This window comes from Artemia franciscana, unplaced genomic scaffold (genome assembly GCF_032884065.1).
Source record: "Artemia franciscana unplaced genomic scaffold, ASM3288406v1 Scaffold_1260, whole genome shotgun sequence".
Classification (NCBI taxonomy): Eukaryota; Metazoa; Arthropoda; class Branchiopoda; order Anostraca; family Artemiidae; genus Artemia; species Artemia franciscana.
This window is the reverse complement of record NW_027062773.1, coordinates 1-122,695: the sequence shown is the minus strand read 5'-3', so window position 1 is coordinate 122,695 and position 122,695 is coordinate 1. Positions and strand designations below refer to the sequence as shown.

The 122,695-nt window shown below is 34.8% G+C and overlaps 1 long non-coding RNA gene across 2 annotated transcripts; it reads left to right on the top strand.

Annotated features, from left to right (window-relative positions):
* Positions 1 to 75,180: 75,180 nt before the first annotated feature.
* LOC136042408 (uncharacterized) lies at positions 75,181 to 121,887 on the top strand. Of its 2 annotated transcripts, XR_010621293.1 has the most exons (3): positions 75,181 to 75,262; positions 119,485 to 119,579; positions 121,679 to 121,887. It is a non-coding gene; the product is annotated as an uncharacterized LOC136042408 (long non-coding RNA). The 2 variants fall into 2 exon arrangements; XR_010621292.1 differs by lacking the exon at positions 75,181 to 75,262 and having other exon boundaries at positions 119,253 to 119,579.
* Positions 121,888 to 122,695: the final 808 nt, after the last annotated feature.

The window sequence follows — 122,695 nt, the reverse complement described above, 5'->3', positions numbered from 1 at the left end:
CACTTCGTCGATAGTTGTAGCATTGTATCTATGCACATGTTCGCCAGTAGGCGTCTTGTCAGCGGAAATAACAATTTTTTGTGTGTCAGTAGGCATCAAATCGGTTGCTGTTTTGAACAGGCGCACAAAATCCTTGTTTTCATGGAAAAGATGTTGCAATTGGGAAACGATAGTCATTTCAAATAAATAAGGTCCCTTCTACCATTCTCAGGCGAGAATCATAAATTTTTACAATTGTGCTTCTTCAGTGATAGAAATTCTGAATTGAATGCACGTTGCGAAATTTCTCCCGACGTTGAAAGGGCAATCGTTTTCCAATTGCAACATCTTTTCCACGAAAATAGTAATTTTGTGCGTCTGTTCAAAACAGCCATCAATTTGATGCCTACTGATACGCATAAAATTGTTATTTCCGCTGTCAAAACGCCTCCTGGCCAACATGTGCGTAGATACAATACTCCAACTATCGACGAAGTGGCAATCATTATGGTCGGTGATCTGTTTTTACCTCGAGATATTATTCTTCAGAAGCGAAACGCTCAGTTGGTAAGAATTGCTGAAACTCTAAATGACGACCGGGACACCGAGACAGAGGGAATATAAATGACGACCGGGACACTCAAAGAGAAATTACAGACTGGGATACCGGGACACAAATGACGACCGGGACACTCAAAGAGAAATTACAGACTGGGATACCGGGACACAAATGACGACCGGGACATAAATGACGACCGGGACACAGGGAATATAAATGACGACCAGGACACAGGGACACAACTACAACGGGGACGCCGCGGGCACAGGGGGATATATAAATGACGACGGGGACACAGGGAATGTTCGATTAGCAATCACCATCAACGAAACTCAAGGGCAATCGTTAGAAAAATGCGGTATAGATCTGAATGTGGATTGTTTTCCCATGGAAAATTATTATGTTGCATGTTCAAGAGTTGGTAAACCTGACAATCTATTTATGTGGACAGATAATGGGACGGCAAAGAATGTTGTATATTCGCACGTTTTACGTAGTTAAATATATATATATATATATATATATATATATATATATATATATATATATATATATATATATCAATCTATATTCACAGGTGGGACACAGGGACACAACTACAATGGCGCGTAACTAATATGGCGCGTAACGACCTACGCACGCGGGGGGGCTTGGGTGGCTGTTGGGGTGGCACGAAGCACCACCCCAACAGCTAGTCTTCTATATATGAAGACTTTTCCAACTGTCAATGTTAGAATGAACATTGATAAATTGAAAAACATTGAAAAAGATAGAACGTTACCGAAAAGCAAAAAAAAACTAAAAAAACTAAAAATGCTAAAAAACAGAAAAGGAAAAAACTAAAAAACAAAAAAAAAAGAAAAAAAGGATAACTAAAAAAAAAGGAAAACTTAAGAAGAAAAAAACTAAAAAAAGAAAAAAAGATTAAAAAAGGTAAAAAATTAAAAAGAAAAAAAAGCTAAAAAAAACTAAAAAACCTACAAAACTAAAATAAGAAAAAACTAAAAAAAAATTGTAACATTCTTGTTTTTTCGTATGTTTGAGGGTTTGCATAAAAACTAAAAAAAAAAAAGAAAAAAAAATAAAAACTAAAAAAGAAAAACGAAAACGAAAGAGAAAAACTAAAAAAAAACTAAAAAAGTAAAAGAAGAAAAAAAGAAAAACTAAAAAAGAAAAAAACTAAAAAAAAACTAAAAAATAGAAAATATAAAAAATAAAAAAATAAAAAAGGTAAAAAAAACTAAAAAGAAAAGCAGCTAAAAAACTAAAAAAGCTACAAAAAAAGAAAAACTAAAAAAGACAAAAAAAGACATTGACAGAATTAAATTACAATTAGACTAAATCGAAATAAAAACAACATACCTTCCCATCCCACCCAAATAACTTGTTGTAGCACAACAATAACTAATAACACTAGCTAAATACAATAAGAAAGTGAATATGACTACCCGTGAACGGTATTCTGTACTATTTCAGTAGTATCTGCCTCTTTTATGTTGTTGTTTGTTTGTTGGTTTTCCTTTTTTTTTCTAGCTCTTTTGCTCCGTCTAGTTCAAAACTTTGTATTTTTGTATGTCTGTGTCATCACCTTATACCGTGCAGTTTGAAAGAGGTTAAGAGGTTTTTGCTGTGTTTGTTTTTAAGTGTTTGTCTTCGGGCTCAGTGTTAATTTCTTTTAATTTTTTTTCGTTTATTACAATGTCTTTTGCTCCTTTTGCATTACGGGTTTTCCAACAAATAATAATAATAAATAATTAGGATGAACACTTCCCACAAATCCTGGGAAAATTCGCCTGATTTTAAAAAATAGGGGGAAACATCCCACAAAAGGAGAGGGTTCTATCTCTTTTTGTGGTCTCTTTGGAACAAAAACAAGAGCTAGGAGCTGATATGGCACTTGTGACGACGTCGGAAGAGCCAAGAGCTCATGTGGCATGAGCTCTAGCAAAATTCTAAGAATCAATAGACAGATTTAAAAGAAAAATCAGAAGCTTAATGCCGGTCGGGATTTAAAATAAGAGCTCTGAGACACGAGGTCCTTCGAAATATAAAATTCATTAAGATCCGATCACCCAATTGTAAGTTAAAAATACCTCATTTTTTCAAACTCTCATCTCCCTTCAGCCACCCAAATGGTGGAATGGGAGAAAACGACTTTATCAAGTCAATTTGTGCAGGTCCTTGAAACGCCTACAAATTTTTATCGTCCTAGCAAATTCAGAAAAATCGAACTCGCGAAAGCACTGAAAATTCCCCCCAAACTCCCCTAAAGAGAGCAGATCCGTTCCAATTGTTTCAATCACGGATCTATGCATTATATGGAAATATGTATTATTATTGATGATTTGTTTAATAAATGTCATGCGCTCCCGCACAGGACACGGTTGTGCCCTTCATGGGATGTTTATGTTTTTTGGTAATGGACTGTCAATAAATTGAATTGAATTGAATTTTCAAAACCAAATACACTAAATTAGTCCTTTATCCCCGAAAATTGCTTTGAAAAAATTAAAATTCAATATAGAGTAGGAGTTGTAGGGGTAGAGTCCTCCCCCTCATATTTAGAATAACTATTGATACGGTATCAAAAATAAGAAAAATAAATAAAAAAGACAATTTTAAACGAAAGAGCAACCTTAAAACATCAGACGAACAGAAATATCTTGTTTATAATGGATCTACCCCCCTTCCACCTCCTTATTCGTAACACTAGAGCTTTAAATGTTTCCCTAATGCTTCAAGAAAAAATTCTTGAACACAAAGCAATGGGGATGGGATCAAATCTCTTTCGGAGTACCTTAAATTTAGAATTAATCTGCTGTTATTAATTATTTTGAATTAATATGCTGTCATTAATTAATCTGGTGTTTTAGAGTACTTTAAATTTATAAGGGCTAATTCCTTTAAACCTTAAAAATTTTAGCTCCAATATTTTGAAAGGTAATAGATGCGTAGAATTAGGGGTTTTTGATCAATTTTTGTTTGTGTGTTTTGTAAACGTTGTTTGTCAATTTTTTTTGTGGCAGTAAAAATTTCTATAAATTAGATGTGTTTTTACTTGTTTTTTATTTTTGTTTTTTTGGAAATTCTGAAGGTAGCAGTATTTGAAGCAGAGCATAACTTATGATTTGATATTCGTCTTTAAAAGAATGAAGATAATAAAGCATTCCACTTGAAAAGATTCCATCCACAACTGGCTATATTTCCACTCAAAAATGCATTTAAAAAAATGCAAAAATGGGAGTGCATTAAAGTACTCACAAATTTTTAGCATCAAAAGCAGAGGATCACCAAAAGAACTAAAAATTTTGACTTAATTAAATAGTAAGAAGTGACAACGAATATAAAAGAAAAATAGTATTTTTTTTAGATTCGGTGGTTCGTGATTTTGATATTTCCCTAATATGATCTTCGTTCACACCCAAGAGCGATAAATTTTTTGGTAGTAAAAGTTTCTCGACACGGTTTATTAGCTATTGAAACAAAGTCTATCTTGTTATATGACAGTGCAAATGAAATAAGTTATTTCTTTTTATTGGATTTTTTTTTATGTTTTGAAGGTTCATTTTTATTTGAAATCATTCAGAATTATTTTAAAAATAGGATAAGATTTATTAAAATTATATATATACAATCATAATAGAGAAACAATATATCCTAGGCAACAAATCGTACATTGTTATGCAGCAAAATGCCGAGTGTACCAAGTTATGAACTACCAAATTTTTTCTTTAATTCCTCTTTCTTTATATGACAAATAATATTTTCGTCACCAAACCCCTTGATGTCAAATATGACATCATACCCAATAAGACATGAACTTGTGCATGAAGACACAGGTTTTTACCAAAAAGTCCCATTTTATTTTAATAATATGTTGTTTTTTTTTATTTACACAAAGCACATATATATAGGAATTTCCTTTCAAATGAGCCCTTAAACAGTTCCCTATGATTTTCTACTGTCCCACTAATTATTAAGAATAGGCACATCAATGTTGTCATTTCTTTTTCTTGTTATTCAAGGTGGAGGGGGGGGGGAATGTTACTTTCCAATTACATTTGCAATGACATCTATCCGACACTATTTTCGAGGGTTCAGGCTATCTTCCAAAATTTCTAAAAATACGTTTTCAGAATAAACCTTAAAATTAATTGAAATCATAGTTACTATTTTGTATCAACTTCTAATGGCAATTTTTATCACTCGACAGTTTTTGTCTAAAAGTATTTTAAATTTTTTCGTAACTGTGAGCTGATTATCGTGCTTTATTAGGCTGCAGTGATTTCTGCAACCATGGTGCCACATTGCATTAAGTTAGAAATGAATTGACACTCAGCCTTATGATATTCTTATCCTTGCCTGAATAATATCCATGATTATATATTCTTTTTTGGATTAGTATATAGACGGTTTTCATATTCTCATCATTGGGATTAAGTTCCGAGCTCTGTAGCCGATTGCTGCAGATGAGTTCGAGTTCAGGGTCCCTTATTACCGATATTACCCGTATTACAGTATTACAATATACGTATGCAGATTATCTTTTTACGATAGTTCGGACTGCATAAAGTCCATAAAGATTAACATTTCCCCCTAATTCTGGATCCTGGGAAAATTTGCTTGATTTTAGAAAAAAGGGGAAAACTTCCCAAAAAAGAGAGTGTTCTATCTCTTTTTGTGTTCTCTTTAAAACAAATACGAGTACTTTAGACTAAAAAGGAAAGTGTGGCGTGAACTCTTAGAGAGATCATGCAACAACCTGGAAGTGTGTTTACTTTTTTTTTCATGGCTGATCTCACCAAATATGTGATTTTAAAATATCTGGAGAGGGTTCATTCAACCAAAACTTAACGTTCCCTGGAGGTCATCACATTGAGTCTGTTTTAAAAAATATCAGAAAAGGGCTCATTCGAACGAAAACTGAAGTCATAGCTTCGATTTCGAAAGCTTCGTTGATTATGAGGAGTAAGTTTGAAGTAGGCCTGCGACATAAGTAGGCTGATGGAATACGTGATTAACGATTTAAGAATAACTTCTCTATGATAATCTCCGGTCACTGTTAATGTTAGGGACATCAAATCTAAAGCCAGATATGTGTACTATTATGTCATCCAGGATACAATTTCACCATTCCCACAAAAATAGGTGTCCATCTGCAGTGTATCAATGCAATATTAAATAATGATAATATAAACATGTTAATGTAAAATATAATTAGAAACAAAATTAATGTTTCCTCATTCTTTCTAAAATCTTTCTCATTTAGACATCTATTGTGCTGTGTAGTCAATCCCCCAAACTGATGGGTTGTCCCCTCCGCAATCCCTCGCGCTTTACGCTAAAGTTTGACTCTTTACCACAATTCTACTTCTTAAAACAATTAAAAGCTTTAGCGTAAAGAGCAAGGCGTTGAGGAGGGGACAACCCATTTCATATACGGAGTAATTTCTATTCGTTTTAAGTTTTAATGTCGCTCCTTACTTTCAGTTAAAAAAACTAGTTTTTTTATTTAGCAAGTTTGACTAATAGTCAAGTGCACTCAAGTAATATTTTTTAATTATATTGTTGATTGTTTTCTTATTTCTAGATTTAATTAATATGACTTTTGAGTCGTTCCTTGCTGAATTTATTGGCTGACAGAAACCAGTTAATGTTAACTTTGATGCACAATTTTTCCATTTTTAAAGCATGTTTTCATTTATTTTTCAGATAGTGAGGTCTTTGACGTCACGTAAAAGAGAAGGTGGTGATTTCGTTGCGTGCGTTGTGTCACCCCGTGGCGAGTGGATCTATTGCGTTGGTGAAGATCATGTGCTGTATTGTTTTTCAACTCTTACTGGAAAGTTGGAAAAAACTTTGGAGGTATTTAATTCCCTCTTACTGTGTTTGTAAATGTATTGAGTTCAGCTTGGGTCTTAATTAGGCTTAACATATTAACAAAATCTTAATTCCATTTTTTTTATTGTTTTCCAACTCTTATTGAAAAGTAAGAAAAAAAACTTCCCCCTTTATATGGATCATTTTGATGGACTTCGTCTTAAGGAGCACAGGAAAGGCAATTGGAGACCATGGAATCAAATGGGGAGGAAGAACGCTCCTGGACTTAGATTATGCTGATGATTTAAGCATATTAGATGAAAGTGTGAGCAAAATGAATGAATTTTTAGAGGTTTTACGAGTTCAGGGTGCTAAAATAGGCTTAAAAATTAATGTTAAGAAGACTAAGTCACTAAGGTTAGGAATAAGTGAAGATGAACAGGTGACCTTAGGTAACAAAAAGATTGATCAGGTTGGGAGCTTCAGTTACCTTGGTAGTATTATTAGTAAAGATGGTGGGAGCAGTGAAGATGTTAAAAGTAGGATAGCTAAAGCTCAGGGTGTTTTTTCACAGTTAAAAAAAGTTTGGAAGAATAGAAAGATAAGCCTACAAACCAAGATTAGAATATTGGAAGCTACAGTGATGACAGTGGTCAAATATGGCTCTGAAGCATGGACACTCCGAAAAGCAGATGAAAATTTACTAGATGTTTTCCAGAGAAATTGCCTACGGATTGTTCTGGGTACCCGGCTGACTGACCGTATTTCAAACAGTAGGTTGTACGAAAAGTGTGGTTCAATCCCGCTTTCTGGGGCTATAATGAAAGAAAGGTTGAGATGGCTAGGCCACGTTCTACGGATGAAGGATGACAGATTACCGAAGATTGTCCTTTTTGGCCAACCGTCTGGGGCTACACGGAAAGCAGGTCGTCCTTGTCTGGGTTGGGAGGATGTCATAAATAAGGATTTAAAGGAAATGGGAACTTCCTGGGAGGGTGTAAAGAGGGAGGCTTTAAATAGATTAGGTTGGAGGAGGAGCGTGCGTAGCTGTGTTGGCCTCAGGCGGCTTGGTGCTGCAGTGAGTTATTAGTAGTAGTAGTAGTAGTATTGATTTCAGCTAGTGTTGGGCGATTATGGATATCGATATTGCAGACCACATGTCGATATTAAATATCGAAAACGATATTTGGGTATTTTCAGCTTTTTCTGGTGTCTACCGGTGAACATCCAGTAGAAGAGATCCAGCGTAGAAAATTGTTTCACAGATGGCCGAGAAGAAGAAGAATTTCTTCAATATATTGACTCATACATGCTGATACACAGCATACTTAGCTGTAGCCATTGGCGTAGCCATTTCTCAAACCGAAACTACGTTTAGTGAGGATGCACTCTCAAATGTTTCTGAGGACCTCCGAAAGGCTTGGCTAGATAAAATGCCTTCTAGGCTCGCAGGCCTTTTCACATCGCACTCGTCAATATTACCACATACTTGGATCCACGTTTCAAGAAATTGCATATTCCTCATTTTGTTTCGGTCTTGTTGTAATGTGTGTTAACAGATGCAAATCTTGTTACGGTTCCTTTGATTCAGCCACTACAGAATCAAGCCAGTTTGTGGGGGGGGGTGAAATTTCACTAGAGAATGCAAGGCCTTCACCATCTTGTGACCTCTGGCGCCATCTTGTAGCTCAATGCAAGGCCTTCAACAATGCTACTTCACCATCAATAGCATTGGTCATACTCCTCAAGATTTTCAGTAGGGAGTTTTAGTTACAAGAGAAACTGATCTAATCAAGTCGTCAAAGTCTCGTAATATGGGTCTCAGAAATACCTATGTGAAGTAGTCTTGATGTCCCTGCCTGCCACCAATATAAACTTGTATAAACGTCATGTCCCTGCCTGCCACCAGTGAGCCTTTTGAGGGTGGATTCAAAGTCTGATCAGTTAATCAAACAGGTCGTGGTACTAAATTGTAAGTAAGGAGCGACTCGATCCAATACAATTTTCCATAAGATATACTTTTCATTGGAAAAATTGGAGGGGTGAGTTTACAGGAAGAATTTTCCACAGAGGGAGGATTTCCGACATGGTTTGAAAAATGATTAGAAATTAAAAGAAAAGCATTTTTTCAAATAAAAGCAGGCTAAAAAGAATTTATTAGGTGGAATTATCCGCAAGAAATTTTTTAGGGTGATTTTCAGCGGGGATGGAATTTTCTGGGGGAAGGGAGACATTACGCGGGAAAAACTTTTCAAGTAGGAATTTTTTGGGGGTGGAGGTGGCGGGGGAAGAGGGATGTTACACGGGAGGAACTTTTCAAGGTGGAATTTTCATGGGGATGGGATTTTCTAGGGAGGGAAGAGGCAGATTTGCCAGCATTATTTGAAAGATGATAAAAAAAAAACGATTTTTCAGTTTAAATTAAAGAGCAACATTGAAACTTAAAACGAAAAGAAAATATTACATATATGAGGGGGGATGTAGTCAAAACCTCTCTCTTTGCGCTAAATTTTGACTGTTTGTCCCAATTCTTCAAGAATTGTATTTGTTTTTGGGAAGAACAGACATTTATCGGGGAGATTTTGGAAAGGGAGTATTTTCTATACGAGGGTAGTCTCCGGATGGCAACTTTAAAATGGAAACTATAGGCTAGGGAATTTATCATAAAACTATTTGACTAACTAACTCTTTGCAAATTCAATTTCGCCTGCGGAGATATTCCGGAGAAATCCGGAATATAAAGAGGTCCAAATTGTCAGAGGGATTTTTTTATGGGGGGATTTTCTGCAGGAGAAATTTTCCATGGGAAGTTCTCCAGGGGAGAATCTTCCCATTTGACATTGGGAGGGGAAAGTTTCTAGGAGAAAAAATCCACAGATAGTGGTCTTTCTTTCAAACAGAAGTAGGCTAAAAGAATTTTCCAGGTGGTATTTTTGGGGGGAATTTTCAGCAGGCATGGAATTTTCTTGGGGAAGGAGGATCTTCCCCAAGGAAACTTTAAAAAGAGTAATTTTCGTAGGGATGTTATTTTCTGTAGAGGAAGAGGCGGATTTTCTGGCATTATTTGAAAAACGATCAAAAATTGGAAAAGACAGCAAATTTTTCAAGTAAGAATGACAAGCAATATCAAAACTTAGAACGGATAGAAATTTCCCCCTATATGAAGGGGGACGTCCGTTCCTCAATACCTCACTCTTTACGCTAATTTTTTACTTTTGCCCCAATTTTTTAGAACGACTCATGAAAGACAAGGGCCGTTTATTTAGACCAAAAACTTTTTTTAAATACAAAAGACTTTGGCATGAATAGCGAATTATTGAGGAGGGGTTACCCCTTCATATACAGAATAATTTTGTTTTCTCAAGTTTTAATTTTGCTTCCTTCTTTCCCTTGAAAAAAAACATATTTTTTTATTTAGTCACTGGAAGACAGAACCAATTTTCAGGGGAAAATATTGACATGTTACTGATTTTCGATAACCAATAATAACCAGTAGTTTTATTTTTCTTTATCCCGAGCCGGAATAGTTCCAAATCTGGGTTTTTATGACATTGATTCATGAAGCCTAATCGCATTTTTTTTTTTTTTTAATATACTTAAAAAAAAATTGTGCAAAATACTGTTTAATTACAAGTTTGGCAATTGAACTTTTGCAAAACCAAGAGTAAATCTGAGCAAAAAACTGATCGGAAATATCAAAATCGATATATCGAATATCGGAAGTAAAAATATTGATGTATAAGCAAATTATTGCCCAACACTAAATTCAGATAGTGTTTGAATTAGGTTTGATATATAAACAATATTTTTCTTTTTTTGTGTGTGTAAAGATGGCTCACTGAAAAAAAAAATAGACTTGAAAAAAAATCTACATTTCCATATAATTTTGGCACCTGAACATTATTGCTTTGAAAATTGCATATTTTTATAGATGGGGTCTGTAATTTTTTTTTTTTGAATTTCAGAATTGAAAGTATAGCCTGTATGCTGGTGTGCGGAGGAAAACTTTGGTTAATTCTTTCCTACTTTTTTTGTACATCCTGACATTTTGTACTTTTGTACATCCTACTTTTTTTTGTACTTCCTGACATTAATGTCAGGAAGTGTCTCTGTTAGGGTTAGTGTTTGAATAACATTTATTTTTCCCTTTTTTGTATGAAAATGGCTCATCTAAGAAAAAAAAATTAGGCTTACGCTCGACTGGGAGAAACAGTTTCCACTTTTCTAAGTAGGTTTTGGTACCTGAATATCTGTTTTTAAATTTTGTGTATTTTATTAGATGAAATTTTTAGATTTTAAATACTTCTATACGCATTTTGAATGTGTCAAGACCACCAAGAAAAGGTAATCACTACTAATCCCTATTGACAGACTTAAATAATTATAATCGGGTGACACGAATATTTTGAGAATAAAATATAATCAAAAATCAAACTAAGGACAACATTTTAGTTCGGTGACAAACTTGTGGTAACGATATGACACTTGTTATTCCCTCAGTTATAGATCATATTCGGTAGAATAAGGATAGTGACACAGTTGTGTAGCTAGATAATTATCGTGCAATTATCAAAGTGGACCGATTATTAATATTATTTTTAATATTACCATAGACAAAAACAAACAAATAAAAGAGGGTGTTTTCAAAATCTGTAGATAAACAAAAATCGGTGTATTGAAAATGATGACATACTTGTATGTAATTTATGGACGTATTTTATGGGGTTTACTGACGTGCCATATATTGCTTACACAGATGATATTTTCCTTGTCAGTAGATGCGAATCTTCTCAGTCCCGCACAGTTAAAAGGGCTGAAAAAGGTTTCCTTGGTATTGGACTTGATCTGAATCTTGAAAATGCGAGCATATTTTTTTTAACGGTATCTGGCCAAATACTCCTCTTCAGATTAAAAATACATCCATTCCCTCTGTTGAAAATTTTTGGTGGCTTGGTTTAACAATTTGTAAAAATATTTTATCCTTGGGCCAGACTGCAATATCTGAAGCTTGTAAAGAAAAATTAGATTTGAATACTCTAATATTGTGTCAAACCGGTCTAAATATAATCGAAAGGCTCTGGTTTCTTTGTATTCAGTTTTTTTAGATCATTTTGTACTTTGTCTTTCTGGACCCTTCATTCTACTGAAAAAGAATAATTTATGTAAACCAAGTAGATGTTAATATAAATACTATAAATACCTGCTTTATCTACCTCTATCGTATCAACATTGGAGAATAATCTGAAAATACAAAGCTCCCGATATAACTGTGAAAGTGCAGGAGCTTCATGATAAGGTATCGGCACAAGCATATGGACGGCTTACACCATATCACAGGCTCCTTCGTTTGTTCTGCTGACTTTTTTCCCTGTTGATAATGTTGTACTTATTGTGTTGTACCTTTGTACGTTTGTTCTCATCCGTTTGTTCTGTTGATTTCGTTTTCTGATGTTTATTTTGTTTTTTTCTCTTTTTACTCCACTATCCTCACATTGTTTTGTGAAATGGGTTATAAATGAATTATTATTATTATTATTATTAATATGTATGGATATAATTACCGCTAGGACCTCCAATATTCAGCAACATTTTTTCTGAAAACAATAAAATGTGAGTGAAATGAGGAGTCAAAATAAATGTTAATTCATTGCTAAATGTGAATAAAATCTTGGGATCAAAATAATAAATTCTTAACGAGTTTTCCAAACAGGTGCAATCACCCTACTTCTGCTATGTTTGTTTCAGAAAATAGACCCCCATCATATCGACCCAGTGAGCCTAGGCTGTCGAGAGAGGGCTCATTCAAACGGAAATGAAAAGTTCTAGTGCTTTTTTAATTGACCAAAAAATAGAGGGCAAATAGGCCCCCTGAATGTAAATACGAAAGTAAACAATGTTTCATTCAAATAATGAATATATAAACGTCGTTGCTCTTAGCGCTGGTAGAAACCAACAGGAAGCTGCTGGGTTTAGGAAAGGTGTCAGTGGTCTGACCTCTAACCCCAACCAGAATAGACCCAGCTCCAATTGGATATCAGGAGAAATATGAAGAATATAAATACGAAAGTAAACAATGTTTCATTCAAATAATGAATATACAAACGTCGTGGCTCTTATTGCTGGTAGAAAACAGTAGGAAAGTATTTAATTGGAAAAATGAATTATGAAAAAAAAAATTAATTTCTGTAAAATTTGGTTTGGGCATAATCTAGTTTTAAACCTGAAACAAATGTGGCAGATATTATAGTGACTGATACACTATTTCATTTCACAGATTCGATGTAACTTATGGTAGTATTTCAGCTAAAATAAGTCATGGAGTCAAGAATACAATTTCACAGTCTAACTAAGCAAGAAAAAGTGGATTTGTTAATTTGAATGAAAGTACTGAACTTCTTTGACCTTAATTTGGTGCTTATTGAAGTTGGGCTAGACGAGGGATTTGTAATTAATTGAAACTTCAACTATAAGATAATAACAATAGTTAAAAGAATAAAGGAATTGAGTCAGGATTATTACAAATCATTCTTCTAATTCACTTTTGCTGTTGTTTTAAGCAAATGAAAAAGGAGTTTTTTGTTCTATACAGCATTTCCGAGTCTATAAGTGAACCTCGGTTTTATTGGTTTATTTTTGTGACATATAACCATCAGCCGTTTTTTTTTTAATCTTGCGGGAGCTAAGTAGATCAACGTTATGTGTTACAATACAGCCCGAGTCGTTTGATTACTGCTGTCACGAGGTTTGGTGGTGTGTGTGCTATCTGTTGAATAGTCCCAGCTACTGAAACGTTGATTCAGCCCCATTAATGGCTCTAAAGGATCTCTGTCCTTTATCTTATTTCCGTAGGCCCAGTTTGGTGGTATGTGGTCTATCTGTTAAAGAGACCTAGCAACTAAAGTGTTGATTTAGCGCCCACGAACGACTGCAGAGGTTCGCTGTCCTTTGTCTTAATTCTGTAAGCCTGGTTTGGTGGTATGTGTGCTATCTGTTAAACAGACCTAGCAACTGAAGTGTTGATTCAGCACCCATTAATGGCTCTAGAGGATCTCTGTCCTTTATCTTATTTCCATAAGCCTGGTTTGGTGGTATGTGTGCTATCTGTTAAACAGGCCTAGCAACTGAAGTGTTGATTCAGGGCCCATTAATGGCTCTAAAGGATCTCTGTCCTTTATCTTATTTCTGTAAGCCTGGTTTGGTGGTATGTGTGCTATCTGTTAAATAGACCTAGCAACTGAAGTGTTGATTCAGCACCCATTAATGGCTCTAGAGGATCTCTGTCCTTTATCTTATTTCCATAAGCCTGGTTTGGTGGTATGTGTGCTATCTGTTAAACAGGCCTAGCAACTGAAGTGTTGATTCAGGGCCCATTAATGGCTCTAAAGGATCTCTGTCCTTTATCTTATTTCTGTAAGCCTGGTTTGGTGGTATGTATGCTATCTGTTAAATAGACCTTGCAACTGAAGCAATGATTCCAGCGTGTCCTTTATCTTATTTATATAAGCCAGCCTTTTTATGTGTGCTATCTGTTAAATAGATCTAGCAACCAAAGCATTGATTCAGCGCCCATTAATGCCTCTAGAGGATCTTTGTCCTTTAACTTATTTCCGTAAGCCAGGTTTGGTGGTATGTGTGATATCTGTTAAAAAAAAACAAAAAAAAAGCAACTGAAACGTTAATTCAGTGTACATTAATGGCTCTAGAGGATCTCTGTCCTTTATCTTATTTTTCGTAAGCCAATCTTTCTAATTTTTAGTCTTATTTTAAAATGGAAGCCAAGAAGCCCGGTTTTTTTTACCTATTGTTGCTATATCTCATTTTGAGCCAGGAACAGTAATGAAAAGTTTTTTAGCCGCCATGTTTATATAAGTAATTATGGTGCCTGTGACTTTTTCTCTGTAACTTGAGCACAATTGACTTAATTTTAGGTCCACGACCAAGACGTCATTGGAATGCACCATCATCCACATCAGAACCTGATCACGACCTATTGCGAAGATGGGTTGTTAAGACTCCGGAAACCGTGAAATCTTGGATTGTTTGATATTTATGTATTTTGTGAAAAAGATTCGTTTACATTTTTATCATTTTTCAACTAGGTCTTAATGATAGCTTCTGCATAGGCTATATTGCGACCATTATGGCGCCCATTATATATATATATATATATATATATATATATATATATATATATATATATATATATATATAAATAAGTTGTCTGTCCGTTACGCCAGATTATATCTTATCTATATATAAAAATGAAACTAAACTGAAAAGCAAACTGAAACTAAAAATGTAGAAACTGGGAATTGCATAAATATTTCTATATATTTTGACAATAAATTACATTAATTCGAAAACTTTATAACAGATATTTATAATTTTGAGGTTTATTATAAATTGTTGAGTGTTAGCATGCTTGGCATGTAAAATTTTTTCCAACAGTCAATGTTAGAATGAACACTGACAAATGAAAAACATTGAAAAAGATAGAATGTTACCAAATCCTACAACAGAAGAAACAGCCGAGAAAGCTGCTCAGAGAGTTAATGCCAAAAGACTTTCGGCTAAAGAACACAAAACCGCGCAATTAGAAGAAGATCAACCTGGATAGCGAGAGTCAAAACGTATCAAAACTGAAAATGATAGCAATGATGATTGGGTTTGGGATTTTGACTTGGATAAGGTTATCAATGCCTACCAGATTTTACTTAAAAAAACAAAGGTTCGGCGATATGTATTTACGTCTGAAAAATAAAGAGGAAAAAGAAAACTGAAACTAAAAATGTAAAAACTGGGAATTGCATAAATATTTCAAAATATTTTGACAATAGATTAAAGTAATTCGAAAACCTTAAAATAGATACTTAAAATTTGAGGTTTATTATAAATTGTTGAACTGTCAATGTTAGAATGAACATTGATTGTCTTACTTTCTTTTTACTAACTCAATTTTGCATGTGGAGATGATATGGGAATTATCCGGGGTTTTTAGCGTGTTTCAATTTCTAGAAAAAGATGTCCATGGTGGGGGGAGGGGGGTTCCGAAGTGATCAAGAAAACGGTTATAAATTAACGTGTATTTCAAAAGAAAGTGAGTAAAAAGACATAGTTATTGAGGTTTTTGACCATGCGGAACAAAATGGCTATCTCAAAATTTTGATCTGTGAACTTTGGAGAAAAAATGAGCGTGGGAGGGGGCCTAGGTGCCCTCCAATTTTTTGATCACTTAAAAAAAGCACTAGAACTTTTCATTTCCGTTAGAATGAGTCCTCTTGCGACATTCTAGGACCACTTGGTCGATACGATGACCCCTGGGGAAAAGAAAAAAAAACAACAAACAAATAAACACGCACCCTTGATTTGTCTTCTGGCAAAAAATACGAAATTCCACATTTTTGTAGATAGGAGCTTGACAATTTTTCTATAGGGTTCTCTGATACGCCGAATGCGATGGTGAGATTTTTGTTAAGGTTCTCTGACTTTTAGGGGGTGTTTTTCCCTATTTTCTAAAACAAGGTAAATTTTTTCAGGCCCGTAACTTTTGATGACAAAGACTAAATTTGATGAAACTTATATATTTAAAATCAGTATAAAAATCTGATTCTTTTGATGTATATTTTAGCATCAAAATTCCGTTTTTTAGAGTTTCGTTTACTATTGAGCCGGGTCGCTCCTTACTACAGTTCGTTACCACGAACTGTTTGAATGCTAGAAAATCCTGCGCCCTTTTCATTGAATTTCTATTTCCCCATGACATATTCCTCCAAGGAAATATCCTCCCATATAGCCCCTTCCCTCATCCCCGCCAAAAAAAACCTGAAAATGTTTATATACTTCCCAATAACTATTACTGTATGCAAATACTGATCAAAGTTTGTAACTTGCAGCCCCTCCCCCAGGGACTTTAGGGGAGTAAGTCATCCCCAAAGACATAGTTATTATGGATTTCGACTATGCGGAACAAAATGGCTATCTCAAAATTTTGATTCGTTGACTTTGGGAAAAAATGAGCATGGGAAGGGGCCTAGGTGCCCTCCAATGTTTTTGGTCACTTAAAAATGGCACTAGAACTTTGCAATTCCGTTAGAATGAGCTATCTATCGAAATTCTAGGACCACTTGGTCGATACGATGACCCCTGGAAAAAAAAAACAAAAAAAAACAAATAAACACGCACCCGTGATCTGTCTTCTGGCCAAAAATATGAAATTCCACATTTTTGTAGATAGGAGCTTGAAATTTTCGCTACAGGGTTCTCTGATACGCTGAATGCGATGGTGTGATTTTCGTTAAGATAATGTGGCTTTTAGGGGGCGTTTCCCCCTATTAAACGAAATAAGGCAAATTTCCTCAGGCTCGTAACTTTTGATGACAAAGCCTAAATATGATTAAACTTATATATTTAAAATCAGTATTAAAAGCCGATTCTTTTGATATATCTTTTAGCGTCAAAATCCGTTTTTTAGAGTTTAGTTTACTATTGAGCCGGGTCGCTCCTTACTACAGTTCGTTACCACGAACTGTTTGATACAGGTTTGAGTCGGCACGCAACTGGAAGTGGATTAGAGATTCAGTGCAAATCGGATTCAAAAGAAAATTCAAGGAAATTGGCGTGTGCTAATTTTACAGGTATTTAGCGGTAACATTTGAAAAAAGTAGAAAGCTAATACACAGTAAAATCGCTAGGTCCATTTTTGTGCCCTGAACCTGTCTAAAGCTTTTGACAGTATTTCTCCTTTTCAAGTTATTTTTTCCCTTGTCAGTTCAGGAGTCAACGTTTTGTCGTTCAGGTTCTTCAGTTTTGGTATAGTAATTCCGATATTCGGTTAAGTTTCACTCTAATTGTTATGGGAATATTCCAACCCGCTTGGAAGTGCGTCAAGGTGGTGTTCTTTCACCGTATCTTTTCAGTCTTTGTATCCGCAGTGTGTTATACAAAATTATGCCCTTTTTTGTAATTTGGTAAATGTCTCTTGTATTGCATATGCGGATGATATACTTCTAGATCTAGCCGTTCTAGATCTAGCCTCTCGAATTCCGTATCATCTATTTCAAAACATTTCAAAACTGTTGGTCTGTCATTGAATATTGATAAGTGTGAGTACCTAGTCTTTAATGCAAAGTCGACCATTCAATACTTTTCCTATCTGGTATTTCACCTATCCTGAAAAAAAGACAAGATCTGGCTGAATTGTGTATATTATATTTCCGCTATTGTAAGTTTCTGTTTCATTTACCCCGGTTTTATAGGAAAAAGAAAATAATTCGGTATTTCGGGGCTTACTATTGAGCCGGATCGCTCCTTACTACAGTTCGTTACCACGAACTGTTTGATACCAAAAGTGAGTGGGATAAAACTAAATTTCTCATACAGCTTACTGTTTGAAAAACGGTCAGTAAGACGGGTAGCCAATGAATCTGTAGACACTTCCTTTTGGAAGCATCTAATATATCCTTTTCCTTCTTCCAAAGTCCCCAGGTTTCAGAAATTGCCTGACCAATGTCATCACTGTAGCTTCTAATATCATAATCCTGGTTTGTAGACTTATCCTCCTATTGTTCCGAACTTTTTTAAACTGTAAAAAACACCCTTGGCCTTGGCTTTTCTACTTTTAACATCTTTATTGTATCAACCATCCCTACTCAAATTTATTTTCAGAACAAATAATTGTTACTTTTGCTGCTAAAATGGGTCGATCATATAGCTATCGCGTTCCCCACAATAATGAGGGATACTGAGTTTCCCCACCCTCTTCAATCAACCTTAAGCTTTCGTTTTGACCATTAATTTTGTGGTTTCAGATTTCATGGAAGTAGAATACATCTTCATTAGTCTGTCTTACATGTACTTGTAGATAATCCAATTTCAGTCAAACTCCCCGAGTGTTTTGTTTAAGGGAAGATTTATCTCCTTTTTGGGGATTTGACTTTTATTTACATAACTTGACTTTTATTTATATAATAAACAAAATATAAGCAATTACAGACATAAATCACTACGTTAGGGAAAATTTAAATTTTGCTAATGCATAGAGACTAACTACTTAAACATTCATAAAGAAATCCTAAATTAAAAATAATAATAAAAAAGTTACATAAATGTTTCTAGAAGCATCCTATACTAATCAAAATAATAATAAAAGGAAAAAGAAAAAAGACAATCACCTTCCCTCAAAAACCCCAAAGGTAACAACCCTCATCCAAATACAACTCCCTCCACCCCAATCCCTTCAACCCACTCCTCCCTCCCTACAGCCCTATAGCCCAATCCACCCCCCCAATAAAAAAAACTCATTCTCCAACAAATACTCTTTTAATTTTTTTTAAACTGTGGGAGGTGCTCAGACTGCCTAACATTCACAGGAAGTGAATTCCATACAGAAGGGCGAAGATACTTCAAACTAAAACCAGATCTTACTCTATTTTGAATATCCACAGCCAAGTTACTCTGTTTTACTCAATTGTTGATTTAATTTTATTTATTTATAATTTTTTTTTTTTTTTTTTTTAGTCAAACAAAGTACCACTTAAAGGCAATTATAGTGTCAATGGGCATGTGCATGCATTAAGGACGGAGAGACAGCGTAACGAGAGGGAAGGGTGAATTTCGTAAAAATGATAAAATCAGGAAAATTATTTGAAACTTAGCCAAAGACTCTGTCGGACGATATACATCAAAAAGGGGTCTTTTCTGGCGATCGTGGTATTTTTTCAGAATTAATTTTCTGGAGAGGAGGGGGGGGGTCTTCTGGCTCCCCCAAAAAATGTACACCCGAATACTAGTGAAACAACTGACCCGATTCTGCAATGGAGAAATATTTCTTCAATTATCCATTATTTAATGCACTTGATATTTCTCAGGTTAACGATTGGTTGAGAGTTATGGGCACTTGCCAGTTTTATCAAGTAAATTTCTTAGACTCTTTAGAATAAACTGTCAAAGTTATACTAAGGAGGGACATGCGTCACACCATCCTGTATACGAATTTGTTAATCCAGAGTATTAGATGCTTAGGTTGTTTTAGAGCCTTTTAGAAGTTATACAAACAAATAGCTTACTGGAGGACTTTTGCTAATTTTCAAATATGGGTAGTAAATATCAATTGGTTTCAACCGTGGGTTCTACAGCTTCCCACATTAGAAAGAGTATTGGAATCAGGGATGTTTGGAATGGAGGCAGAGATTCGGATATAAGAAACAGTAGTTTTGAAAATGCAAAAACTATTTTGAGAGACGATGAAATTCAGATATGTCAACTAAGGAAATTAGTGGTAGAATTTCTGAAAATATACTGCCGAATGGTCCTCCCAGAGACTTTGGAAGAATTTGTTGTTTCAAGGTGGATTTGTAAAGCGATATTTCAAGGTCAGCCTAAACCAATTTTTGTTCGCCTTCGAAGATTTTTTACCTCAAAAGAAATTAAATAATATATTGGAAATGTTTAAAAAAGAGAAGGGTACACATTCTTGCCCCCGTGTGGCTAAATAAATGAAGGTATGTTTCAATCGGTTCATGGGATTGAAAGTTTTACTAGATACAAGCTTGGTGCTAGTATTACGACGCATTGCTAGTATTTTGCGGGTGAGAAAACTCTTTAGAACAAGCATGGATTAGTCTGTGTTAAGGTCCATTCACAATGGTATTTAAATAATACTAGGAGTTACTTAGCAGCATTTTGAGCCAATCAGTATTTCTCGTAAGATTGTTCAGCCAATCATAAAGTTCTATGAAAGTTCTGATTCTCCTGAAACTAGCACTGTCTAATCTTTGATATTAGTAAAACTTCCTTCTGAATGAACCTTAAGGTTAATTACGATGGTTCAGCCATAGGCAGCACCGTTTGGCTCCTTAATAAAAGAGCTAAGTTGGCCCTATAAATTATAGAATTTTTTTATATTATCTATTTATATATATATATATATATATATATATATATATATATATATATATATATATATATATATATATGTATGTATAAAAGAAAAAAACGTTTTCTCTTTTATAACGTTAATAAACTTTAAACTGTTGAGACTTTAAGGAATGAATATCAGTATAAATAAAACTGTTAACCCACATTAACCACATTCATTTGCTTTTTTCAGTAATCTTGGTTATTATACGGATGTTTTTTCGATGTCATGAGAAATAAAAACACATTACTTGAAATATTTTTTTAAGTGCAAATTACGTTCCAGTCTTTAAAAATGACGGGGGAGGGGGGAGTTAGATCTACTCCTCTTTGTGGCATTTTCTCTTCGCTTTAAATTTGACTTGGCTATTTGTTTTAATTTTTGTTCATTTTCGGTTTCTCTTATTTACAGATAGTAATTTATGCTCGTTTTAAGCTTGACACCTTATTTGACTTCATTTCTATCCGTTTGTGGTTTAATGTAGCTCTTTGCTTTTCTCTGAATAAAATTTTTCCAGAAAAGGGTTTTCAAAATCGACTAGGTTCATAAGATGTTCAGTTACTTAAGGAATTTTTGTTACTATTTCATTTCTTTACATGACCCAGTGGCTTCTTTTTGCAAGAAGTATCATATCATACATATTTCTTACATACCTTAATTAATTTGGGTTTGTTCTGAATAAGGATATGGAAAAATGTGTTCAGATACAAAATAGGCCTTGAATGAAATCCTAAATTTTATAATTGAAATGGGATAAGAGGCGTTTGATTTTTTTTTATTATTAAAAAAAAACGTTTTGGCACGTCAAACACGAAGCTGGGGACCAGTCGGTTTAGTCTGCTTCTTAGTATCCCCCAATAGTTGTACTCCCAATATATTTTGTTTTTCCTTGAATTCAAGAAAATGAGCTATTTTTCCTTTTGGAGCATGCAGAAACAGCTTGAGATTGGAGATCCCGATGTCTGGATAAGTTTTATGCAATCTTCGAAGAAAAAAATCAATTTAGGAAATTTTCTAATAACTTGAAAAAGGTGTAGTGCATAACAAAAAATTGAAGGATTCAGACCAAAAGCCTCTACCCTGCGTAAGTGCCTATTTAGAGGCATAACTAGACCTACGTTGCCTGGGCAACGTGAAGTGTTGCGGCAACCTTTGTTCGGCTTTGCCGATTAAAGTGTTGCGAGAGCAACACTTTGGTTTTGTTTCTTTGCTATCAGTTAAATGCTGAAGTTGTCAAAACTATCAAAGCTTTCAAAACGGCATATTCAAAGAAGAACACAATCAGTAATCACATGATCAAATTCTTCAGCGTTGAAAAAACAACAGCAAAAGAATATCGGAAAAAGGGACTAAATTGAGTTTGCAGCCAGTTGAACTTTATCCTTTTCAATCGTAGACATCGTGACGGATGGAAACTTGGAACATTATCTTATATAATCTAGTTGGTATTATAAAGCTATCCGTAACTTTTCAGGATCAAATACCATAGATGTGCACCAATTTGCACAAATTTGTAGCCCTTCATGAACCTCCTCTAGCAACCCATTCTTGCTTACAAGTCCCTCTTCCGTGAGAGACAAAGAATAACACAATCAGTAATCAGATGATCAAAGGCTATTCCTCAGGGTTGAAAAAAAAAAATATTGGAAGAAGGGACTAAATTGACTTTGTAGCCTTTGCACACCATAGGCTCTGGCTCGAGGACAAGCAAAAACCATCCTTTTTGGCCCCAGGCAAGAGTCGTACGGAGCTTTCCAAAATATAATGTCATATTCATCAATCCGGCCCGAGGTCCACACTAACAGCCGATTATTACTTACTAGGCCCCTAAATGTCACTTTGCAGCCGGTTGAACTTTATCCTTTTCAATCGTAGACATCGTGACGGATGGAAACTTGGAACATTATCTTATGTAATCTAGTTGGTATTATAAAGCTATCTGTAACTTTTCAGGATCAAAATACCATCAGGGACCCATAAATTTCCTGTAATGACTCGCCATCCAGGATCGCTTATTATTGGATGGCGAGTCATTACAGGAAATTTATGGGTCCCTGATTCCATAGATGTGTACCAATTTGCACAAATTTGTAGCCTCTCGTGAGCCTCCTCTAGCAACCGATTCTTACTTACAAGTCCCTCTCCCGGGATATACATCCAAGTTCACCGGAAACAAATAATGGGTACACCAACTAGCAAAAGTTCCAAACCCCTTGTCGCTGAAGTCATTGTAGCCTAACAGCCGATTATTACTTACAACTCCCCTACATGTCTTACAATCGGGAACCAAGTTGTTCTTACCATCAATTACACCAGAAACAGATAATAGGTACACCAATCAGCAAAAGTTGCAAACCCCTCATTGCCAAAGATGATTATAAGCTAATAATCGACTGTTGCTTGGAAGTCCCCTACATATCTCACAATTGGTATCGGCCTATTTTTGGTTCAAGTGTGTACCTTACCACTGAAGTTGTCAACCCCTTGAAACTTTCAAACTGGTGTATGTCATGAAGGAATTTTTGTAACAAAAAATGGATGACATATACTTTGATCAGCTCATCAAGGTCTATCGATTGTCATTGAAAAAAAAAAATTCTATCTGTCTTAGTTCAAAAGTTGACTTTTTTGCCGGAGGCCAACTTTCTAACACCACCACTTAGAAAGGCGCAAAGGATAAGCTCTAATTTCTTTAGCAATGAGAGAACTTTTAAAGTTTAAGAGGTATATCTGATACCATTTCTCTATTGCAATCCCAAGTAGAAAAAAAAGAATGGTAAAGTCAGCTGAAATCACGAACATAAATGGCTAGAAACAATAGATGGCAGCACTTTCGGACCCGTGGGAAAATCGCACTTTTTTGTTTCTGTAAATTTTTCTATTTATCACTCAAAGAAGATATATTGGCTGTGGGGCCGGGGAACTACCGCATATATTTAACACTTATAGATTTTAGTCCATCTTCAATTTGAAACTGGTGCCTGCCTGCTTGCCTGCTAGAACGGAGCTTTCCACTCGAAAGCAGAAACATGGTTTGATGAAACGAAAGCTTGGCTGCACAACTTCAGATATTCCTCTCTGACATAGGCTATATAACTCCACTTCACTTCGCACACCATAGTCTCTGGCTCGAGGACAAGCAAAAACCATCCTTTTCGGCCCCAGGCAAGAGTTCTACGGAGATTTCCAAAATGTAATGTCATATTCATCAATCCGGCCTGAGGTCCACACTTTCCGTAAAAACCGCACAGGTTAGACCCTTACCAGTTTCCAGGAATAAGCTGAGATCGGCGGCATAGGAAAAAAAAAAAAACAAAAAAAAAACGGGACAAAACCAAAGTGTTGCTCTCGCAACACAAAAACTCTAGTCTTAGAAATAGTTAGTCACTTATATAGGAAAACATCCGTAATGGATTTTTCTGTTTTCGTATACTCGTGCAAAATTTATGTCGCGTAGCAAATCTTTTTGTGTTACCGCATCCGTTTTACTGACTGATTGAGATATTTGTTTTAAGAGGAATTTTGTAACCAGACACACATTTTTAAGTCTCAATAATGTCAAAGGTCATGATCTGGCCTCAAAATATATTTCAATCAAAACAGAGAAAAAACAGGAAGATTGTTAACCCACGTGACATGAAGAATGAATACAAAAACAATTGCCTACATTTGTATTGAAAACTGACATCAACAATCTGCTTTCACATGCTTTTGAAACTCAATGCTACACGGCTGCAGTTAAGTAAGAATTAAATAAAAAAAACGAGTTTTTTTAACTGAAAGTAAGGAGCGACATTAAAACTTAAAACGCACAGAAATTACTTCGTATATGAAAGAGGCTGCTACCTCATCAACGCCCCGCTCTTTACGCTAAAGTTTGACTCTTTCTCTCAATTCTTCTTTTTAAAACAGTAAAAAACTTTAGCGTAAAGAGCGGGGCGTTGATGAGGTAGCAGCCTCTTTCATATACGAAGTAATTTCTGTGCGTTTTAAGTTTTAATGTCGCTCCTTACTTTCAGTTAAAAAAACTCGTTTTTTTTATTTAATTTCTGAACGTTTTTGAATCAATGCATGTTTTGATTTTGGCTCTCCACAGAGGAATAATCTTTCATATACGAAGTAATTTCTGTGCGTTTTAAAGAGCGGGGCGTTGATGAGGAAGCAGCCTCTTTCATATACGAAGTAATTTCTGTGCGTTTTAAGTTTTAATGTCGCTCCTTACTTTCAGTTAAAAAAACTCGTTTTTTTTATTTAATTTCTGAACGTTTTTGAATCAATGCATGTTTTGATTTTGGCTCTCCACAGAGGAATAATCAAAACAAAATTTGCATATTTTTTTTTTTGGGGGGGGGGGGGGGGCTAAATGGCTTTCTCATAATTTTGATCGAATGATTTTGAGAAAAAAAGAGCGGGGGCGAAGCCTAGTTGCCCTCCGATTTTTTGGTTAATTAAAAAGGCAACTAGAACTTTTAATTTTTTACGAATCTTTTTATTGGTAAAAGATTTACGTAACTTATAAATTAGCTTACGTAAAGAACTTTTGTATTCTCATGTTTTTATTACATATATGAGGGGATTCGCCCCATCGTCAGTACCTCGCTCTTTACACTAAAGCTTAAATTTTATCCCAATTCATTAAGAATGACCCCTGAATCACAAAAGCCGTAGAATAAATAGTTGAAATTACTAAAAATACTTTAGCGTAAAGAGCTAGGTATCATCAGGAGGTGAGCCCCTTATATGGGTAATAATTTCTGTTTGTTTTAAGTTTTATTGCTGTTCCTTACTTCCAGCTGAAAAAGCTTTTTCACATTTATTTTTTAATTTTTTTTTTTAAATAATGCTAGTAAATCCTGCTCTCCCTTCATGGAAGTTTTCTTCTCCCATGACAAATGGAAAGTTCCCCCAGCATATCCCCCTCTTCTCAACCCCTCCCCCCAAACAAAAAAATCCTCCTGAAAACGCCTGTATACTTCACAATAACCACTACTATATGTAAGCACAGGTCAAAGTTTGTAACTTGTTGCCCCTCCCACGGGGACTGTGGGGGAGTAAGTCGTCCCCAAAGACATAGTTATAAGGTTTTTCGACTACGCTGAATAAAATGGCTATCTCAGAATTTTGATCCGTTGACTTTAGGAAAATAATTAGCGTGGGAGGGGGCCTAGGTGCCCTCCAATTTTTTTGGTCTCTTAAAAAGGGCACTAGAACTTTTCATTTCCGTTAGAATGAGCTCTCTTGCAATATTCTAGGACAACTGGGTCGATACGATCACCCCTGGGAAAAAAAAAAAAAAAAAAAACAAAAAAACAAATAAACACGCATCCGTGATCTGCCTTCTGGCAAAAAATGCAAAATTCCACATTTTTGTAGATAGGAGCTCGAAACTTCTACAATAGGGTTCTCTGATACGCTGAATCTGATGGTGTGATTTTCGTTAAGATTCTATGACTTTTAGGGGGTGTTTCCCCCTATTTTCTAAAATAACGCAAATTTTCTCAGGCTCGTAACTTTTGATGGGTAAGACTAAACTTGATGAAACTTATATATTTAAAACCAGCATTAAAATGCGATTCTTTTGATATAGCTATTGGTATCAAAATTCAATTTTTTAGAGTTTTGGTTACTATTGAGCCGGGTCGCTCCTTACTACAGTTCGTTACCACGAACTGTTTGATTAAATAAAAAGGTTAACCAGAAAAACTATTTTCAAATCAGAGCAGCGAGTTGAAAATTAAAGCAGTCGGAAACATGTGCTAACCGCTCAGCTGGTGAAGAGGGTGGAAGGGGATTAAACGGTGGCATCATACTGACTACTGACGCCTGGGTTAGTAAGCGATCAGAAAAATAACAAAGTACTATATGACGATCATGATGACGGAAGGGGTCGGGAGTAAAAGATGCCGTTATACCGAAGTCTGGGTTAGCAAGAATTCTATAGTATCCTAGAGATTTTCTAGCTGATACAGAAATTATCAGTTTCAGCTATCCTTAGGGAATGTGTTTTCTTCTATTTTTTTTGGAGGGGGGACTGAAATGATGTTCGTTGTTCTTAAGAAGACTCGAAGGAATTTCCTGATGATTGCCGACTTTGTAAAAAAGGTGGATTTTTCTTTTCATACAGAAATTATCTTCTAAGAAAGACTACACAAAACTTAGACTATTGTTTTACTTTAAACGAATATATCCAACTTTATATTATATATATATATATATATTTTTTTGGCCATAGGCGTGGGGTAGCTATCTTCAAGTATTTCGGAAAGTCGTTGAAAACGTAAAGTAAACGACCACGTGTGCCTTAGATTCTTCCTATACCATAAAAGACTTTATTGATGAATGGGCTTTGGCATTTTCTATTTAGCTACAGAAAACTTCCATCGATCAAGGGCAGTAGCGTTAGTTCGTAAAAAGCTACGACGATGGGGGGAAAATATCTTTTTTTCTAAAAAATCTAGACTGGGCGAATGGTACTCTTTTACAATCCAGAACACACTTGGGAAGTTATGTTGGGTTAGTAATAATGAAATATACCAAAACATGATGAAAATACAATACTTTAGTTTATATCAAACAGTTCGTGGTAACGAACTATAGTAAGGAGCGACCCGGCTCAATAGTAACCGAAACTCTAAAAAACGGAATTTTAATTACCAATAGGTACATCAAAAGAATCGCATTTTTATGCTGATTTCAAATGTATAAGTTTTATGAAGTTTAGTCTCACCCATCAAAAGTTACGAGTTTGAGAAATTTTGCCTTATTTTAGAAAATAGGGGGAAACACCCCCTAAAAGCCATTTAGTCTTAACGAAAACCCCACCATCAAATTCAGTGTATCAGATCGGGGGTTACGTGGGAGAAACTTTCCATGGAGGAATGTATCATGAGGAAAGATAATTTCCATGAAGGATTTTGCAGGATTTTCTAGCATAATTAAAAAAAAAGAGAAAATAAATAAAAATAAGTTTCAGCTGGAAGTAAAGAGCAGCATTAAAACATAAAAAACAGAAATTATTATGTAAATAAGGGGGCTCACCTCCTCTAAAATACCTCGCTCTTTACGCTAAAGTATTTTAGTAATTTCAACCATTTATTCAACGGCCTTTGTGATTCAGGGATTATTCCTAAAAAATTGGGACAAAATTCAAGCTTTAGCATAAAGAGCGAGGTATTGACAAGGGGGTGAACCCCTTCATATACATAATAAAAATATACAAATATAGAAGTTCGTTACGTAAGTTAATTCGTGAGTTACGTATATTTATTAATAATGAAAACGTTCGTAAAAAATTAAAAGTTTTAGTTACCTTTTTAAGTAGCCAAAAATTGGAGGGTAACTAGTCCTCCTCCCCCACCCCTTTTTTTTATCAAAATCGCCCGGTCAAAATTATGAGAAACCCATTTAGCAAAAAAAAAAGAATTTGCAAATTTCATTTTAATCATTCATGTGCAGTGAGCCAAAATCAAAGCATGCATTAATTGAAAACGTTCAGATATTAGCCTAAATGAAAAAAAAAACAAACAAATTTTTTTAACTGCAAGTAAAAAGTGACATCAAAACTTGAAACGAACAGAAATTATTCCGTGTATGAAAGGTGTTGTCCCCTCCTCAACTCCTCGCTTTTTACGCTAAAGTTTTTATTTTTTTTATAGTGGAGTTGTGAGAAAGAATCAAACCTTAGCGTAAAGAGCGGGACGTTGAGGAGGGGAAAACCCCTCTCATATACGGAATAATTTCTATTCGTTCTAAGTTTTAATGTCGCTCCTTACTTGCAGTTAAAAAAAACTTTTTTTATTTAATGATAATATACGGTACTTCCTTGTTATCTAGTACACACTCAAGAATTGAAGTTAGGTTAATTATAATGAAATATACCAAAATATGATGATAATATTATAGTTTACTAGCAAAATTATGGAAACTACTATGAAAAATTAGGAAAGGGGGCCCGCCCACGCCGCATTATATTTAATATGTAACTTAAACTAACCTAGCTTAATCAAAATACCAACTAAATATTTAATTACAATATATCTACTATTTGGCTTCCCACCGAGCCGAAGGTAGTCGTCTTATGTTCGCGATATCAATTTTCGAGTGTATTCTAGATAACAAGGAAGTGCCTAATATAATTTGGACTATATAATTGCAAATTGGGGGAGGGGGTAAAGTAACTTAACCAAAATAAAAATAAATATTTAATAAAATATGGTACTTATGCATTATACCAAAGTCATAATGTTTGCTGACCGTAAGATCCACTGTAGATAGATTGATACAATAAGATCATCCCCTATCTCAACCATTAGACAAAGCTGGGCTACGATGCTGCAGCTCCGGACAGCATATGAACAATAAGAAACATAAGTGACATTAGATGTTTTCATCGGTTGGCATGCGTGTGCCATCGACATTCGCAGCCTGGAGAGCAGGAAAAGAAATAAGACGAATTGAGCGTCTAGGGGACAAGGAAGAATGCAATACGTTGAAGAAATAGAAACGAAAAGGAAAATAATTGGTATGGCTGTAATAATGCAGAAGGTAAAGATAACATTGGTTTAAGGATGGATAGAAAAACAAAGAATGAATTTATAAGGATAATAAAGGTAACAATAAGTTTTATTTGAACAATGCCATAGCGTGATGACATTTGATTAGGAAATTTGGCCCTTCGCATTGATACTTCAGTTCCATACTTTTATCAATTTTTCCCCAAAGGGAAATTATGTGGTCGGCATGAATGCAGACTCACATTTAAATTAAATTTAGTCACTTCATTTTTTCACACGTGTTTATTGAAATTAGTTTGATGTTTATTTTCTGTAATTCTGAGGAGCTCATATTTAAACATTTAAAATTAAATAATTACTTGCTAGTTTATTTGCTTTGGTTGGGATTTCTGTTGGTTTCACGATTCTTAAATTTCACTTCGTAATATGCACGCGTGCGCAAAAAATATCGAATAAATTTTTCGAATAAATAAATAAATTGAACAAATAAAGTCCTCGAAGCCAATTTCCCAGTTCAGGTCTTTGCACTCAAGCTAAATTTGAGGGGTTAGTCCCGGTTCCAAACGAGATTCCAAACAGAACCGGGATGAGTTCCGGTCCTGTAATGTTTGAGGAAAATGGGGTTAGAGTGTTGCAGAAAAGAAACAACGCACAGCGAAGGAGCCACAAGTTTCGATTAATGCAGGATTGAATGCTCGTAGACCTTTTCAACCCCAAAACAAAAAATTATACCCCCTCCCAACCTCCAAAAAAGAAAACCCTAGAAATGAGCGTGACTAAAATTCTTTGTTTTAGCATCTGTAAAAGTCTTCTTCTATGTCATAATAAAGTTTCATAAAGATTGGCAACACCCGCTCGTTTCGATTGAAATTTGAAACCAAAGTTGATCTTATGAATGCCATAAAAATCCCCCAGTTATAGATTATGAGAGGATCAAAGCGGCTGAGTATCTCTCCCTCCCGGTAAGATGTTTCAAGTGTCAAGCTTACGGGCATATATCCAGTAGCTGCAAAAATGAAACTATTTGTGCAGTCTGCGGTGACCATGGTCATTCAAGCTCCAAAACATCTCCTTGTCAAAGGTTCAAGAAGTGTGCATTGTGGCAATCACAGGATCATCCCAGTTACAGCTTCAAATGTCCAGTCGCCCAAGGACTTTTAAGTAAAGTTAAGTTAGCATAATGGCTCGAGCCTTAAGTCTCTTATCATGGAATATCAATGGCAAAGTGGTTGACAAAGGCCTAGTCCTCTCTGAACTTTTAAGTACAAATGAAATAATTTTTCTGCAAGAACATTTTTTGTCTGATGAAAGGAAAAATCTACTCAGCATTTCACAGAATTCTTATCTCTTATTTCACCCAGCGAAAATGAATAAGAGCCGTGGCCGACCTTCAGGCGGATTAGCTATCATTTCACAATTTCCCGTCAATCTCCTTCAGTCGAATGACCATTTCATTGCTGCCGAATTTTTGGACCTAATCTGTATAAACGTTTACCTGCCAACTAATTACTGCTCTTCACAATTAGAGAATAAATTCATAAATGCTTGCAAAAAGCTAGCGAGTTTTGTGAAGGGAGTTTCAAAGCGTCCAAATGCTCGAGTTTTGATCGCAGGAGACTTTAATTGTGACTTAACAGACAGTTTATCGCCAAGAACCCAACTGCTTCTGAATTCCCTTCCCTTCCTACTCAGTTGCTGACAAAACAGAAACTCACGTTTATTGGTGTCCTGTCAGCGAGTTCTAACCTTGATCATTTTATTGCATCTTTCCCCTGTGAAACTGTCGAGGTAATTTGTGGTGGCTTTTATCCGGCTCGCCTTCCAATAAAGTTGAAAATAAATGCTTCATTTCATTCCCCTAAAGAGCCAGATAAAAAGTGGTTTTATATAAAACACTGGAAAGAAGTTAACCGCGAGATGTTTCGTTTTGAATGTGACAGCATATAAAATAAAATAAAGATGCCCTTTCATTTGTTGTGCACGCGCTCGGGCCTTAGTAAAAAAGAAATAGTCATCGGACTTACCACCTATCTAGCTGAAATTAACCATGCATTAAAGTGTGCTGAAGCTTCAGCTGTCCCGTGCAAGCGTATTAGGAAAGGCTCTCAAGTTCAGGGTTGGCCAAAAAACCCTTCCCTTATTTCTGCGCGCGACTCTTCTAAAATTTGGCTGAATATTTGGAAGGATTGCGGCAGGCCTAAGTCTGGGACTAAAAATGGTTTGCAGCTACGTTCTAACCGTTTTTTGCTAAAGTTTTAAGAAAACAAGGTTGATCTTATTGAGAAAAACGCTCATGAAATTGCAGAGAACCCTTCGGAGCTCTGGAAAAAATTTGAACGCCCTTGTGAACACATTAGTGCAAATAATATTCCTGAGCCTGAGTGGATAAATTATTATAAGCATGAGTTTTCTTCTCCCAATCCTGCACTTGAGTCAAAATTTTAAAAAGAATTAAGTGCTTGTCTGAAAAAAACTGAATCCACCGGATACAAAGTTAACTGCTTTCTTTTCGCTATGCAAAAATGATTCTTTTGCAAAAAAACTGCTGTATACTGAAGTGCCTTCGTATTAAACGTGGAATACTAAAAATAAAGTATTTGAACGTCGAAAACAGGGTAAGTCAGTCGACGGCCAACCAACCATATTCAAAGATACCACGATAGGAAGACTCTACACCGTTCATGCCAATGAACATGAATGCTTCTTTCTACGCCTGCTTTTGGTGAATGTACCTGTCCGACGTCCTTTGAGTATTTGAGAACTTTAAACGGTACTATACATGACACTTACTGTAGTGCATGCCAAGCTCTGAATTTATTGGAGAATGACCAACACGGGGATAACTGCATCAATGACGCGTGCGAAACGTCAACTCCAAGTCAAATTTGTGCATTGTTTGGAATCATACTAACAACTTGCTCTCGTTCAGCTTCTACAGAGTTATGGGGAAAATATAAATCGAAAATGTCCGAAGATATACTCCATCGAAAACGGTTAGAGACGTCAGATATGACTTTTGATTTTACATCAGAAATTTATAACTACACTTTAGTTATTATAGAAGATTTGTGCGTATGTATGGCAAACAAACCTCTTCAGGATTTGGGAATGCCTTCACCTAATCGTACCGCTGCTGTTTCGACATATGTAGAATTGGATCGTGAACAAAGTTACAGTACGAGTGATCTATTGTCGTATGTACAAAATAACATTTCCAAGTTAATGTCGGAACAAAAAGACATTTATGATACGATAATGCATTGTGTCGATAACAACGTTGGAGAAATTTTCTTTTTGGATGCGCCAGGAGGTTCTGGTAAAACGTTTGTGATAAAACTGATTCTGGCATCAATTCGATCAAAAAATGATATAGTGTTGGCAATTGCGTCGTCCGAAATAGCCGCAACGTTGCTGCCTGGTGGAAGAACTGCTCATTCCGCTTTGAAATTGCCTCTGAATTTGCATTCTACCGAAACTCCCACGTGCAATATTTCCAAATCATCTGGGATGGATAAAGTATTGCAGCAATGCAAACTTATTATTTGGGACGAGTGCACAATGGCACACAAAAAATCGCTCGAGGCTCTGGATCAATGTTTGAAAGATTTGCGAGGGAATTCGAAACCCTTTGGCAGCACATTAATATTGCTTGCGGGAGATATCAGGCAAACGTTACCTATAATACCTAGATCAACCCCTGCAGACGAAATGAATACTTGCCTGAAAAATTCTAATTTATGGGCACACGTAAAAATATTAAAATGAACTAAAAATATGCGTGTCCGATTGTAAAACAATGACTCTGGTCAAACATTTTCAGATCAATTGCTGGCAATTGGAAACGGAAAGCTCCCAGTAGACTCAATTTCAAGACGTATACAACTACCTGCTGAATTCTGTAATTTAGTGACGTCCAAAAACGAATTGATTGAAAAAGTATTTCCGATTATTCTAAACAATTATAAAAATAATAAATGGCCAAGTGAAAGAGCGATTCTCGCACCCAAAAATATAGACGTCCACGAAATCAACAATATTGTTTTGACCAAGATTCGAGACCAGGCAGTCCTTTACAAATCAGTCGACACAGTTTTGGAACCAAATGAGGCGGTTAATTATCCATCTGAATTTTTAAATTCCGTGAATCTTTCAGGGTTTCTCACACGTGCTACAACTAAAAATAGGCGTACCAATAATATTGTTCCGCAACATAAACCGTCCAAAGCTTTGCAATGGCACGCAACTTGCCGTAAAAAAACAAAACAATGGAAAACTTAATAGAGGCCAAAATCTTGACGGGGCCTTTTGAGGGTGAGGCTGTTCTTATTCCTCGCATTCCCATGATTCCAACGGATCTGCCTTTTCAATTTAAAAGATTGCAATTCCCAATTTGATTAGCATTTGCAATCACCATCAACAAAGCTTAAGGTCAATCATTAGAAAAATGTGGTATAGATCTTAATACTGATTGTTTTCCCATGGACAATTGTACGTTGCATGTTCAAGGGTCGGTAAACCTGACAATCTATTTATATGCAGCGACAATTGGACAGCGAAGAATGTTGTATATTCGCAAGTTTTACGCAGTTAATTGGTATTGTATTGTATCTATCTATCTATCTATCTATATAAAAACGAGTTGTGTGTATGCATGTTTGTTTGTTTGTAAAAAGAGCTTTTGCATATGACGTCATTATAAGTACCTAAGGCATTGTATATGCACAGACAATGGGAAAGCCAAGAATGTTGTATATTCGTAAGTTTTATGTAGTTCAAAACACATATATAAATCTATCTATATTCATAGGTGGTACACAGGGAGACAACTACAATGGCAAGTGACTAATATGGCGCGTAACGACTTACGTGCGCGGGAGGGCTAGGGGGCGCGAAGCGCCGCCCCAACAGCTAGTAAATAAATAAAACTCAAAATGATAAAGTCAAATAATCTTTTAAGCGCAAAGGGGCCATGAAATCACTGTCAATAAATAAATAAAATTCAAAACGAGCAAAAATTAGCATAAATACGGCTGATAAATCCCATTTCTCTCAATACCAGAACACAAATTTTGCTTTACTGGAAAAAAAATTTGAAATATTTTCACTTATCTTTCTTCCTTACGTAAAAAATTATAAAGTAAAATGTATGGCTTTTACAGCAATAGCAGCGACTTTCCTATATAAGACCCCGTTCAAGCAAAGATTTACAAGTGCTCAAGTAGATGATATATACTTGACGAAGAACCCAGTCTTCCTATATATGATTTACCAAATATGGATCAGATTATAAATTCTAAAATAAGAATTGGATTCTAATAATAAGAATTTAGATTCTATAATCTAGTTTCTTTGGAATTTGCAAAAAGGTGACATTGCTATATAGCACTTGCAATTGGGGAAATTTGTGAAAAGACCTTAGATGTGCGCAGCTTTAAAGATTAAGCCTGTCAATTCTTAGAATCAGATTTAAAAATAACTTGGCTGAATCGTGGTATAATATTACTTTAGCTTGCTAGATAGGGTGAAAATATAGCTTTTCACAGCAAATCTTATAAGCCATACTATATCCGAATTGATTAAGACTCAGGAACAAAAATGAGCACACATTAAACTTTTAATCCTTATTTATTTTCTCTTTTCGGCTGTTACAAAGGAATAACAGTTGGTTAATACCTTAAACGTATCTTATGTATATCGTTCTCTCTTGTCCACCTTTCACCATCTTGAATCCTTCGACTGCATTCCAATCTTGTATCCATTACACATTTTGATTCGACTGAAAAGTTGTACCTTATTTGAATGGCTAAATCGGAGCTATTCCAGAGACCACATTTCTTGCAATACACAGTTTGGGATTTTACAACACCATTTTCAACAACGATAGTGGTTGTAACACAGTTTTCAACCACCTTATATGTTGCAATTTCATTGTTTTCAACTACCCGAACTATTGTAGTAATCTTCCAAGAAGGGAAAAGTGCCTTTATTTTGTGTTTGCTAACTCTCTCATTTCCAAATTTTCGATGTTAGAAATGCTCAAAAACAATGAAAGACGTTGAAAAACAATCATTCCGTTAAAATGGGATTTTCAAAGTTTTTGGATTCACGTTTAGTGAGGACTGGGGTTCGCTCTTTAAAAAGCTGGAGATATTCCTACATGCACATTGTTCTTTTCTGGGTACGACCAATGGTTTGTGTTCCTTTTTTGTCTGTGCTTCTTTTTCTAAAGGTGGTTTTGTCACATATGTCTTCTTCTTAAAATCCAAAGCATGTATATTTGAACCATTTGATGGTAGTGGCAGTGACTGAATAGTGTATAATCTAAGATCTTCAGCAGCAATATGTGTTTCTTTTCTCCATTTCTCATCCTTCAAATCAGGGTCTGCTCTCTCTTCTAAAATATACTTAGTTTTCAAACTTTCGCTCACAAATACAGGCTCCTTATTCATTTTATCTTCATTGGTCATTTTTATACTAGTTATCTTAGCTCACAAACTCGTCTTATATACCTAAAATGACGTCATTACTTTCCCGCTGTTATGATGTTTCTACGAAGTGACGTTAAAAAAAAGTTATTGTATATGAAAAGTGATGTCACTCTTGCGAGAGGGCTCATTCTAACGGAAATGAAAAGTGGGAAAGTTATGACGTCATTTTAGGTGTATAAGACGAGCTAGTGAGCTAAGATAGTTAGTATAAAAATGACCAATGAAGATAAAATGAATAAAAAGCCTGCATTTGAGAGCATAAGTTTAAAAATTTTACAAGAGAGAGCAGACTCTGATTTGAAGGATGAGAAATGGAGAAAAAGTTCACATATTGCTGCTGAAGATGTTAGACTATACATTTCTAAGTCACTGCCACTGCCGTCAAATGGTGCAAATGTACATGCTTTTGATTTTAAGAAGACTTATGTGACAAAACCTCCTTTAGAAAAAGAAGCACAGACAAAAAAGGAACACAAACCATTGTTCGTGCCCAGAAAAGAACAACTTGCATGTAAAAATATCTCCAGCTTTTTACAGAGCGAGCCCCAGTCCTTACTAAACATGAATCCAAAACTTTGAAAATCCCATTTCAACAGAATGATTGATTTTCAACGTCTTTCATTGTTTTTCAGTTATACCAACATCGAAAGTTTGGAAATGAGACAGTTATCTAACACAAAATAAAGGTGCTTTTCCCTTCTTGGAAGATAACTACAATAGTTCGGATAGTTGATAACAATGAAATTGCAGCCTATAAGGTGGTTGAAAACTGTGTTACAACAACTATTGTTGTTGAAAATGGTGTTGTGAAATCCCAAACTGTGTATTGCATGAAATGTGGTCTTAGGAATAGCTCCGATTTAGCCATTCAAATAAGGTACAGCTTTTCAGTGGATTCAAAATATGTAATGGATACAAGATTGGAATGCAGTCGAAGGATTCAAGATGGTGACAGGTGGACAAGGGAGAACGATATACATAAGATACGTTTAAGTTATTAACCAATTGTTATTCCATTCTAGCACTTGCAAGTGGGGAAATTTGTGAAAAGACCTTAGATGTGCACCGCTTTAAAGATTAAGCCTGTCAATTCTTAGAATCAGATTTAAAAATAACTTGGCTGAATCGTGGTATAATATTACTTTAGCTTGTTAGATAGGGTTTTAGTTTATATTTTAGAGAAAATATAGCTTTTCACAGTAAATCTTTTAAGCCATACTAAAGCCATACTAAATTCGTGAAAAGACCTTAGATGTGCAAAGCTTTAAAGATTAAGCCTGTCAATTCTTAGAATCAGATTTAAAAATAACTTGGCTGAATCGTGGTATAATATTACTTTAGCTTGCTAGATAGGGTTTTAGTTTATATTTTAGAGAAAATATAGCTTTTCACAGCGAATCTTATAAGCCATATCTCACATCTAAGGTCTTTTCACAAATTTCCCTACTTGCAAGTGCTATATAACAATGTCACCTTTTTGCAAATTTCAAAGAAATTAGATTTGACAATCTAAATTCTTATTATTAGAATCCAATTCTCATTTTAGAATTTATAATCTGATCTATATTTGGTAAATCATATATAGGAAGAATGGGTTCTTCGTCAAGTACATATCATCTACTTGAGCACTTGTAAATCTTTGCTTGAACGGGGTCTTATATAGGAAAGTCGCTGCTATTGCTGTATAAGCCATATATTTTACTTTATAATTTTTTACTTACGGAAGAAAGATAAGTGAAAATATTTCAAACCTTTTTTCAAGTAAAGCAAAATTTGTGTTCTGGTGTTGAGAGAAATGGGATTCATCAGCGGTATTTATGCTAATTTTTGCTCGTTTTGAATTTTTATTTATTTGTTGACAGTGATTTCATGGCCCCTTTGCACTTAGAAGATTATTTGACTTTATCGTTTTGAGTTTTATTTATTTACTAGCTGTTGGGGTGGCACCCTAGCTGGTGGGGCGCTTCGCGACCCCCAAGCCCCCCCGCGCGCGTAAGTCGTTACGCGCCATATTAGTTACGCGCCATTGAAGTTGTGTCCCTGTGTCCCACCTGTGAATAGATATATATATATATATATATATATATATATATATATATATATATATATATATATATATATACATATATATATACATATATATATATATATATATATATATATATATATATATATATATATATATATATGTATATATATATATATATATATATACATATATATATACATATATATATATATACATATATATATACATATATATATATATATATATATATATATATATATATATATATATATATATATATATATATATATATATATATATACATATATATATATATATATATATATATATATATATATATACATATATATATATATATATATATATATATATACATATATATATATATATATATATATATATATACATATATATATACATATATATATATATATATATATATATATATATATATATGTATATATATATATATATATATATATACATATATATATACATATATATATATACATATATATATATACATATATATATATATATATATATATATATATATATATATATATATATATATATATATATATATATATATATATATATATATATATATATATATACAACTGCAGACATCACTGAAAGTCACTAAATTCATTTAATCCTGTTAAGACACTTCAAGCTGATTCTTCTGGTCACTTTGCACTGATGACTCCATGCTGTAAATACATCTGAAATGGAAAATAAAATAAAATAATAATCCTCTCCCTGTAAACTCACTTTTCTTTTCAGTCCTCAGATAAAGTTTTCTTGGAAATTAGAGCATGCGCTCTGTTTCTACTAATTAAATCGAAAATATTTGCTTGACAAGATTCGTTTCCAACACGTCTATAATTTAGACATAAATATTATAATGTCTACTAATAAAACTTGTAATTTTGAATGCTGTTTATCGTATGACACAAATAAAAGAATAAACATAAGAGAGCTTTGAGTCAAAAACAGATATCGTCTTATTTTCTAGTAAAATATATTAAGTGGAAATATTGGTAAAAGCAAATAGAACTCTGAGACATGGTTCCTTCTAAATATCAAATTTCATTAAGATCCGGTCACCCGTTCTTAAGTTAAAAATACCTCAATTTTTCCGATTTTTTCAAATTAACAACCCCCCAGCTCCCCAAAGAGAACGGATCCGTACCAATTATGTCAATCTCGTATCTATAACTTGTACTTATTCTTCCCATCAAGTTTCATTCCGATCTCTCTACTCTAAGGGTTTTCCAAGATTTCCGATTTCCAAGATTTCTGTTTCCCCCCTCCAACCCTTTCTGTCTCCAGATCCAATTCGAATTGAAAATGGAGCATCTGAGACATAAGATTTTTCTATATATCAAGTTTCATTAAGATCCGATCACCCATTCGCAAGATACCTCGATTTTCACGTTTTCCAAGAATTCCGGAATCCCCCTCCAGCTCCCTTCAATGTCACCAAATCTGGTCGAAATTTAGAATGAGAGTTCTAAAGCACAAGGTCCTTCTAGACGTCAAATTTCATTAAGATTTGATCGCCCGTTCGTAAGCTACAAGTACCTCATTTTTTCTAATTTTATGAATCACTCCCCCCCACCCCAACTGCATCAAAGGGAGCGGATCCGGTCCAGTTATGTCAGTCACCTATCTTGGACTTGTGTTTATGCATTCTGCCAAGTTTCATCCTGACCTCTCCGCTTTAAGTGTTTTCCGAGATATCTGCCCCCCTCCCTTATGACACTGGATCCGGTCGGGATTTAAAATAAGAGATCTGAGACACGGTATCCTTCCAAAATCAAATTTCATTAAGATCCCATCACCCGTTCATAAGTTAAAAATACTTCATTTTTTCTATTTTTTCCGAATTAACCGACCCCCACTCTCCCCCCGGGTCAAATCGCAAAAACGACTATTTTTAATTTAATCTGGTCCGGTCCCTGATACACCTGCCAAACTTCATCGTTCTAGCTTACCTGGAAGTGCCTAAAGTAGCAAAACCGGGACCGACAGACAGAAAGACCGACAGATTTTGCGATCGCTATATAACACTTGGTTAATACCAAGTGCCATAAAAAAAATATCGCATTGGAATGCATTTTAAAAATTGGACCCTTAAATATAATATAAGGTTAAAGGTTTTGAAAACAAAATTTCGGGAGTGGATGAGGGGGAAGAATTGTGGATGGAACCCCCATTCCCACTCTGTTTGAGGACATCCAGCTTTTTGTTTAGTCCCACGATTTTTGGCCACCTTTCATCCCACACAGAATCGCTCTAAGCCATATTTTAACTTTTTTTTAAATGGTATCTTATCACCAGCTCATAGTAAATCTATATATATAAAAATAAGTTGTCTGTCTGTGTGTCTGTCTGTCTGTCAGGTGACGTCATGTTTCTGTGTTGACTGACGTCATCAAATTAGTTGTCGTCATTTTTGCTTTGACGGTGACGTCATTCAAGATATTTAAGACATATGTTCACGTAGAAATCTATTAATGTTTAAGTTTACAATGACTGATGAACTTACCATGGCAAAAGCCGATGAAGATGCTCAAAGAGTCTATGCCAAAAAACTTGCTGCTGATAGAGAAAGTCAGAAAAGAAAGCGTACCGAGGAATCAAAAGAACAGCAAGGAAACAGGCTTGAGGCTGATAGAGAAAGAAAGAACAGAAAGCGTGCCGAGGAATCAAAAGAACAGCAAGGAAACAGGCTTGAGGCTGGTAGAGAAAGAAAGAACAGAAAGCGTGCCGAGGAATCAAAAGAACAGCAAGGAAACAGGCTTGAGGCTGATAGAGAAAAAAAGAACAGAAAGCGTGCCGAGGAACTACCAGAGCAACGCGGAAGCAGACTTGCTGCTAAAAGAGAAAGTGAAAAAAGAAGGCGTGCCGAGGAATTACAAGAACAGCAAGAAATCAAGCTTGCTGCTGATAGAGAAAGTAAGAAAAGAAAGCGTGCCGAGGAATCACAAGAACAGCAAGAAATCAGGCTTGCTGCTGATAGAGAAAGTAAGAAAAGAAAGCGTGCCGAGGAATCAGAGCAACCTGAAAGTTATCGCCTGGCATTCAGGTACAACCCAGTCGATGATTATAGCTTGAGTAGATGTGTTCAAATCGGGACAATGTCTAAAATTTGTCCCTATTGCAAGGCCTTGAAATTCAATGGTGAAACAATGGGAATGTGTTGCGCCTCAGGAAAAGTGAAACTTCCTCTATTGGCTGCACCACCAGAGCCATTGAAGACGAATGAATGCTTGCCTGAAAAATTCTAATTTATGGGCACACGTAAAAATATTAAAATTAACTACAAATATGCGTGTCCGATTGCAAAACGATGACTCTGGTCAAACATTTTCAGATCAATTGCTGACAATTGGAAACGGAAAGCTCCCAGTAGACTCAATTTCAGGACGTATACAACTACCTGCTGATTTCTGTAATTTAGTGACGTCCAAAAATGAATTGATTGAAAAAGTATTTCCGAATATTCTAAAAAATTATAAAAATAATAAATGGCTAAGTGAAAGAGCGATTCTCGCACCCAAAAATATAGACGTCCACGAAATCAACAATATTGTTTTGACCAAGATTCGAGACCAGGCAGTCCTTTACAAGTCAGTCGACACAGTTTTGGAACCAAATGAAGCGGTTAATTATCCATCTGAATTTTTAAATTCCATAGATCTTTCAGGGTTTCCACCACACGTGCTACAACTAAAAATAGGCGTACCAATAATACTTTTAAGAAATATAAACCCACCAAAGCTTTGCAATGGCACTCGACTTGCCGTAAAAAAAAACAATGGAAAACCTAATAGAGGCCACAATCTTGACAGGGCCTTTTGAGGGTGAGGCTGTTCTTATTCCTCGCATTCCCATGATTCCAACGGATCTGCCTTTTCAATTTAAAAGATTGCAATTCCCAATTCGATTAGCATTTGCAATCACCATTAACAAAGCTCAAGGTCAATCATTAGAAAAATGTGGTATAGATCTTAATACTGATTGTTTTTCCCATGGACAATTGTACGTTGCATGTTCGAGGGTCGGTTAACCTGACAATCTATTTATATGCAGCGACAATTGGACAGCGAAGAATGTTGTATATTCGCAAGTTTTACGCAGTTAATTTGTATTGTATCTATCTATCTATCTATCTATATAAAAACGAGTTGTGTGTATGCATGTTTGTTTGTTTGTAAAAAGAGCGTTTGCATATGATGTCATTATTAGTACATACGGCTTTGTATATGCAGAGACAATGGGAAAGCCAAGAATGTTGTATATTCGCAATTTTTACGTAGTTTAACTCCTGCAGACGAAATGAATGCTTGCCTAAAAATTCTAATTTATGGGCACACGTAAAAATATTAAAATTAACTACAAATATGCGTGTCCGATTGCAAAACGATGACTCTGGTCAAACAGTAGACTCAATTTCAGGACGTATACAACTACCTGCTGATTTCTGTAATTTAGTGACGTCCAAAAATGAATTGATTGAAAAAGTATTTCCGAATATTCTAAAAAATTATAAAAATATTAAATGGCTAAGTGAAAGAGCGATTCTCGCACCCAAAAATATAGACGTCCACGAAATCAACAATATTGTTTTGACCAAGATTCGAGACCAGGCAGTCCTTTACAAGTCAGTCGACACAGTTTTGGAACCAAATGAAGCGGTTAATTATCCATCTGAATTTTTAAATTCCATAGATCCTTTAGGGTTTCCACCACACGTGCTACAACTAAAAATAGGCGTACCAATAATACTTTTAAGAAATATCAACCCACCAAAGCTTTGCAATGGCACGCGACTTGCCGTAAAAAAAACAATGGAAAACCTAATAGAGGCCACAATCTTGACAGGGCCTTATGAGGGTGAGGCTGTTCTTATTCCTCGCATTCCCATGATTCCAACGGATCTGCTTTTTCAATTTAAAAGATTGCAATTCCCAATTTGATTAGTATTTGCAATCACCATTAACAAAGCTCAAGGTCAATCATTAGAAAAATGTGGTATAGATCTTAATACTGATTGTTTTTCCCATGGACAATTGTACGTTGCATGTTCGAGGGTCGGTAAACCTGACAATGTATTTATATGCAGCGACAATTGGACAGCGAAGAATGTTGTATATTCGCAAGTTTTACGCAGTTAATTTGTATTGTATCTATCTATCTATCTATCTATATAAAAACGAGTTGTGTGGATGCATGTTTGTTTGTTTGTAAAAAGAGCGGTTGCATATGACGTCATTATTAGTACATACGGCTTTGTATATGCACAGACAATGGGAAAGCCAAGAATGTTGTTTATTCGCAATTTTTACGTAGTTTGAAACACATATATAAATCTATCTATATTCACAGGTGGGACACAGGGATACAACTACAATGGCGCATAACTAATATGGCGCGTAACGACTTACGCGCGCGGGGGTGCTTGGGGGGCGCGAAGCGCCCCGCCAAGCCCCAACACCAACAGCTAGTGTATTTATATCTATATATATAAAAATAAGTTGTCTGTCTGTGGATCTGTGGATCAGGTGACGTCATGTTTCTGTGTTGGCTGACGTCATGAAATTAGTTGTCGTCATTTTTGCTTTGACGGTGAAGTCATTAATGGTATTTAAGACATATATGTTCACGTAGAAATCTATTAATGTTTAAGTTTAAAATGACTGATGAACTTACAATGGCAAAAGCCGATGAAGATGCTCAAAGAGTCTATGCCAAAAAACTTGCTGCTGATAGAGAAAGTCAGACAAGAAAGCGTGCCGAGGAATCAAAAGAACGGCAAGGAAACAGGCTTGAGGCTAAAGAACGCAAAACCGCGCAGTTAGATGAAGATCCACCTGGACAGCGAGAGTCAAAACATATCAAAACTGAAAATGATAGCGATGATGATTGGGTTTGGGATTTTGACTTGGATAAGGGCATCAATGCCTACCAGATTTTAGTTAAAAAAAACAAAGGTTCGGCGATATGTATTTCATAGTGAAGCTGAAAAATAAAGAAGAAAAAGAAAACTGAAAAAAGAAAAAATGTAAAAAACTAAAAAATACTAAAAAGAAAAAACACTCAAAGAGAAATTACAGACCGGGACACAAATGACGACCGGGACAGAGGGAATATAAATAACGACCGGGACACTCAAAGAGAAATTACAGACTGGGATACCAGGACACAAATGACGACCGGGACACAGGGAATATAAATGACGACCAGGACACAGGTATTTAAGAATATCGTTCAAAGACAAATTTTTAATTGTAAGAACACCGTTGAAAGAGAAATTTCTAATTGTAAAATGACTGAAGAACCTACAATGGCAAGAAGAAAAAGAAAACTGAAAAAAGAAAAAATGTAAAAAACTAAAAAATACTAAAAAGAAAAAACATTCAAAGAGAAATTACAGACCGGGACACAAATGACGACCGGGACAGAGGGAATATAAATAACGGCCGGGACACTCAAAGAGAAATTACAGACTGGGATACCGGGGCACAAATGACGACCGGGACACAGGGAATATAAATGACGACCAGGACACAGGTATTTAAGAATATCGTTCAAAGAAAAATTTTTCATTGTAAGAAGACCGTTGAAAGAGAAATTTCTAATTGTAAAATGACTGAAGAACCTACAATGGCAACACCCGAGGAAGCTGCTCAAAACGAATGTATTCAAGCCGAAGTAGCTGAGTTGGTAAAGCGTTATGTTTCAGGTTCTAGGTCCGAGAGGCTCCAGGTTTGAACCTTGGCTTTAGCATAAATACAAAAGAAGAAAAAAACTAAAAAAGGTAAAAACTACAAAAAAACTAAAAAGAAAATATAAATATATATATATATATACATATATATATATATATATATATATATATATATATATATATATATATATATATATATATATATATATATATATATATATATATAAAAATAAGTTGTCTGTCTGTGTAACGATGACTCTGGTCAAACATTTTCAGATCAATTGCTGGCAATTGGAAACGGAAAGCTCCCAGTAGTGGGAAAGCCAAGAATGTTGTATATTCGCATTTTTTACGTAGTTTGAAACACATATATAAATCTATCTATATTCACAAGTGGGACACAGGGACACAACTACAATGGCGCGTAACTAATATGGCGCGTAACGACTTACGCGCGCGGGGGGGCTTGGGGGGGCGCGAAGCGCCCAACCAACTAGGTGTTGGGGTGGCGCGAAGCGCCACCCCAACAGCTAGTATATATATATATATATATATATATATATATATATATATATATATATCATAGTATTTTGATAACGACATTTTTGAAGTGGATGAAAGGGAGGAGTGGCTGGTGGAACTCCCAATCCCAAGCTGTTCAAGAAATCGCCTTGGAATATATTTTAAATATTAGGCCCTTAGATGTATTATAAGGTTAATGGTTTTAAAACCAAAATTTTTAGAGTGGATGAGGGGGAGAATTGTGGGTGGAACTCCCATTCTGACCCCGTTCGAGGGTATCCAGCTTTTGTTTAGTCCCACGATTTTAGGTTACCTTTTATCCCACGTGGACTCGCTCTAAGCTATGTTCTTGTATGTTTGAAATGATATCTTTTATCCCCAACTCACAGTAAAAAAAAGTATTGCCCTTGAATGTATTGTAAAATATTGGGCTCTGAAATGTAATACAAGGTTAAGGGATTTGAAAACGAAATTTTTGAAGTGAATTAGGGGGGATGGAGTTGTGGGTGGAACCCCTATTTCCACCCAGTTCGAGGGCATCCAGCTTTTTATTTCAAGTCACAGTAAAAAAAACATCGCATTGGAATGTATTTTAAATATTAGGCTCTTAGATGTAAAATAAGGTTAAAAGTTTTAAACACAAAAATTTTGGAGTAGATTAGGGGAAAAATTGTGGGTGGAACTCCCATTCTCACCCCGTTCGAGGGCATCCAGCTTTTGTTTAGTCCCACGATTTTTGCCACCTTTCATCCTACGTGGACTCGCTCTAAGCCATGTTCTAGTATGTTTGAAATTAAATCTTTTATCCCCAACTCACAGTAAAAAAAATTACGCCTTGGACTGTTTTTTGAATATTAGGCCCTTAGATATAATATAAGGTTAAAGATTTTGTAAACGTAATTTTTGGAGTGGTTGAGGGGGAAGAGTAGTTGTTGGAACCCACTTTCCCACTCCGTATTCCTACCAAACTTAAATTAAACAAATTGACTTGCACCATAAGTCCATGGCTAAGTTATGAAACCTTGTTGGAATGTGATGTTTATGTCTTACTTCATGTTTGAATTTCCTGGGTTTGCAACCTCCATTCCACTTCTTTGAGTAACCTACCCCTCACTCTACGCTACAAAAGCTATTATTTCTCATTGCTTCAAGATTGAATCCTCTCACGTGAGTGAGATATACTAAAAGTTTTAAAAATTAAACATTTCTATCAACTCCTTTGATAACGAAAGAGCCTATTTATTATCCTTCTCATATCATCAATTAAGGTATTGCGGTTGTGGACATGGTTGAACATAGAGGGTAAGCATTTCAAACGATCCAAGTTTTAGTTTAGCATATAGGATTTATTATTCGATTTATTTTATTTTATTTACCTAGGCAATTTTCAGAAAACTTATCACTTGTTGTTATTTAAGAACAGTTCTTTCCCAGATGTTAGAAAAAAAGCAACATTTTGTAATTCATTGTTTATTGTAAAATATTATGTTATTAGGTTTTATTTCTTCATTCAAAATATTTTCTGCCCCTTTTGGATTTGGCATTTTATAGAAGCTAATTTTGTGCCTTTTGGGCTTTAAATTGCTCAAAACATACATGTCACATGTTGGAAATGTCACATTGTCACATGTCACAAAATATCACATGTCACATACTCTTTTATTCTTTCTCTTTTGAGAAAAACCAGATATTGCATAGAATTGGTTTGATCTCCAATTTATTTCGGACGACTTGCATTGTAATTGGATTGAACTTGCATGCTCATCCTGTCTTAATTTACAATTCAACTTTCAACAGACTAGGTATTAAAGGATGAAAATCCTCCAGAACCATTGATAGTGCATAGGAGGTTAAATTGACGTTTCTTTAGCTGGATTTTCTTTACAGGTACGCTTAGAAGAACCCGGAACGCTTAGAAGAACAGTAACGGAAATTACTGATGACAGCGATACAACAGATGACGTAACTACTGCATCTACACCATCTACTTCAAATTCTGGTATGTGTTGGAAAATGATATATAAATTGTTCTTCAAATATTTACGCTTGGTTTGAGATACAATCCTAGTTCATTACATGAAAACAAGAATCGATGAATTCAGAAAATCTTTATACGGAACAGAAACATGAAAATGAGGAAGATTCTGTACTTTCCTTTGAATTTGGGTACAGAATAGTGTTGAGCGATAATTTGAATAAACGATATATTGATATTTTTACCTTCAATATATAGACTTCGATATTTAAGATTTTTGCTCAGATGAACTTTAGGGTTTGGTAAAAATAAATAGCAAATTTGCAATTAAAGATTATTTTGCACCTTTTTTCCAAATTTTCAAAAAAAAAGACTTCCATTAAATGAATGAATATTACAAAAACCCTGATTTGGAATTAGTCGGGTTCAGGATAAAGAAAATAAGTTACTATCTATTTTTGGCTATTCAAATTAGCATCATGTCAATGTTTTACCCTGGGAGAAATGATTCATCTTCTCAGAAATTAAAGAATTTTTTTCTTTCCACTGAAAGCAATGAGCAACATTAAAACTTAAAAGAACATAAATTTTCTGGTATATAAAGGGATATCCCTTCCTTATTACCTCGCTCTTCAGGCCAAAGTTTATTTTTGTATTTGAAAAATCTCCTGACTCGTATTAACCGGCTCTTGTGTTTCAGGAGTTGTTTTAAAATAATTGACACAAAAAGTCAACATTAGCGTAAAGAGTGAGGTACCGAGGAGGGGGATCCACTCTCATATACGGGATAATTTTTGTTTGTTTTAATGTTGCTGATTACTTTTAGCTGAAAAATCAGTTGTTGTTTTTTATTTTATTTTTGATTTTTTTTTCAAATAATGCCGGAAAATACACCATTTCTCTCCATAGCCCTTCCCTCAGACAATTCCATCCCTGCTGAAAATTCCCCATAAAAAAGATCTTGTGGACAATTCTCCCTGGAAAATTATTTTTAGCCTATTTCCGTTCAAAAAGAGACATGATTTTCTTTTAATTTCTATTCGTTTTTCAAATCAAATCAAAAGTTGTCTACGTGGAATCGGGGGCATCCCTTTATCTAGAGGTAGTTTCAGGTAGATACGTAGTCTTGAATATAAATACCGGAGAGAACGAATAATGGTTAGATTCAATCCTCGTTTACAAGCTTTCAGAAGCATTGCTGCATGGATAAGAGGGTCGAATGCACGTCTGACACCATATCCCCCAAAAACAAGGCTTTCTCCAGACGACTCCGCATCAATCAAGGCATTTGCAATAGCGGTTAAAGCGTCGGCACACCCGGTACCTCGCTTAAATCCGAACTGGTGAGAAGGGTTATTGCAAACTTTTTCCAGTTCCCTAATAAATAGTAGCTCAAAGAGCTTGCAAAGGGATGTAGCTACAGTAATAGGGCAGAATGATGTGTAGTGGACTTCAGATTTCCCTTTTTAGAGATAGGAGTCAGATCTCCGATGCAAAACAAGAAGGAACAATAGCCGAGTGAAAATCATCTGCATGAGCAAGGACAGGTGAGACGTAAGAAGTTTTCCCCCGTATTTCAACTGAAACGTACTAACATGGTCAATACCAGATGAACTTTTCCATTTTAATTTTTGGATGACATCTTTGACAGAAAGGGTACTGACCACAAAATCTTCATCGGGTTGAGCATCCAGAAATAGATTCAGAGTTACTTCATAAGATTGCTCTATGATAGGATCAGGGGATGAAAACTTGGATTCGTAATATACATACCATTCAGCTTCTAGAATATCAGCTGAGGATAGTGGCGAAGGAGGGGATGCTGTGGAGCAGTCAAATTTAAATATTTTATTTCGATCTTGTTTTTCTCGGGCAGAATAGCTCTTAATTAGATTTCTACGATGCTGAGGTTGAATTTATGGCAAATAAAACTAATTCAAAAAAAAACCTTCAAAGTAGGTAGGGTGCGAGAAGTGCTCGTCTTGAATTTTATTAGCCAGATTCTTTTATTCCCCTCTCCCTCCCCCTTCATTGCCATAGAGCTTAGGGAAACAAAAAATATGGATTTATGGTTGGTAATAAATCCTCGGTAATCTTTAAAGAAATGCATTGAAACAATATTTTTTGGAAACTTACAGACAATTCCTGTTATTCCTGCAATAACAGCCAAAATATCGACAAAATTTACGTTTTTATTACGTCTTTATTACGTTTATTTACGTTGTTTTACGTTTATTACGTTTTTATTAGTAATAAATATACATAACTTACAAATTAAATTACTTAACGAACTTCTATATTTGAATATTTTTGTTACGTAGATGAGGGGGTTCAATCCCTCGTCAATACCTCGCTCTTTACACTAAAGTTCAAATTTTGTTTAAATTCTTTAAAATGACCCCTGAATCACAAAGGTCTTTTAATTAGAATAAATAGCTCTTTTTAAATTACTAAAAACACTTTAGCGTAAAGAGCTAGGTACCGAGGAAGGGATAAACCCCCTAATATACATAATCATCTGTTTGCTTTAAGTTTTAATGTTGCTCCTTACTTTCAGTTGAAAAAATTCCTTTTCTTATTTAATTTCTGAACGTTTTTGTATTTTACAGGTTTTGGTTCACCGTACATCAATAATTATAACTAAATTTCCATATTAATTTTTATTTTTTGGCTAAATAGCTTTCTATAAGTTTTAATATGACAATTTTAAGAAAAAAGGGGAAGTAGCCTAGTTGCCTCCATTTTTTTGTTACTTAAAAAGGCAACTAGAACTTTTAATTTTACTTACGAACGTTTTTATTAGTAATAAATATACGTAATTTACAAATTAACTTACGTAACGAAATTCTATATTTGTATTTTTTATTATGTATATGAGGGGGTTTGCCCCCTCGTCAATATCTCACTTTTTAGACTAAAGTTCGAATTTTATTAGAATAAATAGCTGTTTGAAACTGCTAAAAATACTTGAGCGTAAACAAACCCTCTCATATACGTAATAATTTCTGTTTGTTTTAAGTTTTAATGTTGCTCTTTACTTTCAGTTCAAAAAACTTGGTTTTTTATTTAATTTCTCATTGTGTTTTTAAATAACGCTAGAAAATCCAGCACCCCTTCATGGAAATTCTCTTCCCCAATGATAAATTCTTCCATGGAAAGATCCTCTCACTTAATCCCCCTCCCTGACCCCTCTACGATCAGAAAGAATCTCCCCTAAAAACTTCAGTATACTTCATAACGTGTAGCCCTTCCCCTCAAGACTGTAGGGGATTAAGTCGTCATCAAAGACATAGTTCTTAGATTTTTCAACTATGCTGAACAAAACGGCTATCTCAAAATTCTGATCCGGTGACTTTGGGAAAAAATTAGCTTGGGAAAGGGCCTAGTTGCCCCCCGATTTTTTGGGTAATTTAAAAGCCCTTTCGTGACATTCAAGGACCACTGGATTGATGCTATCACCCCTGGAAAAAATAAACACGCATGAATGATGCGCAAAATAAAACCAAAATTACGTTTCCGTGATTCTGGAAAAAAAATTTACAAAATTCTGCATTTTTGCAGATAGGAGCTTGAAACCTATATAGTGTGCTTTTCATTAAATGACTATGACTTTGATATTCTATGACCTTTTTTCGAAAATAATGCATAACTTTTAAACTCGTAACTTTTGATGGCTAAAACTAAACTTGCTGAAACTAATGTATTTAAAATCAACATTAAACTCAGATTCTTTTGATGTATATATTGGTATCGAAATTCCGTTTTTTAGAGTTTTGACGATCATGTGTTGAACTTTGATCGGATGATTGTGTACGATATGTGTCGTATACAGTGGGGCAAATTCAAGTTCTGCAGCTGTACCCTATTATATGTAAAGTTAACAGGAAGAACAATGCTTTCGCCACTAAAAGCGGTTATAGCAAGTTTCTTTTTGATAATCCAGACACACAACTATTGGGAATCCAGACAGGAAACATAGAACATACTAATGGTTCCTTTTCGCTATCGATTTTCAAAAAACATTTCAAGATCCACTCAAAATCCATTTATGGCAGTAGTTGCAGAAATCTCTATCTATTTGTTGATTGATTGTTGTTGAGTCAAACTGAATAGCACTAAACCTTGATAATCTTGACTGTAGTGCGGCTTTACCTTTCCTTTCTTTAAGAAATCCTCCCATCCCAACTGCGGACGATCTGCCTTCCATTTAGCCCTAGATAAGGACACCAAGCACCCTAAACTTACCAAGCTTATCAAAGCGGTGCTGACGTTGTTACATGACAGTGCAGCTGTTGAGTGTTCTCGCGTTCTGGTAGGATTCTCAGTGAAGACCAGGCGTTAATGACTGAACGCGTTCTGGATGCGAGACTCATGGTATATGACAAGTTGAGGCTTTATGAAGGAAAACCAGAACGGTCTGTTATTACGAAAGAGCTGTTGAATCTTGCACAGTCTCGGTATCAATAATATCTGGATGAAAAGAAAAGATAAGAGCTATCCGAGAAGGAGAAAGCAGCTTTCCAAGAGGACAACAAGCGGAAATCGCAGCAGGTCCACGACAAAAAGAAAGAAATAGAAGACCTGGTAAAAAGCTTATAGCATCAGAGCAAGAAAAGAGAACAGTAGCAGATACTCTACTTCAGGAAGCGACCGACAGAATGAAGAAGGATGCCGAGTCCAAGAGTTCCGTAGACATCGCCCTAGCTGTTTCTTTGCTTGAAGAAGCTGTGAAGTCCAGAGCAAGTGAAAGAGAGCTGATGATGGAATCTGCGAGAATGGAGCAGTCTCTTGCAAAGAGAAAACTGACATATCGAAGTTGATGCCCAAGAAGCAGCAAGAGTGATTCCAAGTATTTATCAGTCAATCGTTGGCACATTAAGTTTATCTGATTTTTTACTATTTGTAGAGTTTGTATTTGAAATAAATAAACATAACAAAAAATACAGAAACTCGGTAAATGAAGCATTAATGTGACCAGGCATCCCACGCCATCTACTACAGATCTGATCCTTAGGACCTATATTTGGCCTATATTTGGGCCCGGAAAATCCTATAAAAGTAGGACAGAGCCTATGATTTGAAACGAACAGACCTGGTCGAACCCTGATTTGTCCAAAATATTCTGTTAAAAATTTATATTTGTTTTACTGTCGATTAAAAAATCTCATCCCTATTTTGAACTGTTATACTTTTGTCATGGAAAGGCAGTGTGGTCTTCGAAGTCATCTGAGTATCATAGCTATTTCGAAACTTCTCTTAATATTGTGAATAGTTTCTTTATTTGTTCATTATGAAAATTTGTTTATCTTTTTTTATATATTCCCAAATTAACGTTATACAGAGAAAAATTGCATTGACGAAAGTTACATGGCAGGTGGCCCCGAATAATTTAAGCCAGTGGAGAGAAGACATGAGTGGGATCATGCATCTTTTTTCGATTTTTGTTTTGTACTAAATTAGGTTTTGTTTAAATTTTCATATTGTTATAAAGCTATATGTTTTAAATAGATAAAGATAGTTTTGTCAATTAATAATTTATAAATTAATAAAAATAAATTAATATTTATAAATAGCACAATTACGATAGAAATATGATTAACACCAAGCATCAAAGTACTGCTGATGCTGTTGTTTGGAAAGAAGACTTGGAAAACAGAAAATCTCTCAAAGCAACAAGGCTAATCTACAACTTGGTGGCTTGGTGGCTACTACAGGTTCCCTTGGTGGCTACTCTACAATGTTTAGAAGAATATTTTAAATTAAAAAAATATTTGTTTAAAAAGTTGAAAACCCAAATTTATAAGAATCTATCCACTAATCCCTGCAAAGCGTTTTGAACTCGATCATTTGTAATATTTGCGTCTATAAAATTTGTCAGTTGGTAAGTACCTCTAATCATATGTGCTTAATAGTCAATGTAAGGTTAAAAAACGCAAATTGAATGTCCTTGTTTCTCAATTTTATGAAAACTTCAATAAATTTGATCTGGAAATAAGTGTAATTGTGCTGTTCATTCAAATATCTCTGTTTAAATATAAATTGTTTCTTAAATTTTGTTGTAGATAGATGTTTAGAGAAAAATCTTTAACTATTGGAATTTTTTTTTTAAGTTGAGGAGGAAATGGAAGCCATGGCAATAACAAATATTATCAAACAGTTCGTGGTACCGAACTGTAGTAAGGAGCGACCCGGCTCAATAGTAATCGAAACTCTAAAAAACGGAATTGTTATAATAGTAGTTACATCAAAAGAATCGCATTTTCATGCTGATTTTAAATATATAAGTTTCATTAAGTTTAGAATTACCCATCAAAAGTTACGAGCCTGAGAAAATTTGCCTTATTTTAGAAAATAGGGAAAACACCCCTTAAAAGTCATAGAATCTTAACAAAAATCACACCATCAAATTCAGCGTATCAGAGAACCCTACAGTAGAAGTTTCAAGCTCCTATTTACAAAAAAATGTGGAATTTTACATTTTTTGCTACAAGACAGATCACAGATGCGTGTTTATTTGTTTGTTTTTTTTTTTCAGGGGTGATCGTATCGATCCAGTGGTCCTAAAATGTCATGTGAGGGCTCATTCAACGAAAATTAAAAGTTCTAGTGCCCTTTTTAAGTGACCAAAAACATTGGAGGGCACCTAGGCCCCCTCCCACGCTTATTTTTTCCCAAAGTCACCGGATCAAAATTCTGAGATAGCCATTTCATTCAGCATAGTTGAAAAACCTAATAACATATATTCCCAGATCTTTGAAACATCATAAATTGGGATTGAACAAAGCTGTGAAGCTAAAAATACTTTTCTTGTACTTTATTTAGGCAAAAGATTTGTTTTGCAAGTTTTCACTTCTATAACACAAAGATTTTCAAAGGTCATCAAAAGTCAGTGCCCTCTAGAGGGTAGAGTAGTAGTGGTAGATACTTCCAATTATCTTCCCAGGACATACTTTAGTCCATAGATCCTTCCCTGAAAGTTCTGTTTTCCTGTGTCGGCCTCAAGAAGTCCAAAACTTCTTAAAATTTGAGTTAAACCATCCAATTGGGTTCAATGGAGTTTTCTTCAAATTTCAACTCTCCCTCTCAGAAACCTCCTTTGCACTTATCACTTCTCCACCTTAAGGACAAATTTAAACACGTCTTTGGGGCTTCAACGGGCGAAACATTCCTTAATGACAACAAAATCTTACCTTTAATTTGCTAATCCGCCTATTCCTATTTGATATTTCACACAGCCAATCTCACATACTTATTTCTTTATTTTCCATAAAACTGCTGGAAAAATCCAAGCATGGTTCTTTATCTAATCGAACCTAAACACCTTTTGTACATCCTTTTGTATAAAACTGGCACCGTTGAATAGCAAGCCGCAGTTAGCAATCATGGATGTGACTATGAATTAATCTGAAAAGGACCTGATTGTTGCTTATTCATAAATAATTACTGGAACAGCTACAAATTACTTTTCTTCCACCAGTGATAATAGCTATTATAAACGAAGTTGACAACAAACACATTAAGTCAGGTACGTACAGGGGTATTACCTGGTGAAAGGGGGAGGAGGTAGTTCGTATACAATAATAAACATAGGAGAACTGCACAGAAATTCGTGTAAACGGTTTCTTAAGAATTACAAGATTTCAGAGCGCTAGACTAAGATACCCTCCTCTGTTGTTTCACTCCCCCATCATGGGTATCCTAATTGAAAGTCAAGAAGAAGAAGAAGAAGAAGAAGAATACGGCATTGGACTTTACAGTCCCTACCGGCGGTGCTGATCTCCGTTTCTTGGCCCTTCAGCTAATAATTGCAATGGGGGACTTTCGCACACCCTTCCTGAAAGTCAACCTTGAAAGTTAAACCTTGCTTTAGCCCCCTAACCGCTTTGCCTACTTTCAGGCAAAAATTGTTTTCAATCTATTTTGTGCTTTGGGGGGTTTTCTTTGTTCAGAAACTCACTGAAGTGGATTTTATGCTTTTAAGAAAAAAACTGTTGGCTTTGCTTGGCCCCTTTTTTAGCTGAACCAATATTATAACAGGAAAATACTTTGGCCCTCGTGACCTCTATCTCAAGCATTAAATTTAGAGATGTCTAGCCATCTCCATCCCTAGCTCTCTGAAAGTTTTGACTCGACCTCCCAAGTTATTTTCAAGATATTACAAATAAGCTATTTCGATAGCCTAGGTACATACAATGCATTACGATTTACCTTAGTGCTTCATCGTGAAAAAAAGCCACAACAAGAATTCATAGAGCAAAACTTTTAAGCTGATTGGGCGTTAATTTCCCACACCCTCCGCCCTTTCACAAGTACCCCATTCGAAGCATCCTTAACCCACCTCAGCCCTCCCTGAAATTTTCAACTCAATCCCAAAGCCTCTTCCTGAATATTGCAGATACACTATTTTGTTAAATTGGATTAACATAGCATCTTCTCATGTACTGGAGATAAGAGATTTATAGGGATCGGAGATAAAAGATTTATAGACCTTCTCCCTGAAACCCTTCTGCCAAGTCGAAATTTGGCGTCTTACCTCCCCTAACACTCCTTTAAAGTATTACACTGATCACCATGTCATGTTTCTATAATTTTCTCCTAACAAATTTTCAAAATTGCTAATTTGGAAAATCTTAAAAAGGTCTAAAAAATTTATTTTGTCCAACATTCCCGGTGTATGAATAGTCATTTCCTTTACTTCACAGAAACCAGGGACATTTAGAATTTTTTGATTCTAGGCTCTTATTAAAAGATTTAGAAATATTTACAAATAATATTAACGCTGTTTAGTATCTCCGAGCAGATCTCGAACGTGTTTTCACCAACTATACTTAAGAGAACTTTGCAATACCTTGGAATCTTACCACACGTGAAGTTGGCGTCGGCTGAGACGTTATGGATATGCGTAGTTTTAAATTCGAATCATGTATCCCTCATGTATTATTTGTAATTATATTATTTCATTTTTATCTGATCCGCTTAAAAATTACAAGGTGTGAAGACTGGGTCAAGGGAAATTTATATATACAGAAAAAAAAATTATGAGCATCACAACATAGCCACTGAATTAATAGCCTATTTGAATCCAAGGGGAATCCTGCATTTTTCGGAAATAATTATTTCGGCACTGATATATCTAAATTCATTCATGATATGAGGCTGAAAGAATTCATTATTAAGTATATCCATTGAATTATACTTCAGAGACAAGTTCCTAACCATCTGAATGATTGAAGATTCAAAGACCCAAAGGAGTTCCCCTTGTGTTTTAACCTTGATAGCTACGATTGTACGCAGGAGCGTAGCTCCAATATTTTCATTAGGGGAGGGGACCAAAATGCGTCCACATCCGGAGATTCAAAGGGCACTGGCCCCTTGCTCCCTCCAAACGACGCAACTGATTGCACCTTAGAGAAGCTAGAAGTGGGTAAATTTCTGGTGGGTAAATGGTAAATAACAGCATGGTGCATGTATAAGCTATCATTTTAGCCAAAAAAAACAATAATCGGAAATATTTTTAATGATTATTCTTTTCTTGGAAAAGAAAAGAAATCTCTTCTGAATTCCAGCTACTGATTCTCTGTAGAATTCTTTGGTCTTACTCTTGATTTTTGCGTAGTTTTCAGCGAATTGGGTATCAGACATCAAATCAGAAGGTGACTTTCGGCGTTAGAACCAAGATACACCTGGTCAAGCTTAAAGTAATTGTCTTCATTGACCTCGCCAACATCTTTGATGTTTTCTTGGTGCCGAAGGTAGGAAGAAGCAAGGACATTCATGTGAAATGTCTTCACTACAGATTTTACTTCTTTTTCCAACTTGAAAAAGATGGGCCCTTACTCTGGAAAAGCGCATGGAATTCGTTGAATATTGCGAGAACATATTCTACAAACTCAATCAGTAGCCTGTCGCGTAGGAATTCTGTCGCGTCGATGAAACCTGGTTGTTACCATGCGACAGGTCTTCAACTGCTCAATCTGTCCAAAAAAGTATCAAGGTAACAAATTTTTCCAACAGGCCTCTTAAAGCTTGTTAAAAAAAACCATCGTGAAGGAGCAAGAGCAGCAAATTTTCTTTCAGGAACTTGGGTGAGCATTTGAAATTGCTCGTGAGCATGTAATTGCATTGCACTGTGCCAATAATTTAAAGTTACACTTGAACAAAGATCTTCAAGTTCCATACGAAAGTTCCATGAACAAAAACAGTTTCACGAGAAGAAAAATAAATGTACAAGTTTTAAGAAGAGGAAAATCAACGCGCAATAAGTTCTACAAACTAAGATAAACTCGCAGCAAGTCCCCTGATCAAAAAGTAACACGTGATAAGTTCCTTGAACAAAATAAGCTTTACGGGGAGAGAAAACCCATGCAAAAGTTTCACGAATAGAAAAATCAACATGCAACAAGTTTCACGAGCAAAAACCAGCACACAAAAAGCTCAAGAAACAACACGCAACCATTACCAGGAAGAGAACGCAACAAGTTCTATGAATTAACTCAGTTTCACGAGGAGAAAAAACCCAGCTACAAGACTCATAAAGAGAAAAATCAACATGCAAGTAATTTCACGAACAAAAATCAGAGCAAAACAAGTTTCACGAACAAAAATCAGCACGCAGCAAGTTCCATAAAAAGATAAGATTTGTGAGGAAAAATCAAAGTACAAGTTTCACGAAGAGAAAGATCAACATGATACAAATTTCACGAACAAAAATAATTACGCAACATGTTTCAGGAACGAAAAATCAGCACGCAACAAATTCCATGAACAAAATCAGTTTCACGAGGAAAAAAGTCGAGGTACAAGTTTCATAAAGAGAAAGACCAACATGCTCCAAGTTTCACGAACAAAAATCAGCACGCAGCAAGTTCCAAAAACCAAACCAACAAGCAAGAAGTTCCATGAATAAAGTCAGTTTCACGATGAAAGAAAATCAGTGTACAAATTTCACAAAGAGGAAAATCAACATGCAACACGTTGCATGAACAAAAAGTAACGCGAGACAAGTCACACGAACAAAAATCAGTAAGAGACAAGTTCTGTGAACGAAAACGGATTCACTACAAGAAAATTCATTAAACAAGTTTCACGAACAAAAATAAGCACGCAGCAAGCTCCACGAACGAAAACAGAACGCAGTATGTTCCATGAACATAAAGTTTCAAGAATTAAAAGAGGAAAATCAACGTACAATAATTTTGACGAATTAAAATCAGCACACAAAAAGTTCCGTGACCAAAAAAGTATTACGCAACAAGTTCCATGAACAAAATCAACTTCACGAGGAGAGAAAATCAATGTGCAAGTCTGTTTTATACAAAATTACAGAACCACTATACTTTATCCCCCCGCCACCCCTAATGTGCAAATCTATAGCCCATATTTGTTTCTAAAGTAGCGAAGAAACTAACGAAAAAAGGGTTACACAGCGTAAACTTGGGTTGTAAGTGCATAACACACAAGTACCAAAATTCCATCCCCCTATGGAAATTAAAAAAATAAAACTCAAGTAAAATTCTCAAATTTGGAAAGCCTTATTTTCTGTGGGGGGAGTATTTTACGGGGGTATTTCCGCGGGGGTATTTTCCACGGGGGTATTTTGCAGAAGGTTTTCCGTAAGGAGGGTATTTTCCATGGGGGTATCTTTCGTTGGGAGGGGGGTAATAGCTGGGGGAGAGGTAAACGCCGGTCACCAGGCAAATTATATGGTAAAAATACAAAATTACATAAAAATTCGTTACCATCCAATTTTGGAGGGATGAGCAAGTGCTCAACCCTCCACGATTGGTTCCATCGATTTTATCAATCAATTCAATGTAATCAATAGTTAACTGATTATCAATTTTTAATTTATAGCAGTTAATTATATTAATTGGAAGTCATGGGTGTAGCTTGGGGGGAGTAATTAGGCAGTTCGCACTTAGACAAAGTAATCCAACCAACCCTCTTAATAAAATCTTTAAAGTAAGGATTAACCTAAGTACTGACAGAAGATCTTAAATTGCTTCCCAGAGCTAGCTGGCTGCCCCCTCCCACAATGAAAAATTTCTAGCTAAGGCAATGCTTAACACACAATTTCTAGCCAAGGCAATGCCTCCCACAATGAAAAATTTCTAGCCAAGGCAATGCTTAAACTCTAATGCTTAAATTTCTAGCCAAGGCAATGCTTTTATTGGCTAGACTTGAAAATACTGGAATTTTTTTTGAAAACTCAGTGCTCAAAAGAAAAATAAGAAAAAGGAAAAAAACAAAAGAAAAGAGAAAAAAAACAACAACAAAATATAACATTTTAGAGTGAACTCTACAAGAAGAGAAAAGACACTGAATGTTTTTTTCCTTATCACCTCCTTCTAATGGATTTAGGGATTAGCTCCTCTTCGTTCGTCCCTAGGTAGTTGGCTGAAAAGGAAAATCCTTGGAAATCCTTTATCTGCATAATGTGTCCTAGCCATCTTAATCTTTCTTTCGTTATACCAAAAGTGAGTGGGATAAAACTAAATTTTTCATACAGCTTACTGTTTGGAAAAGACGGAAAAAAAAAGAAGTTTGGAAGTCAGACGGGTAGCCAACGAATCTGTTGACACTTCCTTTTGGAAGCATCTAATATATCCTTTTCCTTCTTCCGAAGTTCCCACGTTTCAGAAATTGCCTGACCACTGTCATCACTGTAGCTTCTAATATCATAATCCTGGTTCGTAGACTTATCCTCCTATTGTTCCGAACTTTTTTGAACTGTAAAAAACACCCTTGGTCTTGGCTTTTCTACTTTTAACATCTTTATTCTATCAACCATCCCTACTCAAATTTATTTTCAGAACAAATAATTGTTACTTCTGCTGCTAAAATGGGTCGATCATATAGCTACCGCGTTCCCCACAATAATGAGGGATACTGAGTTTCCCCACCCTCTTCAATCAACCTCTTCATTCAAGCTTTCGTTTTGACCATTAATTTTGTGGTTTCAGATTTCATGGAAGTAGAAGACATCTTCATTAGTCTGTCTTACATGTACTTGTAGATAATCCAATTTCAGTCAAACTCCCCGAGTGTTTTGTTTAAGGGAAGATTTATCTCCTTTTTGGGGATTTGACTTTTATTTACATAACTTGAATTTTATTTATATAATAAACACAATATAAGCAATTACAGACATAAATCACTACGGGGGGAAAATTTAAATTTTGCTAATGCATAGAGAATAACTACATAAACATTCATAAAGAAATCCAATTAAAAATAATAATAAAAAAGTTACATAAATGTTTCTAGAAGCATCCTATACTAATCAAAATAATAATAAAAGGAAAAAGACAATCACCTTCCCTCAAAAACCCCAAGGGTAACAATCCTCATCCAAATACAACTTTCTCCGCCCCAACCCCTTCAACCCACTCCTCCCTCCAGCAATATAACTCAATCCACCCCCCAATGAAAAAACTCATTCTCGAACAAATACTCTTTTTATTTTATTTTTAAACTATGGGATGTGCTCAGACTGCCTAACATTCACAGGAAGTGAATTCCATACAGAAGGGCGAAGATACTTCAAATTAAAACCAGATCTTACTCTATTTTGGATATCCACAGCCAAGTTACTCTGTTTTACTCAATTGTTGATTTAATTTTATTTATTTATAAATTTTTTATTTTTTTTAGTCAAACAAAGTACCACTTAAAGGCAATTATAGTGTCAATGGGCATGTGCATGCATTTAGGATGGAGATACAGCGTAACGAGAGGTGAACTTCGTAAAAATGATAAAATCAGGAAAATTATTTGAAACTTAGCCAAAGACTCTGTCGGACGATATACATAAAAAAGGGGTCTTTTCCGGCGATCGTGGTATTTTTCCAGAATGAATTTTCTGGAGAGGGGTGGTTCTACTGGCTCCCCCAAAAAATCAAAACGGAATTTTGATTACCAATAGTTACATCAAAAAAATCGTATTTTTATGCTGATTTCAAATGTATAAGTTTTATTAAGTTTAGTCTCACCCATCAAAAGTTACGAGTTTGAGAAAATTTGCCTTATTTTAGAAAATAGGGGGAAACACCCCCCTAAAAGCCATTTAGTCTTAACGAAAACCCCACCATCAAATTCAGTGTATCAGATCGAGGGTTACGTGGGAGAAACTTTCCATGCGGGAATTTATCATAAGGGAAGATAATTTCCATGAAGGATTTTGCAGGATTTTCTAGCATAATTAAAAAAAAAGAGAAAATAAATAAAAATAAGTTTCAGCTGGAAGTAAGAAGCAGCATTAAAACATAAAAAACAGAAATTATTACGTAAATAAGGAGGCTCACCTCCTCTAAAATACCTCGCTCTTTACGCTAAAGTATTTTAGTAATTTCAACCATTTATTCAACGGCGGGTGAACCCCTTCATATACATAATAAAAATATAAAAATATAGAAGTTCGTTACGTAAGTTAATTCGTGAGTTACGTATATGTATTAATAATGAAAACGTTCGTAAAAAATTAAAAGTTCTAGTTACCTTTTTAAGTAGCCAAAAATTGGAGGGCAACTAGTCCTCCTACCCCACCCCTTTTCTTATCAAAATCGCCCGGTCAAAATTATGAAAAAGCCATTTAGCAAAAAAAAAAAAAATTCATTTTAATCATTCATGTGCGGTGAGCCAAAATCAAAGCATGCATTAATTGAAAACGTTCAGATATTAGCCTAAATAAAAAAAAAAACAAAAAAAAAAACAAATTTTTTTAACTGCAAGTAAAAAGTGACATCAAAACTTGAAACGAACAGAAATTATTCCGTGTATGAAAGGTGTTGTCCCCTCCTCAACTCCTCGCTTTTTACGCTAAAGTTATTATTTTTTTATAGTAGAGTTGTGAGAAAGAGTCAAACCTTAGCGTGAAGAGCGGGACGTTGAGGAGGGGAAAACCCCTCTCATATACGGAATAATTTCTGTTCGTTCTAAGTTTTAATGTCGCTCCTTACTTGCAGTTAAAAAAACTTCTTTTTTTTTATTTAATGATAATATACGGTACTTCCATGTTATCTAGTACACACTCAAGAATTGAAGTTTGGTTAATTATAATGAAATATACCAAAATATGATGATAATATTATAGTTTACTAGCAAAATTATGGAAACTACTACGAAAAATTGGGGAAGGGGGCCCGCCCACACCGCATTATATTTAATATGTAACTTAAACTAACCTAGCTTAATCAAAATACCAACTAAATATTTAATTAAAATATATCTACTATGTAGCTTCCCGCCGAGCCGGAGGTAGTTGTCTTATGTTCGCGATATCAATTTTCGAGTGTATTCTAGATAACAAGGAAGTGCCTAATATAATTTGGATTATATAATTGCAAATTGGGGGAGATGGTAAAGTAACTTAACCAAAATAAATATTTAATAAAATTAGGTACTTATGCATTATACCAAAGTCATAATGTTTGCTGACCGTAAGATCCACTGTAGATAGATTTATACAATAAGATCATCCCCTATCTCAACCATTAGACAAAGCTGGGCTCAGATGCTGCAGCTCCGGATAACATATGAACAATAAGAAATATAAGCGACATTAGATGTTTTCATCGGTTGGCACGTGTGTGCCATCGATATTCGCAGCCTGGAGAGCAGGAAAAGAAATAAGACGAATTGAGCGTCTAGAGGACCAGGAAGAATGCAATGCGTTGAAGAAAAAGAAACGAAAAGGAGAATAATTGGTATGGCTGTAATAATGCAGAAGGTAAAGATAGCATAGGTTTAAGGATGGACATAAAACAAAGAATGAATTTATAAGGATAATCAAGGTAACAATAAGTTTTATTTGAACAATGCCATAGCGTGATGACATTTGATTAGGAAATTTGGCCCTTCGCATTGATACTTCAGTTCCATACTTTTATAAATTTTTCCCCAAAGGGAAATTATGTGGTCGGCATGAATGCAGACTCACATTTAAATTAAATTTAGTCACTTCATTTTTTCACATGTGTTTATTGAAATTGGCTTAATGTTTATTTTCTGTAGTTCTGAGGAGGTCAGTTAGCAGATACTCGTACCAGTTTTAAAATTTATTGCCTCTTTGTTTAAAAATAGTAGATAATCAAATATTTAAACATCTAAAACTAAAATAATTACTTGCTAGTTTATTTACTATGGTTGGGATTTCTGTTGATTTCACGATTCTTAAATTTCACTTCGTAATATGCACGTGTGCGCAAAAAATATCGAATAAATTTTTCAAGGGGGAGGTCCTCGAAGCCAATTTCCCAGTTCAGGTCTTTGCACTCAAGCTAAATTTGAGGGATTAGTCCCGGTTCCAAACGAGATTCTAAACAGAACCGGGATAAGTTCTGGTCCTGTAATGTTTGAGGAAAATGGGGTTACAGTGTTGCAGAAAAGAAACATCGCACAGCGAAGGAGCCGCAAGTTTGGATTAATGCAGGATTGAATGCTCGTAGACCTTTTCAACCCCAAAACAAAAAATTATACCCCCTCCCAACCTCCAAAAAAGAAAACCCTAGAAATGAACGTGACTAAAATTCTTTGTTTTGGCATCTGCAAAAGTCTTCTTCTATGTCATAATAAAGTTTCATAAAGATTGGCAACACCCGCTCGTTTCAATTGAAATTTGAAACCAAAGTTGATCTTATGAATGCCAAAAAAATCCCCCAGTTATAGTTTATGAGAGGATCAAATTGGCTGAGTATCCCTCCCTCCCGGTACGATGTTTCAAGTGTCAAGCTTACGGGCATACATCCAGTAGCTGCAAAAATGAAGCTATTTGCACAGTCTGCGGTCATTCAAGCTCCAAAACATCTCCTTGTCAGAGGCCCAAGAAGTGTGCATTGTACAATTCACAGGATCATCCCTGTTACAGCTTCAAATGTCCAGTCACCCTTTAAGGACTTTTGAGTAAAGTTAAGTCAGCATAATGGCTCGAGCCTTAAGTCTCTTATCATGGAATATCAATGGCAAAGTGGTTGACAAAGGCCTAGTCCTCTATGAACTTTTAAGTACAAATGAAATAATTTTTCTGCAAGAACATTTTTTGTCTGATGAAAGGAAAAATCTACTCAGCATTTCACAGAATTCTTATCTCTTATTTCACCCAGCGAAAATGAATAAGAGCCGTGGCCGACCTTCAGGCGGATTAGCTATCATTTCACAATTTCCCGTCAATCTCCTTGAGTCGAATGACCATTTCATTGCTGCCGAATTTTCGGACCTAATCTGTATAAACGTTTACCTGCCAACTAATTACTGCTCTTCACAATCAGCGAATAAATTCATAAATACTTGCAAAAAGCTAGCGAGTTTTGTGAAGGGAGTTTCAAAGCGTCCAAATGCCCGAGTTTTGATCACAGGAGACTTTAATTGTGACTTAACAGACAGTTCATCGCAAAGAACCCAACTCCTTCTGAATTCCCTCCCCTCTTCCTACTCAGTTGCTGACAAAACAGAAACTTTCACGTTTATTGGTGTCCTGTCAGCGACTTCTAACCTTGATCATTTTATTGCATCTTTCCCCTGTGAAACTGTCGAGGTAATTAGTTATGGCTTTTATTCGGATCAACCTTCCAATAAAGTTGAAAATAAATTCTTCATTTCATGCCCCTAAACAGCCAGATAAAAAGTGATTTTATATAAAAGACTGGAAAGAAGTTAACCGCGAGATGTTTAGTTTTGAAAGTGACAGAATATTAAATAAAATAAAGGTGCCCTTTCATTTGTTGTGCACGCGCTCGGGCCTTAGTGAAAAAGAAATAGTCATCGGACTTACCACCTATCTAACTGGAATTAACCATGCATTAAAGTGTGCTGAAGCTTTAGCTGTCCCGTGCAAGCGTATTAGGAAAGGCTTTCAAGTTCAGGGTTGGCCAAAAAACCCTTCTCTTATTTCTGCGTGCGAGTCTTCTAAAATTTGGCTGAATATTTGGAAGGATTGCTGCAGGCCTAAGTCTGGGACTATAAATGGTTTGCGGCTACGTTCTAAGCGTTTTTATGCTAAAGTGTTAAGAAATTATAAGGTTGATCTTATTGAGAAAAACGCTCATAAAATTGCAGAGGACCCTTCGAAGCTCTGGAAAAAATTTGAACGCCCTTGTGAACACATTAGTGCAAATAATATTCCTGAGCCTGAGTGGATAAATTATTATAAGCATGAGTTTTCTTCTCCCGATCCTGCTCTTGAGTCAAAATTTGAAAAAGAATTAAGTGCTTGTCTGAAAAAACGCGAACCTTCGATATTTATAATTAAGCCAAGTGATGTATCGTTTTATTGTAAAAAACTAAAGAAAAGAAATTCCGCGGAAGTTGATGGAATTACTGTCAGACATTTTGATTATGTAAGTGCTCTTCTTTTTAATCATTTATCTCTGCTTTTTCAAATGTCTATTGAAAACGGAGTTGTTCCTTATCAATTTACAGTTGGTCAAATAACCCATATCCCGAAAAAAGGCAAAAAGGATTTTACTGCGTGTATTATGTTCCGACCTATATCAGTTTCTTGTACTATTTTCAAATTGTTTGAGTCAGTTATTTTGGATGAAATTGTTTCTAAATGTTATGTCCCACCTCACCAGTTTGGTTACCAAAAAGGTATTAGCCGGAAGCATGCCCTTTTTGCTTTAATGAATGTTCTTGCTGATGCAGCAGAAATAAGTAGATCCCATATTATCCTTTGTGCTTTAGCTGTTGCTCGTGCTTTCGACTCTTGCATTTTTTCCCAAGTTTTATTTGAAGCGTATAAAAGAGGGGTAAATTTGTGTATAGTAAACTGCCTTCTGTATATGTACCATCACCTTAAGGCGAAGTTAAAGGGGGGATCTTCCCTTTTTGATATTTTGAAAGGAGTCCGTCAATGTGGCCTTATCTCACCTTCTTTATTTAATAACTCTGTTTTAAATGCCCAAAATTCTGTTGATTTTAGTTGTATTCACCGTGGATTTAACTTGTCTTTAATAACTTTTGCAAATGACGTTTTGAATCTAAGCCGTACTTTTAGTGGATGTGAAAACGCGTTTAATCAGCTTTACAATGAATATAAAAATTTTGGGCTTTCTTTCAATGTTGAAAAAACTGCTGTTGTAGCTTTCATTTTTAAAGAGACAAATGGCCCTATTTTTTTTATCTTTAGCTAATGTTCAAGTCCCCTTTTCTCAAAAATTAGTTTACCTTGGAATGCCTATTTGAAAAAATATGAAAGAAACTGTGAAATTATCCCTTGAAAATTTGAAGAAAAACTGAGAATTGCTTATGCTTCAATTGTATCTAATATTAAACACGTTGATAAATTAAATCTTGCGAAAATTTATAATAGCCTAGTTGTACCTCATCTCCTTTCTCTTTGTCTGGTTTGGCAGTTTTTTAGTGAACCTCAGAAACTATCTGTTCGTAGAGTATATTTTCGTTATGCTAATTCCTTCTCAGTTACCCTCCTTGGACTAGAAATAGTCACTTAATGAACAAATTCCGCCTAGTTTCTCCTACACCTATTATTGATAAAAGGTTTTATGATTTTCGTTCTTCTATGTCGATAGTGTCTCACCCATGGTCAGCATTACTTATTTAATTGTTTGTTTGTGTTGATTTGTATTTATTTGTAGTTTTTTTTATTTATTTTTTTCTCTCTTATTAAGGGCGTTCCGCCCTCTTTTTTATAGATGGGTTATAAATAAATTGATTGATTGAATTAAGCTACTACAAATTATGCAACCAAGGCCATTGGTGGATCTAGTACGGGACTATACCCCTCCCTCTGGCTCCAGACATACCCGGGACAAAAAAAAGTTTGACTTGCAACTGACATTAAAGCTTGGTAATTAGAATGATGAAATAATTTTAAATCGTCTTTACACAATTCTGAAACATTCCAAGTTTTATCACCGAACTTGCACGTAATCCGAAACTGGAAAAATAATGAAAAGAATCGTGAGGATTAACTTAATGAGTAACAAAAAGAATGCTTTCTGATACGAAGTTTTACGTAATTTACAGAATATTTACAACAATAATAACAACAAGCATTACTATATATTATTCTAATAATATACAAATATAATATATAAAAATAATATAATAATATACAAATACAATTGTTTTGATGTCCTTCAATTATTCTGAAATTTACTAAGGATTTCATGACAAACATTTATTAAGAAATATTTGGTATTTCCTTGGATAGGGCTATTCCAACCAGTTATCAGAAGAAAAATAATGGGCCCCAAAAAAGTGTAATAGGGGAAAAATTCATGAATATTTTTCCTTATCAAGACGAAAAAAAGTTTTGACGCTCAACGGTGCAATATGGTGCACCACCATTATGGTGCATAATGGTGCAATATGACGCTCAATGGTGCACCACCGATTACTGTGAAAACTAATAGATAATCTGTGCTAAAACTATTGGGCTGCCCCTTCGTAGTAAAACATGTTGTGACAAACTTTTGGATCCCTCTCCGCTATTTATGGAATTCTGGCTAGGAATTCCGGGGGAATTCCGTGGAACTCCGCACATAGGCGGAATTCCGCCTATGTGCATGCAGATGTCTGATACAGATATATCAGCAAAACCTGCTACTACTGATCTTAATACTGCTGATACTACAGTACTGTTTAAAAGCACAGTACTGTTAATTTACTACTACTACTACTAACGCAACACTATTATTGCTACCTCTCCTGTTAATATTCCTGCTACTACTGTTACTGCTACTACTAATGCAATACTATTACTACTAATATTGGCCCTACTACTATGGTACTTTTACAATTAGTGCTACACGTATGATGGTGAAATTTGACAGCATATTGAGGGGGAATTTGGACTAAATCAAAATATACTATGTACATGCATATTGTCAAAAAGGCCTATCTTAAGAATGGATTTAGGTATTAAGTTAAAGCTTTCTGAGAATGCTTAAAGAGGAAGATCAATTGACCAAAAGGTAATTTGTGCATGTTACTACTAACACCACTGCCGGTGTTACTTTTACTACTACTACTACTATAGATAGGACCAGTTTCAAGATTAGCGTAGTAAATAAGTGCCTGACATCCACTACTGAAATTAAGAGGAGTTGTGCCCCCTCGCTCTGACATGGTTGTGTGTTACGTCAAAACCGACGACTGATTCATGCACAGCTCGATGGGTGAGGAAGCAAAATTCTAATTGCTAAATGTTCGCATGGCTACAAATTTCGATGCTCCTTCAATGTTCCAGTGATATGAAGAATAGAAAAGGTAAAAATGTAAGAAAGAAAGAAAAGAAAAGGCTAAGAAAAGAAAATGATAAGAAAAGGCTTCTACGATCTTTTTCTAAATTCCTGAAAGCGTGTTTTAGTACCTCACATTTACTTCTGGATAAACGCAATATTAATTATCAAACAAAACTTTATTTTTTTCATTCAGCAGTTTTTTCTAGAACATAATTTTTAGATTTAACTAACCAAGGGACTGGAAGGGAGAGTATACACAAGGGGAAGTTACACCCCTCTCCCATTTAAGAGTTCTTAACTATGTAGATTAAATTAGAATCCTTTTTATGCTTCTTGCTCTTTCAAACGTAAAAACAAAACAAAATGTACCATTTTTAGCGCTATTCTATGGCAAAATACAATGCTGTTATCAAGACAAATTTACAAATTGTCCATTTACATGATCAAGAGTTTTGAATCAAGCCATTGAACAACTCTGTAAGATGTTGAAGAAGCCTACTAGTCCTACTGTAAGCATACAATTTATGAATAAAGACGTAACTAACTGCGATATTCATGCCCACCTCCTTGTTCTTCTTTTCAAGAGGCGAGGCTCTAAACCTGCAGCTGAAGATTTTCAACATTGGAGATTATAATAGTACAGTTTCTATGCTTCCCAGCCTTTTAACTCCAAAGATGACACCAAAAGGTACCATTTTTGGTGCCAGATGGCACCAAACGATTATGTTTAAAAACTTAACGATTACGTTAGCAAAGTAATTTACAAAAGGCCCATATAATGATAAACTTACAAAGGGGATTGCAAACCTCAGATTCAGATTTTTTGACCATGGAAATTTTAAGTATGCCTTTTTTTGTACTTTGTAGCTATTCTACTTTAGAAATGCCACCAAAAGTGGCAATTTCGGTACCACATGGTACCTTATACTCGCGTTATAAAGACGAGTTTTAAAAAAAACCTGTAGCTTTCAGACGAGCCCTTAAAGAATTCTCTAAGATGTTTGAGTAACCCTATAGCGGTGAAGCAAAAAAGGACAGAAAAAAGAGAGACATCAGCGCTTCTCATGTAAAAAAGTTTTCTTAGATGTTCAAGCTTGGGGACTGTAAATCTTCTAAATATCGACCATTATATCGGTGCACTATTCATTTCGATTCAACGTTATTTTGAAGGGATTCAGACTTTTTTCTGAAATTCCTACAGATTTGTTTTTTAAATAAACTTTAACAGAAATAAAGATTACAGAAAGTAAAATTAACAGAAATAAAAACTACTATTCCCGAATCATTTAAAAATAGAAATTTGTTCCCACTAAGCAATTTCTTTTATCTGTTTTTCTTTACTACGTTGCAGCTGTCGTTGCGTGTTTTTTTTTACGTGTTTTTTTTGTTTTTTCTACAGAATTTACGTAATTTACGTAAATTATACGTAATTTACGTGTTTTTTACGTGTTTTTCTTTACTTGCTTGCAGCTGTCGTTGCAACCATCATAATATTTTTGGCTGTAAGTTTAGCCGGAACATGGATTGGTCTCAAAAGCATCAATTTCTTAGAAAAAAGCCCCAGCCTAAGAGTTATCAATCAAAAGACACTGGAATTCAAAAAACTTGCAAAATTGCACAAGACTGGCTCGTGTAAGCAGTAAAGGAAAATCTCTCTAAAATCTCAATTACAATGTGTGCATCAAAATATTGGGCTTTTTGTAGTGATTCAAAATATTTAAAATTACTAAAATTAGGTTCAAATTTCTTTCCAAAAATAATGTTTGATATTGTCCAGCTACCAACCCTCGTCCTTAATGCCCAGTAATTGCCCGAGTATGTATACATAACTTTGTTGTGTTTGTTGTTTTGCATTATTTTGTGTACATAATTCTCATCAACTACTACTACTACTAGTAACAACTCATGGCAGCACCAATTTACCTGAGGCCAACACAATACACGCTCCTGCCTCCCCACCCAATCTCATTAACAGTAGGTTCACAATAATAAAAAAAGATAAAAATCCTCCTGAGCCATTGCTGGCAAATAAGGCGTCGAGTCGACGTTTCAGTTGCTGAGTGTTTTACAGGGACAAGTAGCAAGCTTGCTGTATAACCTTGCTGCAATGGGGATCGAACCTGGGTGCTCCGTATTGCAAAGCAGAGTATCAATCCACTAGGTTCATAATGCAGAATAATATTAACAAAAAGAACAAGAAGAAGAAAATCAGCAAAGTTTTACATATGTCCTAGGGCTTTATAAGGACATTAGGTGGGGGAGTGGCAATTGCACGATGGCGAAATTCGAATGGTATAGTTTATTTATAAGAAATGAGGATAACAGTCTATTTTCCAAAAATACCACAAAAAGGCGATCTATGGTTTCTCAGTTAAAAACCTAATGGCCTGTTCAGCCGTGAGTACCACCAGAATTTGACGGTTCCCCCTGTTAAATAAGGAGGCATTTAAAACATGAATTAAATGAGAAAAAGGGCACAATGTAGATTTGTGGTTCCTTCTTCTCTAAGAAATATGTTAATGCAAGGCAGGACCATTAGATTTCTTATTTTATCCTCCTTTTTAATGCAATAGTCAATATCCTTAATGCAATAGTCAATATCCTTTTAATGCAATAGTCAATATCGTTGGTCGAAAGCTTAGCAAGAAACTTTGAGCGGATGTTAATCGGTAAGAATAAAGTGAACTTGGAAATTTTCATGTAGCTATCGACGATGTAAATCTGGAAAAATGTTGAACTCAAACAAAACTATGATTTGAAAACTTTTTACCAGTAATAGCAAGTACAATTTCAGAAGATGTGGCTAAAGTGGTTTATCACCCTGTAAGAGCAGGAACAGCAAACAGCAAATAGCAAACAGGAACAGCAATTTGAAGATACAATTTTTATTACTGAAAAACGGCAAACAGCAAACAGCAGACAGGAACAGCAATTTGAAGATACGATTTTTATTACTGAAAAACGGCAAACAGCAAACAGCAAACAGGAACAGCAATTTGAAGTTACGATTTTTATTACTGAAAAACGGCAAACAGCAAACAACAAACAGGAACAGCAATTTGAAGATACGATTTTTATTACTGAAAAACGGCAAACAGCAAACAGGAACAGCAATTTGAAGATACGATTTTTATTACTAAAAAACGGCTATCATAAGCCCAAATGGGCTCAACAAAAAAGTAAAGAAACAAACAACGAGCAAATAAAAAAATGGTAGGTCAAGGAAAACAAATGTCAAAAACAATTCAAACTCGTAAAATTATACAGTCAATCAGCAAAAATGTTCAGCAATTGAAACCTATAAAATTAAACGGGGAATCGCAATTGAAACACAAGGACAAATTAGTTTTGTGACCATGAAAGACAAAGCTCAAAATATGCAAAATGAACATTAAAACTATAAGAGGAAAAGAGAATGAGAGGGGAGGGGAATGGGGCGAGGAGGCTTAAGTATTAGGTATTTATTAGATCAAAAAACAAGTTTTTTTAACTGAAAATCCCCTTTCATACACGGAATAGTTTCTGTTCGTATTAAGTTTTAATGTCGCTCCTTACTTTCAGTTAAAAAAAATGTTTTTTTTATATTTAATTTCTGAACGTTTTCGAATTAATGCAGGCTTTGATTTTCGCTCACCGTACATGAATAATTAAAATAAAATTTGCATGTTAATTTTACATCTTTTTTTGGATAAATGGCTTCCTGAAAGTTTCAATCGGATGATTTTGAGGAAAAATGGGCTGGATAGGGAGCCTAGCTGCCATCCAATTTTTTTGGTTAATTAAAAAGACCACTAGAACTTTTTGTTTATTATTTACGAATGTTTTTTATTAGAAATAAATATACGTAACTTACAAATTAACTTACGTAATGAACTTCTATATTTGTATATTTTACTACGCATATGAGGGGGTCCGCCCCCTCGTCAATACCTCGATGTTTATGCTAAAGTTCGAATTTTGTTCCAATTCTTTAAAAATGACCCCTGAATCAAAGAGGCTGCTTAATTAGACTAAACAGCTCTTTTGAAATCGCAAAAATACTTAAGCTTAAAGAAGGAGGTATTGAGGAAGGGACATACTCTCTCATATACGTAATAATTTCTGTTCGTTTTTAGTTAAGCGTTCCTCCTTACTTTCAGTTAAAAAATCCCGTTTTTTATTTAATTTCTCATTTTTCTTTAGAATAATTCTGGACTATATACTATATAACCTATACTATATGAAGAAAATGGGTAAAGTTTATAACATGCAGCCCTTAACAGCAGACTCTGGGTCATTAAGTCGTCTTCAAAGACATAGTTATTAAAATTTTCGACTATGCTGAACAAAATGACTATCTGTAAATCTTGATCCCGGACTTCGGAAAAATAAGCATAGGAGGGGGTCTAGTTGCCCTCCATTTTTTGGTTACTTAAAAACATCTCTAGAACTTTTAATTCCCTTTAAAATGAGCCCTTTTGCGATATTCTAGGGGCACTGGGTCGATACAATTACCCCTGAAAAAAAAATATATATCAAACAGTTCGTTACCACGAACTGTTTGGTATATGAGCATTACAGCAAATTAGTAATATACTGCTAACTACGACATCTACTTTATTTTAAGTAGATAAAGTTTTAAAACTACAAAATGATTATAAATGTTAAAATATTTATTTCCATCTTGCGCCCCTAAAATTTTACGATCGAGGTGAGTGTCGCCTCAACCCGTATCCTCTAGAATCATCTGTGGGAAAAGGGGTGTTGGAAAACTTGTGAAAAACACAACCCTAATTGTGCGTAAGGAAAATTGAAAATTACAATGATTCTGCTCCTAATTTTCTCCCCTTAGTCTTAGGGAAAATAAAGTCTCATTGTTGAAAGGGGCCATCCCAAGTATGAGCCACAGCTGAGGCTGGACCATTAATTGGATCACATTTGCTGATTAATATAGTCGAAACTGAGCTCCCTTCACTGTTAAAATATTCTTCGCTATTTCTTCAATATTTCTGTTACCATATTACTACGGAAAGATGTAGATGGCAAATGCCTTTTCAATTCCTTCTACTTCTTGTTCCACTTTCCGATGCTTTATAAAGTTGGTTCCAAACTAAAGAAAGAAACGTAGGAGTTCTGCCCTTTATTGGTTTTATTAGCCTGTTAAAACAAATTAAAATTGATATAAATTATATTCTTTATAACGTGGTAAAACATATCAAAGTTGAGAGCTCGAATAAAGGTGGTTTTTACGGAACTGGTTAAGGAACCGAAAGTTCGGCCATCTTACATCGTTGAGGGTGGGTACAGACGCGCTTATTCTAAATTAAAAATTTACAGAATGTAAAGCAGCCCAACTCTTCCGATCCTAGGACCATCTGTCCATGCACTCTTCCACCTGATGGGGTGGGGGGACGTATCAACCGGTTAAAAAGTAAAGATAGTCCATTCCTTGCCTAACTTTTTAATAGGACATTTTTCTGGCAAGATATTATTTAGCAAAGAAGTTACTCGGTTAAATTTAAAAACGTTACAGAATACACAAATAAACAATGAACACACATTAATGAAAAAAAACATAAATTAAGTAGTGGACTCAGCTTTTGCTGAGCAATGAGTCGACAGTGCTCAGCTTTGCTGAGCACTGTCAGCAATGAGTCGCTGCAGACGAAAGTAGTTTACTGTAAACAATTTCGGATGTGATTTTCATTCGCTCAGATTGCTTGCAATCTTTACAGTTAATATCAAAGTTCATATTCACCCTCCCCTTCCTTCAACTCCCACATGAATCATAGAAGACATAATCTACACACTATTTGCATCTTGTCGTCAGTTGCATATGAATTCAAAATGACGTCTTAGCACATCAAAAAGACACCTTTTAAATTACAATTGTTGACACCTTTGTTACAGGAAAATTGCAACCGTTGAGCAACGAAAAAACAAACTTTTTTCTATGGGCAGCACTTATATGTCCTCTTATTTATCTTCGTCACTATTGAGGCACTGGAACAGCATAAATAGCTTCAAAAAAGATAATTTTTATATCTTATCTTTTTTTATACATTAGACTCAATAAGGCCGTCATAAAGTACCACATGGTAAACTGAAAGCGCAATTTGGGTGACATTTTTAATGGAAAGGCTGGACCGGACGCATGGGCATTATAGAGCTCATTTACAAAGTGTTTTTTTTTTTTTTTTTGTTTAATTGCTCAATATAAATTGGACTTTATCAGTCAATCATAAAGTGACACTTGGGACCCAATAACTGAGCTTTATTTTACATTAAAAAAAAATAAAAAATGACAAAAAAGGGTGTTGTCCAATGAGAAAACTTGGGAACAAATTCCCCCCCCCCCTACGAAAATTTTCCTCTGTGGAAAATCTCCCTGGAGATTTTTCTTACATTTGAAATAGCGACAGTATTTTTAAATCAAAATATTCGAAAACAATTAATGAGATATTTACTTACTCTTCGAGCATTGATTGATTGAGAAAATTCAGAAAATATAAACGGTTCTTAGCATTATTCTGATGAAAACCTTACATTAATCAAAACTTGCCAGGGATACCGATCAGATGGAAAAATTTGTGAATTGGAATTTGAAAATTACCTTCCCTTTTGTATCTTTGTTAATAAATAAACAAAATCTAGAAAAATCGAAAGTTTTTTTTGTGTAAATCAGGGTATGGGAGGTATACATTTTTGGAGGGGGGAGCATTGAATATTCTTTATATTTCAAATTCCCTTCACCAAGCGAAGATGGGTCTCCTTGTGCTGCATACTGAAAGTGACAACATGATAAATTTATCTAATGTTGGGAGAGATAAATGGTGACTAATAACAAAAATAATCTTTAGCACATTAATGACAATTACTTTTTTAGAGCTTGTTAAAAGAAATGCTTAGAAAGGTGAAAATAGCGAGAAATTAGCACAGTATTGTACATCAAAGCAGCTCTTAAATCTTAAACGCAGGGAATAGGACGCTATTATTCAAAGTGAAATCATTAAGTGATTTGAAAATTGTTACTCTTTTAAGTTTAAACTTTGTTCTTTACTTTGAGTAAATAACTTTTTAATGAATCCATCCTCATTTTTAATATTAAAAAAATACAAAAAACAGGGGTCCAACATACTTCTAATATGTTCCAAATATAGCTTCACTTCAAACAAGAGTTAGGATACTGCCCTCTTCCCTAACTATAAAAGTTTAAGGCCTACTGCTTCATTCGTACCTCACTAAAAATGGATTATATTACAAATATTTTCTTTTCTAGTTATTGCAGCATTGAAAATGAAAGTAAAATCTTTAACTGATGATCTTTCAACACCTTATAGCATTATATATCAAACATTCAATTTGATTATATTTGTATTTTTCAAGCCTGTTCAAGACACATACAGTTGTCAGTTAAGTGCCAATGACGCAGTAGGTTTAAGATTTTTACAATGAAAGATGGAGGCAAAACCCAAACTCTTCTTTGTAGAGATTTTTGTTTGTTTCAAGTTGGATTTGTATATTGAATTCAAGTTTTACTCGTAAGATTTATTTACTCATTTATATTAGTAACTATTGCTTGTTTGTTTGCTGTGATTGTTTATATAATTTCTGTCCGTTTTTGCTTTCATTTATGCCTCAATAACAAAGCAAATCTTTTATTCGTTTTAAGCTTGATTTGCATATTCAACTTAAGTTTTACTTGTTTGGAGATTTATTTATCCATTTGTATTGTTATATCTGTTCGTTTTTGGTTTCACTTATTCTTAAATAGTATTTTCTTGTTGTTTTGAGTGAGTTATGTCAGTTTCCTTTCTCTTGTGATCTTAAGTTTCAAATGACATTTACTTTTCTTTAGAAAACTTCTTTTTCGGAAATTTTTTTTAAATTAATCTATGACAAAAATCCTAAAGATCACCCTTAGAAATTTTATTTTTGCTCCCAAATCAACCTCATGTCCCCATCGTTGGTTTTTAATTTTTACAGGAGTAGAGCAATGAATTCATATGAACATTTTATCTGCTATCCATCGCTAGACGTTACGAACCAATACAACCGGATTTGTTCCACAGCTTGTTACCGCATTAAATCAATGAATAATGTTTCAACATTACTTATATGCTCTCAAGATCTTTTCAGCCTTCGAATTTATAATTACTGACAAGGTGCTTTGTTTAAGAAAGCTTCTACCCAATTTGGACAGCATGCTCCAAATCAAAATACCTCTTCAATCCCTTTAAATACTGTGTTGATTTGCAAAGCAAATCTTTCTGTCCCTTTAAAAAAAGAAGTTTGTATTTGGGACCCAAAGTAACACTAGCCGAATTGCAAGACAGAGAGTCAAGGATTAGTCATTTCTTGAACATTCGAGTTCGGAGTGACGGATGTAGAGCGCTGAAGGTACAGATATAAAACAAAAATTGCGAACCGGAATAGAATTTTTCATTTAATTAACTATGCCTTCTTATAGAAAAAATAATATGAAAAAAACTTCGTTTTCTTAAAGAGTTAAAGAGGCTGCGTCCCAAAGTCGAACCTTAAAACGTACAGGAATTAGAAGAGGCAGTTGGGGGGCTGCCGCCCCCCAAACCCCCCGCTTTTAAAGACTCTTTTGTACAGGTTTTTTTTGGTGGGGGGACTTCATTGTTACTAATTACTAGTTTCGGCGCATAGAGTACTTAATATCTGTTCAGAGCCGTATATTAAAAAAGAATTAAATTTTATTACAGACATGCTTTTTGGCAACGGGTACCCAATTTCTCTCATAAATACTGTTATTGCTCAAAGATTAAAGATGCATTCTTCTGAAGCCTTAAATCCCACACCAGTAAATGATTCGAATAAACCCACAAGCACGATTTACCTACCATATATTCCGAAAATTACTTCAAAACTGAAAAAAGTTTGTTTAAAGAACAATTTACATGTTGTATTCACAAGCAATTTAAGTATAATGAATCTTGTCAATTCTGGTTAGGATAAAACCCCAATTACTCGTCTACGAGGGGTGTATCAAATTCCATGTACTTGTGGAATTCTTTTTAGTTACTTTTTAGTTTAATTCTTTTTAGTGAAGATTTTTCCAACTGTCAATGTTAGAATGAACATTGACCGAAAGACCGACAAAATTTGCGATTGCTGTATGTCACTTGGTAAATACCAAGTGCCATAAAAAGGTAAGAAACTAAAAAGAAAAAAAGCTATAAAAACTAAAAAAGCTGCATAACTAAAAAAAAGAAAAACTGAAACAGAAACTATATCTATATCTATATATATAAAAATAAGTTGTATGTCTGTTGACTGACGTCATGTTTGTGTGTCGACTGATGTCATGTTTGTCGACTGACGTCATTATGAGGATTGAGCATTATTCCGTCATGAAGTTTTTTGTCGACTGACGTCATATTTGTCGACCGACGAAATTACAGACCGGGACACCGGGGTACAAAGGACTACCGGGAAACAGGGAATATAAATGACGAACGGGACACTCAACGAGAAATTACAGACTGGGACACCGGGACACAAATAACGACCGGGGCACAGGGAATATAAATGACGACCGGGACAAAGGGACACAACTACAACGGGGACACCGGGAGGCACAGGGGGATATATAAATGACCACCGGGACACAGAGAATGTTCAATTAGCAATCACCATCAACAAAGCTCAAGGGCACATTCGATTAGCATTTGCAATCACCATCAACAAAGCTCAAGGTTAATCATTAGAAAAATGTGGTATAGATCTTAATACTAATTGTTTTTCCCATGGACAATTGTACGTTGCATGTTCGAGGGTCGGTAAACCTGACAATCTATTTATATGCAGCGACAATTGGACAGCGAAGAATGTTGTATATTCGCAAGTTTTACGCAGTTAATTTGTATTGTATCTATTTATCTATCTATCTATATAAAAACGAGTTGTGTGTATGCATGTTTGTTTGTTTGTAAAAAGAGCGTTTGCATATGACGTCATTATAAGTATATAAGGCTTTGTATATGCACAGACAATGGGAAAGCCGAGAATGTTGTATATTCACAAGTTTTACGTCGTTCAAAACGACGTTGGTGGGGGCGCGAAGCGCCCCCAACAGCTAGTATATCTATATATATAAAAATAAGTTGTCTGTGTGTTATGTCTGTTACACTTTGTCTGTTACGCCAGATTATATCTTCTAATATATATAAAAATAAGTTGTATTTTTTTTTGTGTTGAGGGTTTGCATATGACGTCTGAAAAATAAAGAAGAAAAAGAAAACTGAAATTTAAAATGTAAAAACAGTGAATCGCATAAATATTTCAAAATATTTTGACAATAGATTAAAGTAATTCAAAAACCTTGAAACAGATACTAAAATTTTTGAGGTTTATTACAAATTGTTGAGCTTTAGCATTCTTGGCACGTGAAGAATTTTTCAACTGTCAATGCTAGAATGAATATTGACAAATTGAAAAACATTGAAAAAGATAGAATGTTACCAAAAATCAAAACCAGGCTTGCGGTTCAAAGAGAAAGGGCCAGATTAGGAATGGGCAATTTATGTCAACGAAGGCGTGTCGAGGAATTACCAGAGCAACACGAAACCAGACTTGCTGCTGAAAGAGAAAGTAAAAAAAAGAAGGCGTGTCGAGGAATCACAAGAGCAACGTGAAAACAGGCTTGGGGCTTCAAGAGATAAAGCCAAAAAAGAAAAACTACAAAAAAGAAAAAACTAAAAAAACTAAAAAAGAAAACAAATCAATAAAAAGAATAAACCAAAAAAAAAAGAAAAAATAAAAAAAGGAAAAAACTAAAAGAAAAACTAAAAATGAAAAAACTAAAAAAGAAACTAAATCTATATATTTAAAAATGGACAATTATATGTTGCATGTTCAAGAGTCGGTAAACCTGACATTCTATTTATGTGAACAGACAATGGGACAGCGAAGAATGTTGTATATTTGCAAGTGTCACGTAGTTAAAACATATATATATCTATCTATTTTCACAGGTGGGACACAGGGACACAACTAAAATGGCGCATAACTAATATGGTGCGTAACGACTTACGCGCGCGGGGGGGGGCGCAAAGCGCCCCCACCAACTAGTGTTGGGGTGGCTTCGCGCCAACCCAACAGCTAGTAGATATATATATATATATATATATATATATATATATATATATATATATATATATATATATATATATATATATATATATATATATATATATAGCCCTTGGGCATTGCGTTGAAATATTCACTGAATTGAATTCCACTATCTTCAGAAAATTTCTCAATTGTTTTTTGTTGTATTTGTTAATTAAGAGGGTAGAATCTACTACTACTACTACTACTAATAACTCACTGCAGCACCAAGCCGCCTGAGGCCAACACAGCCACGCACGCTCCTCCTCCAACCTAATCTATTTAAAGCCTCCCTCTTTACACCCTCCCAGGAAGTTCCCATTTCCTTTGTATCTTTATTTATGACATCCTCCAAACCCAGACAAGGACGACCTGCTTTCCATGTAGCCCCAGACGGTTGGCCAAAAAGGACAATCTTCGGCAATCTGTCATCCTTCATCCGTAGAACGTGGCCTAGCCATCTCAACCTTTCTTTCATTATAGCCCCAGAAAGCGGGATTGAACCACACTTTTCGTACAACCTACTGTTTGAAATACAGTCAGTCAGCCGGGTACCCAGAACAATCTGGGTATTTCTGTATTGTATTGGTCTCTTATTTCTGTATTGCTTCAAAAATGGACAGTGTCCCATTTTTGTATATCCTTATTATCTTGCTATACTGCAAAGGTTTATTTTGTCCCCAATATTTTGATGGCATTTCTGAGAATATTACTAAGAAAAGCGCCATAAAACAAGAATTCCTTTACGAAGGAGGCATTAATTTTGAAACAGGAGGAATTAAGAGGAGGGTCCTCTTACTCATCTCTTAGTGACGGACATTGAACTTTGACCTATTTTCACCAGTCTCTACTTGCCAGTCCAAAGTCTATTTTATTCGAATTTTCCATATCGTCTCAGAGTTTTATGACAAAAAAAAGCACGGAATACAAATCTTTTCACCAAAGAAATTTTTCTCCATAGAAATATTAATTTTTAAATTTGATTCTTGTTTTCCTTTTAAAAGACCAAAGTATGGTCTCTCATATTTTCTCGGAAATGGACAGTAAAGTTACTACAACAAAAACGGCTGTGCACAAGAGACGTTATTACTCGATACAAACAGTTTTTATGGAAATAGAATTTTTTAATACAAAACCATAAGCCCTATCAATGTGATTGAATGGAAATAGATTAATAGTTGGGATATGTCATTATCTGGACAATCTACAAGAAAAAACACTTACCATAAATGAGAAATTCCTAAAAGAATGAAAACTCTTAGTAGTAAGGATTTTTGTAGCATCCAAGCATAAAAAATAAATATAGCTCGAAATGAAATTTTGCAGAACGAGGAGAAATCAGGTAGTGAATTCTTTCCACTGAAAAAGAGTGGATACTCAGATCTTTTTTGAGAGGAAGATAGACGGGAGATACCAAAAAAAAGGGTTCTTTGCTTACTCAAGATTCAGAAAATTATCTGAAATAATTCATAGGCAAACTCGAGGTTCGTTCAATTTCAATTGTAAACTAATCACATCAACATAAACAGAAAGAGAGAGAAGAGCATAATAGAATTTACTGAGGTGATTTCAGTTTTGCATATTGGATATTGCGATATATTGGTTTCAGTGATGCATACTGGAGATTTTAGTGATGCTTATTAATTGTTTTGACACATTGGTTTAACTGATGCACAGGAAAATTTCAATGGGAAAATTCGAAAAACACTTCTTCAATAAATTTACATTAATATTCTTATAATTTGGCTCATTCACCTGCTTCTGAGTTTTTACTTCTGTGTGACCACAAAATGTCCCCCCTCCCACCCTTCTCTCTCCCAAAATGAACTCCTACATGCGTACCAATATCTCATTTTTGAATTGGTCGTATGGCTATATTTCATGATGCTTAGTGAAATTGATTATAGTGACATTTCTTTTAATTTTTACAAAAAATGACATTTTTTTCAATTTTGACCTGAAATGTGATATTTTTTCAATTTTAATACCTAAAGTACTTAGAGTAGTTATATATTGCCTATTCTGCTTGAGTACTAGTGAAAGTAGTTAAGTATGACTTTAAAACGTGGGTGCTTCGAAAAGCTAAATGAAGTTTACTAGATGTTCTCCAGAGAAATTGTCGCAGGATGGCTTTGGAAATTTCTTTTGACTGATTATGTATCAAATAAAAAACTGTAAGAAGAAGTTGGATGCTTCGAAAGGCAGAAAAAGATTTGTTAAATATTTTCTCGAGGAACTGTCAACGGATAGTTTTCGATAACATACTTTTGAACTGACCGTATGTCAAAGAGCAAGCTGTGCCAAAAAGTGGTTTGATCTCATGTCCTGGGCCTATAATAAAAGAATGGTTAAGATGACTAGGACACATTTTACGGATCAGGGGCCAAACAAAAAGCAGGTTGTCACCAAATAGGCGAGGTAAAAGGGGAAGAGGAATTAAAGAAAACGGAAACTTAGTCAAAGGGGGTAAACAATAAAACCTTGAGTGGATTAGGGGCAGAGGAGCAGCGAGGGCAGCTTCGCACGCCTTATGCGGCTTGATGCCTCAGTGAGCTATTAGTGGTAGTAGAAAATCTTTTCTCGACCTCACTTCATATGCTTGAGAACAGGAAGGAGCAAAAAGTAAAGCCTTTAGTGGACTAGGAATTGATGAGGGGTTACGCAACTGTGATCAACAAATAAGACTTGCTGCCTCAGAGAACTGTTAGTAGTAGTAGTAAAGCTTTCCTCAACCTCACTTCATGTTCTTGGGTACGGGAGAGAGTAGGCTAAAGCCTTGAATGGACTGGGACTATGTCTAAAATTTGTCCCTATTGCAAGGCCTTGAAATTTAATGGTGAAACAATGGGAATGTTTTGCGCCGATGGAAAAGTTAAACATCCTCAACTGGCTGCACCACCAGAGCTATTGAAGACTTTGCTTACTGGAACTACGTCAGAATCTAAGCATTTTTTTTTATCAAACATCAGAAAATATAACTCATATTTCCAAATGACGTCGTTTGGTGCCCAAATCGAAAATCAAGATCAGTTTATGCCTGCTTTCAAAGTAAAAGGGCAAATTTGTCATAGAGCAGGGCCCTTCTACCATTCTCAGGTGAGAATCATAAATTTTTACAATTGTACTTCATCAATGATAGCAATTCTGAATTGAATGCACGTTGCGAAATGTCTCCAGACGTTCAAAGGACTATCGTTTCCCAATTGCAACATCTTTTCCACGATAATAATGATTTAGTGCATCTGTTCAAAACACCGATCGATTTGATGCCTACTGATACGCATAAAATTGTTATTTCCGCTGACAAAACGCCTACTGGCGAACATGTGCGTAGATACAGTGCTCCAACTATAGACGAAGTAGCAAATGTTTGGTGGGTGATCAGTTTTTACCTCGAGATATTATTCTTCATAAGCGAAACGCTCAGTTGGTAAGAATTGCTGAAACTCAACGATGCTATGATGCCCTACAATATCCTATCATTTTTTGGGATGGAGCCGACGGCTATCACTTTAATAATACATTGCAAGATCCACCGACGGCTATCACTTTAATAATACATTGCAAGATCCACCCACTAACAAACAAACGGATAAGAAATGCAGCGCAATGAATTATTATTCCTAAAGACTAAAGATTCGTCAGGATGAAGACAAATATATTTTAAAATGCCGTTAATTGTTTCACCACTATATCGTTGATATGTATCCAAAAATTGAATCAGAACGTTTGCTATTTATCCGTCTGAATCAGACCAAGCTCCGCTCTGAACAATACATTCATTTGCGAGATGCAGTTGTAAATGACGGTAATACCACAAACGTTGAGAGATTAACGATTTTACCTTCGGCACATGCTGGCAGTCCCTGTCATATGCATGAATATGCTCAAGATGCTATTGCGTATGTTCGTCTCTATGATCGTCCAGATTTATTTATTACATTTACATGTGATCTATCTTGGGACGAGATAGCTTTTACTTCAAGGACAATCGGCTGTTAATAGACATGACAATACGGCCTGTGTATTCCGGCAAAAGTTGAAATCACTGATAAATTCTATAGTAAACCTTAAAGTGTTTGGGTCAGTGCGATGCTGGATGTACTCAGTGGATCGTTGAATATCAGGCTGGAAGATACATTAGCAGTAATCAAGCTGTTTGGCGAATTCTTTCATTTCCGATACATGAACGAAGTCCAGCTGTTGTTCACTTAGCAGTACATTTACAGAATGGACAATATGTTTATTTTTCGGAATCCAACGTGCAACAAAGAGCCCTGAATCCACCGAATACAACGTTAACTGCTTTCTTTTCGTTATTTCAAAATGATTCTTTTGCAAAAAAACTGGTGTAAACTGAAGTGCCCTCGTGTTACACGTGGAATACTAAAAATATAGCCAAGGATATACTCCATCGAAAATGGCTAGAGACATCAGATATGACTTTTGAATAAAAATTATAAATGGCTAAAAGAACGAGCGACTCAGGCAGCCAAGAATAAAGACGTCCACGAAATTAACAATATTGTTTTGACCAAGATTCGAGACCAGGCAGTCCTTTACAAGTCAGTCGACAAAGTTCTGGAACCAATTGAGGCGGTTAATTATTCATCTGAATTTTCAAATTCCCTGGATCTCCCAGGGTTTCCATCACACTTGCTACAACTAAAAATAGGCGTACCAATAATATTGTTATGCAATATCAACCCACCAAGGTCTTGCAATGGCACGCGACTTGCCGTAAAAAAAACAATGGAAAACGTAATAGAGGCAACAATCTTGACAGGGCTTTTGAAAGTGAGGCTGTTCTTATTCCTCGCATTCCCATGATTCCAACGGATCTGCCTTTTCAATTTAAAAGATTGCAATTCCCAATTCGATTAGCATTTGCAATCACCATCAACAAAGCTCAAGGGCAAGCATTAGAAAAATGCGGTATAGATCTTAATACAGATTGTTTTTTCCATGGACAATTGTACGTTGCATGTTCGAGGGTCGGTAAACCTGACAATCTATTTATATGCACTGACAATGGGACAGCGAAGAATGTTGTATGTTCGCAGGATTTACGTAGTTAATTTGTATTGTATATACAAATATAAAATATTTGTATTTATCTATCTATCTATACAAAAATAAGTTGTATGTATGCATGTTTGTTTGTTTATAAAAAGAGCGTTTGTATATGACGTCATTATAAGTATATAAGGCTTTGTATAAGCATAGACAATTGGAAAGCCAAGAACGTTATATGTTCGCATGTTTTACGCAGTTAAAAACATATATATATCTATCTGTATTCACAGGTGGGACACAGGGAGACAACTACAATGGCACGTAACGACTTACGCACGTGGGGGGGGGGGCTTTGGGAGGGCGCGTAGCACCCCCACCAACTAGGTGTTGGTGGCACGCAACACCAACAGCTAGTATAAATATATATATATATATATATATATATATACTAGCTGTTGGGGTGGCGCTTCGCGCCACCTCAACACCTAGTTGGTGGGGGCGCTTCGCGCCCCCCCCAAGCCCCCCTGCGCGCGTAAGTCGTTACGCGCCATTGTAGTTGTGTCCCTATGTCCCACCTGTGAATCGACCATTCCCTGAGTCGCCATCGTCATTTATATATCCCCCTGTGCACCCCGGCGTCCCCTTTGTAGTTATGTCCCTATGTCCCGGTCGTCGTCATTTATACTCCCTGTGTCCCGGTGCTTTGTTGATTGCTAATCGAACATTCCTTTTGTCCCGGTCGCTTTCTCTTTGAGTGTCGTCATTTATTTAGATTGTTTCTCCTTTATTTTTCAGTTTTTTTCCTTTTTTTAGTTTTTTTTCTTTTTTAGTTCTTTTAGTTTTTACCTTTTTTAGTTTTTTTTAGTTTTTTTCTTTTTACTTTTTTTTAGTTTTTATCTTTTTTATTTTTTTTTATTTTTATTCTTAATTTTATTAGTTTTCTTTTTCTCTTCTATTTTTCAGTTTTTTCCTTTTTTTAAGTTTTTTTTTAGTTTTAAGTTTTTTTAGTTTTTTTTCCTTTTTTTCTTTTTAGTTTTTTTTATTTTATTGGTTTTTACCTTTTTTTAGCTTTTTTAGTTTTTTTCGTTTTTTCTTTTTACTTTTTTTTTAGTTTTTATCTTTTTTATTTTTTTTTATTTTATTCTTAATTTTATTCATTTATATATCCCCCTGTGCACCCCGGCGTCCCCTTTGTAGTTATGTCCCTGTGTCCCGGTCGTCGTCATTTATACTCCCTGTGTCCCGGTGCTTTGTTGGTTGCTAATCGAACATTCCTTTTGTCCCGGTCGCTTTCTCTTTGAGTGTCGTCATTTATTTAGATTGTTTCTCCTTTATTTTTCAGTTTTTTTCCTTTTTTAGTTTTTTTCTTTTTTAGTTCTTTTAGTTTTTACCTTTTTTAGTTTTTTTTAGTTTTTTAGATGAAAATTTTTTTTAGTTTTTTTCCTTTTTTCTTTTTAGTTTTTTATTGGTTTTTACCTTTTTTTTAGCTTTTTTAGTTTTTTTCGTTTTTTCTTTTTACTTTTTTTTTTAGTTTTTATCTTTTTTATTTTTTTTTATTTTTATTCTTAATTTTATTAGTTTTCTTTTTCTCTTCTATCTTTCAGTTTTTTCCTTTTTTTTAAGTTTTTTTTTAGTTTTTAGTTTTTTTAGTTTTCGCTCTCTTTGAGTGTCGTCATTTATTTAGATTGTTTCTCCTTTATTTTTCAGTTTTTTCCTTTTTTTAGTTTTTTTCTTTTTTAGTTCTTTTAGTTTTTACCTTTTTTAGTTTTTTTTAGTTTTTTAGATGAAAATTTTTTTTAGGTTTTTTCCTTTTTTCTTTTTAGTTTTTTATTGGTTTTTACCTTTTTTTTAGCTTTTTTAGTTTTTTTCGTTTTTTCTTTTTACTTTTTTTTTAATTTTTATCTTTTTTATTTTTTTTATTTTTATTCTTAATTTTATTAGTTTTCTTTTTCTCTTCTATTTTTCAGTTTTTTCCTTTTTTTTAAGTTTTTTTTTTAGTTTTTAGTTTTTTTAGTTTTTTTTCCTTTTTTTCTTTTTAGTTTTTTATTGGTTTTTACCTTTTTTTTAGCTTTTTTAGTTTTTTTCCTTTTTTCTTTTTACTTTTTTTTTAGTTTTTATCTTTTTTATTTTTTTTTATTTTATTCTTAATTTTATTAGTTTTCTTTTTCTCTTCTATTTTTCAGTTTTTTCCTTTTTTTAAGTTTTTTTTTAGTTTTTAGTTTTTTTAGTTTTTTAGTTTTTTTTAGTTTTTTTAGTTTTTTAGCTTTTTTATTTTTTTTATTAGTTTTTAGTTTTTTTGTAGTTTTTGCCTTTTTTTAGTTTTTTCAGTTTTTTTTTTTTAGTTTTTAGTTTTTTACCTTTTTTGTGGATCGTCACCTGATCCACAGATCCACAGACAGACAAACAGCTTATTTTTATATATTTTTTATTTTTTTTATTTTATTCTTAATTTTATTAGTTTTCTTTTTCTCTTCTATTTTTCAGTTTTTTCCTTTTTTTAAGTTTTTTTTTTAGTTTTTAGTTTTTTTAGTTTTTTAGTTTTTTTAGTTTTTTTAGTTTTTTAGCTTTTTTATTTTTTTTATTAGTTTTTAGTTTTTTTTGTAGTTTTTGCCTTTTTTAGTTTTTTCAGTTTTTTTTTAGTTTTTAGTTTTTATTTTTCAGTTTTTTTCCTTTTTTTAGTTTTTTTCTTTTTTAGTTCTTTTAGTTTTTACCTTTTTTAGTTTTTTTTTAGTTTTTTAGATGAAAATTTTTTTTAGTTTTTTCCTTTTTTTCTTTTTAGTTTTTTATTGGTTTTTACCTTTTTTTTAGCTTTTTTAGTTTTTTTCGTTTTTTCTTTTTACTTTTTTTTAGTTTTTATCTTTTTTATTTTTTTTTATTTTTATTCTTAATTTTATTAGTTTTCTTTTTCTCTTCTATTTTTCAGTTTTTTCCTTTTTTTCAAGTTTTTTTTTTAGTTTTTAGTTTTTTTAGTTTTTTTTCCTTTTTTTCTTTTTAGTTTTTTATTGGTTTTTACCTTTTTTTTAGCTTTTTTAGTTTTTTTCGTTTTTTCTTTTTACTTTTTTTTTAGTTTTTATCTTTTTCATTTTTTTTGTTTTATTCTTAATTTTATTAGTTTTCTTTTTCTCTTCTATTTTTCAGTTTTTTCCTTTTTTTAAGTTTTTTTTTTAGTTTTTAGTTTTTTTAGTTTTTTAGTTTTTTAGTTTTTTTAGTTTTTCAGCTTTTTTATTTTTTTATTAGTTTTTAGTTGTTTTTGTGGTTTTTGCCTTTTTTTAGTTTTTTCAGTTGTTTTTTTTAGTTTTTAGTTTTTTACCTTTTTTGTGGATCGTCACCTGATCCACAGATCCACAGACAGACAGACAGCTTATTTTTATATATTTTTTATTTTTTTTTATTTTATTCTTAATTTTATTAGTTTTCTTTTTCTCTTCTATTTTTCAGTTTTTTCCTTTTTTTAAGTTTTTTTTTTTAGTTTTTAGTTTTTTCAGTTTTTTAGTTTTTTTAGTTTTTTTAGTTTTTTAGCTTTTTTATTTTTTTATTAGTTTTTAGTTTTTTTTGTAGTTTTTGCCTTTTTTTAGTTTTTTCAGTTTTTTTTTAGTTTTTAGTTTTTTACCTTTTTTGTGGATCGTCACCTGATCCATCCACAGATCCACACACAGACAACTTATTTTTATATATATAGATAGATATATATATATATATATATATATATATATATATATATATATATATATATCTATATATATAAAAATAAGTTGTCTGTCTGTGGATGTGTGGATGGATGTGTGGATGGATGTGTCAGGTGACGTCACCTGAAAAAACTGGATCAGGTGACGTCAAAACTGAAAAAACTAAAAAAAGGCAAAAACTACAAAAAAAACTAAAAACTAATAAAAAAAATAAAAAAGCTAAAAAACTAAAAAAACTATAAAGGTAAAAACCAATAAAAAACTAAAAAAAAACTGAAAAAACTAAAAAAAGGCAAAAACTACAAAAAAAAACTAAAAACTAATAAAAAAAGTAAAAAAGCTAAAAAACTAAAAAAACTAAAAAAACTAAAAAAACTAAAAAAAGGTAAAAAACTAAAAAAAATAAAAAATAAAAAAAAACTAAAAAAAAGGAAAAAACTGAAAAATAAGCTAAAATAAAGGTAAAAACCAATAAAAAACTAAAAAAAAAAAGGAAAAAACTAATAAATGACGACACTCAAAGAGAAAGCGACCAGGACAAAAGGTATGTTCGATTAGCAATCAACAAAGCACCGGGACACAGGGAGTATAAATGACGACCAGGACATAAGTAAAAAAAAAAACTATCTATATATATAAAAATAAGTTGTCTGTGGATCTGTGGATCGTGGATCAGGTGACGTCACCTGAAAAAACTGGATCAGGTGACGTCAAAACTGAAAAAACTAAAAAAAGGCAAAAACTACAAAAAAAACTAAAAACTAATAAAAAAAATAAAAAAGCTAAAAAACTAAAAAAACTAAAAAAAGGCAAAAACTACAAAAAAAACTAAAAACTAATAAAAAAGCTAAAAAACTAAAAAAACTAAAAAAAAGGCAAAAACTACAAAAAAACTAAAAACTAATAAAAAAAATAAAAAGCTAAAAAACTAAAAAAACTAAAAAAACTAAAAAAAGGTAAAAAACTAAAAAAACTAAAAAAGGTAAAAACTAAAAGAACTAAAAAAGAAAAAAATAAATGACGACACTCAAAGAGAAAGCGACCAGGACAAAAGGAATGTTCGATTAGCAATCAACAAAGCACCGGGACACAGGGAGTATAAATGACGACCAGGACACAAGTAAAAAAAAAAATTAACAAAACTAAAAAGAAGGTAAAAACTACAAAAAAACTAAAAAGAAAAAAAAACTAAAAACTAATAAAAAAACTAAAAAATCTAAAAATCTAAATAAACTAAAAAAGAAAAAAAAAGGAAAAAAATAAAGGAGAAAAACAAAACTAAAAAACGAATGTATATACAGACTGGTACACCGGGATACAAATGACGACCGGGACACAGGGAATATAAATGACGACCGGGACACAGGGACACAACTACAACGGGGACACCGGGGGAAACAGGGGGATATAAATGACGACCGGGACAAAAAAACTAAAAAGAAAAAAAAACTAAAAACTAATAAAAAAACTAAAAAATCTAATAATCTAAATAAGCTAAAAAAGAAAAAAAAGGAAAAAAATAAAGGAGAAAAAATAAACTAAAAAACGAATGTATATACAGACCGGGACACCGGGATACAAATGACGACCGGGACACAGGGAATATAAATGACGACCGGGACACAGGGACACAACTACAACGGGGACACCGGGGGAAACAGGGGGATGTAAATGACGACCGGGACACCGGGACAGGGAATGGTCGATTAGCAATCACCATCAACAAAGCTCAAGGGCAATCATTAGAATCATGAGGTATAGATCTGAATACAGATTGTTTTCCCATGGACCATTATATGTTGCATGTTCAAGAGTCGGTAAACCTGACAATCTATTTATATGCAAAGACAATGGGACAGCAAAGAATGTTGTATATTCGCAAGTTTTACGTAGTTAAAACCATATATATATATCTATCTATATTCACAGGTGGGACATAGGGACACAACTACAATGGCGCGTAACTATTATGGCGCGTAACGACTTACGCGCGCGGGGGGGCTTGGGGGGGGCGCGAAGCGCCCCCACCAACTAGGTGTTGGGGTGGCGCGAAGCGCCACCCCAACAGCTAGTATATATATATATATATATATATATATATACATATATATGTATATATATATAAATAAGTTTTAAGTTTGTGGTGTTTGTCCATGTTTTGTGTTTGTCCGTATATGTGTGTTTGTTTGTCCGCATATGACGTCATTATAAGTATATAAGGCTTTGCATATGACGTCAAAGGCTTTGTATATGACGTCAAATGCTTTGTATATGACATCATTATAAGTATATAAGAAGGCGATTCAAAGAGAAATATCAGTATAAATCTTACAATGACAGAAGAAACAACCGAGGAAGCGGCTCAAAGAGTTAATTCAAAGAAAAGTTTTAATATAATTCCTATAGTGGTAGAAGAAACAGCCGAGGAAGCTACTCAAAGAGTTAATGCCAAAAGGCTTGCGGCTAACAGAGAAAGTAAGAAAAGAAAGCGTGCCGAGGAATCACAAGAACAGCGTGAAATTAGACTTGCATCTCAAAGAAAAATTACCAAAAGAAAGCGTGCCGAGGAAGCTGCTCAAAGAGTTAATTCAAAGAAAAATTTTAGTATAAATCCTACATGGCAGAAGAATCAGCCGAGGAAGCTGCTCAAAGATTTAATGCCAAAAGGCTTGCGGCTAATAGAGAAAGTAAGAAAAGAAAGCGTGCCGAGGAATCACAAGAACAGCGTGAGAACAGGCTTGCGTCTCAAAGAGAAATTGCCAAAAAAAAATCGTGCCGAGGAATCACAAGAACAACGTGAAAACCGGCTAGCGGCTAAAAGAGAAATTACCAAAAAAAATCGTGCCGAGGAATCACAAGAACAACGTGAAAACAGGCTCGCAGCTCAAAGAGAAATTACCAAAAGAAAGCGTGCCAAGGAATCACAAGAACAACGTGAAAATAGGCTTGAGGCTCAAAGAGATAATGCCAAAAGAAAGCGTGCCGAGGGATCACAAGAGCAAACTGAAAATTATCGCCTGGCATTCAGGTAATAAACATCAGAAAATACAACTCATGTTTCCAAATGATGTCATTTGGTGCCCAAATCGAAAATCAAGATCAATTTATGCCTACTTTCAAAGTAAAAGGGCAAATTTATCATAGACCAGGGTCCCTTCTACCATTCTCAGGTTAGAATCGTGAATTTTTACCTTTTTTTAGTTTTTTTTATTAGTTTTTATTTTTTTTCTTTTAAGTTTTTTGTAGTTTTTACCTTTTTTTTAGTTCTTTTAGTTTTGTTTTACTTATGTCCTGGTCGTCATTTATACTCCCTGTGTCCCGGTCGTCATTTGTGTCCCGGTGCTTTGTTGATGGTGATTGCTAATCGAACATTCCTTGTGTCCCGGTCGCTTTCTCTTTGAGTGTCCCGGTCGTCATTTATATTCCCTATGTGCCGGTGTCCCGGTCGTCATTTGTGTCCCGATGTCCCGGTCTGTAATTTCGTCAGTCGAAATCATGACGTCAGTCGACACACAAACATGACGTCACCCGACAGAGCCACACACACACAGACAACTTATTTTTACATAGAAAGATAGATAGATATATATATATATATATATATATATATATATATATATATATATATATATATATATATATATATATTAACAAGGCATTACAACAATTCAAAAACATTAAAAAGGAAAACCAAAAGTTCGAAGCTTAGTAGAAATCGTTGTTAGAAAAACATAATTACCGAAGTTATTTTCTAATAAGTAGACCGTGTCTGTTAACAGGACAAAGAAAAATATAACCTACGTATCTATCGAAAATTACTGGGGTATGATGTCGTGTTTGAATGATACTGCTGCTGGACTCCCTTTTTACATATAATGGCGTTATCCAATATTAACCCTTTACCTGATAGCTTTATCTGAGACAGATTCACCTATACTGGAAAGTTATTTATTCCTATTGATGGGTTTATTCTGGAATAGTAAGGTTAACAGTGGCTTCTGGTTTTTTATTAATAGGTTGATTATTCCCATTAAATTTGTCCTGCATATTAGGTATTGGTTCCTGTTCACGTTTAGTATTGATTGGCACAATCTTATGTGACTTTAAGTAATTGAAACACCTCCAAACAGTGTGCAAAATCAAAGCATTAATGAGCAAAGAAACCAATAAAGAATTTACTGCAGCTGCTGTACCGTATTTTCCCCGGATTTCCCCGTAGTTCTTAGACAAGGAGAAAAAAATAACAAAAACATGAAATACAAGGTTCGGTAGCAGCAGATCAGGAATAGCTTTTCGAACTCCATGAACTAATATGGAGGAAAACAAAATATGAAAGGAAGTTAAAAGAATTTGAAGTATTTCATCATGTCTATACACACCTTCATAGAAATAATATCCTAGCTGTAATCCATTCACCACTATAGATAAAATTCCAATCCATAATGTGGCTGTTTTTACATGACAACAGCAACATTTCCATTTTGTATCAAGAATTGATTCGCTAATTGATATAGATCCACTTGAGTACGTCATAAAATTATTTAGATTCATTCTCATACTTCTCAAAACATTTCTCATGTTAAGCAGTTAATTTTATTTATTTCTTCTGAAAAGCCCTAATATTTTTGTGGTAGCAAAACGTACAATTTTGTGTTCCATTTTTGACCAAATGTTGTGCAGAATATTAATGCACTTGCAAATTTTTCAAAACAATTTATTTTTCCTATGTTGTATAAAGCTTTTGTGAAAATGAGTCTTAAAGCTGGTTCTTGTGCTTTATGACGTTGCTTCTAACTATTGAATCTATTAAATTGCTGTATAAGATGGAATTAAAAAAATCTTGACTGTGTTGAAGAAAAAACAACTATTGTTTCGAAATCGGGTTCCTGCTTTATACTTAAACAGCTAAGAAGTCACACAAAAAGAAAATGTGGTTGTTGTTGATCGCCAGTGCTATTGCTGGTGAAATGAGTAGCCACTCCTGAAGGCCTGGGTTAAACTGTGGTAGACTTTAGTCAATATTGTCATGTCTTATCTGTAAATTATTTTTCATAAGTTTCCGTGGGACAATAGTAAGCCCACTGGATTGTCTCGCGCGACTCGACTCGGCTTGACTCCTCGTTGGAGGGAATTTTTAATATATTGACTTAAGTATAACTGTACAAACTTATGATAAAGGAAAACCTATCGCAACTGGTTTAGTTTTTTCTTCGGGTAACCGAAACAAAAAATTAAGTTTAATTTTTGTGCTTTACAAGACAAAAATCAAGCAATGAGAGTGGTATTTTCGGATCTTAAATAATTTTACTCATTCGAACAGGTTTTTTTTACCCAGTTTACTACCAATTAACGGCAACATTTGTCTTTTGATACAGCATCAGAAGAGTTACATTTTCTGAAGAAACATTATGATATATTTTTTCGCTCATTTTTTGTTGATTTTTATTTATTATTTAAGAATTAACGACGCTTCTTGACTACTAAGGTCCCTGCGTCGGCCCTGCAGAGCATTCCTGCAGCGTGATTCGATCTCTGGGTCCCGTATTACCAAGCTAAGGTCAAATCCACTGCACCACCACAGGACTTATCACATATATTCCATATTTTTGAACTTGGCGCCCAATAATTGTTAATACAGTATAATGGCACAAGGAGATGTTTTTCATTAATAATTGAGTTCTCAAGTTTTCTTATATTCTTAAGAGGTATGTGGTTATGCAAGTTTCCACTAAATAAATTTAGACAGATATCATTTTTACTGTCCTTGGTACATTTAGTATCATTCTTGTCCAGCCTTCTATTTTTATTTAATTCTGTGAAAAAAGAAGTGAAGTTTAAGCCTAAGCTTCAGCATAAGATTCTTGTTGTAATACTAGTCCCCCCTAAGCCAACCCCCCTCCCCCTTAACTCCCCCCATATCCTTTTTTAGTGCCATTGTAGGATTAGTGGTACTTTCCCTTTGAGCCGCAAGCATTAACAGTGAATAAGACGTCCAATTGAATATGACCTAACGTATTAAAATGAAAGCTTCCTTATACTGCAATGACGTCATGCAGTAACAAACAATTTTCTTACATGATATTATATAATTTCATTCATATTTCTATTTATTTTTTTAGTTTTTTATGTTTTCTTAGTTTTTATTTTAGTTATAAATATAATTATTTGGGAATTAACTTTCGTAACGATCTTCTATATATATATTATGCATATGAGGGGGGTTCACCCCCTCGTCAATATCTTCGCTCTTAACATTAAAGGTTGAATTTTTGCCCCCATTCTTTAAGAATGACCCCTGATTCAAAAAGGCCGTAGAATAAATAGTTGAAACTACTAAAAATACTCTAAGGTAAAGAGCAAATTATTGAGGAGGAAAAAAAATCCTCCTCTTCGTAATAATTTCTGTTCATTTTAAGTTTTATTGCTGCTCCTTACTTCCAGTTGAAAAAAAACTTTTTTTATTTATTTTCTCATTGCTTTTTTAAAATAATGCTAGAAAATCCTGCGCCCCCTTCATGGAAATTCTTTTCCCTCATGACGAATTCCTTCATGGAAAGATCCTGCCACATATCCCCTCCCCTCGACCCCCCCCCCAAACGCAAAAAGTCCACTTGAAAACGTCTATATGCTTCTAATAAGAGAGCTGCAACTGCGTGTTCAGTCGAATGGTTCTCCCAAAATCCAAATCGATATTTGGTAAAGAAATTTATTTTATACAAATAGCTAGAAATCCTTTCTTTTAAAACTTTTTCTAACACTTTAGATAATGGCGATAAAATTACATTTGGATGAAAATTACTTACATCAGAGTTATCACCTTGTTTATACAACGGAATTACTCAGGCAATTGTCCATCTACTAGGAAATATACCTGAATTGATACTCAAATTAAAAATGTGGATAAGTGGTTCAAAAATAACTCTGGTAATAATCTTTAACAATCTTGTTGATAGTTCATCACGTCCGACTAAATTACCGTTTTTTATGTTTTTGATAATCTTTTGGAATTTTCCAAAACTAACAGGGGCCAGAAATATGCTCGTACATTGGGGTAAATATTGTTTATGCAACCTATAAGGGGACAGATCTATTCCTGCTGAAACATTTGATTGAACAATAACAGCAAAATAATCACTAGAAACATCTTGCAGTCCTCCAACTTCTGCACCATTTGTATTAATTTATACCTCAGGATATGATAACTTTTTATTTTGTCAAATTTTATTTTTAATTAAATTCCAAGTTTTCCGGGGAGAATCAGAATTTTTAAATTAATTTTTCATAATACTTTCTTTTCTCTAATTTTTCCTTTTTCCTTTTAGATTTCTATATGGGCAAAATTGATCAAGCTTTTCAGTCAATATATTATAAAAGTTATTTAAGGATTTATTTGGATCCATTAAATCAATTACCAAATTCCACTCTACGTCACCTAGTTCTTGTTTTAATTTTAACAATTTTTTCCCAGAGTTCTCTTCACTTTGTTGACTTATTTTTTCATTCCACAGGAAAAATGGTGAAAAATCAGCCATAAGTATACAATGATCAGATTAGCATATCAAAAAATTAAGTAAATGAACTTACCACAGAGTAAAAGCTTCATGCAATAGATCAATGATAGATTCTCATTTCTCATCATGTCCTTAAGGTCCCCCTGAGGAAATATTTTCCTTTGAACAGATAACTCTAAAATCATCATTTAAAATTAACCACTTTTCCAAAGTCACAAAATTCCGTATGCTTATTTGTTTCTCAAATCCGCTCATTTTTAATCCTGACAATCACACCACAGTCTAAAGGCTAATAATAAATGTCGTTAGTACCAAACTTACTCCTTTTGTATAGAATGATTCAGATCAATGTTTTCGATATATTTCACTATTGCATTTAATACGTCTTGTAATCTTTGTATAAGCATTATATTCACTTTTGCTGCAAAGTATGACTGTTCTTCCGACTAGAATTTGCTTAATGATATAACATATCGCGCAAATATGTCGTCTTATTCTACGGTTAGCTGGCAATTCCTTGACAGTTCTGCTATAGCATTAGGCACTCAAAGTCTCATTTCGCTCATTTCAGTCACATCATTAGCGCATTCAATATCCAAAAGAATAAATCCACCCATTACTAAGGTATCCTTGATGTTCAACACAATAAACTTTTTTTCAAAACTGAAGCAACTAACGCGAGATTGTGTTACCCTCAACCCCAATTACGTAACAGATAGGTGTACTATACACGTGCATTATTGCGTCAGACGCATGTACGCGTAACTCCATCTTGAGGGGTTAGTACCTCTAATTGTTTACCCCCTATCTGTGCGCTCAAAATTGTTCAGGGGATACTACGTACGAGTCATAACGTTAAGAATAATATTATCAGCTCATTTGCTATTTTGCAAAAAAGAAAAAATATTGGTTGACTGATTCATGACGAATGCACTTCTTGTTTTCTAGTTCTAGTTTTTGCTTCTAGTTCTTTCCCTTTATAATTAGGGATGAGGATGAGACGACAGAAATGTTATGACCAAAATAAAAGGTTCCGAGTGGAGCAGTTTGGATGAAAACTTGTTAGCCTATATTTTAATTCTGAAGCTACATTTTTAGTTCCTATGACTTCAAGGGTGTCGGCTGTAAATTTTAGTCCTAAAAAAATGCAAATCCAAGACTGGATAATACAGTTTCAGATCAGCAGCCTTAAAATAGAATTTACAAGTCATGGAAAAGTAAATACAGTAGTTGGTTTATTAGTGATGTTGTGGGTTATCTTTCCAAATGAAAAAAGTAAGATAATGCACAATGCTGCGACAAGAATGTGGTAAGACTACAAGCCGTTCAGTTTTCTAATCTTACTCGAAGCCATCAGAAAAAGCTCATGGGAGGATTTTTTGGAACCCTCCACTGATAAAATTCCCTTGGTAACCACCCCATCCAAGCCAAAATCCTAGATACGCCCCCCCCCCCTGATGTTCGAAAACCGACCACTACAAAAGTCCATCACGAGAAAAGCTTCGAAAGTAGTTAAGACTTATTCGTGGAAACACCCAAAATGACCCTCAGCTTTTTTCAACTTTATTCAAGTCTCTTTGTTTGGCTTATCATTGAATATGGTAACATGACGATAAGAACTCACCTTCAAAAACAATTTGATGTACTTGAGAAGATTCAGCGAAGAGCACAAAATTCTATACCAAAACTGAACGATTGGGAAAGCTGTCACTTTCTTCCATCTCCAATAGTCTCCTCCAAGTTGATCTTTTTGAAACTTTCAACATATGACGCAAGTACCATCACTGGATCAGAGGAAATACTATTCTTCAACACAAACAATCTGCGAGGACACAAAGTTAAGCTAAAACAAAACATTTTCAATAAAGAAGTTGGAAGGTCGCCATTATCAAACGGAGCAGTCAAGGAATGGAATAACCTCCCCCGAGAATTGGCTATGGCTGACTATCAGCTCTTTCAAGAATAGCATTGACAATTTTTTTTAACGAAGTAAATTTTAAGAGGGGCGAAATCCTTTTCATTGCAGTTTATTATTGTTATTATTATGTCAACAACGGGCAAACTTACAGCCCTTACTCTTGGCCCATGGGGGAGGGGTCATGTCATGCTCAGAAACATAGCTATTGGACCTTTCAACTATGCTGAGTCAAATGACTATCTCAAAACGTTGATTGAACGTCTTTGAAGAGAAAGAGGTGTGGGTGGAGGGATAGTTACCCTCCAATTGCTTTTTGGTCACTTACAAAGGACACTAGAACTTCCGATTTCCGTTCCAATAAGCCCTCAGCCAACATTCGAGGACCATTAGTCCGATGCCATCACCAGTGAAAATAAAAACACGCATACGTGTGATCCTTCTTCTCGCAGAAAACAAAATTTTCACATTTTTGTAGATAGGAGTTTCAAAGCTCTAATATAGTGTTCTCTGATATGCACAATTTGACAGGGATTCATCCTGTTTCCGTAAATATTCCGGGTTTTCCCCCCTTTTTTAAAAGTAGGCGAATTTTCTCATCCTCGTAACTTTTTACTGGTAACATAAAACTTAAATATTTGGAATCAGCATTAAAATCAAATTCTCTAGATGTATCCATTATCATCAAAATTCTTTTTTTTAGTTCCGGTTGCTATTGAGTCGATTCCCTCCTTACTTATACTTTATTACCTCAAACTGTTTAATCATGCTTTATTAACCGTCTTCAGATGGGTCCTTATCAACTCCTTATATTTCCTCCACCTAAGCTCCGTTTGGGTGGCCTGAGGCAACCCAGATTCAGCACGGAGTTTCACACGGGTTGTGCAAATTATCATTTTAAGTGCTGCGTTCAACACTGTTTGGGTCATTTCATAACCTTTGTTCAACCATGCTATTCTGGCTTGTTGCAATTTTGAAGCACCCATGCCCAACACCCTTGGAAACCGTATAATGAAAGCGCTTTAAGGCTGGGCTTTGTTAAATACGGAGAACCTGAAAGAGATTTTTGTCGAACTCGGACAGAACATACTTCAAGTCCAATGCCCGAAAAAACAACTCTAATAAGCCAGACACGTTTTGGGCTTTATTCCGAACTTCTATTTCTTCTAAAAATTGGTGTAATAGCTAAGAAATTGACACGAATTTTATACGAAAAAAAGAAAAAATATATATAAACGTGGTTAGACATGCTCTGGTTAACAACAAATAATTTTCAATAATAAAAAAAAAAGAAACAGTCTCGAACAGGCTTAAAAATCTTCATTTTTCAAGCATAATTCAAACCCTACGTAAGAAATAACAGACGATTCTGAAATAGCGTTCTGCCAAATATTCTTGACACTATTATGTTAAAAAAATAATAATTTGACATTATTCTTATAAGCAGCATTAAGTCATGACGATGACGAAAAATAATGTAGACACCAATGTTTGAATTTTTGAACTCTTAATTTTGAACAGTATTTTTTCCTGACAAACCAAAATAAAAAAAAAAAAATTAACACGAAAATATGTATTACATTTCAAATAATGTTTTTTTTTTCTCTGCAATATGTAATATAAACCCCATACCACTCAAGTTGTTCAATTATTGAGGCATTATAGAGCCTCAATAATTATGGGGGATATTTCAAAAGAATATGAATATGGCGTCAAATCGGTATATTTCATTAGGACTTAGCGTCAGAGAAACATATTAGAAGAGCAATTTCTTGTTTCCATAATAGAATCAGAGTCCAAAATAGTACATTTTGAAATAAAACTCCTTTCCACACGCTATTTCAAGGTCATGTTAATAAAGTCCATACCACTTAACAACCTCTCTTATAACATTAAGCGAATTGGTGAATATTACTGAGGTAAATATTAGCAAAACAAAGGATTACTATTTTAGCACCTCCTGCTAAAAAAGATGAATGAATAAGTTAGAATTTAAAATGGTCCAATTTGGCTTTTTTAGAAGGCTATCTGATGAACTTATTGCCATATTTCATCAAGCTACATTGACAACCTTGAGAAGAGGTTCTAGACGTACACAAAATATATAATTATTTTATAACTGAAAATAATTTTTCAGTATTATCTTTTTTATTATTAGTATATTATATTTTTATTAATGTTAGCCAGCACAATGCTGAAGTTTTTTTTAATGCAATACTGTACTATCAAAACTGTTTCTTTCCCAAAAATTTAACTCTCGAGTGAAAAAATTCTACATTCTAGTCAGCTCTACACGCAAATTTAAAGCTAAAAGCTACGTTTTTTTTCTTGTCCCAACCTCCGATTAGAGACAAATTCTAAACATAATGATGGCTTCAACGATAAAAATAGGTTATTGCTAAAAAAATCACTTAGGCATCACACAAAAATTCCATTGAATCACCCACACAAAATTTACCTCAACCTTGATTTACACAAATGCCAGGGACAAGCCATGGGCAACAAGTGGGCAACAAGATGGCAACAAGATGGCAACAAGTATTTGACTAGCCAGATTGCGGTAATATTTATAATTCCGAATACACAGATGGTAGTATGAATTATTCTTATTATTCGTCTTGTTCTATTATGCAGAATTATTTTGCTGTCTATTTAAAACTGTTCCATCCTTTCCGTGTTTTCCTCCTTGCTTTAAATATAGTTTATTGAAATTTATTTTTCCGAATTTGTCAGTGGAAAAGGCCTCTGATTGGTTGAAACTGATTGCATACATTCACTTTTAACCAATCACAGGCACTTTTTACCCACAAACCTAAAGAAAGTAATTGCAATGCACTCCATTGAAGGCTAAGCCTGTTTTGCTGCAGTGAAGCAAAAAGGTGTTATTTACCTAAAAGTCTAGAAGTGTTAATTCGTCCCCCTTAGCTTTTGCCATTCAAAGCTATGACAAATAATTTCAAGCTCCCCAGTCTTTAAAAGGCATGATTTGCCGAGGTATCCGTTATAGGAGAATGCTTGAAAATAGATTATAGTTAGTCTTGGTTATGCTTAGAATAGGAATTAGATCGTAAAGCATCATCTATAGAAGGATACTACACACAGCTTATTCCTGGAGATACTCTTGACATATATTTCGCCTGGTTCCCAAAGCCACATATCTCTTGAAAATAAACATCTTACGCAAGAATTCATTCATGTTTACCACAATTTTCCGCGTCTTTAAGATTCACTAGCTCTTTTAAACTATATTTATAGAGGTACTAAAAAAATTCTTCTTAAAATTAATTATAGGATAAAATTGAAATTATAGAATTTCAGAAATTTCGCGAACTTTTTTTTCGAGAAAGCTATTGTTTTGTTGGAGAAACAACGCTATGTGAGCCCAGGGTTAGACACATAAAAAACATACAATCAATCAACCAGCAGTCAGATCAAGGCCAACAAAAAGTGTAGAAAACACGTTTCCCCCCCCCCTAAAACATTCTACAGATACGAGGAGCAGCAATACCACACAAATCTAGGTCAATTATGTGTAAGGAGGCAAGGTGACAGAATTTTACAGATAGCACTTATATATGTATCAACATAAGTCTCAAAAATGTGCAAATGAACCATGAAATATTTTTGTTAAAATATAAACCATGAAATATTTTTAGCCTAATAGTAATACTTTCAAATCAATTCAGCCTTAATCTCATGATGGAGGCTGCCCATCAACATTAAATTTACGCAAATCTAACAAAAAAAGAAAAAAGAAATGGGCGCAAAGGATGCGAAGTTTGATTTTGTTTTTTGGATTTTTATGATTTATTATATCGGGCACCATCATCTTCGGTCAAAAGGTATGTTTTTAAAACAGCAAAATCTTAAGTCTCAAATAAATCTTTTGTTAAATTACACTAAAAAACATCTGTATATATTCCAACATTTTGAACACCTCTGCTTCGAATGAAATTGATGATTGATGAGACTGTTTTCCAAATGAAAAAAAGCTTCCTTCTTAATTTCATGATGGTGAAATTAACTTCATCAGACTTCGCAAATAAAAAAAATAAAAAAGAATGAAAGCTGATGAAGAAAAGCTTTATTTTTTCTTTTACCTATTCTTAGCCGTGAACACCATTGCAGTTTTAGCAATTATTCTTAGCAGTGAGTGCCATCACCTCTGGTCAAAAGGAACGTATTGCAAGTCAAATCTTAATTGTCAAGGTACACAGGTACAAACCTCCTCTTATAGGTGATCCCAGTGCGCTTCTTTCTGAGTGTTTTCGTCCTACCTTGGAAGATGAAAGTGCTTCTAAAGGTGTGTTATTAAAGATGACAGCGCTGTTCTCAAGGTACTTAGGTTCAAGTCTCCTCTTGTAGGTGATCCAAGTGCACTGCTTTCTGAGTGTTTGTTGTCTGCCTTGGAATACGACAGTGCTATTAAATAGGTGATGCTATTAAACTATACAGTGCTACTCTCAACCTACACTGGTGCAAGCCTCTTCTCGTAGGTGATCCGAGTGCACTGCTTTCTGAGCGTTTGTTGTCTGCCTTGGAATACGACAGTGCTATTAAATAGGTGATGCTATTAAACTGTACAGTGCTACTCTCAACCTACACTGGTGCAAGCCTCTTCTCGTAGGTGATCCGAGTGCACTGCTTTCTGAGCGTTTGTTGTCTGCCTTGGAATACGACAGTGCTATTAAAAAGGTGATGCTATTAAACTATACAGTGCTACTCTCAACCTACACTGGTGCAAGCCTCTTCTCGTAGGTGATCCGAGTGCACTGCTTTCTGAGCGTTTGTTGTCTGCCTTGGAATACGACAGTGCTATTAAATAGGTGATGCTATTAAACTATACAGTGCTACTCTCAACCTACACTGGTGCAAGCCTCTTCTCGTAGGTGATCCGAGTGCACTGCTTTCTGAGCGTTTGTTGTCTGCCTTGGAATACGACAGTGCTATTAAATAGGTGATGCTATTAAACTATACAGTGCTACTCTCAACCTACACTGGTGCAAGCCTCTTCTCGTAGGTGATCCGAGTGCACTGCTTTCTGAGCGTTTGTTGTCTGCCTTGGAATACGACAGTGCTATTAAATAGGTGATGATGCTATTAAACTATACAGTGCTACTCTCAACCTACACTGGTGCAAGCCTCTTCTCGTAGGTGACCCGAGTGCACTGCTTTCTGAGCGTTTCTCGTGCTATCTTGGAAGATGAAAGGGGTATTAAAGATGTGCTGTTTGAATGTGCTATTAAAAATGACAGTGGTGTTCTCAAGGTACTCAGGTACAAACCTCCTCTTATAGGTGATCCCAGTGCACTTTATTCTGAGTGTTTTTTGTCCTACCTTGGAAGATGAAAGTGCTTCTAAAGGTGTCCTATTAAAGATGACAGCGCTGTTCTCAAGGTACTTAGGTTCAAGTCTCCTCTTGTAGGTGATCCAAGTGCACTGCTTTCTGAGTATTTGTTGTCTGCCTTGGAATACGATAGTGCTATTAAATAGGTGATGCTATTAAACTATACAGTGCTACTCTCAACCTACACGGGTGCAAGCCTCTTCTCGTAGGTGATCCGAGTGCACTCCTTTCTGAGCGTTTCTCGTGCTATCTTGGAAGATGAAAGGGGTATTAAAGATGTGCTGTTTGAATGTGCTATTAAAAATGACAGTGGTGTTCTCAAGGTACTCAGGTACAAACCTCCTCTTATAGGTGATCCCAGTGCACTTCTTTCTGAGTGTTTTTTGTCCTACCTTGGAAGATGAAAGTGCTTCTAAAGGTGTCCTATTAAAGATGACAGCGCTGTTCTCAAGGTACTTAGGTTCAAGTCTCCTCTTGTAGGTGATCCAAGTGCACTGCTTTCTGAGTATTTGTTGTCTGCCTTGGAATACGATAGTGCTATTAAATAGGTGATGCTATTAAACTATACAGTGCTACTCTCAACCTACACGGGTGCAAGCCTCTTCTCGTAGGTGACCCGAGTGCACTGCTTTCTGAGCGTTTCTCGTGCTATCTTGGAAGATGAAAGGGGTATTAAAGATGTGCTGTTTGAATATGCTATTAAAAATGACAGTGGTGTTCTCAAGGTACTCGGGTACAAACCTCCTCTTATAGGTGATCCCAGTGCACTTTATTCTGAGTGTTTTTGTCCTACCTTGGAAGATGAAAGTGCTTTTAAAGGTGTGTTATTAAAGATGACAGCGCTATTCTCAAGGTACTTAGGTTCAAGTCTCCTCTTGTAGGAGATTCAAGTGCACTGCTTTCTGAGTGTTTGCTGTCTGCCTTGGAATACGACAGTGCTATTAAATAGGTGATGCTATTAAACTATACAGTGCTACTCTCAACCTACACGGGTGCAAGCCTCTTCTCGTAGGTGATCCGAGTGCACTCCTTTCTGAGCGTTTCTCGTGCTATCTTGGAAGATGAAAGGGGTATTAAAGATGTGCTGTTTGAATGTGCTATTAAAAATGACAGTGGTGTTCTCAAGGTACTCAGGGTCAAGCCTCCTCTTGTAGGTGATCCCAGTGCACTTCTTTCTGAGTGTTTTTTGTCCTACCTTGGAAGATGAAAGTGCTTCTAAAGGTGTCCTATTAAAGATGACGGCGCTGTTCTCAAGGTACTTAGGTTCAAGTCTCCTCTTGTAGGTGATTCAAGTGCACTGCTTTCTGAGTGTTTGCTGTCTGCCTTGGAATACGACAGTGCTATTAAATAGGTGATGCTATTAAACTATACAGTGCTACTCTCAACCTACACGGGTGCAAGCCTCTTCTCGTAGGTGATCCGAGTGCACTCCTTTCTGAGCGTTTCTCGTGCTATCTTGGAAGATGAAAGGGGTATTAAAGATGTGCTGTTTGAATGTGCTATTAAAAATGACAGTGGTGTTCTCAAGGTACTCAGGGTCAAGCCTCCTCTTGTAGGTGATCCCAGTGCACTTCTTTCTGAGTGTTTTTTGTCCTACCTTGGAAGATGAAAGTGCTTCTAAAGGTGTCCTATTAAAGATGACGGCGCTGTTCTCAAGGTACTTAGGTTCAAGTCTCCTCTTGTAGGTGATTCAAGTGCACTGCTTTCTGAGTGTTTGCTGTCTGCCTTGGAATACGACAGTGCTATTAAATAGGTGATGCTATTAAACTATACAGTGCTACTCTCAACCTACACGGGTGCAAGCCTCTTCTCGTAGGTGATCCGAGTGCACTCCTTTCTGAGCGTTTCTCGTGCTATCTGGGAAGATGAAAGGGGTATTAAAGATGTGCTGTTTGAATGTGCTATTAAAAATGACAGTGGTGTTCTCAAGGTACTCAGGTACAAACCTCCTCTTATAGGTGATCCCAGTGCACTTTATTCTGAGTGTTTTTTGTCCTACCTTGGAAGATGAAAGTGCTTCTAAAGGTGTCCTATTAAAGATGACAGCGCTGTTCTCAAGGTACTTAGGTTCAAGTCTCCTCTTGTAGGTGATCCAAGTGCACTGCTTTCTGAGTATTTGTTGTCTGCCTTGGAATACGATAGTGCTATTAAATAGGTGATGCTATTAAACTATACAGTGCTACTCTCAACCTACACGGGTGCAAGCCTCTTCTCGTAGGTGACCCGAGTGCACTGCTTTCTGAGCGTTTCTCGTGCTATCTTGGAAGATGAAAGGGGTATTAAAGATGTGCTGTTTGAATGTGCTATTAAAAATGACAGTGGTGTTCTCAAGGTACTCAGGTACAAACCTCCTCTTATAGGTGATCCCAGTGCACTTTATTCTGAGTGTTTTTGTCCTACCTTGGAAGATGAAAGTGCTTTTAAAGGTGTGTTATTAAAGATGACAGCGCTATTCTCAAGGTACTTAGGTTCAAGTCTCCTCTTGTAGGAGATTCAAGTGCACTGCTTTCTGAGTGTTTGCTGTCTGCCTTGGAATACGACAGTGCTATTAAATAGGTGATGCTATTAAACTATACAGTGCTACTCTCAACCTACACGGGTGCAAGCCTCTTCTCGTAGGTGATCCGAGTGCACTCCTTTCTGAGCGTTTCTCGTGCTATCTTGGAAGATGAAAGGGGTTTTAAAGATGTGCTGTTTGAATGTGCTATTAAAAATGACAGTGGTGTTCTCAAGGTACTCAGGGTCAAGCCTCCTCTTGTAGGTGATCCCAGTGCACTTCTTTCTGAGTGTTTTTTGTCCTACCTTGGAAGATGAAAGTGCTTCTAAAGGTGTCCTATTAAAGATGACGGCGCTGTTCTCAAGGTACTTAGGTTCAAGTCTCCTCTTGTAGGTGATTCAAGTGCACTGCTTTCTGAGTGTTTGCTGTCTGCCTTGGAATACGATAGTGCTATTAAATAGGTGATGCTATTAAACTGTAGAGTCCTACTCTCAACCTACCCGGGTGCAAGCTTCCTCTCGTAGGTGATCCGAGTGCACTGCTTTATGAGTGTTTGTTGTGCAACCTTGGAAGATGAAAGTACTATTAAAGATGTGCTGTTTGAAGATGTGCTATTAAAGATGACAGTGCTGTTCTCAAGGTACTCAGGGTCAAGCCTCCTCTTGTAGGTGATCCAAGTGCACTGCTTTCAGTGTTTGTTGCGGTGCCTTGCATGACAAAAGTATTATTAAAAACAATTTATCAGAGGGAGGAAAGTAATTACACTGAGAGATAACAGCCATTAACTCCACACAAAATCTTGTTTTAAAATTACTCGGTCGGTGCTATAGTTCAGAATCTCGGTCATTGCTAAGTTTTGAGAATACATCTATTTTTCTGGCAAATCAGAAAGAGAAAGAGACAGATTACAACAAGGGGAAAGAAGGAGATAGCGAATAAGAAACAGACAATGAGAAACAGGAGGAAAAAAGGAGATCTTAAAGCAAGATATACATAATCAATCCATTGACAGCAACTAGACTAAAGCCAATCTGCTCAATTCGTAAGTCTTCATAGCTCTAGAGTAATCACGTTTGTAGCTAACATAAATATATATTATATAAATATTAATATATATGTGTATAATAGCTATCTATACAGTTAAAGCCCTTGAAACCTAATCTGAGGTGCAGATTCTAATTGGGTGCTGTCTTTCGTAACGTCGGTAAGAAGTAAATCTTGACAATTTGTTCTTTTTTGATAAGAAGAAAATTTTGACAATGTATCCTCTCTTTATAAGAAGTAATTTTTGACAATATGAATTTTTTAGATAAGAAGTAAATTGTTTCAATAGGCTAAATTCTTTCTTCATAAGAAATAAATCTTGACAATATGTCCTTTTTTGATAAGAAGTAAATTTTGACAATATGTTCTTTCTTTATAAGAAGTAAATATTGACAATATTTATATTTTAGACAAGGAATAAACTTTGACAATAGGCTACATTCTTTCTTTATAAGAAGTAAATCTGGACAAAATGCCCTTTTTTTGATAAGAAGTAAATTTTGAAAGTATGTTTTTTCTTTATAAGAGGTCTTTCTTTATAAAAGTTTTACTAGTAGTGAGAAAAATAGAAATTAGACTACATTAGACATACAGATGGATATAGAGTTCGATTAAATGAAAGAACTCTTTCTTGTAGTCAGGGCCTTGTTCAGGATTTTCTTTTCAGGGAGGGTTAATTTTTCAGGAGGGAAGGAAGAGTCAACAAAAAAAACTTATAAAAACACAGCAAAATTTGTTTATATGCATTATTCTTACGTTTTTATAAGTCGGACAAACATTTCAGAGCACGGCGGGTTTCAAAACCCCTACCCCACTCCCCTTCTGGATACGGTATTGTTTGTAGTAAATAAGTTAGAGGTTCTAGTTACGGTAAGTCTACCCTGTCTTATTTAACGGCTAATGGATTGAGCTGAACCTTTCAGGAGCAGTTTTCATAGAGGTGGAGGGGCTCAGATTTTGTGATGAGGGAGGGGTAAAACGGCCTTTAACTGATCCTTATGAAAGAGCATACACTAGTTTTTCTGTCCTTTTATGAAAGTCGTCCAACAGCCAATTTTACTAGTACGAAAATAGAAAAAATGAATACTATAGAAATTCAAAGAGAAACTTAAATAGATTAACACAAGATGGCGTTAAATCTCAAATTGAGATAGACCACTCAGTAGCTGAGCTCAGATCAGCGGGCTTTGACCTTAGTGACTAGAAATATAAATTTAAAATAACATAATCATTTGAAACTAGTGGGGTTTGAAATCCTAAAAATAAATCAACTCAGTCATAATGCAAAGATTTTGTAACGGCAGTTCACAATAAAGCAGCATAAATGAATAGTTGGGTTTAAATCCGTCGAAAGAAATTCGTAAAAGGAATGGTATTAAACCGTTCTCGACATTAACACCTTAAATATTATATTATATTAATGAAATATTATATTATATTAAATATTATATTTGACGAAGGCAGAGAAATTAAGAAACTTTAGTAATTAACCTTCTTTAGATTCATAGAGTGGCCAATGCATGTACGCCTGGGACTTTTGAACCCAAACCCTGACTAAGTGTGCCAATTTTCAATCTAAGTTCCGTTTAATTCATATGTTTCGTATATATTCGTTATTGGATGCACGTTTGAGAAGAAATGCTCTTGCATGAAAAATAGTAAAGAGACATAAGCCTTCAATTTTTTTTTTCACGAGTGTTTGTAGTAATTTCTCTTTGTTTTAAATCTGACTTGAATATTCATTTAAAACTTTACTCGTTCTTAAATAAATTTACTTATCTATATCAGTATTGATTATCTCTGTGCTTGATAGGATCATTTACCTTAATTTGTGTTGGTTTTGACTTTCATCTTCTCTTTATTAGGAATTTCTGGTCGTTCGAGTTTGAATTATCCCAAGATTTTATTTCTACTTCCTTTTCGATTTTTTTTTTTTTTTTTTTAATTCACCATCGTCTGCTTAGAAAAAATTATAAATAGATAGTTCAAGTAGCCGACAAGAGCCCCTACAGTGGCGGCGCTTGATTTTTTTGGACCCTGTGCAATATCAATTTGTGCGGCCTCGTTGGCTATTACTATAAACCAAGGAATTTTATTTACGTCATTCATATAATTGGATCTTATTGCGTGTCTTTTTCCATGTTCTCAAATTTGATTTCGGGGTAAGTTTAGAGGGATCTTTCTCTACAGAATTTCAGGGACGGTAGAGTATCCACGCGGCATTACCTTTTTAGGTCATATTTACAACAAGGTACGTAGCCCTTGATGGCCCGGGGCCAGGTGCAGCCACACGTGTCACTAATGCCTAATGCCACCATAAGAAGCAGATAAAGCCAACAAGGGTTATTCTAATTTCTTCAACAGTTCAAAAATTTGAAGATCTTAATCGATATAATATGCGTTATCTTATCATAACAAATTTATTCCAATAATAAATCAATCGTAAATCCTAATAGAAATGATCCAAGTCTCAAATTTAAACGACACTGACTGGACTGCTGCATGACGAAAATGCATTAAATATGTAATTTAAAATATGTAAATCAACGTAAATGCGTAAAATTACGATAGCTAACATAGACTTATGCGTCTATTCTGGAAGCTAAAACAAATTTTAATTCATTTTGTATTAAATATTCTTTAATCGTTTCGTGATCAGAAAAATTGATTTCAGTTTTCCTGATTTTAATTAATGAACCTGTCACTAGTTTAATTTTTACTTATGTCAAAACAAAGTTGAAAAATGATAAAATGACAATTAAAATAGCTTCAATGATGTTTGTTGAGATCGTTCGAATTGCTATGATAAGATTAATCTCCCTCTTCTAGACAAAATTTTGGGTCTTAAAATCCCCCTCTCCATACCAAACTTCTGAAGACACCCATGAGTATATTTATAAAGTATTGGTGTCGTAAGTCTATAAGAAGCCCATTGAACACTTGACTAACTTCGTACTTTTGGCAGAACGTTCTTAAAAATTAACAGTTCTTGTTGTCAAAACATAACTTGTTTTTTTTTCAGTCAAATATTTGGTAAAAAAAACACGATTTAAGAATATCCTCCTAAACCAAATATATATAAACTCGGAAAATATAAATATATACACACATATATATATATATATATATATATATATATATATATATATATATATATATATATATACATATATATATATATATATATATATACATATATATATATATATATATATATATATATATATATATATATATATATATATATATATATATATATATCAAAACTGGCAACAATACTTTTTACATTTTTTTATAGTACTTGTAAAGCGTTTTATGTACTTTGTTGCAAGTTAACGTCTAAAACCTGTATATCCGGACAAATCGATAGAGAAAGAGTAGGTACAATTTCTAGACAGGTCTATTCGAAATTGCCCTCCCTCCAAAATGTTTGTTTGACTCGTGAAAACGTAACAAAATACAAACAAATTAATTTTTGATGTGTTTTTAAAAGTTTCTTTGTGTATCCCCCCCGGCCAAACGAACATAACCCTCCTTCCCCCTGAACAAAAATCCTGGAGACGGCACTGGTCTAATCTATATCCAACATGCATTGGAAAAGAGTTACCACTTGTATCAATTTATAGTATCTAAACAAAAAATATCAATGATGAAAGTTTCTTCCCTGTAGAAAATCTAATTTTACGACCATTTTTCCTATATCCCTTTATCAGGGGGTAGGTAAGATCCTAAGGCTTTTTTGAACCCTGTAGGAAAATCTTTTGAAAAGGTAAATAAAACAATTGCAATTAAGATTCAGTTACGAGCGTAGTGATATAAGAATGACTTATGAACGTACATAATTATTTTATTCGACCAACTGTATAACTAGATTATCAGCAATCTTGTATCATTATGATTATTTCCTATTTTAAATAATCTTATTCTTTTAACCTTGAATAGAAGAATCTGAAAAAATGAAATAATCATCCAAAACATTGAGAAAAATATCATTTGATAGAACACAATTATTTTAAGCTCCGTTGTAGTCAGGCACCCCATCTACGATGCCCAAAAAGTTAATGAAGTAAAAATGTAAGAATGTAAGTTAAATTTATATTAACTTTTTAAAAAGATGAAAAAAAATCAAGCAAATTGGGTGATTTTAAACTCCACTTTTATTTGAGACGTCAGGTGTTTGAAATTGATATTTAAGAGATTTTACGAAATTTTTCACTTCATTTCCATAACATAAGGCTTCCACTTTTAACCTGAACCTACTAAAACAAAAAGGACAAAACATCCTTCATTTTTAAATGGAATATAAATACTCGTTTGACAACCATCCCGGAGAATATAGGTAAGTTATATGAGTAGAAGCTGGCGCTAGTGTCGGCCAAAAAAAACATAGCCTACCATCTAGCGTTTGGCATCTCAGCATTTGTTAAACTTTGTAATCGTTTTTCAGTCAGTACCTGAGATATGATACTTATTACTAGATTAATTTTGCCAACTATGCCAATTGAATAACATTGAAAAATAGCAGAAACACCAAAGGCTAAATGATGATGATGCTTTTTTGTCGGCACTAGCAACAGTTTCGATTCCTGTAAGGTGCCCATACTCTTTGGCCCCTCCCCAAAGGAATGACCGTTGCCTACTTTTATCCAATCAAAAATTGCTAAGAAAAGCTTTTAGATGTTAACCGTTGTTCTGATAAAATTTGCACCCTGTATATAAGACATTAAACCTCACATTCACTGCGTTAAGTCTACAATAGCTAGTTACTTCAGTGAATAAAAACGGATTCTCACTGCACACTGGGTAACTTTAATTAAGTAAGAAAGGAATTCCCTTAAGTACTGAAGAGGCATTGCCTTAAGAATCGTCTTAGATATTTCCCTTATAGTACTTAAGAGGCATTGCCTTAAGAATCGTCTTAGATACTTGTTTGACCTATCATTTATCAGACAATAAGGTGTCCGAAAAAGGAGGCTTGATTACACTTCCTAGACCTATAGTTAAAAAAAGGTTAAGATAACAATCCCAATAATTTCATTCAAAGGGGCCTCAGGCATGATTCTAGAAAGGAGTAGGACTTATTCCCTGAAACGCTTCTTTGATAGCACATAAGTGTTCGTTTCCTGGTAAATTTTGCTTGACCGCTCTGTTGTTTGTTTCCTCATTTTTAACGGCTAAGTCGTTAGCCGTCAAAGATATTTAGCAGGTTGTATTAAAAAAAAGCCAGCTTTCGTTCTTTTTTTATGAAGAAGATACACGGTGTCTCTTGATTCTCCAAGATGGAGATATTCCTTCTTATGCCAATATAATACAGGGATTCAACTTTCACCACTCATAGTTTTTTGTTTTAATGTGTACAACCCATAAACAGATTTAAATAATTAGCTTCGAGGTTAGCCCATACCATCTAACACATTGTGACAGTTCAAAACCCTTTTACGACATTTTTCAAAATAAAAAATTACAGGTAACCCCAACAAAAAAAGCCAGTCCATTTGATTATTTTAGTCCGTCTTCTTCTATCTTATTTAGTTGCGTTTTTTGACAATCCATTACACAGACGTTTTTTGAGAATCCGTTACACAGATCCTGTTCGGCCTTGATCGGCTATTTTGTTTCAGTTAAGTCTAGTATAGTCAATAGTCTTTTGTTTTTTCCATACATCAACAGGGTTGAAGTCTTTCAAGTATTTTCAGTACGTTGGATCTTACATTGATTTGTATATTTGTGTCTCTTTTAGTAGACATATTTCTAGTAGTTAGATCTTTTAGTTGATGGTGTGCGGTATGTAAAAAAGTTTCATAATCATCAATAAATGTTTTTACGCTTCTCGTCGTCATGATCCCTTTTTTACTAGACGATCTGTGACATTGTTTTTTAGCAATCAATAATTAAAAAAAAGTTTAAGACGATAGGCCTTGTTTTACGGATGAAAGATGACCAACTAACCAATTTGAGATGGACAATCAGGCAAAACATGAACATTGAGCTTTCTGACCAACTATCTGGGGCCCAACGATGAGGTCACTCCGAATTGGTGAGAAGAGGTCACATCGAAGGATTGAAAGTGAATTGCAGCTTCATGGGAGGGCATAGAGCGAATTTGGAATATACTTGGGTGGAGGAGGAGCATTGACCCCAAACAAATCATAAGATAAACGATTTGGCATTGTGTTCTTAAAGTTTTTTTGTGGTTTCGTTTTGGGATGACTGATAGCATATTTGCGGGGAGATTTCGACCCTTTTGTGGAGTCTGAAGCTGAGTAAGTTAAGCTCCTTTTGTCTTTTTTTCTGCTTCTGTCCTCATTTTGATTGAACTTTCTTTGTTAATGTTGTATTGTAGTTAGTCCCTTAAATGCTATAGCCTTTGGGTGGTTTTTTAATGTATGGATTCTTTGCTAAATAGACCGAGTTATAATTACTATTGGAAAAAAGTTTTTGTTGTGGAACTGAGGAGCGAAGTTGAAACTTAAAACAAACAAAGTTATTACTTCGCTGAACTTGCAAGATATATACAAAACTAGCTTAAATAAGCCGTGATAGTTTCCAATGCCTATATGATTCTTTTTTTTTTACTAATTTGCTCTTATAAGCATACAAAGCTTCCAAAATGATTCCGAATTGTCTGACTTTAAAGAGACTATTTCTCCGTTTTGACCCACCTCTCTTCCCTAGTGAAATATATCCTATTAGATTCCTAAATGTATCAAGATAGGACTGAAAACATTTATATATAATATATATAGATAAACAAGCTTTGAAGGCATTTCTACAATTTTATATGAGAAAAACCCCTGAACAAGGCCTTTTACTAACTAATTTTTAGTTCTGAGATAGACTGACTTACCTTTAACTTTTTTGGCATAGTCTTCAGGCTTGTGGAGATACATTGCTGCTGCGTCCCCATTTAAATGATCAATAGGATTAGGATATGTCAACAGCTGGGTTAGAAATGAATCAAATATATTGGACAAGTCTAAAAAAAAAAAAAAAAAAACTCAAGGGTATATAAACAAGAGCTAAGAGCTCATATGGCACTTGTGACGAGGCGAGAAGAGCTAAGAGCCAAGAGGTCATATGGTATGAGCTCTAAAAAAATTCTATGAATCAATAGATTGATTTAAAAAGGAAAATAAGAGGCTTAATGCCGGTCAAGATTTAAAATAAGAGCTCTGAGTCACAAAGTCCTTCTAAATATCAAAATCCATTAAGATCCGATCATCCACTCGTAAGTTATAAATACCTAATTTTTTCTAATTTTTCCTCTCCCTTTTGCCCCCCAGACGGTCGAATCTGGGAAAACGACTTTATCAAGTCAAATTGAGCAGCTCCCTGACACGCCTACCAATTTTCATCGCCCTAGCACGTCCAGAAGCACCGAACTCGCCAAATCACTGAACCCCTCCCCCCAACTCCCCCAAAGAGAGCGAATCCAGTACGATTCTGTCAATCACGTATCAAGGACATTTGTTTATTCTATCCACCAAGCTTCATCCCGATTCCTCCACTCCAAGTGTTTTTCCAAAATTTCCCCCTCCAACTCCCCCCAAAGTCGGGATTTGAAATAAGAGCTCTGAGACATGAATTCCTTCTAAAAATCAAATTTCATTACGATCCGATCACCTATTCGTAAGATAAAAATACCCCAATTTTCATGTTTTCCAAGAATTCCGGTTTCCCCCTCCAACTCCCCCGAATGTCACAGGATCTGGTCGGAATTTGAAATTAGAACTTTAAAGCACAAGATCCTTCTAAATATCAAATTTCATTAAGATCTGGTCACCCTTTCGTAAGTTACAAATACCTCAATTTTCAAAATTACCCCCCCCCCCCCAATTCCACCAAAGAGAGCAGATCCGGTCCAGTTATGTCAGTCACGTATCTTAGACAGGTTTCTATTCTTCCCATCCAGTTTCATCCTGATCTCACCGCTTTAAGTATTTTCTAAGATTTCCGGTCCCCCCAACTGCCCCCCGAATTACGCTTGATAAAATAAGATATCTGAGTTACGAGGTCCTTCTAAATATGAAGTTTCATGGAGATCCGATCACTCCTTCGTAAGTTAAAAATACGTCATTTTTTCTTATTTTTCAGAACTACCCCCCCCCCCCCCCAATTGAGCGGGTCCATTCCGATTATGTAAATCACGTATGCAAGACTTCTGCTTATTTTTCCAACCAAGTTTCATCCCAATCCCTCCAATCTAAGCGTTTTCCATCATTTTAGGTTTTCCCACCCCAAACTTCCCCCAATGTCACCAGATCCGGTCAGGATTTAAAATAAAGAGCTTTGAGCCACGATATCCTTCTAAATATCAAATTTCATGGAGATCCAATCACCCGTTCGTAAGTTAAAAATACCTCATTTTTTCTAATTTTACATAATTAACCCCCCCCCCCAGCTACCCCAAAGAGAGCGGATTCGTTCTGGTTATGTCAATCATATATCTAAGACTCGTGTTTTTTTTCACCAAATTTCATCCAGATTCCTCCACTCTAAGTGTTTTCCAAGTTTTAGGTTTCCCCCTCCCAACTCCCCCCCCCAATGTCATCAGATCCGGTCGGGTTTAAAATAAGAGCTCTGAGCCACGATATCCTTCTAAATATCAAATTTCACTGAGATCCGATCACCCGTTCGTAAGTTAAAATACCTCATTTTTTTAATTTTTCAGAAATACCCCCCCAACCACCCCAAAGAGAGCGGATCCATTCCGTTTATGTCAATCATCTATCTAGGACTTGTGTTTATTTTCCCACTATGTTTCATCCCGATCCCTCCACTCTAAGTGTTTTCCAAGTTTTAGGTTTCCCCCTCCCAACTCCCCGCCCCCGTCACCAGATCCAGTCGGGATTTAAAATAAGAGCTCTAGGACACGATATCCTTCTAAACATCAAATTTCACTGAGATCCGATCACCCGTTCGTAAGTTGAAAATACCTCATTTTTTCTAATTTTTAAGAATCACTCCTCCCCCCCAACTATCCCAAGGAGAGCGAATCAGTTCCGATTATGTCAATCATGTATCTGGGACTTGTACTTATTTTTCCCATTAAGTTTCATCCCGATCCCTCCACTCTAAGTGTTTTCCGAGATTTTAGGTTTCCCCCCTCCAACTCCCCCCAATGTCATCAGATCCAGTCGGGATTTAAAATAAGAGCTCTGAAACACAATATCATTCCAAACATCAAATTTCATTAAGATCCAATCACCCGCTCATAAGTTAAAAATACTTCATTTTTTCTATTTTTTCCGAATTAACCGGCCCCCCATTCCCCCCCCCCAGATTGTCAAATCGGGAAAACGACTATTTCTAATTCAATCTGGTCCGGTCCCTGATACGCTTGACAAATTTCATCGTCCTAGCTTACCAGGAAGTGCCTAAAGTAGCAAAACCGAGGACTTTAGGTTTCTCCCCCCCCCCTCCAACTCCCCACAATGTCATCAGATCCGGTCGGGATTTAAAATAAGAGCTTTGAGATACAATATCATTCCAAACATCAAATTTCATTAAGATCCAATAACCCGCTCATAAGTTAAAAATACTTCATTTTTTCTATTTTTTGCGAATTAACCGGCCCCCCACTCCCCCCCCCCAGATGGTCAAATCGGGAAAACGACTATTTCTAATTTAATCTGGTCCGGTCCCTGATACGCTTGCCAAATTTCATCGTCCTAGCTTACCTGGAAGTGCCTAAAGTAGCAAAACCGGGACCGACAGACCGACAGACAGACAGACCGACAGAATTGGCGATTACTATATGTCACTTGGTTAATACCAAGTGCCATAAAAACAGAGGGAGTTGAATCCAGCCTTTCAGACGGATATAGAAAGATCATCCCCAGAACAGCCGAAAACGGTCATCGGTGAGTCAACTAGTCCAAGCAGCAATAAAATTTAAAAAGAATCGACCTAAGTAACAGCGACATAAGTAACAATTCAACAGAACGTAATATACGAAATACATCATAAACACACACAATTACTCATGGAACTAATAAATTTGTAAAAACTAAATTTAAATGTATTATGAATGAATTCAATTATTTCATTTACAATGCACGCTACTCATGTTAGCTAACTCTCGTTCAATTTCCATCTATATTTTTTACTCATACCGCAAAGATTAACTTAAGACTCATTTGCATTGGGATTCTACTAGCCAGGATTTGGCTAACAATAATTTTGGCCAAAAGTAAAGTGCTATAATCAGTTGAAAATTAATTTGTTCACAATAGATTTAGCTATAGTCTAGAAATAGATCTAGCCAAAACTGAAGTTCCATCAATCTGAACTAAGTTAAAGCTGAGCCAATCCGATTTTTTTTCATAATTGCTAATATCTAAATCTTACCCAGATTAATAACAAAAGATCTTATAGTTTACTAGCTGTTGGGGTGGCGCTTCGCGCCACCCCAACATAACTCAAGCAACTTCTCTTAACTCAATATCATAACTCAAGCAACTTCTCTTCTTTTCAAAGCCAATAGATTTTACCCGTTATTCAAGCCAAGGGACGGTAAGTTTCATATATAGGGGGTTTCGAACAAGGGGGTTTTGATAGTGTACTTTTTGTTTTAATCTGAGACTATTTTCAGCAGTTATAGTCTATATTTCTTATTATTGGACGTGATCATCTCTTACTATTACAAATAGGGTCTAAATTAATCAGATTTTAATTAGCCTGACCCCCAGTATTATTTACGATACTAATTACACCAAAAGGTTTATTTTTGAGCTCGCTAAGACATCTCTCACGGCTTAAAATATTGACAAAAGTGGGTTTTACTTGGAGTCCATTTAAGTCACCAGATGAACAAAAAAGAAATCTTTATTTAAATTTATTATAAGAGAAAAACCTATTCAAGGATAACAAACACATCTATATCTTACCTTAGTATTGGATGTGATCTTCTCTTACTAGGTTACTAGCTACCACTGCAACCTGGATAGAGGGAAAATGGAATTACAAGAAGTGAAATACTAGCAGGAGCTATTAGAGTACTGCTCAAGAAAATTTGTACGACAAGAGAAAAAGGTACTACATGACATTTGAGATACAGACAAAACACGAGATAATTACGAAATTAATTACCTTCAGTTAATAAATTATCCATTACGAGTGGTGATATCTGATGTGATATGTGATATCTGGTGGTGATATCACAAGTTAATACCGTCTTCGGGACGCACTGAGTTTCCATATTAAAAATCTTATTGTTAATGAGCCTTTTGCAGGTTTACTATATATCTAAAATACAACACCGATTTTTTTTAACGAAAAATTAACCAAGTTCTATATTCATTGAATGCTCTATACACAAATTTAATTAAAAATGACCTTACGAAATATTATAAAAAACCAAAAGATATCAACAAAGAACCTGTCACAAATAGACCTATAAGATCAGCAGCGAAAAAAGCTAGGCTGGCATTAGAAACGTGTTTTTAAATCACATTCTTTCATTTAAATGAATTGCCTCGTTTCATAACAATTTATTTATCAGTCCTGGTTGAACTTCGCTGAGGTAAGGATGCTGGGACAGTTTTGAAAAACTGTCCATTTTAGTTTTATTGATTTTATTCCTCTTCTAAGTTGTTTTTTCTTATTTGTATTGCTGAGGATGGCCCTTGGACATAGGGCCGAAACATTCATTCTCATTTGTTTCCCACTGTCTGAAAAAAAATTCCCTAATGTTCTTCTTGTTTTTGGCGTTAGTGGGTACTTTTTATTCGAATTATAAAATAATCTTAGTTTTTTCAATGCCCGCCCCCCTAATAAATTTAGTCACGGTGGCCAATGGCTAACTTCAGATTTGCGAGTTGGAACCACCTGTTTTGTCCAAGTGTTCTAAATTCAAAATTTAAGATTTTTCAAAACAGGCGGGTGTTTATTGGTCAACTTCTATGAAATTAAGAGGGTTAAATTTTCCAATTCAAAAACTATTTGGAGTAATAGTATTATATTTAATAGGATTAATATTCAATATTATGTTTTAATATTAATATTTAATATAATACAATATAATAATACTAATTGTAATAATTAATATTTATAAAATTTATTTATAATTTAATATTATATTACAATTTAATAATATTTAATATAATATTAATATTTAATTTTATTTGTATAACCATTCGAAAAGATTGGGAGACAGCAACAAAAGTTAAAGAGCAATTGGAAAGTTTTGAGGAGTCGGGCAATACAGAAGCGAGTCAGATATTTGCCTATGTGAAGAGCTAGCAATGGTATAATCGGGTGACCGATAGAGCTGATTTCACAAGGCTATATAAAATATGGCTTTCACCATCAGATTTAGCACCTGATAGAACTAGACATGTGATTAATTTGAGTCCGAATGAAATAAAAATAATAATGGAGAACTTAACATAAAGGGCAGTCCAGGCTTGATTGATGACGTCTAGGCAAACTGTGCCAGAAACTTCGTCTATATTTGGATGATATACTTTATTCATAAATCCAATGGATGGGGACTTAAAAGGATTATGCTCTGGCAAGTGCACTCGGACCTTCCGGACTCCCCCTTCATATGAAGCTAAGATAATTGTAAATAATAATTAATGTGACAAATTGACAGAACTATTCCAGAAACTATTAATGATGACAAAGATCTACCAGTTTATGGCATTGGAAAGAATAAAAATAATAGATGAAAAACAAGATGGCCATAAATTGCATTAAGAGAGAGGTCGGAGGTATAAAAAGGAGATGAGTATTAGAGACATTTCTTTATTTGTTTGGAAAGAAAAAAGAGCTGTTAGATGCAACACACAATAATGAACATACTTGCACATATAAGGGGTTGTGGGAGAATTCTTCAAAGAACGGATCTAAAGAACCTAGGGCAAACTGAGAAACCACAGGCCCACAATACTTTTGGGGGAGTAATCCCCCATTAAAATAATTTTGGACTCTCCCTAAATATCAATGCAGCATGATACATTAATTCTAGGAAACAGTAAATTAACTTGTTTACGAGGTTGGAACCATGATAGGTTCTTCAAAGTATTTACCAGTTTGACCTTTATTCACCAACATAACGATAAACATAAGTTTAAATAGGGATAAAATCCTTTTAATAGACAGTGACAAATTTCACGAAAATACTAAGTCACATATGCAATGACAATCATCAGTAGCAATACCGTCATCAGTAGGAGTATTACTACTAATGACGATCACTGCATATGTGACCAAATTATCTTGTATTTTTGTGAAATTTATCACTTTCAATTAAAAGGATTTTATCCCTATTTGAACTTTATTTGTTTATTTCTGGATTATTTGTTTATGTAGGTTAGTCGTGCACCCATCTTCGCTGTTTTAATTATCCAATAGACTCTCCTTAAAGTGGATCTCTTAGATATAGTCAGGAAAAATGAAAAGATCTCGCAGTGGAAATTTTGTAGAAGTTTTAATTCCTTTATCGTGCCAAAACGACCTTCACTTCATTAAATATGAATAAAGATGATAACTTATATTCTGAATTTACTACGTGATTATCATATACTAATAATTTTCACCAATGAATGTGATTTTTTTTTTTTTTACTGTCGGTTGTAGATTTGATCTATTCGTTCTTATTTTTAGGTACTTGATTCGGGCGTGGAAAAACATGTCATTCTTGATGAAAATAATGAACTGTGGAAAGAAAACCGACATCTGCACTTTGCAGTAGTTTCGAAGTAAGTCTGGATTGAAATATTAACCATTTGACTAAGTAATAATTAACTAAAAAGTGAATAACTATAAAATAACTAGCTTAAATAACTGAACTAATTATATTAGTTATTTTAGATAGTTATAGAAACAACTCTCTAAAAAGTAAAATTAAGGCTCAAATAACATCAATAAGATGTTTGACATTCTGTCTTTGAACAGTTTCCTTTCTATTACTTTGATCCTTCGGATAACCCGAAGGCTGTTGCTACAGAATATTCAGACTTCACATAGTAAACCGAAAGGAGTTTTTCTAACGTATTAATCCAGGCCGTATCAAGGGGTAGGTTAGGGTGTTTGACCCACCTCCTCATTCCAAATGTTTTTCAGGCTCGTAAAAATGCAGCAAAAACGAATATAAAAACAGACCACCTAAGATTTTTACGGTCTGTCCCAAAAATTCGACATATTTTGAAGTGACGTGCCTGTTTTTATGTTTTCCTCGATATAGACTTATATTCATATTCCCTTACTTGTTCTATTGGCTTGGTTACAGTGAAAATTACAACCTTGTAGTTCGACCATTCAAAAAAAAAAACAGAATTTGGCCTAGCAGGGCCAGTTGTGACCACCTTATCAATGTATAGACTTTAGCCAAAAATCGTCCGCACTGGGAAACTCATCCTTTTTTTTACCAGATAAATGTCCTTTTTCTCTTTATTATGAATATTCTTCAGATGCTCTTTCAGTGAATCGATTTTTCAAGCTTTAATTTGACAAAAATTATATTGGCTTATTGCATTAGTGTTTCTCTATGAGTGACCATACCAGCTGACTTGATCCTTTTTTTACTTATTTTACTTTCTTTCCATTGTCAATTGGAGCTACAAACGCTGATGGACAAAGGTTTGTTCTTATTAATCAGCGCTGGTCCTTGAAAAGAGGTGACTTTACCTTATCTCCATTGTGCTATTTCAGTGAGTTCATTTCATATTAAGCATCTAGTGACATTGTGTGTAAGTTTTAACCTGTGTTGCAGTCTAAGGAATAATTTTTGTGTGTGTAACTATGGGGAATTCACTATCTTTAAAAAATTACATCGGTAAAAATTTGGGGACAATACCCGTATCATACTTATTTGCTACAATATTAGTACAGGCCTAGAATGCCAATTAGATTCAGAGGTTACGCAAGATTAATTGCTATTTAATAGGCAGTTTTAAAGTTAGTATAATGTATCTGCAATTTTCAAAATAAACACAAAAAATGCTAAATAAAATGGGTCGTCAAAAGAGCTTTGGATAACCAAGCTGTAGCCCTATTTAAATAATAAAGCCCAAGCTGGCTTTGCAGTCACACCTAGAAGGTTCAATAGATTTCCAAAAGTCAAAGAGGCTGTTTTAATAGTCTATATTCATTCTTTCAGCGTATTCTCCCCTCCCCCCCTGAAACTTTCTCCCCTGGAAAATTTCACCCTGTGGAAATTCCTCCTCTCCCAGGCCGATCCCCACCCATGCTCCTCCTGAATAATTCCAAATGCTTATTAGTAGGTAAATTGAAAACTATTTATTTCTGTTAAAGTAAATTTACCAATACTTGTAAATTGGTTGGAAGTTTCCCTCTTTTTTTATTTATCTGCTTGAGAATTCAAATATTCGATTGTAAGTAAAAATTTGAACAAGATATGATTGTTTAGCCGCCATTTTCTATGAAGAGTAGTTTTGTTGTATAAGTTCTTAATATTCAATTAATATTTTAATATAATTAATAATAAATCAGAATTATACTAAATTAAACTATTTAAATTATACTAATTAAACTGCAGAAGTTAAACTAAGCTAAGTTAAACAAGCTTGAAACGCAAGTAATTAAGCAAAGCAGTTCAAAACCATAAGGGTAGAAGTAGGTTCACTAAGGTCAGTTTTGGCCCAAGATTTTTTTTATCTTTAAATGCTTCTTCTTCATCTGCCTCCTTGGTAATCAGGTTAATTTTAGGTATTCGTTATTCTTTTATTCTTTATCATTTACTCTTTTTATTTGTCTATTCTTTATTAGACGTTAGTTATTCTTTTTTTGAACTCTTCGCTTCAAGATTTTCAATTTTTTTTTTTCTGTTCTCTTTCAGGTCTATTAACTTTTATTCTGTGATTTGAGTTATAGATGGTGCTTAAACACAATCACAGGACAACAGTATAGACTACTCTGGATTCAAACTCAAATGCAATGCCCCTACAGATGCTGTATTCACAATGCTCCAGTATATTCAGAATGCTCCATTACTAAAGGAAGATACCATTTTTGTATCCAATCATGAATAAAATTAAATCAGTTGCATTTTGGGAGTCTTTTCTTCTAAACTGGAGCCGTGTAATTGAAAAACTACAAATAAAGCCTTACCATCACATAGGGTGTGCCAATGCTACCGAAAGCATCGCCCAATTTTTCCACACGGAATGTCTACGGGTACCAGCTTACATCTCAGAATTTAAGATACACCAATGTATTAACTGAGTTTGAACTTCTTTTATGATTATCTCCCTTAAAGTTTTCGCTTTCCTTAAATTTTCTGTCTCAGCCTATCTTCATCTTATTAGGTTTTGGGCAGCGTTTCATGATTTTATTTTGGGGGGCCTCTACAATGAGACAATTGAAGTCCCTGCAGTGTATGTATTTTAAAAAAGTGGTTGGCTTGAAAGCAGTTTGGCTCTTAAAGTTGACGTGGGTTTGCCAAAGTTGTACTATTGTTGGGTAAGTCCATACTTAGTTTAGCACAGATTTGGAAGGTAATCCTTTGTTTGTTTTGTGCTTTAATTGCTTGAATGGGAAGTTTAGTTTCGACTCTGTCAATAATGAAAAATAAGAAGCTCAATACATAAGTTTGTCATGCGTGCAGTCGTATCTATTTAGTTGCAGAGGGGTTGACAACTGTACATGAATAGCTTCAGTGTGGATGAGGCTCTAAGGGTTCGAAAGCTTTGAGGGTTGCCACCTCCTTTGCTGAGGAAAGTGTAAGATCATTGGGTCTTACGAAGTAACACAAAGAAATTGTATAATTTTTATTACTAGCGGTATTTACAGATGGTGTTATTTATTTATTGATAAGTGTATCATCTACACACGCGGTTTTTTCACTGTGGATAAT